Below are 143195 nucleotides of genomic sequence, written 5' to 3'. Positions count from 1 at the left end.
ACAACCCACATTTAATTTTTCTAGTTTTCTGCTCAGTTTAATTTGTTCTAATATTTATGAGATTTCCATGATTTGCTTTATTAAGCCTGATATTTAATCTGTGTGGTTTTGGCCGTGGGCAGGACACTGTCTCTATGGGGTAGTGGGTGGGTAACAGTACAGAAGCTGCAGAGGGGTGGGTTAAACTACGACTCTGCTTCCTGGTCTGGACCCTGGGTAGTCATGGAGGACTAATAAAACTGGCCATATTCCTAGAAAGAAGAGCTGCACCATCCAAAGAGGGATGGATGCCGTCTCTCCGCATCAGACCAGGTTTACCCCAAAAAGTTTTCCAATTATCAATGTAGCCCACGTTGTTTTCAGGACACCACCTAGACAACCAGCGGTTGAAGGACAGCATGCGGCTAAACATGTCGTCACTGGTCCGATCAGGTAGGGGGCCAGAGAAAATTACGGAGTCCGACATTGTTCTGGCAAACTTACACACCGAAGCAACATTAATTTTAGTGACCTCCGATTGGCGTAACCGGGTGTCGTTACCGCCAGCGTGAATAACAATCTTACTGTATTTACGCTTATCCTTATTCAGCAGTTTCAGATAAGATTTGATGTTGCCCGCTCTGGCCCCAGGTAAACATTTAACTATGGTTGCTGGAGTCTCTAATGCCACGTTTCTGACTATGGAGCTGCCAATGATCAGAGTCGGCTTGTCAGTGGGTGTGTCACTGAGCGGGGAAAATCTATTAGAAACGTGGACGGGTTGGTGGTGGCCCACGGGCTGGGTTCTATGCTTCCTGCGTACCGTCACCCAGCCGGCCTGAGGTCCCGGCTGCTCGGGTTCTTCTGCTGGAGGACCGCTACGGGGCGGCTCTGAGCTAGTTAGCCCCCGCGCTAGCTAAGTAGCTATGGCTGTTCACGGGTTTTTCAACAGCGCGGAGCCGGGACTCCAATTCCGACACCCTCACCTCCAAAGCTACAAAAATGCTACATTTATTACACGTACCATTATCACTAAAGGAGGCAGAGGAGTAACTAAACATCTGACACAGAGAGCAAGAGATAGGAGACGGAGAAGCAGAGACAGAAGTAGCCATAGCCGTGCTGAGGCTAAGCTAACTGGACGAGCAAACTGTTCAGTACCAAATAAACTGCGTGCAAACTCAAATGGTTCCCTAAAGGCTAGGTGGAACCACAGAAAATGTGTGTTTTAGCGTGCTTTTGTGCTACAATAACTCAGAGATATCCAAGTACAGAGAAATTAAATCAGCTTTAGCGAGCCCCAAACACCAAACAGCTACACGGAGTGCAACACTGAAAACAGGAAACAGGAAACGCCTTACTGCCAGGTGCAGCCAATCAGCAATGACTCTTGCAGACACGTAGTGTCGGAATAACAGCAGTCACATAACGTGATGTGGTGGGTCGCTTTGCTTGGCATTGGGCGGTGGAGCCTGCACATCAGCACCCCAGCAGAAAGGGTCGAACTCTGGGAACCGGTGACGGTTGTACCCTTTGTGCAGCAGTACCGGGACCAGAGCAGAGTGAATAGGGTGTGTATGGGGAGTATGAGTGGGTGTCTGGCGTGCATTTTTGTGAGTCTTAGGTTGTATGTGTATATGTGAGCATGAGGGAGGGAGTGTGTGACTGTGTTTGTGTATGACTGTATATGTCAGGTGGGGCTTTTGACTCCTCCCCACTCCTGGGACTTATTTTGTTGCTATACATCTTCGCCTCCCCTCCCCCATCACACTTGGTGTGGAGTATGGTGCCTTGGTCTGTCTGAGTGTTCGCGGCTCCCGGGTCAGGGGGTTTAAGATTTTTAGTGTCTGCCTGATTAATCCCAGTGGCTGCCTGGTGGGATCTGGGTCCCTGTGCTCTGTTGGGTCCCTGGCAGGGCTGGTCGCCCCTGGGTCCTGGGTTGCTGGGTTCCAGGCTCGGCCGGCTTGGAGGTGGGAGGCTGTGGGCGGGCCTGTGGGCTTGCCGCTACTATCCCCTGGGACTTTGCCGGCTGCTGGTTTTGGCCCCCCGGGGCAATCCTCTGTGCCTCTCGAGGGGGGCAGGGGCTTTTCTGGTTGCAATCTCCTTGGGGTTCCTGTGCTCTGGGGCAGCTCCTGAATCTCTGAGACTTGGAGCTCCCTCCATCTCCTACACATCTTTGGGGGGCAGATCTGTGACCCCTCACACTCTCTATTGACGCTGCTATAGAGAAACCTTACATATACAAGCGCTGGTACACACACAGGTGCTCACATGGTGCTCTCTTAAGTATGGACTTGGGCACGTTCAACACGTCGGCTGTGGTTGGCACTTAATGCACTGTGATTTATTATCGTGATTGTTCAGTAAAACAATGTTGATTTTATATTTCCTCATCAGGTCGACGCAGTGATAGCTTGCTCCTGTTGTATTGCTGTGTGTCCCTTTTCTTTTTTTTCTCTCCTTCTGCAGGTCTAGAAGCAGTCTCTTGTTCATCATTGATTGTTTGTTTTTGTGGGAAACCCCCCCCCCCCCCCCCCCCCCTTCCGTTTGTCTCTTCCTTTCTCTTTCACCTCTGTCTACGTGTCTGGTCGGAATTGCAAGCATTCAAAAACAATAACAATAAAGTTTTAAGTGTGTAGCAACCCTATTTGTAGCTGGTTAAGATCTCTGTGGTAGTTTATCTCTTTATTTAAAAAAGGAATATTCCTGCCAGTGGTCTGCCCTCCAGTGGCTATGTTTTCCCAGCACAGCTTCCTTCAGAGGGCTAATACTCTGGGCCAGACAGTGAAGTCAATGTCGGTCCGGACACGTTGTTATGGCTGACAACACATACATGGAATATCTAAGATACATGGCAGCAACCTGCGTCAAACATTTCCCCCGATTCTCTGTGGAGACTCTCCCTTTCCTTCCAGTGGTGCGCTGTTACAGCAGGGGAAAGTTTTCCTCAACAAATGCTGCACTTTTCCTTCCTAAGCTGGACAAACCCCTCCCAGCCCATTGTTTAGCCTCAGCTGATCAGATTAAGTCATTGACTAAAAAGGATTTTGTTTCTGACCGGCTGGAAAACCCCAAAAATTTGAATATTTAAAAAATTCAAAATAAATGAATCTAGCTGTAATTTGGCTCTCAGTCCCGTTCAAACATTCTCAGATGGTGTATTGAAATGTCTAGACTAAATTTAAAATCCACAATAGTGTTTGTATAATGTTTACATTTATTTTTCAGGACATTAATAACTGGATCTTATTTCAGAGTTGCACATGTTTGAATACACCCAGTTTAAAATGTTAAATTTTCCACTTTTATTAAGTTTTAGGTCCAAAACAAAGATAAAACCTGAACCATGCACATTATTCCTGACACTGAACACATGCTGTAACTTTTGTGGAAAAGGAACACTTGAGCTAAACAAATGTCTGATATTCAACTCTTAAATGTTACTATTTTGACACTAAAAAGAAAAAAAAGTCACAAAAACAGCCAGTAAACCTGATATTTTACCTTTAATCTCTGAAAATATTAGGGCTGCACGATATTAGGAAAACCTGCGATATCAGTGACTAATATTGCGATGACGATATTACTTGCGATTAGGGCTGGGGTAAACGATTATTTTTAAAACGATTATTCTGACGATTATTTTATCGAATAGTCGACTATTCTAATGACCACTTAGACAATTAATCTAATGATTATTTTTCTATTGCACAGTTAATAAAAACAAAAAACAAAACTAATACATTCCTCAAAAAAATTGACAAATTGTTACTGTAACAGAATAAACACTGCAGGCCTTCCATTTTGTATAACACTGCTTTTATTGTGTTGTGGTTGGTTATGTTCTGGTGACGTGTAGAACTTGGGAGTGCAGGCTGCTGCCTGAGAGGTGGTTGGAGACTGAGTGTCTCCATGCTGCTTTGTTTTGGTCACTTATGTGTGTGAGGCGAGTGGTGTTACGACCCTTCCTGGGGAGTTTGGCTCGTGTGCAAAAAGGAAGGGACAATAACAGGATTTAAAAGTTAAAATGATGATCAGGTTTATTTACAACTACAAAAAAACATAAACCTTTCCATCCACAGGTTGGGAGTAATAAAACTAATTCTGCCTGTGGGGAATTAAAACAAAAGTACAAATAAGTAGGGATGTCCCACTGGGCAAAGATTACAGGGTTCTGGACCAAAATAAGGATCTCCAAAGGTCCAAACTCTAAACTGGGTGGTTAAACCAAACTCAAGGTGATATTTTAAACTAAACCGAAAACCCACGACACTCTAAATGTAATAAAAGGGAGATCTGCACCACAAAAAAGATGAACTCTAAACCAAAACATAACAGCTTATCCAAACGCAAGAATCTGTTAGCGTTAAGTTCAAGTTACCAAGTTTAAATAAACCAAAAACACCCAGCGAACAGACCAGCACGGAGGAGAGACTGCTACCACCAAAACAGCTCTCCTAATGTCTGAAAAAAGCTCATTTATGAAGGGAGAAATGCTCCCAGTGATGTTCTACATCTGCGGTACAGACGGAGCAGCGCATCTGACCCCGGAAGTTGTTGTCCGTTGCCGGGAGACGAAGGCGGGCAAAACAGGAAAGGAATCTAGTAGAGGAAGAACATTGTTCCGGGTCTTCGGTATTTGGTGGAGATGTTAGTGAAGGCGGAGAAGAGGGCGAACTAGACGAAAAAAAAAGGCAGATTCCTCCTCTATTTACAAACTCCTGGGGATGCAACAAGTGGGCGTGGTGCGTCGACTACCGGATCTGACGTCGACAAATTTTTAGAATCGAGTCGTTGACGTCATCGAGGCTTCACTACAACCCTATTCCAAAGTCTATGTGAAAGAACAGAATCGAAAAAGAGATGCAATATATTTTGGCCTAATGGTATTGCCGTAGTATGATGAAGTCATCGGCAGGCACAGGACAGCAGATCTGGAAACTACAACGCCAGAAAACTAGCATCAGCATTGCATTCTCTCAATTAACTGAAGGACCATCAAAGTCTGAGGAGTCACGCCGAGGTTGCATGCTTTCTGTTCCACAGTTAACAACATTTATCGTAATGTTTCTTTAAACTAGAGACAGTCACAGCGAAATGGTGTAAAACTTCCCTGAAATGTATGTATGTACTGCCCTCTATTGCTCACATACTACACACTGCTACTTTAATTTTTTTTGTAAGTAAGTGGTATAATATCAATGGTCTGAAACTATTTTACATACAGAAACTACATGTTTAACAGAGGTCAGATCATTTCAGACGTATGATGGTTAAACTGTAACTGTTCACACATGGCCTCACTATGACACTTAATTAAACTAAACAATATACAAAAACAGCGCCTCTTGTAATGTGTGGAACACCCTCACTTTAAATGTGTATGTCTCATTGGCTTCAGCACATAACGTCTGTTGGTTTAGGCATTATATGGTTTGGTGAGTTATTAGCTGTAAGGCAAACATTCCACAGCTTATCTGTGTTTGCTTTAATAGTACCAATGAAGCTTTTGCTGCTTGGACACTCAGACAGAAATAAAATCCAGAAACACAATCATAATCTAACGATTATTACTGAAGAATTAAGTCATTTCAACAGAAACAGAGAAACGTTTTAAGAGACCAATGCAATCATTTGCCATTGTGAAAAACAACCGTGTGAGAATCCTCCAGGAAGCATTTTCTTGACTTTGGTCCAATCCCTTGCAAATGTACAAAAATAATAAAATCACTCATCTACATATGAATCAGCATCACTTGTAGTAAAACACACACACTTTGTCTTGAAACATATCTCTCAATGCTTTGGCCTCAACTTGTAGTATTCCTGCCCCCAAACAGCCAACCCTTATGATGCTTTGCAACAATTTAAAAACACTTCCAAAAGTCCATCATCAAAGAAAACAAGAAGGGGCTTAGAGCTCATCCATGATGCATTCAAACCTCCACATTAATCTCCTCTGTCACTCCTACAGCACCCCTCACTGCTGTCTCACTACATGTTCTGCACCATACGTATTTGCCACTCCAGACTTCCTCATGCATCACTGCTCCTCTTCTGGCATTAGTGTTGTTTTCGTTAAAGATGGCAATGACTAAAGGATTTCGTTGACACTCCTTTTTCTCATAACAAAAACGAGACGCTGACAAGCTAAAAATGGCTCCTGGGTGTGTAAAACATGATGAGATGTGCAGGAATTTTCATTGACGAGACAAGACTGGAGAAAATTATGCAAAAAATTTCTCAATGCACAATTTCTGCCTTTCTTACAAAAGCTAAAAAGTAACAGCGCTGCTGTTGGTCACGTGGTCTCCGGGCGCACTCTACTCTGCTTGCCAAGAAGAGCACTTCCCTGTCATGGGAATACGCATCGCATAACACAGCTGTTATTTGAGGATGCAAATGATTAAAACTTAAAGCGATCATGAGGCTACTTTTGAATAAATTCGTAATAATAAAATGTTTCTTATCCATGTGCTTCCTAAAAAAATCATGATTTTGGACAGAAAAATAAAAGAACCACATTGAACAAAAACAATGACGGGCCTAATACAGAACCCTGGGGAACCCCAGAATCAAATGAAGCATTAGATGAAATAAAATCACCCAATGAGACACCAAAGGATCTATCTGCCAGGTATGACACAAACTAGTCCAGAGCGACTCCACAAACACCCACTATTCAATTAAATTCAAGTTTATTTATATATCGCCAAATCACGACAAGAGTCGTCTCAAGGCACTTCACATAATAAACATTCCAATACAGGTCAGTTCATGAAGCCAATCAGAAAAAAAGTTTCCTATATAAGGAACCCAACAGATTGCATCAATTTACAGCAATCCTCATACTAAGCAAACATTTAGCATTTTAGGGGGCAGCAGTAGCTCAACAGGTTGAGCGGGTTGTCCAGTTATCGGAAGGTTGCAGGTTCGATCCCGGCTCCGGACAGAGAATTCTGCTGTTGTGTCCTTGGGCAAGACACTTAACCCACCTTGCCTGCTGGTGGTGGTCGGAGGGACCGGTGGTGCCTGTGCTCGGCAGCCTCGTCTCTGTCAGTGCGCCCCAGGGCAGCTGTGGCTACATCGTAGCTCATCACCATGAGTGTGTGAATGTGTGTGTGAATGGATGGATGATGCACTGTAGTGTAAAGCGCTTTGGAGTCCTTAATCTGAGAGGCGCTATACAAGTGCGGGTCATTTATCATTTAGCGACAGTGGAGAAGAAAACTCCCTTTTAACAGGAAGAAACCTCCAGAGGATCCTGGCTCAGTATAAGCAGCCATCCGCCACGACTCACTGGGGATCGAGAAGACAGAGCAGACACACACACACACACACACCAACACCAGCCCACACACACACACAAACACACATCCACACACAACATATATACCAAGTAGTTTTTCTATGGTTTCATTGTGATTTCTTAGTAAATATTCTATTTGGTGAGAGATAAACTTTATTGTATTTATCCTAGTGGATCTATAATTAAACGGGTAAACTAGTAGCACATCCAATGTCAAAGAAAGTAAAATGTTATCAGGAGGGAGAATGTTTAAGTAGTTAGCAACAGTTTTCAAGCCGATGGCCTCCTCCATGAGGCCACCACTAAGTGTTACAGACTAGAGATCAGAAGATTATGGTCCACTGTGTCAAATGTAGCTGATAAGTCCAGAAAAACAAAGTCTCCTAAGTCTGTTGCCAATAAATATAATTAACAAGAAATTACTTCCATACAAAATAAATCAAAATCACATTAATCATGTAATCTCTGACAGACTTTATCTCTTATTTTCACACACAAACTGAGGCCAGTTTGAAGCAAGGTAAACTAGCTAGAACAAAACCTTGAACTGTCTCAACCTGTCTAATGATATATGAGTTTTTGCTTTGACAGAGGAGAAGGAGGAGGATGAGGGCAGGAACTTGAGTAGAACTCATTTTATATGAATGACTAAGTCTGCATAATATGAAGCAACTGAGATCACATGATGCATAAACTCCCTTCTTAACCCTGACTAGCTGTAACTGGTTCGATGCAACAAGCTGGTATATATGTTTGACTCACACACTCGAAATATTTCATGTTAAAAGCTTAGCAGTAAAATGTTTAACTCACAGCTCCACAAAAAGGATAAAATCATTCAGCAGCAATGCTTGGGGGAAAACAAACATTTGAACTGTCTGGGTTTATCAGAAAAACTTTTGAGGAGTTGGAAGTTTTTGATAAAGGTGCTCTAAATTAAGTTTATTTATTTGTCTTATTTTGTTAGCCCTGGTGCTAAGGAGGTAAGTGACGTAATGACTCCAATCTGCATAGACTATTTTTCTTCAGATGGTAGGTCCAAGTCTTTGAAGCATAAGTCCAAGTCAAGTGTACAGTATTTAGAAAACTGACCAAAGTTGAGACATAATTCCGTGAGGTGAGAATCCAAGTCTCAAGTCTTTGGTGTACAATCACAAGTTAAAGCTGCTATAGAGAATCTACTGAAGAAGCTAGGTTTTGAACACAAACTCGGTCATGGAACACTCACCCCTCCCCTGAGTATCCCTTGGTATCTTCCCCGAGACGCTTCTGCCGAAACCTGTGTTGCCAGAGGAAATGAGAAAGCGCTAAACACCAGTCACCATTTTCTATGTCCAAACTGCTTTTGTTGTCCATGATTTCAAATGATGTTCTTCTTTATGGGACTCTGGTAATTTTCCCTAAAGTTAAAGTGGTAGCAGCCAGCTGTTTCTCCTCTGATGTTATTGAGCTGCAAACCTTTCACACCAGTGGTGTTCTGTTGCAAAATGCACAAGTGTGTAATGACTGGAGGACCCAGGGAAGTGCAGAAGTGTTGCGGTTCAGCAAGACTGACAAGTGGATGGTCCAATAGTTGCTTTTGGTCCAAAATCTGTTATTGGTGAAGGTTTTTAGACAAATGCGAGAGAACCAATTTTTCTTTCATTTTTGTTCATCTCTACAATATCAATGACTAAATGTTGTTAAGAGGCATGAAAAAATGTTTTAAGCTAATTTATTTCAAAATTTGATATTGCAGCTTTGAAGGGGATCATTACACAAAACTCCCGTATTGCATGCAACAGACACTCCAAACGTGGAAAACAAAATCCATCGATTTTCTGTCAGTGTTCAGTTTTAGAAATTAGGTACTCTAAACAAGCTGTTTAAAACAGTCCCCATTTGTTATGTCACAAATTAAATTAGGTAGAACCAAAACCAAAAGTTAAAATTGAACCATTCCTCACCTCTCTAGGCTGGAGAAGCAGCGGCTCTACTCTAAGCCCCTCCCAGATATCTGTGCTTCACAGCTTATAGCAGCATGAACAGGGGATGGGTGGGCATGGCTTGTTTTCCAGCTCGTTTTGCCTGAAATGGCTCATTCTAGAAGGTACTGAAACTATCAGAAATAAAACTGCTTAAATCACTTTATGTGAGAAGGACAGGGTTAGTTCTGGTTGGCGCTCTGTTGCAGAGCTCTGCAGGGCAGGGGTGTGCATAGCAAAAGCAAAAAAAATAATAATAAATGACGTATTGCATACAATATATCACAGTATTTAATAAGATAATCACTTTTACGGATTTCTGAAAAATCATATATCATTTCTGAAAGGGGCAATCTCCGGAAAGATACTTTAAGTTGTAAATCCAAGTCATCACAAATTTGGTACAAGTTAATTTAAAATCACAAGAAATAATAATAATAATAATAATAATAATAATAATAATAATAATAATGGATTAAACTTTTATAGAGCTTTTCAAGGCACTCAAAGTGCTTTCTATTATTTACCCACTGACACAGTCACACTCCGCTGGTGATGGTAAGCACTTTGTAGCCACAGCCTTCCTGGGGCGGTTTGACAGAGGCGAGGCTACCATTTGGTTCAATGGACCTTCTGACCACAAACACAGACACCGGCGCTTAGGAATGCTGTCAAGTTCAAGAAAGAGTCCAGTCAAGTCTTTTTGGCCTGTGGAACTCTTTCCCTTTCCTCACATTTCTAATCACAATTTTTAACTTTCTCCAATTTTATGATATTTTTAAATCATTCAAAAAAATTATTTTCTTTTAATTTTTGTTCTTGTGAAGCACCTCGTGACTTTTATCATTGAGGCGTTATGTAAAAGATTTTTTCTTCTTCCTTCTAGACCAGGGGTGTCAAACATGCGGCCCGCGGGCCGCATCCGGCCCGCAAATGTGTTAAATCCGGCCCACGAGATGGTTGTGTAAACTTTATTTTCATACTTTACAATGTAGAGTGAAAATAAACTTATCTTTGTGAGCAAGTTTCCTCTGTATGAGTATAAATAAAACAAAGTTGCGCTCAAGGCTCACACACAAGAACTTGAATCACATCCTGAAGTTGGCCGCCACTCAGGATGTGACTTCTGATATTGATGTGCTGGTGAAAGCTAAAAGATGTAAAGTAAAATGAGTCAAATATACTTTAAGTGCTGCATGAAACTGATCTAGCCATGTGATCTGTAAGCTCTTTGAATCACTAAGGAATGCTTATTTATTTATTTTTTCACATTTTCAAGTACACTTCAGGTGATGTACTTGTACTATTTTGGATACACTGTCCTCAGGCTCCAGCTTTGTTTTATATTGATTGTATTAAAACAAAGAAAACAATCTGAAGTTGTTTTTAATTTACCGGTCCGGCCCACTTGGGACTAGATTTCCCTCAATGTGGCCCCTGAGCTAAAATGAGTTTGACACCCCTGTTCTAGACACCTCCTCGATGAGGTTTTCTGGGCACGTCCAACTTGGAGGAGACCCAAAGGAAGACTATGTTTCTTGGCTGGGCAGAAAACATCTTGGGATTCCCCTGTAGGAGCTAGCCCAAGTGGCTAGGGAGAGGAAAGTCTGGACCTCCCTGCTTGGGCTACTGCCTCTACAGCCCGACACCCATACTGGATAAATAGAAGAAGATGGATGGATGGATTATTTTTATGACCGGGCAGTGTAGTTTAAATAAGATGCACTAAATTGCCAAAATAATGACTACATATTTCAACAGCCCTATTAGACACTCGTTTATGGAATTGAAAGCACATTGAATTGTCCCTGTGTATGAAATGTGCTATACAAATAAAGCTGTCTTGCCTTCAACAGTTTTATCACTAAAAAAGATTGATTAGGGGGGTGACTTGCTCTTTAATGAACAGCTTACGGCATGCTTGTGCACAGTAAACAATTCACACCAAGCAAAAGTATGATGCAGCAGCAACTTCTAGAGCCAACTTCTTTTTAGTGATGCTGATTTACAGGTATTTTTTAATAGTTTATATTTGTTCAAGATAACAGAGTTGTTTACCGTTTACTTACTTTTTCTTTAACTCCCACATATTTTAGATTTGACATTTAATTTTTTTTATTTTGTGTAAATACTTTGGCCATTCTTTGGAAAACTGTGTGTTAGTTTCCCACCAAAACAGCGAACGCTGCTTGAAGCAGAAATAAAACACCTTAAACGCGTCTGTGTGAGACGGGTGAGTTACCTGTCTACCCACCTAAGCGTTTGATGTCAAAGCCCCGTGGTGCCTTCAAGCTCCTTCTGGTCCACGCGTTCCGGAGGACCTGAAGGTTCACCTCTCGACCCCGAACCAGCAGCACCTGCTCATCTATCCAGCCGAGGAAGAAGACCTCCGAGAGCGCGTCCGTCAGAGCTTTGTTCCAGAAAAGCTGCATGTTGACGGCTTTGAAGTTCGCAAACACCTCGTAACCGGTGCGATACCGTAACTGTTCCGACACCTCGTTGTTGTTCAGTGTTAACGGTGAGTTCGACTCATTTTTCCTGCAAGCGTGTTGAAGCAGCAGAGCCAGAGAGTGAGGAGTTATGTGGAGAAATTTCTCCATCCTCACTTCACTCGATGACTCGAACCAGAGACAAGTTTCTTATCGGCTCCGCTGTATCGAGTCCGCAAAGCTCTCCTGGGGTTGTGTACAACAGCTGCAGCTTGAACTTACCTTTCAGAAACATTTTATTAAAGGACTGAATGCAAAAGCTGACCCCTAGTCAGAAACACGATGCTATGAATTTAAAACATACCGTCCAATACAGCCGACTCCACTGTACTGTCAAAGAGCATTAACCTATGTTAAACCTATTTTCAGCCACGAAAGAGGCGAGGACTTGCTGTGAGGCGTTCAGGTGTTCCTCGTAAACTATTACTATTCATGGATAACATTGGATGAAAATTTTGTTTGCAATTTTTGTTTTCAAAGTTTTGGGTGGTGATTTTTAAAAAGATGAAAATGGAAAGCGAGAACAACATGAGGCACTGTAAAAACAACTTCAATTTTTACATAAACACAACAGTATTTAATTTTCTTTATAAAGTCAAGTCCAGTGTGCTTTATTTTGGACTCTTTGTACAATTCACAGAAGTAAAAAAAAACTGTGTAAAGATAAGATCAAATAAAATGAGCACAATATGGCATACTAAAGCACAAGAGACAAAATAATAATAAACCAAAACAAGAGACAATATTAACAGTAGTATGAAAATAAAGTATAAATTATAGAAACTCCCTAATCTAATAAAGCAAAAGACTGTTATGTTTCCACATCTTTGACTGGTAACATATTGCACCGACACAGGTACTGGTCAGATTTAAAACATCACAATTTTAGAATTGTTCAACCTGCAGATACATTCATAAATAAAATTTCTTAAGACAACTTGTAGGGTGCTAACCCTCGTATTCACAAAAGTCTCACTTGCACTTCTCCATCTATCCTCAGTATCAAACGCAGAGCATCATTATAGTTAGTCCATAGGTGGGCCGTCTACAGCGGTGTACAAAAAGCCTTAAACAAGGTTATCTTTACTTTATCAGACAAGACACAACTTACGAGTGAGTATATTTCCCTGAGCATATAACATGGCTCCTCTTTGAACCGTCACCTTATCGTGGTGGAGGAGTTTGACCAGCGGGCAAGCCCAGCGCCTTGGGCTTCCTGACAGGGTTGCGGAAGGCGCTTTATAAATAAAGCTTTGATTGATTGATTGATTGATTCATTCATTGATTGTTTGAGTGCCCTAATGATCCTAGGAGCTATGTTGTCTGGGACACTTTGTGCCCCTGGTAGGGTCTCCCATAACAAATTGGTCTTAGGTGAAGGGTGAGACAAAGAACAGTTCAGAGGATCTTTCATGGATTTACAATCAAAGAGTCGGAGTACCCGGCCCGGAGGGTTACCGGGGTCCCACCCTGGAGCAAGGCCTGGGGTTGGGGCCCGTGAGCGAGCGCCTGGTGGCCGGGCTTTCGCCCATGGGGCCCGGCCGAGCCCAGCCCGAACCGGATACATGGGCTCATCCAACTGTGGACCCACCATCCGCAGGAGGAACATGAAGGGTCCGGTGCAGTGTGGATCGGGTGGCAGACCGAGGCGGGAGCCTTGGCGGTCCGATCCCCGGACAAGGAAACTGGTTTTTGGGACATGGAACGTCACCTCGCTGGCGGGGAAGGAGCAGGAGCTTGTGGCAGAGGTTGAGCAGTACCGGCTAGAAATAGTCAGACTCACCTCGACAAATAGAATTGGCTCTGGAACCCAAGTCCTTGAGAGGGGTTGGACACTCTCCTTTGCTGGAGTTGCTCCGGGTAAGAGGCGGAGGGCTGGGGTTGGCTTTTTGTTAGCCCCAAGGCTCTCTGCCTGTGTGTTGGGGTTTACCCCGGGGGATGAGAGGGTAGCTTCCCTGCGCCTTCGGGTCGGGGAATGGGTCCTGACTGTCGTTTGTGCTTATGGGCCAAATATCAGTTCAGAGTACCCACCCTTTTTGGAGTCCCTGGGACGAGTGCTAGATAGTGCTCCATCAGGGGACTCCATTGTCCTGCTGGGGGACTTCAATGCTCACGTGGGCAATGACAGCATGACCTGGAGGGGTGTGATTGGGAGGAATGGCCCGCCTGATCTTAACTCGAGTGGTGTTTCATTATTGGACTTCTGTGCAAGCCGCAGTTTGGCCATAACGAACACCATGTTCGAACGTAAGGATGCCCATTGGTACACTTGGTACCAGGGCAGCCTAGGTCGCAGGTCGATGATAGACTTTGTAGTCGTATCATCTGACCTGTGGCCGTATGTTTTGGACACCCGAGTGAAGAGAGGAGCGGAGCTGTCAACTGATCACCACCTGGTGGTGAGTTGGATCGGATGGCAGGGGAAGATGCCGCGTAGACCTGGCAGACCCAAATGCATAGTGAGTGTGTGCTGGGAACACTTGGCAGACGAACCTGTCTAGACGGTCTTCAACTCCCACCTCCGGCAGAGCTTTGACCGCGTCCCGAGAGCAGTGGGGGGCATTGGCTCCGAGTGGGCCTTGTTCCACTCATGCAATTGTTGAGGCGGCTGTTGATAGCTGTGGTCGCAAGGTGGCCGGTGCCAGTCGTGGTGGCAACCCCCGTACCCGCTGGTGGACACCAGAGGTTCGGGGAGCCGTCAGGCTGAAGAAGGAGGCTTACAGGGCATTGCTGGTCTGTTGGTCTCCGGAGACAGCAGACAGGTACCGGATAGCCAAGCGGGGTGCAGCAGTGGCAGTTGCCGAGGCAAAATCTCGGGCGTGGGAGGAGTTTGGTGAGGCCATGGAGAAAGACTATCGATTGGCTCCAAAGAGGTTCTGGCAAACTGTCCGGCGCCTCAGGAGAGGAAGGCAGCAACTCGCTCACACTGTTTACAATGGGGATGGGGAGCTGCTGAAGTCAACTGGGGCTATAGTCAGACGGTGGAAGGAATACTTTGAGGAGCTCCTCAATCCCACCTACGCGCATTCCGAGGAGGAACCAGAGCCGGGAGACCTGGGGATGGACTGTCCAACCTCAGAGGCAGAAGTTGCTGAGGTAGTCAAACAACTACACAGCGGTGGAGCCCCGGATGCGGATGAGATTTGTCCTGGGTATCTCAAGGCTATGTAGGGCTGTCATGGTTGGCACGTCTCTGCAACATTGCATGGTCATCTGGGGCAATTCCTGTGGACTGGCAGACCGGGGTGGTGGTCCCCATCTTTAAGAAGGGTGACCTCAGGGTGTGTTCCAACTATAGGGGGATCACACTCCTCAGCCTCCCTGGAAAGGTCTACTCCAAGGTACTGGAGAGGAGGGTCTGATCGATAGTTGAATCTCAGATTGAGGAGGAGCAATGTGGTTTTCGTCTTGGCCGTGGAACTGTGGACCAGCTCTATACCCTTGCAAGGGTGATGGAGGGGGCATGGGAGTTTGCCCAACCTATCCACATGTGCTTTGTGGATTTGGAGAAGGATTATGACTGTGTCCCCAGGGACACCCTGTGGGAGACCCTCCAGGAGTATGGGGTGGGTGGCTTTCTGTTAAGGGCCATTCAGTCCCTTTACCAGAGGAGAGTGAGTTTGGTCCGCATAGCCGGTAGTAAGTCGGACCTGTTCCCGGTGAGGGTTGGATTCCGCCAGGGCTGCCCTTTGTCACCGGTTCTGTTCATTACCTTTATGGACAGAATTTCTGTGCGCAGTCGTGGTGTGGAGTGTGTTGAGTTTGGTGGCAGGAGAATCTCGTCTCTGCTTTTTGCGGATGATGTGGTCCTCCTAGCTTCATCCAGCTCTGACCTTCAGCTCTTGCTGGGTAGGTTCACGGCCGAGTGTGAAGCGGCTGGGATGAGGATCAGCACCTCCAAATCTGAGACCATGGTTCTCGACCGGAAAACGGTGGCTTGCCAACTCCGGGTCGGGAGAGAGGTCCTACCTCAAGTGGAGGAGTTTAAGTATCTCAGGGTCTTGTTTACGAGTGAGGGTAGGAGGGATCGGGAGATCAACAGGCGGATTGGTTCAGCATCTGCAGTAAGTAAGTAAGTAAGTAACGTTTATTTATATAGCGCCTTTCACAGATATCTGCAGTGATGCGGACGCTGAGCCGATCTGTCGTGGTGAAGCTGAGCCAGAAAGCCAGGCTCTCGATTTACCGGTCGATCTACGCCCCAATCCTCACCTATGGTCTTGAGCTTTTGGTAATGACTGAAAGAACGAGATCACGGATACAAGCGGCCAAAATGAGTTTCCTCCGTAGGGTGGCCGGGCTCAGCCTTAGAGATAGGGTGATGAGCTCGGACATTCGGGAGGGACTCGGAGTAGAACCGCTGCTCCTCCGGATCGAAAGGAGTCAGTTGAGGTGGTTTGGGCATCTGGTCAGGATGCCTCCTGGACGCCTCCCTGGGGAGGTGTTTCGGGCATGTCCTGCCAGCAGGAGACCCCCGGGTCGACCCAGGACACGTTGGAGAGGTTACTTCTCCAATCTGGTCCGGGAACGCCTTGGGGTCCGGCCGGAGGAGCTGGTGGAGGTGGCCAGGGAGAGGAGTGTCTTGAGCTCCCTAGTTGGGATGCTGCCCCAGCGACTCGGACCCAGATAAGCGGAGGAAGACGACGACATATAACATGGGACACTGTCCTCTGTGATAAAATGATGAAGATATTTGACTTTGTTGGTGACACTAATCACAGAGTCTGACAGATTTGGAATCTGGAAAACTTAATTTACTTGTCCTCCTTGGCCCAACAAATCATAACCACACTTTTAGCTGCATTATACACAGTGTTGTGTTCTACTCCATAGTCAGAACAGATATTTAGTAGCTGCTGGATACCAGCTGTGATCAGAACCACTAAGTCACCTGCATTCATCAGGTGATTTATGACAACACCACCAGCTGCACAGCCAGTCCTGCAGGCTTTTAACCTCACTGATAAGTCATCAATGTACAGGTTAAAAAGAAGAGGCGATAGAATGTCTCCATGTCTGACTCCATTACTGACCTTAAATGGCTGTGAGATACTGTTTCCCCATTTTATCTGTAACATTTGCTGACCATACCAATAAACCAGGATGCATACAATGCATCTTGGGACACCTGTTTGCAGCAGCTTTATGAATAGTTTCCTATGGTTAACTATCCGTGTACAGCCTTGGATGCATCTGTGAAGCACGTAGAGACTGAGGAATTCTGGTTTCTGTATTTGGTCACGATCTCATTTAGAGCATATATACAGTTGTGGACAAAAGTTTTGAGAATGGCACATATATTAGTTTTCACAAAGTTTGCTGCTAAACTGCTTTTAGATCTTTGTTTCAGTTGTTTCTGTGATGTACTGAAATATGATTACAAGCACTGCATATGTTTCAAAAGCTTTTATCAACAATTACATGACAATGCAAAGGGTCTTCACAGTGTTGGCCCTTCTTTGTCAGGACCTCTGCAATTTGACTGGGCATGCTCTCATTCAACTTCTGGGCTAAATCCTGACTGATAGCAACTAATTCTTTCAGAATCACTTCTTGGAGTTAGTCAGAATTAGTGGGATTTTGTTTGTCCACCCGCCTCTTGAGGATTGACCACAAGTTCTCAACAGGATTTATGATTTGGAGAGTTTCCAGGCCATAGACCCAAAATTTCAACGTTTTGGTCCCCGAGCCACTGAGTTATCACTTTTGTCTTATGGCACGGTGCTCCATCATGCTGGAAAATGCATTGTTCTTCACCAAACTGTTGTTGGATTGTTGGTGGAAGCTGTCGGAGGGTGTTTTGGTACCATTCTTTATTCATGGCTGTGTTTTTGGGCAAAATTGTGAGTGAACCCACTCCCTTGGATGAGAAGCAACCCCACACATGAATGGTCTCAGGATACTTTACTGTTAGCATGACACAGGACTGATGGTAGCGCTCACCTTTTCTTCTCCAGACAAGCCTTTTTCCAGATGCCCCAAACAATTGGAAAGGGGCTTCATCAGAGAACATGACTTTGCCCTAGTTCTCAGCAGTCCATTTGTCATACTTTTTGCAGAAGATCAATCTGTCCCTTATGTTTTTTTTTTGAGAGAAGTGGCTTCTTTGCTGCCCTTCTTGACACCAGACCATCTTCCAAAAGTATTCGCCTCACTGTGCGTGCAGATGCACTCACACCTGCCTGCTGCCCTTCCTGAGTAAGCTCTGCACTCCGATCCTGCAGCTGAATCCTCATTAGGAGACGATCCTGGCCCTTGCTGGACTTTCTTGGACGCCCTGAAGCCTTCTTAACAAGAATTGAACCTCTTTCGTTGAAGTTCTTGATGATCCTATAAATTGTTGATTTAGGTGCAATCTTATTAGCCACAATATCCTTACCTGCGAAGCCATTTTTATGCAACGTAATGATGGCTGTACGCGTTTCTTTGCAGGTCACTATGGTTAACAATGGAAGAAAAATGATTTCAAGCATCACCCTCCTTTTAACATGTCAAGTCTGTCATTCTAACCCAATCAGCCTGACATAATGATCTCCAGCCTCGTCAACATTCCCACCTGAGTTGACAAGACGATTACTGAATTGATCTCAGCAGGTCCTTTAAAGCGTCTTTCCGGAGTATTTCTCTTATCTGATGGCACCATCTAGCCACTAGATAGTGGCTGAAAAGCATATCACACAAAAAATCTGTTGCTCGTTTTTTTTTAAGATGGCGAATTCTGTAGTCGACAAACAGAGCTAAAGCTTGTTGTTTTACGAGTATTATTCTCATGTCATGTTGTGTTCTCATATATTTATATTCTAAAGATTTACTTGGCCGTGAAAGGTTCATCAACTCTGCATCCGTCGAGGTATTTCTATGGCGTCAGAGCCGTGCCACAACCCGTGCATGCGGATTGGGTCCACATCGCGCGTGTGAACGGGACTCGCGAGTGAAAATATACATGGCGAGAGGTCATTTGTGCACTGAGAGGGAGCAAACTGTGTCTGTGAGCGCACAAGGACGTGCACAAGTGACAAACCTGCATGCGCGCGTTGCCAACGAGCACACGGCAGAGGAAAACGTGCGCGCGCGGCAGCCTCTCTGCATGCTCGGTTTCTGACTCTGCTCGCTCGGCTGTGAAGGGGTTTTGGCACTCTGGAGGCGTGGCCTGTGGCAGATCTTCTCTGTCCTCTGATTGGTTAGTTTACCCCGCACTTTACCCTCTAGCTATCTATATAAAAAAATCTGGTATTCAGCAGTTGTTGTCATAGCTCAGCTGGTAGAGCTGGTGACTCTTCCCCCGGAGGAGCCAGGTTTGAGTCCGGGCAAGGCAAATAGAGGAGATGTTGTGTTATTTTTTCCTAATTCCTGTGATATTATTTTACAGTTGTGGCCGTTCAACTGTCATCAAACGTCCGAATGTTTGCTGGGCAGTGTTTTAAAAAGTGCACATAAGCTAGATGATTTTAACCATATAAAATTATATTTTTTGTGATACTGGAAAAATACATACTGAAATAAAACTACTGATTGAAAACTTTATGACTGTGGTTGTACAATATATGACTCACTAATACACTGCAAACGCCCTTAGAGTGGGGCTTCCAGAGAGAGAGAGAGAGAATTTGTATTCTGTCAAAGTTGTAATATTACTTCAGCCACTCTTGAGAGGAGACTCCAGGTAAAAATAGACTTGTGGGTGTAGGTATGTTCAACTTTAAAAAGTTCTTGCCTCATTAATGTATTGTTTATTTTTTTCAGCATTTAATTGACAAATTATCCTTTCAAATAATTAATTGATGAGTTACATAATTGTCCATTTAGAATTGTTGAATGGACTGAGTCAAGTTTGGTGCACTTTATATATTTCAAAACATGTTTTTTTTTTCATTTTAATGATGCATATAAATAATTTAAATGTTAATTTAATGAAATATTTCTATTTTTTCATTACCTCACCCTTGTTTTGACAAAAACGGGACCTTGCTGGATAATATCACGGAGAAACTATTTGTTGCTCAGTGAGGATCTGTATACCAAAGGAGGAGATACTCAGAAATCTGTCTGCAGATTGTTACAACCCAGACTGGAAGTGGTGGACTGTAATAAGAAAGGAGACAAAACAGAGGAGTGGGGGGTTCAACAACTGATTTATTTAACCAAAGTAAGGATTTACTAAAGCAAGTTAGTGAACAGAAAATGGCCAGTGAGGACTCTCCACCACACAGGAGAGACCCAGTGAAAGCAGAAAAACAGTAGGCTTTGTAGGCAGCACCACACCCTGAGCCCAGGTGCCTCCAAGGCTGCTTAACGAGCTGCCTACAACAGAAGAAAAACACAAACACAAATGAAAACCCAATGAGACGGTGGGGGCATCACAACACGTTTAGGACTACCCAAACACCAGTAATTCTTGACTGCACTGATCTGAGGTGTCAATGGCCATATTCCCCTCTCTTCCAGAGTCATATATTTTCCTCAAGTTTAACTGCACTCTGAAGAGGCTCATTTGGATTGTGCCACATAGGCCAGTGACCTTTGTCTCAGCACTGTATGCTGGAACTATCAACGACCAACCTGGGAATCTGGTGTGTTGAAAATGCTACAACTAGAGATGGTCATCATGGTAGACAGGGGTTTCTTCATTGATGACATTGTGCCCTGCAAAGTGTACAGGCCAGCTTTCCTTTCTGGCAAACCTCAAATGTCTGCATGTGAAGTTATAGAAACAGAAGCCATAACATGTCTGAGAGTGCATGTGGAGCGCTCCATTCATCTGGTCCAAGAACACAAGCTTTTTGATTGTTATTCCCCTCCTTGCATTTGTAAACAATCAGCTATATGCTGTGGTTTTTCTCCTTACCAACTTTTAAAATAGCCCACTAGTGAAGGCCTGGGCAAAGAAGCCTGATGTCTGAGAACCTCAACATATGTACGGCAACCACACTGTATATTTACACACTTTCATAAAGAAGCTGCATATCAAGCTTTCATTCAGATGACCTTCAACAGTGCTGCACCCTGCTGAGGGACATCCGAGTAAAACCTTGAGATGGTCATTTTCTGTTCACTAACTTGCTTTAGTAAATCCTTACTTTGGTTAAATAAATCAGTTGTTGAACCCCCACTCCTCTGTTTGGTCTCCTTTCTTATTACAGCCCACCACTTCCAGTCTGGATGATAAAAAAGCAGACAGATTTCTGAGTATCTCCTCCTTTGGTATACAGATCCTCACTGAGCCAAGTACTGTGAACAAATAGTTTCTCCATAATATTATCCAGCAAGGTCCCGTTTTTGTCAAAACAAGGGTGAGGTAATGAAAAAAATAGAAATATTTCATTAAATTAACATTTAAATTATTTATATGCATCATTAAAATAAAAAAAACATGTTTTGAAATTTATAAAGTGCACCAAACTTGACTCAGTCCATTCAACAATTCTAAATGGACAATTATGTAACTCATCAATTAATTATTTGAAAGGATAATTTGTCATTTAAATGCTGAAAAAAATAAACAATACATTAATGAGGCAAGAACTTCTCTCTCTCTCTCTCTCTCTCTCTCTCTCTCTCTCTCTCTCTCTCTCTCTCTCTCTCTCTCTCTCTCTCTCTCTCTCTCTCTCTCTCTCTCTCTCTCTCTCTCTCTCTCTCTCTCTCTCTCTCTCTCTCTCTCTCTCTCTCTCTCTCTCTCTCTCTCTCTCTCTCTCTCTCTCTCTCTCTCTCTCTCTGGAAGCCCCACTCTAAGGGCGTTTGCAGTGTATTAGTGACTCATATATTGTACAACCACAGTCATAAAGTTTTCAATCAGTAGTTTTATTTCAGTATGTATTTTTCCAGTATCACAAAAAATATTATATGGTTGAAATCATCTAGCTTATGTGCACTTTTTAAAACACTGCCCAGCAAACATTCGGACGTTTAATGACAGTTGAATGGTCACAACTGTAAAATAATATCACAGGAATTAGGAAAAAAATAACATGACATCTACTCTATTTTCCTTGCCCGGACTCAAACCTGGATCCTCCAGGGGGAGAGTCACCAGCTCTCCCAGCTGAGCTATGACAGCAACTACTAAATAACAGATTTTTTTGTATAGATAGGTAGAGGGTAAAGTGCGGGGTAAACTAACCAATCAGAGGACAGAGAAGATCTGCCACAGGCCACGCCTCCAGAGTGCCAAAACCCCTTACAGCCAAGCGAGCAGAGTCAGAAACCGAGCGCGCAGAGAGGCTGCCGAGCGCGCAGAGGGGCTGCCGCGCGTGCATGTTTTCCTCTGCCGTGTGCTCGTTGGCAACACGCGCACGCAGGTTTGTCACTTGTGCACGTCCTTGTGCGCTCACAGACACAGTTTGCTCCCTCTCAGTGCACAAATGACCTCTCGCCATGTATATTTTCACTCGCGAGTCCCGTTCACACTCGCGATGTGGACCCAATCCGCGTGCACGGGTTGTGGCACGGCTCTGACGCCATCGTGTGCACGGGTTGTGGCACGCCTCTGACGCCATATTTCTATTAGTAAATTCATTTACAATGTCATCAAAGTCCAGATTCCTGACAAGCTGAGATTCAATAGCCATCAGTGACAGTGCACTGAGGCGCTGTTGAGTTTGTGTTGTTCTCAGTTCATTTTTTATTCTTGCCATTTGTGAAAATCGTTCCTCTTCACAATTTGTAACTGGGGACAGGCGCGTTGCAAGCTTTTCAAAAGTGTGGGGGATGTTGTCTGTGCCTAAAATAATTATGTTATTCATCTTGTTAGTTTAATTTCCATAATAGCGGAGCAGGTGCAAACTTTAGACGTGTCACGCATGTCTCCGTTTTAAACATGTTTAAACTGTTCAGAATACAAATCCAGGCTCTGTCTCGTTAGACTGGTGTAACTAAAGTTTGTACTGAATGAAACTTTACATTAAACCATGTTGAAAAGGTAAGAGAAGGATCCGATTAAATCGTTGTCCCCCTCATTTACAGTCAGTACAGCGCAGTGCGCACGGCTCTGGGGTTAATCAAGTTTAGTTGTTTCTCTTTGCAACAATCTTCACAAGAAGGTAAAACAGTTAAATGGCAGGTTACAGATATTTCCATTGACTGTTTATTTTGACGGATAAACTCAAGGATGTTGGTTGTTTTGAAAGAATTACCCCGACGCACACTGATGCGCATGGATGAGCTGACATTTACGCACATCGCAGAGGTAACTAAATCAAGAAATGATTCCCATCAGAACATCAGAGCTTTACACAGGACACCAAGGGCGGAAATCCCATTTCAATTTTGGGGGGGACAATAAACAGTAAAACTTCAGAGAGTAATTTTTTTGGGGGGACATGAAAAAAAAAGCTCTCTACATATAACACTGTATGTCCTTATAAGAGACTGACCTGAGACTGTGCCTGTGTCTGACAGGCTCTGGCTGCCTGCGCTCAAGTGACTGAACTTTGCCTAATTAAACCATTTAGAAACAATTTCATTTCTTTCTTATAGAGGTCTTTATCAAAATGCAAGTTTCTACTTACTTGACATTCTGGAGCATTAAAAAATGACCTGATGTCTGCTGTTTTTCGTTTCTCTGCCATTTCAACTGACCTGGTCTGCTGACAGTTGTGGACAGCAACACACACACAGATGGGATATTGTCATTAGAACGGAGCTGGAGGATATTGATCAACAATAATATCTTGCCAATTTTGTACATCTCCATAAGCATCCTTTCTTTTTGTTTTCATTTCAATAACAAGACTCTGGCCTAAAACGGAATAAGCAATTCAGAATAAAGATTTAAAAGTAGATCGTTAATAGTTGAAGCAACATGTCCTGAAATGACACGGCTATTAGCTGACCAGCAGCTACACGTGTGGACGGATGCAAAGCATTAATTTTAAGTACTAAAACATATCTAACTTTCTCACAACAAAGAGAGAGAACATAAATGTCAAATTAAATTTTTATTAAATCACATAACATGAAAGCTACTAAAATCCAAATAGTTCCATATTGATTTTAATATATTTGAAACTTTCCTTCTAAATATGTCTAGAAAAAATAACAAACTTCAATCAGCTTTCACAAGTCAAGTATCAAAATGACTGAAATCTCTTTAATAAATCATAGAAATGTTTGTAGGCTATTAGAGAATAACTCTGTAATATTTAATAACTTTATCTAATTCCTACTGAACGAAAAGATACACAAAATCTAAAAATGTATTCTTGAAATATTTGTTTCATTTTAATAATAAAAATTAAAAACATTTACTTTACAAATACACTAAACATATACATACTCTATAGTTTATCTTTCAATTTAATTGATCTCTCTTTTGGGTCTGTGTGGCCAACGGGATCTTTGGCTCTATGTTTTACACTGAGAGCTTTGAGCAACGTGCCTCCACCACACATTTGCTGCTACCAGTTCATCCCTAAGCTGCAAGGTGCACCTGCACTTTGACATATTGTAAACAACTGCAGAGCCTGGGGAAGACGGGATAAGAGCGGTTAAACGCTGTGGTTTTCCATACATCGGACCAGTTAGCTTTGATTTTACCATATTCATCTGGTAAACAGGATGAAACGCGGACATTTGCATCGATCTATAATGCTCCGCAGATTCCAGGGGAAGACCGTGAAAGCGTACGTGTCTGGAAAAAGGAACTTTTGATCACCTTAGTGAATGGAATAATAATAGCGGAATAATCCTGGAATGACCAGAGAACATGAAGTGACAACTTTTTTTACTGTGATGGTGGTGGTCTGTCATAAAGGGATCTCCGACCGGTGATCAAAATCTAAAGATGAACGGTGTCTATGTTTGACATTTATGACCATTTGACATACATATTTAAGTTTGTAGAACAAGCGTGTGATTATTGACTTACTGCTGGAAACTGTTGGCTTTTTGATTCCCGACTCCCGTGAGCCTGCGGGCTGCAGTGAAGGTGTGAGCGGGGCAGAGCCGTTAGCCCCGCTCATTGGAAACCGTACCAACTTGAGGAATGGGGGGGGGGGGGCTATAATTTCTCAACAATTAGAAACACATTGTTTTGTATTTGCAGACTAACTTTTACGTTGTGGTTTTAGAAGACAATACAGGTTTACTGATGGTATTTATGTGTTTACAATAACTTTTGTGGGGGGGACAACTTTGTGTCCCCTGGGATCTCCGCCTATACTGGACACTGTGCTCAGTGCAGCTCGCAGCGCAAATGGTGGGCAGTGGGCTGAAGATCTGTAGAGGGGTTCGCAGCGCAGTGCAGAACCATGGCGATGCTGTAAGATTTCCTCCCACTGAAGCGGTCTGGAAAGCCGGTCTCTCTGAGGGATGTGTCACTTGGAAAAATGTTCTCTGATTATGAAACTTTGGCTGAACAGCGCTTGTTCCCGTCTCTAATATGGAGACGCATGACGCGTAGAGACATTTGATCACGCACAAAGTTTATGTGGAGCAGAAGCGGTCGGGCTACGGCAGGTGAAATGTTCCTAGCCTACATGAAGTGAAACTGTTTCATTGTAACATTAATGTGTTACTGGACACGCTGGTCTGGTTGGTTAGACCAGTGTTTGAAGTGGAAAACACACACACACACAAACGCACCAATTAAAATAATGGTGATAGCATGGACCAGAAGACAGGTGATGGTTTACGTATTTAAATGATGATCAGGCTGCTGTAAAATGTAATCTCCATCCACATCCAGACAGAATTATCCTCTATTCTGTCTATTTGCTTTGCTCTTGTCTGGGCTGACGGTGCGGTAGGCTACCCTTATGAAAGAGTCCTACGTTGAGAGGTAGGCTACATATAAGAAGTGCAGGTAGAGTTAGAAAAATCCGCAGGGCCACAAACACATTAGGGACGATGGACTGTAGACTATTTTTTAGCCCGTAAACGATCATGGTTCTATTAATATTACATTATTCATGTGGACTCTGCTGGGATTATGTAGTGAAGAGCTCTGATGGCTGACGCGCTCCAGACAGATGTGTCCTGAGCACGGCCGCAGTAACATTCTCTAAGTGTTGCCACCTCAAAAAAAATTTAACATGCAATCGTTTATGTCGGCTCATATCCTTTCATGTTTTCTGTCTTTTATTTGTGCCTGATGCGTTTTACTGCTGCTGAGCGGATAACCTGTTTCGTCCTCCAGTGATTTCACCTCAGTGCGGTCAGCACGCTCTCCGCTGTTTTTGCGGTCGGTAGATCTTTTAGAACTGCAGTTCAAAGGTAACTCATGAGGTGAATATATATGAACCCAGGTAGCAGTTTTTCTTTAGGATTGAGAGGAGATGCAGGAAGATAATAAACAGGCAGGACAGAAAAATAGTGAAATTAAAACAAGTTAGTTTTTGTACCTGGTGGTTGCAACAAACAGACACCATTGAAGGTCATCAGAAGTGAGGAACAGAAAATGAAATAATTATTTTAATGTTTAGAGCAGCAGGAACTCTGAGAGGCTGCAGGCGCATCGGTGAGTTTGTGGCCGCTGTGCAGGGGGAGGGGGGAGAGGGAGGGGGAGGGGGGAGAGGGCTGAAGCAGAAACTACCGTTGTTAAAAGAAATGTGTTTAACTTTGAAAATGTGGGCGCAATTTTAATTACTTCTCAACATTTTTCTCCAACGTTAAGACTGCTACACAATAAATAAATAAATAAGACTGCTGCTTGCCTGGGCCCCATTGTGGCTATGGGCCCCTGGGCCTGTGCCCACTTTGGCCATATTATAATCCAGCCTTGCCCCAAACCCTTCCCTCTAGAGCTGGTAATATTATTAACCACCTTTTATGTAGAGAAGCTTTCTGGATCTACACCCTTAACACTGTATAACCACATGGACTTAATGATGGACTGAGCCTGTCTTTACTATAAAGGGTTGTTGCATTTTCATTAGTGTTTGTTGTACACTGCTATTTATCTCTATTGTATTTGTTTTTAATCTGACTCTATGTGTTGCTTATGATATGGGTGGATGTTTTACTATCAATGAGCTAATTACGAACTGTGTCATTTTTGTCACTCATTGGTAATGTATTAACTTGGCTCCTCCACCTGCATGTTTGACTAATGAACACGTTTTTGTTTAATTGACCAGCCAACACCTGTGTGTGTGTATATATATATATATATATATATCTTTATATCTCAGAAAACAGTGAGCTGTAACTCTATCTGTTGAAACGTCAGTTTGGTTCGTTTTGACCCTTAAGTGCTGAGGACCAGTTTGCTCCAGCCATACTTTATCCTCTACAAACTTAAACCTGTTGTAGACATTAAGGATATCTCTTAATAAAAAAGAAGACAATAGACTCTCAAACACAGCTAAAATGCTTTTTATTTCACAAAGAAAAAGTACTAAGTTCACAACATGGCTTCTTATAAAACGTTTTCTTCCTAAACAAATGTAAGAAAGATGTTTAGAGAAAGCTATTTCACTTGGGAATGTCCGTCACCGGTTTTTAAAAATACAGCTTGTTGAAACTTTGTTGTGAAAATTGACACAGATTATGAGAAAATGGTGCCAAAACTCTCACCTGAGAAAAATGGAAGGTAAAAGTTGATTTATCAAAAACATTTCAACTCCAGGGTTCCTCTAGCATGCTTAAAACTGAGTTTTAAAAAGACGCATCCTAACTTTATTTTGTTTTGTTTTTTAGAGTGGGAAAAACTAAGTAAAATATGAAATTAAAAAATGACAGCTTGGTAATTTTTGTGTTTTGGGGGAACTTTATTTTTGCCTCCCCCTTGTGGGGCAATACACAAAAACTACTTCTAATGATCCATTTTTCTCCCGAGGTCAACCCAGCCAATTATTCACTTTTAAACATTAATAAAGAACATAGTCTAACCATCTCTCAAAGGAATAAAAAGTATTTATGGATCTTTTACACTTGTGTTCCTATTCATCAGTGAATAAAAAAAAAATCCACATTCAGAAACATAAGCATTTCTGAGGTTTAGCACCTAAAAATCACAACACAGTTCAAATGGATGCTCCTGAGTTCACAGGCGTTTACATTTGCTTTACACGACCATCAGTAAATGAATGATTATACGTTTTTTTGCACAATCTGAAACAAAAGTGGAGAAAACAAGAACATGCATAAAAACAAAAAAGACACATAATTCCCTCATTAAACCATCACACTGCTCACACACAGCCTACAACTCCACTCATGGCTCCATGATTACACAAATAAAATATTTCCCTGAAATGTGTAGTTTATTTTGACCAAAACGACGAGTGTGACCTCACAAAGCCCATCAGAGAAACACGTACCCAGATCCTTTATAGGACTTCATTTAGCACTGAAACTGCTTTAAAAAACAACCTTTTTAAGGTTGTGTACAAATAACAAAACAGGCTGCTGTGATGCAAAAAGGTGAATTCCTTTAGAACTAGTCCACAGAGTGAGAAACTAATAATGCCAAGCCAGGCAGATGAAACTAAGATGTTGCATCACTTTTTGATCCCAAGAAATTTGATTTTTTTTTTTCCCCCATCACAGCTTAGAAGAAATACATCTCTTTGGTCAGCATTGACACAACGCAAGGGATTTGCTTCTTTGCATGAAAGCCTGGTGAATAGGAGACAGACTCGAACTCCACCGCCACCTTGTGGTTGACACGCGTCATGATGTGCTGCAGCTCCAGCTGTTTCCCATACATGCTGATCATTTCACACAGTGACTGGATAAACCAGGAGCCGGTCGTCGTGTTCCTCCAGGAGTAGTAACCTGCACATGAACGACACATTAGGGATTAAACCAAGACGGTAAAATAATTATTATACAAAAAAATCCGTGGTAAGGGTTTAACCTGGAGCTGTGGAGTAGGCATACAGGAAGTCTGCTTCCACAGGGATCTTAGTGGTTCCTCCTGGACTGTCTGACTCAATACCTTCATCCAGATCGGTGCCTCTGCATGCCTACACCGTTCAAATGTTTTTAGGGGTTAGATACTTAGCAAATAAAGATGGTGTGGACAGATGAAAAAAATATATCGTACCTGAATAAAGAAAAGTTTTGGTTTTCCCACCAGAGTTTTACAACAATCGCCTCGAAAAATAGACGTTAAGTGCTTTAGCTCTACGGAGTCATCCGTGCCGAAAAACACGCCTTCATCTCCATGACTCAGGAGGACGCAGACAAAGGAGGCTGATTTGCTGTGATCTTCCTTAGACACTAAAAAAGACAAAGAAAAATTTTGGAACTATGCATGAACTTCACACTTCAAAGATGGTGTCTCACTTTTGGAAGATGCAAATATGTGTTGGAATGATGGGACTGGTGCATCGTGGTTACCTGCAGTCAGAACCTGAACTATCTGACCGACTGTCTGATCGTTGTAGACCTTCACTTTATATCCCAGCTTAGAAAACACTTTGGATGCGTTGGCTGCATCCACGTCAGTGCCATTCCGCTGATTCATGCCTAACACACACACACACACACACACACACACACACACACACACACACACACACACACACACACACACACACACACACACACACACACACACACACACACAGAGGGATTAATGCAGGTGTCATGAGTTAAGAAATGACGAGTTACCGTTGTTTTGGGGAGGTTTTTAAAATGATAAAGTCGTCTCACACATCACATGACCCCAAAGTACAAGGGTAGGCTAAAAAGTACAATAAATAAATCTAAATTCTAGCAGGTGTCACTAGCTAAATTTGTGACCTGATAAACCACATAAACATGAAAACAAAAAGTTTGACTCTTATTCATCCTAAACTGCAGTCTAGTTTAAAACAAGCAGCACAAAAACAGCACTAGCCACTGCTAACATGTACCTTTCCTCAGTACTTCCAATTAAACATTGCTCTTTGAATGGTGTACACTCTCAGTCCTGCTGGACTGGTTTTCCAAACCCAGACAGGACAACACGAGGATCACATGTAACTTCGTGGAAGCAGAAGATGCATTTGCACGCATGGATATTTGAGCTCCTCTTAGACAAATACACAAGGATCTGACAGATCAGCTTATTTAGTACAACGAGAAAAGAAATATCTCAATCTAAAGTCGACACAAAGCCTAATTAGGCAGTATGTCCCAAAGCTGGGATCGGGACCCCACTGTAGGTCACCAAGAACCACTCAAAAGGGTCTTGAGATGATTCCCAGAAATCAAAACAAAACTGATAATCACTGAAAGAATAACTGTTATAAAAACTCAGTTAAACCATCATAAATGGATATGAGTGAACATTCTTTAGCTAGCTTTTAAGATGCTTGTTTTGTCAAATCGGAAACATCTGGGCCCATGTGTCTGCGTGTTGATAACGGATATTTTGTGGGTCTGGATCTGAAAAGTTTGGGAAAGCATCAAAAGATGATGTGTCAACATCACAAAATTATTATGAACACCTAAATAAATCTATGAAAGCGTCATGAAACCATCTAATTTTTGTACATTCTTGATTATCTAAAGGAAAACTACAAGATCATTTAAAACACACAGTGCAATCATGAGTTTGAACACATTCACTGTAAATCTTAGCCTATAGGAAACCAGCTTATATGTAAATAGTCGGGCAACAACCCATAGACAAAGCTTAGTTGTGGGGCAAAACCTATGGATGCCTTTCAAACTGTCAGCGCACACAAATGGACAGCGCTAGGACCAATCAGAGCAACACACAACATGACATACTCATCGCTGTGGATCTCAGTCAATGGGGCAGCCCGCCATACACCGCCAAACCAGAAGTAAACACGTCCTCTTTCTAAACAAACGACTTAAGCACCGCTCTATGCTCATGTCTTAAAGAAAAGCCCAAGTCTAAATCATTCAAAGTTGATGCCAAAGCTGTTTGAAATGAGCGCCGTTCCTGAGCTGATGCCATCTTTGTAGTTTTTCACCGTCACAGCTCTGGTGCGAAGCCTGCCCAATATCTCTCTACAAACATAGAACGCTGTGACTGGCCTGATCTAAAATGGTTTGAGCCAGTGGTAGACCTGCTAGGCTGCATGGGAGTGTGGTTAGACTGTCCCGCAGAGCAGAATGTTCTGCTGCTGCTACGGTTTGTCTAGATTTCTAGGCTATGTAAATCTGTCAGCATAAGGAACAAACAACCACTGGCTTTAAGGCGTAGGTCTCATCAAGCTAGTCACATGGATGCTACAACTTCCTGATAAACCACAGTAAACACCCCAAACCACACCCCCTTCACGTGGTCACACACACACAAGTTCGCTGTGTGTGTGTGTGTGTGTGTTCGTGCGGCAGCTACCAATACACACCTCTAATATAAAAGATGGATGCTTTATCTCATTATTACTGCCTACATGTAGATGGAGCATTTAATTAATTATTACAGTTTCCACAACGACACGTCCACCCTGAGTCTTTCAGCTAGCTCTGATGTCTTTTAAGTACACATGACTGACCTGCTGTAACGCCGAGCACAGGGTGTCACCATCAGAACCTGATCACCTGGACGTTTTTGGCCCAAGTCCAGCAAAACACAAAGGAGAAGGTAGAGACAGACAAAAAAAGGGGCTCTGCTTCCTTAAAACGACTTGTGATGACACAAGTGATATTTAAGATGTTGAAGAGCTTTAAGGTTTATCTGCTTCACTGTAAAATAATGTAGATTTAAACGCATTAAAGCAACTTATGGCATGACTGATCCACAAAGGAAAGTCAAATCTGAGACTAGTTATGACCCGGTAAGGACAGCCAGAAATAAAAAACAGGCAAATAAAAAGAAATGTTGGGGCAAAAATAATCATTTTGTGTTTGAAATGTTAAAATCAAATTAGAACAAGGGAAAAAAAAAAGAAAACGTTAGCTTTTAGCATAAATTAAAACTTTTGAATGTGGATGAAACCCAAGTCTGGGTGCATCTCTCAGTAATAAAGTAATAATTAGGTCATGAATTAAGTTAATAAAAAGGCCGATGTTTGTTCCTCTCTGACAAAGTCATTATTTTTAACCTTCAAAAAGCTTGAAGTATGGCTAACATTTACTCTAAAGTTCTCAGTAGTAGTTCAGCTGTAATCATAAGAAATGTTCAAACATCACATAGCCCAAAAAGTAAATACACCAAGACTCATAATGACACTTTTATAACAAAGTGTGCAAAAGCAATAGGTAATTATCGGTTTATCAAACACAAACGTGATGATTAAATCTCTCTGCTTTAACGAGGAACTGCTTCTAGAGCTGCGCTTGACCTTTGAAAATGTTAAACCTCTTTATAAAAAAATAATAATCACAAATAGCAAGTCCCACTGATGTCAAACAAAGGGAATAGAAACCAATAAGAAAGTGTCACTTTATTACTAATTTTAAACACAGAAGATAAATTTTACTGATTTTGTTCGAGAAAAAGAGTGGGGAAGGCCGATATTTACCGTTTTTTAATACATCGGCATCAAATTTTATTTAAATGTGTTTTTACGTTCACTAATAAATTAACTTTATTGAAGTGTCTGACTAACACTGAGTAGTGCACAAAGTTAAGATTTAACAGCTAGTTAAGTTCAGATTTCAAAAACTGATGCGGTTTCAGAAATTTTGTACAACAACTGATGTTATTAGTGACACTTTAGCATGAAAACGAGGTGGAAAACGTCAAGATATGGGCCATGAAAATCGGCAGTACATATCGGCCATCGGCTGACCATGTCTCCTTTACATCGACATCGGTAATAGAAAAACAGATATCGGTCAGCCACTAATTTCTACATTAGCTGTTGAGGTTTTATAGCGATCTGCTTCATTCTGATGGAAAAAATAACAGAAAAAAAGACTTTAGACCAAAACAATCACCTGTGCGTTTGTCAAAGTTCTTGTTGTTGATGATGACGCACTGGCCTATGCTGGGGAAGTGGAGGCTGTACCTGAAGCTGTGGGAGGAGGACTTAGCATCAACTCCCATGGGAACAGAAGAGAAGCCAGCTGGCCTGAAGGAAAACAAACAAAAACAAGGCTTAAGGTAAAAGAAACAGTGAGATGCTAACTATGGAGAGGTGGAAAAACGAGAAAACCAATAACAACAAAGTGTGAGCAGAGTTGAACTAACGAGCATCCATTTCATTTGTGAAACGGTCGACTGATCATGAGAGTTAAGGAAAGATGAGTTTATTCTGCTCTGACGTAACAAAGAAATATTACCGCGGTGAAGTTAGCTTGAAGTTGGACGTTGGATATTCGACAGACATTGGTTTACACGGTCAGCGATAAGCCTTCATGCCGTGCACTGCGGCACAGACAGCGGTAACCTGAGTTCCGAGGACTCGCTAATGGGAACGGTGGTTCACTTAGGGACTATCAACAAATTTGTAGTCCTTTGTAAACGAGTACAAAAAAGTTAAAAACTTCCAGAATAATTTCCTAAATGACTCAAAATTACTTCTGACTTGCGTTACTAAGCTACATTTACAAGACACAACAGTTTTAACACATTTCACACAATCTGATCTTTTTTATTAGGATTTTATTCCAAAATTAAGGGACTTTTTTCAATAGCTCCTAGGTAAATCTGTCTAAATCCACAAAACCATTTCTCAATTGTGTTACTAAGCCAGACCAATGAGTCACAGCAGTTTTAACACCTTTCATACGATCTGATCTTTTTTATTATTCAAATTCAAAAAGACTTTATTAATCCCAGAGGGAAATTAGAGTTTCAAGTACACACAATTCTGAGATCAGACATACATACATAGACACATGACAAGAATTGGTGACTGTGGTCATTCGCAACCCGAGTCGTGCAGCCGTAATAAATCAAGAGGGTTTATGAGGATATAGTCGGGGGGGGGGGGGCACTTCAGAGTTACGCCGGGGACACACCGCCCGTCGAAGCACCGGGAGGCAAAGCGCTCACAAAATTCGGCCGCTGCTCCTCAGTTCAGACCAGATGCTTGCTTCTCTGCTCTGGTCGAGGTGCGCCTCGTAGTTTTTCTTTTAACCACTTGGTGTCCTCCGTTTCCTCTGCGCCTTTTCTCTGCTCTTTTCCTCTACACCCCCCTCCCCCTTGCTGTTTGTGCGTGTGTTTGTACGTGTGTGTGTGAACCTATGGTGTGAACCAGTTTTTAATAGCTGGCCTACGACTTTCTGCCTCTCTGTAATGTTTGCTCCGGTTGAAAGACACCCAAAACCACACCCCCTTCACGTGGTCACACACACAAGTTCGCTGTGTGTGTGTGTGTGTTCGTGTGGTTTTTATGCAGTGTCTGTTTATGAACACATTTGACTATCGCGGAATTGTATTTTGAAATGCTTCACTTTGTTGAATTTACCGGCCTGCCTCTTATGTCTAGGTTTGACTTCCTGCCAGAATTGACGTGGTCCACCCGCGGCTCACGAAAAAAATAGAGCAGACGCCGAAACGATCGCTGCACGGCGCTTCGGCGGCCCATGTGGTCTATAGAATAGAATAACAAGGGCGCCGAATGAAGGCGGCCCTAATTTCGCGGCGCTTCAGTGGCCGGTGTGTCCCCGGCGTTACCCTCAACAGAGAGGGTAGCTTTGCTATTCAAAAAACACCTCGGACAGAAATGTACACAGATTTCAGACATTACACAGCATAAGTGTCCACTAGGTGGGGAGGTAGGGTTGGGACTCTCCTCACTTCAGTGCCTGCAGCTGCAAGGAGCAGCGCTCATCACCTCCGTTTGGACAGGGGAGGGAGATAATGGGTTAGAGGGCACATTTGACTCCTAGATACGGTTCCACGGCCTTCACCGGTCACAGTCCCGCCCAGGCTGGGATAGGGAGAGTTTCTATAGCGACGGCAGCATTCCACATTTCATTTGAGGGGGGAGTTTACACTTCAGCCTCACAGGCTCCAAGGGCACCAGATTCAGATAAGAATTGTTTTGGGGACAGACAGAGATAGTTTCCTTTGCCTTAGTGTTCTGTTGGTTTTCAACCCCTCTAGATCCAATAATGGCATAATTTATCTATCCCAATCCATGCTGATCTGTCAACTCGCTCCTTGATGGAATTCACCTTCTGTGCCAGAGGCTGAAGCTCAGCCAAAGTTCCAAGCTTACGACTCATCTCGACAATTATATGAGTTTGTGCGTTCACAGCACAGCATTCCATCCCTGAGCTCCGGGATTGAGCCAATATTCCTCGAAAGCTCGTTAATTTTCCGGTAAGCCAGGTAACCGCTCAGTCTAAACAGCAGGAATCCCGACACCAAAACGACGAATATCCAGACATCTTCAGAATCCTCTACAGACAGTTGAGAGAGGCATATCAGGTTCCACTTTTTCCAGGAGTCCATGATATACCCAGCTAGCTCTGTCCCAGAGGGGCATCCGGGAGCCCCTTCTCCTGTTCTCATTGTTGAAAAAATTTTGTCAATGGCATTGAGAGACCAACTGACCAGATCCATTTTTAATAATTTCCAGTTTCCAGACAAAATGCAGAAAGTGCCGTGCACACAAGACAGGACTAAGAGCCTTGGGATGAGGAGGGAGGGAGAGGAAAAAAAAGCATCTGTACTCTCCAAGAGCCGGAAGAAGATTTTTTACTCTTATTTTTTATTAGGACTTTAATCAAAAATTAAGGGATTTTTTTCAATAGCTCCTAGGTAAATTAGTCAAAATACCCAAAATCATTTCTCAATGTTGTTACTAAGCTAGGTCAATGAGACACAGCAGTTATTAGCACGTTTCACAAGATCTGATCATTTTTATTTGGATTTTTCTTAATAATAAAGTGATTTCTTTCAATAGCTCCTAGGTTAATTGATGTTACTACTCAAAACCATTTCTCAATTATGTTACGAAGCTACACCAATGAGACAGCAGTTTTTATCACATTTCATACAATCCGATCTTTTTTCTTACAATTTTTATCAAAAACTAAGGGATTTTTTTCAATAGGTCCTGTGTTAATTGCTCTAATACCCAAAACCATTTCTCAATGATGTTACTAAACTAGACCAATGAAACACAGCAGTTTTTAATCACACTTCACAAGATCTGATCTTTTTCACTAAGATTTTCATGAAAAATTATGTGATTTCTTTCAATACCTCTTAGGTTAATTGATTTGAATAACCAAAACCATTTTTCAATTATGCTACTACGCCAGACCAATACGACACAGCAGTGTTTATAACATTTCTCAAGATAAAACCTTTCTTATTAGGATTTTTATCAAAAATTAAGTAATTTTCATCAATAGCTCCCAGGTAAATCAGTCAAAAAACTCAAAACGACTTCTCAATGATGTCACTAATGGAGAGACCACTGAGACACAGAAGTTTTTATCACATTTAACAAGAGTTGATCATTTTTATTAGGACTTTTATCAAAAATTAATTGATTTCTTTCAACAGCTCCTAGGTTAATTGATTTTAATACTCAAAACCATTTCTCAATGATGTGTATCCAGGGTCCGAAATTAAATTTTTTACTCACCGGCCAAGTTGGCTGGTAGATGATGAAAATCTACCGGCCAAGCATATTTTTTACCGGCCAAAGTTCTAAATGATTTAGATCTACCTAAAGCATGTTATTCTATATTATGTTGATTCCAAACAGTGACAAAATAATTAAAACATCAATTAATAAGAAAAACAACTCTTTTGTCATTTTTACTATTTATTTATTTATTTATTTATTTTTAGAGATGTTTTTATGAACTCTTTCATTGAAATCTAGTCAGACTCCTTGTTTTCTCTGTCCATGAAGTCTGGCCTCCTACTTCTGACACCGTCTTTGTGCCAAAGCATTACAGCCTCATTTGGGTCATAGTTCTTGATCTCTGGAGAACACAGCTGCACCATGAGAATATCTGAAAGTGTGTCAGGGCTAGGGTTGGTGTAGCGGTAAACCCCGGTAAAAAAGTTGACAATAATAATAACAGTCTTGTTTAAAAAAAAATTATCTCAGTGGATTACCGTGGCTGCGGTGTAAGCGCGGTGACCCTTACCAGCCACCGTATCATCTGCTGAAGTTGCCGGCGGCACATGAGCACTTTGTTGTTTACAACCAAAACTTTCTTTAAGCTAAAGCTGAAATAATGGCCGGAGGAGACGGCAGCACTCGGGACATTTATTATCCCTCAAAGAAGACAAAGTCGGAAGTACGGGCATTTTTTGGATATTTGAAGAATGCCGAGGGACAGTTGTCTGTGAAAGGCAGTAACGCTACGTGGCCATCATAATGTAGCCATTGTCTCACGACTCCGCCATCTCCAGTTTGCCACTTTTCACAAAATTTTCTGGTTGCTACTGGTCCTGGTGGTTTTTCATCCAGTTCGACGAGTTTTCTTTTGGAAGGCTGGCTGACTCCAGTTAAAAACCGCCACATTTCACCGCTAGTTTTAACACGAAACTAACTGCTAACTTGATAAACTGATAGAATGGGATAGGTGGAAATGACGTTGGATGCGGCGCTCACGTTTCGCGTACGTTTGTGTACGTTACATGCAGGTGGGAGGAGTATCAGAAATCCATGGAAGATGACTGATAAACATAACTAATTTGGTGCAAACATTTACTCGCCAGGTGGCAGGTAGAGCTCAAAAATTTACTCGCCAAATGGAGCAATTTGCTCGCATTTGGCGAGTGGCGGGTGTTAATTTTGGACCCTGAGTGGAGACTAATGAGACACTGCAGTTTTCATAACATTTCACAAGATCCAACCTTTTTTTTTTTGAGGAATTTTGTAAAAAAGGATTAAAAGCTAAGGCTGATCCCCATCACCTTATGTAATATGAAAGCTGTAAATGTCTTCATCAGCATCTTGGGTGAGGTTATGCACTCTGGGCAGGGACATCTTAAACATCCATCTTCAGGCAAATTGTTGTCTCTCTCTCCCAACAGTTGAGTCAAAAGATAAGTTGGGCCCTCGCTTCTGGAGGACATAAAGTGTAATATCCTCAGGTAGACACAATTACATCCAGAGAGTAGGGTCTTGGTTGAACCTCGTTTATTGCTCATCACACCGAAAGCACCACAGCTTACGTTACACCCCCACAACCGGAAGTGCCCCGGACCTAGCTAAAACAGTACTACCAGAATGGAGCACTGGCTCCCCCCTAGAGGTGTCATATAGTAGTTTCTAGGGTTGTCACGGTAACCGGTATAGCAGTAAACCCCGGTAAAAAAGTTGACAATAAAAATAACCGTCCAGTTTTTAAAAAACTATATTATCTCGGTGGGTTTACCGTGGCCGCGGTTTCGGCGCGATGACCCTTACCAGCCACCGTCGCTTCAGCTGAAGTTCCCGCGGCGCGCACACGCACTTTTTAGTTTGCAACGGCACCAAAACTTTGAAGCTGAAATAATGGCCGAAGGAGGAGACGGCAGCGCCCAGGACATCCATCAGCCCTCAAAGAAGACTAAATCGGAAGTATGGGCATATTTTGGATTTCTGAAAACGCTGAGGGACAGTTAATAGAAGACGGCTATCCCGTTTGCAGAACGTGCAGGAAACAAGTGTCTGCAAAAGGCAGCAACACTTCGAATCTAATGGCACATCTGCGTGACCATCACCCACATCTCTACAGCCAGTGCAAGGTAGGTTAACATTAGCATTTTAGCTTAAATGCATGACGTGAGGACTTTTGGCTGAGGGAGAATGCAACGAGTCACTATATACTGCAGCCGCAGCGTCCTCTGCCAGCATTTAAACCGTGTCACGGACACCCTGTTGCTGGATGAAGCATCTTATTTGTTGATGATGAAGAGAAATATACAATTAGTTCCTTGTCATTGATTTGTTTACTTATTCAATGCCATTTATACTTGAACGTTTGGATTTGATTACATAGTGTAGTAGTTATTTTAGTAATTTGTTTAAAGTGGCTATTTATTTTAAATACATATTTTTTTAAGGTTGACTTGTACAGTGCTCAAGTCAAGTGTGGACTGGAGTTTTAGATTTTCATTTTGATAATGAAGAAAACAAGTATATGAGAAAACAAGTGGTGTTTCTTTGATTTGTTTACATATTGTTTATGTTTCGAATGTTTGGATTTGTATCATTTAAACCTGCACTGACTACTGTAACATGTTCCAGAAAAAGAAGCTATTTGTTCCTTTACTTGTGAAAAGTTGCACTTTTACTAAGGCTTTGTGTTATTTTAGGTTTAATAAACACTGTTAAACCTTTTCTGAACTATTTCAGTTTGTGTAGAACAGGACTATCAATGCTTTCTGAACATATGCAACACCGTTTAAAAAATACCGCGATAATACCGAAAACCGTGATAATTTTGGTCACAATAACCGTGAGGTTAAATTTTCATACCGTGACAACCCTAGTAGTTTCCTACCTCAACTACTACACCCCCCCCCCCACCCCACCCCCCCCAGACAAAAACAAAGATGAAAAATAACACCATTCCCCCTAAGCTAAAACCCACACACAGAAAAACAACCACAAACCGTAACAACCCTGTAACTATGCGAGTATTATTATGGGTAGCAAAAAAAAAAAAATTTTTTTCTATATAGTAGACCTTATGTAACATACAGCAAGAACAAACAACAGTTTCACATGGCACTCCCACTTAACTAACTAGGGAATTCGGGTGGACCACCTCATCCCAGCGAGCTTCCAGGGCGCATTCTTGCCCTTGCCGTGGAGCTCACCACTATCTAAGAATAGTCACTCAAATACGCAGGAGGCCTCCTGCTTCTCTGCGATCTCCTCACTTCAGGTTGTTCCCCTGCCGGCAACGCCTCTACCCTCTCCGGCCACGATGCTGTTGTCAATGGATCGTCCAAGTCCACTTGGCTGGCTGATTCCGTTGCGGCTGTGCTGCCATTCAGGACAGGAGACAACACCAGAACATGTTCGGTTATTTCCGATAGGGGCGACCTATGACACACCTGATCGATATGTCTTCTCACCACATTCCCATTTCCTAGTGTGACTTTGCATGAGACAGGACCCGTCATCGCAGCAACAGCCCCCGGAACCCAGCGTAGACCCGAACCAAAGTTCCGAGTGTAGACCAAATCTCCTTTATCCAGCGTCCTGTCCCTGGCATGCATGTCATGATAATAGTTTTGCTTCCCTTGTTTACCAATCAGTCTGCCTTTGAAATAGGGGTGTATGAGATCCAAAATTGATCTTAGTTTCCTTCCGCATAGAAGTTCAGCTGGTGATTTGCCTGTTGTTGACTAAGGAGTAATGCGATAACAAAACAGAGCTCGGGCCATTTTAGTCTCCACTGACCCCCCTGTGCTTTTTTTCATAAATGACTTAAGTCTGAACGGCGCGCTCTGCCAACCCATTCGAAGAAGCATGGTATGGGGCTGTGGTGATGTGGCGGATCCCATTCTTTTGTGTGAATTCCTGGAACTCCTCACTGGTAAAACAGCGGCCACTGTCGGACACGATTATTTCAGGAATGCCATGGTGACGAAAACTCTGGCTGAGGCACTCAATGGTCACAGCTGATGTAGACCTGTTTACCACGTGCGCTTCAATCCACTTCGAATACGCATCCACCACAATTAAGAACCACTTGCCCATGAATGGCCCAGCATAATCCACGTGGACCCTCCTCCAGGGGTTTTCAGGCACCTCCCAGGGGTGTAAAGGTGCCATCACGGGATTATTTCGGTTTTCCTGACACACGGCACAACCCTTCAGCAGCAACTCCACCTCTTCATCCAAGTTTGGCCACCACATGTAGCTGCGTGCCAACCCTTTCATCCTGGTCATTCCTGGATGGATGCGATGAAGCTGTTTCAGCAGACGTACTCAACCTTGTGGAGGAATAACTACACGCCCTCCCCACAATATGCAGCCTTCCTGTGTGCTGAGCTCCTCCTGACGTAAGGTAAAAATACCACGTCCTCTACCTTTCGAGGCCACCTTCTTAATATGTACTCTCGCACCCGAGCCAGCACAGGGTCTTTGTCTGTCCAAAGTTTCACCTGCTGTGCAGTCACCAGGGATGTGTCACTGTCCTCAAACAGCAGGACCCGTTCCCCCTCCTCTGAGCCTGCGTCAGCCCCCTCGCTCATTTCAGTCAACGGCAACCTGCTCAGGGCGTCTGCATTGGTATGATTCTTCCCTTCCTTATACACAACGGTGTAATCGTATGCCCCAAGCGTGACTGCCCATCTCTGGATGCGAGGTGAGCCCTAAGCTCGCTGAAAAGTGAAATTAACGTCTTGTGGTCTGTTGTAATGGTGAAATGTTTCCCATACAAGTACTTGTGGAACTTTTTCACCCCAAACAGTACCGCCAACCCCTCCTTATCCAACTGTGAATAATTTTTTCCGCCGCATTGAGCGTTCGAGACACAAATCCTATGGGTCTTTCCGAGCCATCGGCCAACTGGTGAGAGAGCACCGCCCCCACTCCATAGGGTGATGCGTCACATGCTAGGAGGAGGGGCTTTCCCGCATCATAGTGTACCAATATCTTGCAAGATTACAACAGAGACTTGGACTCTTCAAAGGCTTTCTGTTGTTTTGGCCCACATGACCATTTCACCTCCTTCCTCAGCAGTAGGTGTAGAGGAGCTAGCAGCGTGGATAGGTTTGGAAGGAACCTGTGGTAATAATTTAAGAGTCCTAAGTACGCCTTTAACTCCGTGATATTTTGTGGTGCTGGAGCTTTTGCGATGGCCTCCACCTTTTCTCTCAGAGGATGTAATCCTGCCGCATTTATTCTGTGCCCCAAGAACACCACTTCCCTGGCCATGAACTCACACTTGCTTCTTTTTAATCTTAACCCACTATTTCCCAACCTTAGGAGGACCTCATCAAGGTTTTTTAAATGTTCTTGTTCACTTGGCCCTGAGATGAGTATGTCATCCAGATACACTGTGATATTCGGAATTCCTCCTAATATGCTCTCCATCGTTCGCTGGAAGATGGCAGGACTGGAGGCCACCCCAAATGGCAGCCTGGTGTATGTGTAAAGGCCCTTGTGTGTGTTAATGGTGACATATTTCCTGGACCCCTCGTCCAACACAATCTGTTGGTAGGCATGACTCATGTCCAGTTTTGTAAAATACTGTCCCCCTGATAACTGTGCAAAAAGATCCTCCACCCTTGGAATAGGATATTGTTCCAACTTGGAAGCCTGGTTGATTGTGAGTTTGTAATCCCCACAAATTCTAATGGATCCATCTGGTTTCTGTGGGCGCCAGCCCTACGTTGTTTACCAGCTGCTCTGCCATCGACAGCTCCTGTAACCAGCTGCGCCCCAGCAGGTTTGGTCCAGCCCCATCCACTACAACCAAAGGTAGTGTTTTACGAGCATTCCGGTCCTCTACCTCCACTTGCGCCATTCCCAGGACTCCCAGCTTTTCCCCTGTATACGTTTTCAAGATTAGTGAGCATGGGCTTAGACCCGATTTGGCAGTTTTGTTACAAAGCAGAGAATATTGTTTGCTCAAAATGGTCACCCCACATCCTGTGTCTATCTCAAACAGTACGGCCAAGCCATTTATGCTGACCATGCGAGTGATGGGAGCGACCTTTGGTAGGCCACCCGACACATTGTAAATGGTATTAATGCCATCAGATTCTTCAGCGTCACTCCCCCCCTCTGTTCTCAACAAATGCGTCTGACTGCCTCTATTTGGGTCTCTCCGTCCCTCCTTTTTGCTCAGGGGCCCCTTTTTTTGTTTCTCCTGAGGACCCCACTTGGACCTGCAGGCTCTTTTAATGTGACCCCTCTTGCCACAACCGTGACATCGTTCAGCTGCAAACCTGCACTCAGTGCCCAAGTGTCGGCCGTTGCAACGAAAACAGCTCAGACTTTTCAGCTGAGCCTTGTCCATTAAAATCTTGTGGACTGTCCCCTGACTCCTTGACACACGAGAAGCTGGAGTCACCTCGTCCCCCAATATCTCCTGCAAGTCCCGAACATCCTTAGAGGCAGACTCCATGGCCTGGCACAACGTAAGAGCTTTGTCAAACGTCAGGTCCACTTCAGATAATAGCCGGCGCTGCATCCTGTCATCATTCACTCCACACACCAACCTGTTCCTCAGCATTTGTGGCAAAGCCGCTCCATAGTCACAGTGCTGGGCCAGTTTCCTCAACTCAGCCACATAATCTGCCACCGACTCCTCATGCCGCCGCACCTGTGAATTAAACTTAAACCTCTGTACAATCTCACTTGGTTTAGGACTGAAATGCAACCGCAGTGTCTGCGTCAACTGTACATACGTCTTGTCTTTCGGTGCCTCCGGGCTCAACAGGTTTCTTAACAAGCTGTAGGTAGCCGGACCTACACCGCTCAGCAACACAGCTTTCTTCTTATCAGTATCCGTTATCTCATTAGCCTCGAAGAAAAAGTCAAGCATTTCGCTATATTCTTCCCATGACTGTAAGTCGCCGTCAAACGGACTCACCGACCCAATCACCGCCGCCATTTTCCCCCTTTGTGTCGTCCAAAGGCGAGTAGATGTCCCGCTCCCAACACGTCCGGACCGACTGGCCGTCTATTCCCGACGCAGAGAACCACACCAGACTTTATCCTCGTCGCCAATTGTGTAATATCCTCAGGTAGACACAATTACATCCAGAGAGTAGAGTCTTGGTTGAACCTCGTTTATTGCTCATCACACCGAAAGCACCACAGCTTACGTTACACCCCCACAACCGGAAGTGCCCCGGACCTAGCTAAAACAGTACTACCAGAATGGAGCACTGGCTCCCCCTAGAGGTGTCATATAGTAGTTTCCTACCTCAACTACTACATAAAGGAAATACGCGATAGCCATTTCAGCTAGAAAGAAATACAAATGAAAACCATGGACCTCGCCCTTGAACACTAAGACCACCAGAGGCCGGATGCTGCTCAAGAACTGCAAGGACCCCAAACTCATCTCGCCAAATGTGCTGACCAGAGCCTTGGTGGCTGTGATGTTTGTCTTTGTGAAATACTAAAACATAAACCCCATCGTGGCACATGACTAGAGAGAATTTGGCCTCGTCACTTACTGATGAAAATGCTCACCTGAAACACGAGGCCAACTGAAATGAAATGGACTGCGTACCAATGCGATTGACTACAACTTTGACTACAACTTGATATCAAGCCAGGTGGTGACGAGGGATGTTCTGATTGAGAAAGGTTACCATCGACGAGAACCCCACTCCAAGACAGGAGGAAGAAGAGCATACCACCTAAGAATTTGTGGGAGGAGAGGTTTGATTGAGGTCAAAGATTTTAATTGCAATAGCCTGAAGCTGTGTTGCTGAGCATTGAGAAATGGTTTTGAGTATTTACAGCAATTAGCTTAAGAGCTATTGAAATAAATCACTTATTTTTTAATAAAAACTCTAATAGAAAGGATCAGAGCTTGTGAAATGTGAAAACAACTGCAGTGTTTCATTGGTCTGGCTTAGTAACACCACTGAGAAATGGTTTTGAGTTTTTTGACTGATTTACCAAGGAGCTATTGACAAAAAATACTTAATTTTTGATAAAAATCCTAATAAGAAAGGTTAGATCTTGAGAAATGTTATAAAAACTGCTGTGTCGTATTGGTCTGGCGTAGTAGCATCGTTGAAAAATGGTTTAGGTTATTAAAATCAATTAACCTAAGAGGTATTGAAAGAAATCACAGAAATTTTCATGAAAATCCTAATTAAAAAGATCAGATCTTGTGAAATGTGATGAAAACTGCTGTGTCTCATCGGTCTGGCTTAGTAACATCATTGAGAAATGGTTTTGTGGATTTAGACAAATTTACCTAGGAGCTATTGGAAAAAAAATCCCTTGATTTTGGAATAAAATCCTAATAAAAAAGATCAGATTGTGTGAAATGTGTTAAAACTGTTGTGTCTTGTAAATGTAGCTTAGTAACACAAGTCAGAAGTAATTGAGTCATTTAGCAAGTTATTCTGGAAGCTTTTAATTTTTTTGTACTCGTTTACAACGGACTACAAATTTGTTGATAGCCCCTAAGTGAACCACCGTTCCCATTAGCGAGTCCTCGGAACTCAGGTTACCGCTGTCTGTGCCGCAGTGCACGGCATGAAGGCTTATCGCTGACCGTGTAAACCAATGTCTGTCGAATATCCAACGTCCAACTTCAAGCTAACTTCACCGCAGTAGAAATATTAACCTGCTGCTGAGGCTAAAGGTCGCTACTAGCTTCGTTACTTACTGCTCTCTGCCGCTTTGCCTCGCGTCCGTACAGTCCGCTCCGGCTTCACTTCCATTGGCCGACATATTTCTTTGGGACAGAAATAGGTGCACCGAACAGCGAAATTGTACGCCCAGAGTGCCAGAGAGCTGATAAAAGACTACCAGGATACTTGTTCAGGCAGTAGCGGCGGCTCCTCCCTGCCGCCGTGATAAACAAAGATGCTGATGTCACGCAGAGGTGCGCTTGTTTTTCAAGAGGGGCAGGGAGAGGAGGGCGGCGAAACCACCGCGAAAGCCCATAAATTTCCAAACTTCAGGCATGATCCTCAGTCATAAGACTTGAGTTGTTCGCTATTGCATTACACCATTTCGTGAATATATGATTCTTCCTTACAATATTGTTGCATTTTTCAGAAACATTTAATCTTAAAAGTAAAATAAACTAAAGTAGAAATAAGAGCACCCTATCTGAGGTAACGCCACTAAGTAAATATTCTGACATTTAATTCAATATAAACACAATGGAGATTCTACATGTTGCATTAAGTGAAATTATAACAAAGAATGAAAAAAATTAATGATTAGGCACGGCCCTCAAGCCTGGCTTGCTATGAGGGTGGCATCGGCCTCCACTGGACCCCCCACCCCCCTCGAACCGCTACTGGTGAAACTCAATATTACTGTAGCACATACAAAAATGGCTATTATTGTCCACTTTTAACTCATGTTTGGCATTTATGAGAATTAGTGCTTGGCTAAAAGTCAGCAATGTGTCAATAATGTTACTATAAAAAATCCCAGGTGATCACCGCTCCACCCTTGCGCTTGATAGTTATTTGTTTGTGCTGAGATGTTCTGTCGAATTTTGACCAAATTCACCAAAAGTTTAGGTCAACATGCAGTCCTGTGTGTACATATAATAGACCTCAGATCATTGGGAAAAAAAACGGCCTTATGACCAACAGGTCAGTGGTTAGAATCATCACCGCGTGACAGGAAGATGTCAGGGTTGATCTAAAAAACTATTTGGAAACCAACAAAGGGAGATCATCATTTATTAGTTATATTATATCTGAAAACACGTAGGTACTGTGCTAAGTGCAAGAACACCTTGTCTTTTAAAGAGCAGTAAGAAATTGTGGCATCAAGGAAAGTGACAACCTCCACAGTACGAGGGCAACTAAAACACAAACTCAAAGTAACACAAAACAAGAGACAAAACTTGTAAACGCAGTTATTTCTGAAAATGTACTTAATACATCTAACCAAATGTTGCAGAAGAATCCTGTAATTTTTTCAATTTGAATTAGAAACCCACTTTAGCTTGTAAAGGCAAATCAAAGATGAAATAAATCTTTAAAGTGCTTCTTTGCATTTAGAGCAATTCAAAAACTGCACATTTGTTATATTTACATAGAAGTACTTGCAACAAGTTTAGTTGTCATCTCATTTTAAGTACACTTGAACATCAAATATATATTTCTCTTTATATAAACCACACACTGCTTCCTCTCATCATGCATAACAGTGACAAAGAAATGGAACAGAAACTTTGCAGCTTTAGTTTTCTCAGTCAGGTTTTCCACTCATCTCAGTTTAAAGGCCTGAGATGAGACACTCTTATTGCTGTTTGGTAATAACAGATTATTTTAAAGCACAAAACACTAACATCTCCTCAAAAAAAGTTAAAAAATGCTATGATCAGAACGTTTAAAGAATAAAGGCAAAGAAACAAAAACAAAATATTAGTTTGAAGTGTTAGTGTACACTTCACATATAATGAAGTGAGTAATATTCAGCACACAGATCTGTATGTGAAAAACAAATATCTGCAGTTAAAGGATGTGTGTGTCACACATTTAATGCTAAATATGACAATTATGCATTAAAAATCATGTCATCTGACCAGGATCTCATCTACAACACGGTTTAAAGTGATCGGTTGGAGGAAAACCAAGTTTTCAGGGCTGATAATATTCAGTGTAACAAGTATCTTCATGGGTCTGGAACGATTTCTTGTTTGCAAAAATTGGTCAACTTATCCAACAGTATTTCATCATATTGAAAATGAAATTATAATGAAAAATTCGGATTTTTGCATAAACATTTTTACACAAAAACAAAGAAAATGCCACAACATAAATAAGGGATATGCAATATGTGGTGGTTTAAAATGACTGCAATCAAAGCAGAGCAACTATATTTTATCACTTCCATGTCATACTTTCTAAAATAAAGGATTATGTCTGTAAGGAATAAAAGTAAAAGATGAATATACAGACTGACTACGTCTCCAGTGGCAGAGCTTCACTAGAGTAGCACCAGAAGTCGCCAGAAATTCAAAGAAAATTGCTGCATTGTTGGTTTGTGACACCAAAAACGACGTAGTTTGTTTTCCAACATTTGGGAAACACCGCCACATGTAAAGAGCCATTTCCTTCTATTAACAAAAACAAATATAATCACACATCGTCAGGGAAAATTCTGCCTCAGATGAATCAGCTAGTGAGGAAAATGTACTTCATTCAAGAACTGGACCTGAAACACTGGAAGCAAGCAGGGGACAAGTTTGTGAGGCAGTGAGAAGGAGCTCTAAACATCACAACGATGCAACAGGAGTGGAGCCCAAACGGCCCTGATCCAGCAGGAAGGAGTGTCGCGATGACGCTATGATTCACGTAAGGCTTGATTCATGACTTATTCAGCAAAGTGAAGGAAGGGCCCTGCTGCTGACTGTCTTCTGTCCTGCAACTGGTTTTAGGTGTGATCAGAAGATATCTGGACACATTTCCCAGCTTCCTTGATCCTTCGCCTCCCAGTAACCTCCCTTGTAGACATGCAGCGTCTCTCCCGATACGGAGTCGTGAATCTTCTCAAACCACAGCGCCTGGTAGCTGTCTGGATGGGCATCTGAAAAGTAGTGGAGACAAAATACTTTAGCAAAAGGAGAATTTGCACTAACCTGAAGTGACCACTAGAAAAGCCAATCATGGTTGTGTTTTGGTCAGATTAGAGATTGACCGATATGGGGTTTCTATGCAGATGCAGATATGCAGAGGTCATGGTCAGCCAACGGCCTGTTGATTTTGGGCCAATTCAGGCACACATTTAGATGGTTTCTGCCTTGCCTGCAGGCTAAAATGTCTCCAATAACAGTAGGAGGACAACATTTCTGAACTCCGAATTTAACAGTGTTAAAGGGCTGTCCATGGCTGTGCCTGACTTTAAATCAGCTCTATTAAATAGGTATGTAAGCCTAGAAGTCTAGACAAACCTGCAGCAAGAGATTTTGCTCTGCACGTTGGTCTAGCCACGCTCCACTGTAGCCTCAGCAGGTCTACCATTGGCTCAAACAATTTTAGGTCAGGCCAGTCACAGCGCTCCATTTTATAGAGATGTTGGGCAGACTTAGCACCAGAGCTGCGATGGAGAAAAGCTACAAAGATGGTGTCAGCTCAGGAGCAGCACTCATTTCAAACAGCTTTGGCATTAACTATGGTTTATTTCTACTTGGTCTTTTCTTTGAGGTACTTAATGGCGAACTCGCACTGTTGACACATCTTTGTAGCAATGAATATGTCATGTTGTTCATTGCTCTGGTCCTAGCCCTGTCCAATTGTGTGTGAAGACGGTCTGAAAGACAACCGTAGCTTCCACCCATCGACTCAGCTCTGTCTACAGGTTGTAGCCATTGGACGACTTACCACGCTATCAGTCAATTCCTAATTCAGACAAAAAAAAAAACCAACTGATTTTTGATTTGAACTCTAAATTATTTAACACACAAAGGCCAGTCTCAATCAAAACACATGGGACTACTCTGGATTTTAGTCCTTCTCAGCCGCTCTACGGGACAGTTGATAATGGAGGGCAGGGCAGATGACACTTGCTTTTGACTTGAGCTCTATAAGGACCTTCTTTGCCTTCCACTAACAAACAGCACATCATAAAATGTGTAAAGAGGACATTAGGTGAATTGTTTAAATCTCAAGAAGGCTTTTCTAATCTAGATTTGACTAAATTACAGGAAAGAGAGACGTCATTTTATTGCTAGTCTCGTGTTTTCAAAATACTTGCTTATGTAAGAAGAGACTGGTGATCCGTGAGGGACTGAAGGGAAAAACAAAGAATAAATGTTTTGGGGGTTTTTGAAATGGAAAACTTAAATATTATAGTTACAGAGAACAGTAGCCACGTTTACATGATGCGATACATTTCTCCAATCCGATTCAAATCTTGGTCGGAAATCCTGAATCTCTGTTTACATGCATACACTAACTGAAAGGATCGAATCATGCCGTGAGTTTATATGCACCAAGTACTCCAACAGATTAAATAGGTTGAGCATGTGCAGTTTTCTTTCCCAGAAAAAAAAGTTAATAAACGTCATGAAACTAAATGAAAAATGTAAAAACAGAAAAAAAAACAATTCTTCCTGCTTTCCTGATTCATTTAATCAATGTCATGTTTTTTTTTTTTTTGCTCATAGACGTTAGGGTTTCTTCAGTGCATAAGTGCAGATATTTGCTTTGCTGTGTTTTATTGTTGACAATATTAAAATAAGGGAGGGTTATCCTCGTCTCTGCCTCTTGATCAGCTGTCCCGCGGGTCTGACGCGCAGCGCTGCAGAGCGGGGGTGGGGGGTTCAGACTCATGTTTATTACTGAGCTCTATTGTGGCTTATTATTAATAAAATGTGCCAATCAGCTGAAACTTGGTTCAAACTAAATAACAGGAGATGTTCAGAAAGTTTAGAAGCCTGTGTTCATCAAGCTTTAATAAACAAACTGCATCTCATCTGCGTTAACATGCTTTTACACAGATAGTCACCCAGAATATTTAACTGAGGATGTTTTTCTACTCAACATCAGCCTCTTTAAGCCCAAACCGGGTCCGTTTAACTGATGTTACCGTCTTCTTTACGAGCACCTGCTGCAGAAACAGCTGCTGCTTCACAGAAACAGGGACCGTGCTGCAAACCTGAAATGAATCTGCATGTTTCCAGTAGGGTTGTCACGGTGTGAAAATGTAACCTCACGGTTATTGTGACCAAAATTACCACGGTTTTCGGTATTATCGCGGTATTTTTTTTAAACATGCTATATTTTCACACAACTAAATAAACCCTTTATGTCAGGAAAATATCGTCCTCAGTTTGTGTCTAAATTTTGCCTAAAATGTGTTATTTTGTAATTATGTTGTTTATTTGTTTACATTTTTTCCCTTTAGTGTTTAAAATACCAATATTTGCCCATAACTTCTTATTTTATGTCTGTTTGATGTCATCATTTAAAAAATATTAGACCAGATGATACTCAGTACTCAAGTAGCCTTCTAATCAGATACTTTTTTTACCCTTACTTGAGTAATAAACCCTATATCAGGAAAATATTGTCCTCGGTTTGTGTTCCAGTGAGCTTTGCAGATGTGGGAAAATGTCATCAGGCAGTAATCATTGTTAAATTCATAATTATTCTCGGAGAGAGACCAACTCTTATCTGCCCCTGGGAGCCCCGTAATGCATAGCGTCATTTCAACATGGCGGTGTCCGCGACACGTTTATATGCAGGTAGCGGCGCTGCGGCTGCTTTATATAGCGACTCGTTGCATTCTCCCTCAACCCAAATCCTCGGATCACGCATTTTAGCTAAAACGCTAACGTTAGCTTGCCTTGCGTTGACTGTAGAGTTGTGGGTGATGGTCACGCAGATGTATCATGAGATTTGAAGCGTTGCTGCCTTTCACAGACACTTTTTCTGCACGTGCTGCAAACAGGATAGCCGTCTTCTATCAACTGTCCCTCGGCATTCTTCAAATATCCAAAAGATGCCCGTACTTCCCACTTTGTCTTCTTTGAGGGATAATAAATGTCCTGATCGCTGCCGTCTCCTCCTTTGGCCATTATTTCAGCTTTAGCTTCAAGAAAGTTTTGGTTGTAAACAACAAAGTGTGCATGTGCCCAGGGGCGTGTCCAGGGAGTGGCCTGGGGTAGCACATGCCACCCTTAGAATCTGATTGGCCACTCCAGGTGCCATCCTACCAAGTTCCAGTTTAAATTGACTTTACATTGTTGACAAAAGGCTTGGGTTGTAAACTCCAAAATAGTGTGGTAGTAGCATGCACCTTTAACATTGTTTAATAGCCCAGACCTACAGAACATTTCTGTAGTATTAATATTATTTATTTTTTCATATTTACATAAATAGTATTTAGAGTCCCACTCAACTCCAGTTGGTGGCAGTAATGCAACAAGAGGTGACTTGCTAACCACCACAAAACTAGAAGATGAAGAGGAAAAAATGGTGATTGTGCAATGTGAAACTCAAAAACTCACTAGAAAGTAAAAAAATAACTAAATTAACGATTTGTGTAAATACAAATAAGCATAACCATTGGTGCCACCCATGCATAAACAAGTGCCCCACATGGGCCACCCCATTTTAAAAGTCCTGGACACGGCTCTGCATGTGCCGCCAGCAACTTCAGCAGATGATACGGTGGCTGGTAAGGGTCACCGCGCCTACACCGCAGTCACGGTAATCCACCGAGATAATATAGTTTTTTAAAAAACAAGACAGTTATTATTGTTATCAACTTTTTTTACCAGTCATGGTAACCGCTACACCAGTTACCGTGACAACCCTAGTTTCCAGTACAGACTTGAACATGTTTGTCAATGATTTGTGCAATAATCAGATTTTTATTTTACTTCCACAAAATGTAAGTTCTGGATGAGATATTATAGAAACGGGGACGCTTGCCATCATATTTAAAAGCCGACACCCGTCAATTAGGCCGTCATTTATTGAAGTCAGGCAGTGTAAATGACGGCGGGGAGGCTCGCTGGCTGTTGCACACATGCGCAGTGGGCATTGTTTTTCTCCAGCAACCTGAATGGCTGTGTACATGCACATCAATCGGACTGATGATCGGACAAAGCCACCTCTCTGTCGGATTGGAATTTCGTTCCGATCGGGCCGAATCGGATCAGAATAGTTCGATTGACATGTTTATGTGCAGAATTTTTCATCTGATTTGGCGTTCAATCTGATTAATTGTGCGCATGCAAACGTGGCTAATGAGTGAAACTGTCAGAAGATACTTGCATGCAACAGGAGTAAGGGGGGGGGGGGGGGGTCCTTTGTATCAGCTGAGCAAGCCCCAGCATAAAAACAAACCAAGAGTCACTAACTAAATTCACACAACTTCTGCTGTTTCATTTCTAAAAGTGCCGTGTGTTGCATGCGTCCGAAGTCCATTTCCAACACGACTTCTGAATTTACCCAGGTTTTATTTGTTATACAGCCCTTTCTCACCACTCTGGTAAGTATGCTGCACAGAGCACTTTTAAAAATATCATTTTGATTTTGATACTTGCTTTCATCAGAAACCTCACTTGCTGTGGCGCCAGGCTCCTGTGCATCAGCTACATGGAACAAACATGGATGAAGATAATGCACCGTGGTTACACAGACAAGAACGCTATGATGGATGTTAGCTTTTAAATGATGAAACCAGACTGAGGCCTTTTCACCACTGATCCCATTGCTGCTGTACAACTCATACTTAGCAGTAGATTACTTTAAAAGCAGTTTCTTTTTAAACAGCAATGATGGCGTATTTACACTATGGTCAGCTCGACCTGGGCAGGGGTGAGCAGTGTCACTTTGGGAGACTCTGACAAGAAGCGGTGCTGCCGTGGGCTCCTCCCCGAGACGGTTAGTCATCGAGCTGCCGCCGCAGCTCCGCCCAGTCCGAGCTGCAGTCAGAGGATGATTCGGGTTGCCGTTGCTGGCTTTTTCTACCCGAGCTTAGTCAGGGTGTGATTTAAATGTTACAATCCCTTTGTCTAAAACCAGTTTAGTTCAGTTCAGTCGGGTGCCTTGACTGCACACCGCCAGGCCAATCAGAGTCATGAGAGTGACCGTGTGTATGGTCCGCACGCACAACACCATGATCCTATTAGGGCCTGACCGCGTCACCATAGGGTAAATGTGGCTAAAATTGAATAGATGATGTATCGTCGAGGCAAAGAGACAAAATGCTGAAATGACGGTGAAACATCGAACAGAAACATGAAAAATAAACACCAGGAAGAAAAGGCCTCTACATAGTTTGGTACCTTCCTCGGGTGTGCTGGACGCTTTAACAGCTTCCCTTTCTCTTTCTCGACGAACAGAACGCTGTTTCTCTTCCAGTCTTTGCTTCTCTGCGTTAGCTTCCTCCCAGCGGCCTTCCTCCATTAACCGCTGGTCAGGGCGCCACCGACTGTCCGTCAATGCCACCCCCTCCTCGGGTTCATTGAGTGTCAAGGCAAGCGAGGAGAAGTAGTACATATTCTCTGCTGCCTCTCTGCAATTTCATCACCATAAAACATAATCCAACTTTAAGCTGCAACACCTAACTGATGCATTTGTGATAGTCCTTGGATTCTTTAAAACAAAAACTTACGGTAAAGGGTTCTTTTTCCAGATTTCTTTGGCTTTGAGGGTCTGATACACAGTCCTCTGTCTTCCTTCAGAGCCGTTCTCACCTTTGCTGCTTTGCATTATTCTGGAAAACTCCATCCTCTCATCCCATGTTCCTGACAGCACATAATGAGCCTTTCCATCCTTATCCGTCACCACTCCAGTTACCTGGGACGGACACAACTCTCAGTTATGGAAGCTGTCAAATTAGGTTTGGACCTCTTACACGTCTACATCCTTTTACAGAATAAACTATTTCAATAAACTGTAAATGATGGATGTTTTATATCAGCTCTTACGGATTTCTGATGTACCGATGTAGTCTAACTCCTAATACAGATATGAACTGATACTAGTGGGCCATTCCCATCTGTACCGGGTCGGCCCGGGCCGGGTAGCGTAGGTTGTTTACATATCTGGGTGGCCTGGTATTTTTCCGGGTCAACCAAGGCTCATTCTCAGCCCTCTTCTCGAGGGGGTCTGCTTCAGGCCGACCAGGGCCAACACGCCCACTGCTGACAGCAAATTCACTCCTTCCATTAGAGCAAGCCTCTGATTGGTGGGTAGAATCAGCCCACATGGGCTTAAGGCAAGGATGTGGGGAATCAACCGGGCCAGGCTGGGGCCGACTGGGGCTACCCGGCCCGGGCTGACCCGGTACAGGTGGGAATGGCCCATAAAACACATGTAGGGTCCCTCATAAACAAAACTAAACCATTTTAGGTCACTAACATCACATTGCTCCCATCATATTTATATTTAAGCATTATCTGTGCAAAATATAACTACTTCAATTTAAGTTAGGCCTGTTGGGCCAAACAAACTAAAATATCTCAAAAACTAAACCTCAGATCAGTCATATTTGACATTTTGAGTGAGAGCAGCAGTAGCTGAAGAGTAGTTTTGTCAATAAGAGTACAAAACAATACTTTACCATATTACATTTCAATTTCACATTGGTCGATAGTACCGGACATCCCTACTGTAAATTTGTGATAAAGCAAATGATGACGTGGAATTGTTAAACCCAACTAAATACCTTTCGTGGTACATCTCTGGAGAAGTAACTGTAGGGAGTAAACTTTAGGTGGCAGCGATCTCCAGTCTTGTGGTTGACCACATCGATCTCACCGGACTGCCACAAACACAGAGATGTTCCAAAAGCCTCAGCAAGCGAACTACAGACCGTCATGCGGTACTAGCAGAAAAACAAATCACTTTAAGTTCATTAGTTTTGTGCTTACCTGATCAATCCATAATTTCCCAACAATAATGTTATGAACAGTTGTGGTGACTTTTTTCCAAGAGTAGTGATTGTTGCTTTTATCGAATAAACACTGGATAGAACCTGGTGACAGACGGGGTAATGACGCTTATTCTCCCAAAACACTAAATCAATACATAAGGACACAGTTTACAAAAGGGATGCACGATAGATCTGCATCGATATCGGCCGATGTTAGTCAATTTTCAACAAATCAATATCGGTCCGGTAAGTAAAATTGAGCCAATAATAACAACCAACATTTTTTCCACCTTGTTTCTGTTTCAAAGGTGAGGGGAGGTGATGATGTCACACACACACACACTCTCATTTGCACTTTATAAGAATAAAACAAGACATTAAAATATTCAGCTTCAGTCTATACAGAACCTGCAGATTTCAGAAGCATAAATGTCAGCGTGTGTGTATATGTATCGCAAAACATCGTTTTTCGGCCGTAACGGCGATACATCGTTATCCAGCCAGAATTTCACATGGATGCATTTCTAGTTTACAAGGAGCCCATTGCATCATAGCCTGTTGGCTGAACGTTAAAACAACCATCACTAATACATTAGCAGGATAACTTCCTTTTAATTTTGAGATCAGTCTTCCAACACACACACACATCCCAGACAGAAGCGTTTCACAGCCAACGCAGGAACAAATATAGAAGCAGTATCTTGTAATAAGAACGTTGCTCATGATTTAATATCTCGTAATAATGAGCTAGCTCTTAACGGTGAAATGCCAAACACCTTGTGAGATGTTTGAATCTCGTCCAGATGTAGCAAAGGGAGAAGAGCCAGAGGGCCTCTGTAATTGGTCAGATGAACATATTCCTGTAGACGTCCATCAGGCCGTCCTCCACTTTGAAAACAACGAACAGAGACAACGGCCCTCATGTGGATTTCTGGTCCACGCATATTTGCGGTACTTCCACTTTCTAGTTGAGGTCCAGCTTTCAAAGTAAAAGTTGACTTCCTGTTTATGCTTTTTCTTATTAATAACTTTTTACATGAATGAAACAACATTACATTAAACATGTTCCTTTTGTGTGGGAAATCTGTGGGTTTTTTGGTGTTATGCGCCTGTTACAACAGGCTTTTCTCGGCATGAAAAGCTGTCAGTCTGTTGCCTTGGCAATGGGGTGTGAGTGTAGCAGACGACAGAGAAGAGCCAATAGCAAGTGCAATACTCTTGATTTATGCAGTGTACAGCGGTTATTCTTCCCGGTACTGTGTCGCTGCCAATGTTGGGAATGTTACTTTAAAAAAGTAATTAGTTATAGTTACTGATTACTTTGTCAAAAAAGTAACTCAGTTACTAACTGAGTTACAAGATCATAAAAGTAACTAATTACCAACAAAAGTAACTACTTAGTTACTTTTTTCATTAAAGAATGCAAGAATTACTACAATAGTAAAATATAAATGACTAATGACTGAACATAATAAAATGTATGTCCAAATGTTTTATATAAACCTGAATAATTTAAACAAATAAGCACTTAACAGGAGGAACTACTAACAGGAACATTACACTAATCTAGACTATTAAAAGGTCACTGTGTGATATTTAACAAGACCCCAATCAGCTAAAATTTAAAATTGCAAATAGAAACACCTGTAAAGGTTCCCGAGCCTTTAAATGGTCTCTCAGTCTAGTTAAATTACAGAAATAAATGTAATTTTGCACAGTATTCTAATTTTTCCAGCTTCACATAACTGTGTGTTTTTACTAGCATTTCTGTTGCTGGTAATTTAGTAATGGTTAAATAAATAAATAAATATCCTTTAAAATGACACTAGAAGAGGCACAGATCTGATGGAGGACTTACATTTACTAACTTGGGTCAGACCCAACCACAGAAGAGCTGAAGCTGGGTGGTAAACACACACAGGTAGTTCTAATAACACCTGAGCTCCATGTCGTTTGAGACTGATGCATCAGTGTTACAGCAGGACTAAAGACATGATCAGAAACAGGTTACAGCTGGATCATCTAGGAAGGTAGAAGATCAGGATGTCTGAGCGGTGAACAGGTGAGCAGACCTTCAGGGCATCCCGCTGTCACGCTAGGGCACGGCTGCAGACCCGCAGATTCGCTGCTGCAGCAACAAATCTGCGGGGGTCTGCAGCAGTAGAATATTCATCACGTCTTCCTCGTTCTTCACGGGCCGTGATGCTCTTAAACATCTGCCTCTTTAGCTCCTGATCAGCTGATGACAGCTTCAATACACCGCGCTGCTTAACGCACGCATTTCCTTATCAGTAACAGAAACGACGTTTTGATAAAAGAAGACGTAATTAATTAGTTTGCTCGTTACAGAAAGAAATATTTTTTATTGACGCGGTTATTTTAAACGGAGTTATTCCCGTTGTGTCTACAGCAGGAAGTGACTGAGACAGTGAGGGTCTCCGCCCACCCGGCTAATCATCATCGTGTTTGTAAGTGTGTTACCGACACCTCTCTCTCCCTGCCTGCAGCTGAAGTGTGGCGGTCAGAAAGCCTGCTGCTCAACGTTCGACAAGCACATAGTAACGCACAACCTCCCGTCCCCAGTAACGGTAACGGCGTTGCAACGGCGGGAAAAGTAATTAATTAGATTATTCCATTACCTATAAAAGAACGCCGTTATACTTAAACGGCGTTACTCCCAACACTGGTCGCTGCTGCTGGACTTCCTAAAAGTTTAACATCAAGAACAACTGCCTCGTTCATTCTGAGGAGAACGCCATTTTACCAACAAGACCATTCTCATCTTTTTAAACGTGTCAGTACAAGAAAGTCTCTCATCAAAGCGAGACTTATCTCACGTTACGACTGACTATTGCATTCTTAGGATATACTGCCCCCCCCCACACACACACACACACACACACACACACACACTGACGGCCATTAGCTTCCATACATAAGACTTACCCAGAGGCATAATAGAAAGGTATTTTCCTCTAAACTTGCTGGCCAGTGTGATCTCTTGTCTAAGGGTCCAGCCCTTTTCAGAGAAGGCGTGATGTGCTGCAGCAGGTGGATGGTGACTCACCTAGACAGTAGTGAGAGCATTGAAAAGAGCAAAGCAGCGAAGTGATGATTAACGCTTAGAATTTTTTTTGCAACACCTCAGGCCAAAATTTTTAACTATTTGGAAAATAATCTGAAATCCCAAAGTTATCCTGTTAAAGAGCTAAAGCTGTACGAAGCTAAAGAGAAACAAACACCTTTTCCCCCAAATACCTGTTCACACAGTGAGCGAAAACCGCTCTCTTTGAGTCGATCAAGCTCAAACGTTTCTCCAAGCAGAGGATTGAACGGCTTTCCTGTGCGGTGGACGGTGGTGGAGTAGGAGGAAACGGTGAAAGCTGCCACATAACACATCTGCTCTAAAGAGCTGTGACACTTTGCAGCCTTATCCAGAAGTTCGTAGTACTCCAGGTCTTCAGACAAACGCTGCAGCATTGATAAGGGCTCGTTGAAATTCACCTGGGGGAAGAGGGGGGGTCCTCACCATTTTGAAACGGAAAATCAAATCAGGAGTTATAAATTGGGGGGACTTCTTACAGGCATTGGTATTTTTGAGAGCTCTTTCCCAATACAGTTCTTCATGATGCTCCACAAATTGAGGTAATAGTTGGGTTTGTCGGGGATTACAGTTCGTCTTTGTCTGACCGGCTCCAGCTCAAGGGGCTGTGGAGACTCCGTATTGGAGGCCAAAGACAGATCATCAAACTGTAGGAAGAAAAAACAAAACAGATTAATATAGCTTTTGTAAGTGAAGAACTCTTAAAAATAAACAAAACCAGCACATTTACCGACTGATCGTCCGTTCCAGTCTCGGTGCTGATCCCGCTGACGTTGCTGCCAGATCTCCTGGAGAGCAGGAGGAGGAGGACGCATCGATTATGAAACAAACAAGAAAGAGGAACAAAAACGTCTCCATTATAAAGACTAACAATAACAACCTATGAAACTTGGGGTCAGCTGGAACAGTGATGAATTCTGCAGGGTCTTCCATTGCATCAAAGAACTCATTGTCATCATCCTCGTCACTGGCATCGCCTTTAACCAAAGCACCACCTTATGATGATACAGCAGAAAATAAATCACCCCAAGGCTTACCTGTTGGAGGAGATAAGCGGCAAAACACGAGAAGCTTCACTGGGAATGAGATCCATACCTTTGTCGGCTAGAGTGGGATTACTAAACGATCGAGGGAGGACTGTAGCTCCTCTGAAAGCTCTCTCCAGGTGATTGTGCTGTTTAGCTAGCTGCTCCAACGTCTCCTCCAGACGGATTTTCTGGTCTCTTTCCATCTGTAAGGCCTTCTGCCAGCGTTTACTATGACTCTGGGCCATGGAGAGGAAGTCTCTACACGCCTTAGGGAATACAAAACAAACATGTCAGCAAAAACACCCAGCAGCAGTTTTCTTCACTCATCCCTGACAAACACAAGAAAAAGGTCAATAAAACTTACGTTGATCATTGCATTAGAGGTGATTCTGAAAAGCGTGGCCCTCTCTGTGACTTGTCTGATCTTCTCCCCCGTGTCCCCGCCAACACGCAGCCCTTCCAGTTCTGATAAAGACCTGAGTTTTTAAATAAAAAACCCTCAATGAGCAAAAAAATAATAATCCAACAACTTTAATAAAACCTACAGCGTTTGTTCTTTGTGTCTAACATTCATCAATACCTTTGGAGAGCAGACCCATGTTTGACAATGAGATCATTGCAAGTGATCAGGTCCTCCACCTTGCTGCTAAGGGTGCGTAACGTGGACTGAACTTCTGAGATGCAGGAGCTCCCACCCTGTGCTGAAACAGGGGCGGCTGTGGGGAAATCATCACTGGAATCGTCTGAAGAACAGGAAAAGGGGAACTGTTGACAACCACCAATGAGATATACTATTTCAGGGTTTATTTGTTCATTGTCTCACCAGATTCCGCCTGCATGTGGACAGCCTTTGCTTTGGCAAGTTCCAGTGCAGTGATCCATCGCTGGCGCTCCACTTCTGAGCTAGCCTTCAGGTGATAGGTCTGCGCCCCACCGTTGGAAATGACAAAATTGCACGAATCCTCCACAGCAATGTTAGCAGTGGCCAAGTTTATTGTGCCTCTGCATGTGTGACCCATCTCTGCCTGAGTTCTAGAAAATGACATAGGAGTAAAAAAACAATCTTGTTAGCAGTCAATGCTACTTTAGATGGCTAGGTTTATTATTGCATAATATCATCTATTTAATTCTACTTAGACTGCCGATCAATCTGTCTGTAAAACAATTGGTCACCTAAATAAAATCTTTCTTAATAAATGAAAACCTTCGCTGGTCTATTACTTCCTATAACTGACCTGTAATAAGACAGCAGTCCATTGCTGAGAACAAACCATCGCCTCTGGTAACCTTTAATGTAATTAGTCCATTTAAAGAGCCAGCCCTTGTACGTGTCACCGGGGGTGGGAGTGGAAGTGGGAGCAGGAGGCTTGGGCTCCGACATCTCAACAGCTTGTTCCACTGATTGATGTTAGATCCTAGGGAATGAAAAAACATCATATGAATAAAAGCCATCATGAACAACTATTTCATACCATAAAACCCACAATGATACTAATATGGTGTAAATCATAAATTAAATACGAACAAATTAAAAACAATAACATTTTTATCGGGTCTTATCAGGTCATGGAAGTGGTCAAAACTCGTTGGTGGCAAGGCCCCAGGGGTGGATGAGATCCACCCGGAGTTCCTTAAGGCTCTGGATGTTGTGGGGCTGTGATGGCTGACGCAGCTCTGCAATATCACATGGACATCGGGGGCAGTTTCACTGGATTGGCAGACTGGGGTGGTGGTCCCATTTAAAAAAGGGGGCTGCAGGGTGTGTTCCAACTACAGGAGGATCACACTCCTGAGCCTTCCTAGTAAGGTCTATCCAGGAATTCTGGAGAGGAGGGTCCATCGGATTGTCAAACCTTGGATTCAGGAGGAGCAATGTGGTTTTCGTCCTGGCCGTGGACTACTGGACCAGCTCTATACCCTTAGTGGGATCCTGAAGGGTGTGTGGGAGTTTGTCCAACCAGTCTACACGTGTTTTGTGGATTTGGAGAAGGCGTTCGACTGCGTCCCTTGGGGGGTACTCCGGGAGAATGGGGTACCAGGCCCTTTGATACGGGCTGTTAGGTCCCTGTATGGCTCGTGTCAGAGCTTGGTCCACATTTTTGGCAGTAAGTCGGGCTCCGGTGAAAGTTCCGCCAAGGCTGTCCTTTGTCCATAAATTTTATGGACAGGATTTCCAGGCGCAGCCAAGGTGTTGAGGTGATCCGTTTTGGTGGCCTAAGGATTAAGTGTCTGCTTTTTGCAGATGATGTGGTCCTGTTGGCTTCATCAGAAGGTAGAGGTTAGTATGAGCCTCTCGACAGGCTGCTGCCCCTGACCTGACTCCGGATAAGCGCTTAAAAATGTATGAATGGAAATTTTTATTTTAATTAAACGTGACAGGAAAATGGTGTAATATTGTTGCGTTGCTCTAATTACTTCTCTGCAGACAGAACGGTTTATTTCCGTATAATTTATTTAAACATGCCTTTTAAATAATTTTTATTACTTAACACTTTAACACGGGATATATTTAAACAGATACCTAAATACATTTCACATGAAAAGAATTTGCGTTTCTAATTATTTAAATATTCCGTTAGCCTTTCACGTTGATCAAAATCAATGGTTGTTTTGCTAAAACGAGACAAAAGTATCAAATGATCACCGCAGATGTAGGTTACACCGAGAAAACCGAGGCCGGTGTTGTGCCATAAATCGACTCGCTGCCAGAAAATGATTAGCCACTAAAGAAAGGAAGGGGAAAAAATCAAATCGCTGGAGAATTGTTCATTTACATTTATACAACGTTTACATTCAATACAGGGCGCCATTTTACATTGTTTATTTATTTTTTTAGCATCAAGGCTGTAACATAAAGAAAGCCAGTTCTTACCACAAACCATCTTTCAATCGCAAATATTGCAAAAAGGATTAATATATCCTCATTGTGAACGTTTAAGACAAATAGCAACACTTAAAACAACTTCCGAACTGGACAAAACTAAGCTAATCATTTTTTGGCAGTGATCGATTTATGGCACAACACCGGCTCCCAAAATTAAAGCTACTTAAACTCTCCGTACCCGCCACTAAGCTGCCTGTGAGCTACACGGTGTCAGAAAGCTGGAAAACGAGCTTACACATCGCCTCTAAAGATTTCAGCTGTGCGGTCTCGTGTCGTTTAATTTCTTCGTGGAATAACTGTGGCAACAAACCGGCTGCGTAGCTCTACATAACATCACTTACCTCTCAGCGATCATGACGTGACGTTAGATTACGTTAGCGGTTAGCTTTGAGCGAATTGCTACAGGTTGTGTATCGGAATTGGGCTCGGCCGCAACTCCCAATTGCTGAACAGGGTTCCGCTCACGGTCGCCGTCAAAAACTAATTGCAGTCGCTAAGTAGGGAGGTTAGGCTGGTTAAACAGCGATTAAATGTTTAAGAAATACTAGTTTATGAACGGAAAAAGAAACTAGTTCATTTAAAAGATTTCTGAGCTGTAGCCACGTGGTATGCTGCAAAAGCCTTCTGCGCACACACAACCGGAACTTGAACAGGCCTAAATATTTACTGAACTACAACTACTGCTATTTCAATAATTATCAAATAACAAAAAATATACTATATATGATTTTCAATACTGTTATTAGCCACAGCTATTGACAAACTACAAAAAGTGAAATGTCTTGAACTCCCTAAATTTTGAGCTTTGTTATTTTAAGTGTTTTATGACATGTTGTGCAATAGAATTTGCAATTCATATATATATATATATATATATTTGAATTGCAAATTTTATGTACAATATAAGTGTATAACTTTTAAAAATTATGTTTAGACATTAAATCATCAACAGATGCACTTTATTTATTCAGAATTTAAAGACAGATCAAACGATATTATCCTAACAGCTGTTTCAGTGAATGATCCAGGCTCTCCAGTTTTACCTAGGGTGGTTTTACAAAGATTTCAGTTCCCAGTTTAAGGTCAAATATGAAACAACTCTCACTCGTATATTATCTGAGGCAGAAAATTAATCACAAAGAGCAGGTGACATAAAACAGAAACTGATCAGCATTTAAAATTTCTAATGACCTTTTGAAAAACATGCTTGCATCCCATTTTTTAACGTTGTTCTTGTTTGAGCTTAAAGGTGCAATGATGCAAGTTATCCTGTTTTAGTTTTGTGACCAGAAATTTTTTTCCTTTATCTGATTTGTAAAAATTGCCCATATATTGTTCAAAAATTCACCTCCAATAATAACTGAATCCATTAATCATATTTTAGCAGAAAAAAAAAGTTTCAAAAACAATTTGTGGTTTAAATTATTGTTCTTTTAGGAAATTCACAAGACAAATGAAATAGTTTACACCTGTACTGATTTTCTTATACTATTGTTATATCAACACTGAAGCAAGACCATAAACTAGCAATAATCTCAAAAGAGCTACAACAATAATCATTTTCCCCTACATATTTATTTAGTGATGGTGTTTGCATTCATGCTCTTCCCACTGCCACTGAGGACGATGTACGGCGTTTTCTGAGATTTCTGTTTCTCTTGAAGCAAAGCCACCGTCCCCAGAGGTGTATCGCTGCTGCTCATCTTCTTCAGCAGCGCTTCCTCCTCCAGCTTTTTCATCCTCCTTTCAGTTTTCATCTTTCCAGAACCTTTGCCGTGGAAACGATGCGAAAGCTGCCTGAATGCCTCTTTTGGGGTGAGTCTGCGCCCAGACTCATCCACATACTCAATTTTGACGTCGGGTTTATATCCATCCTTTTCCTTGAAATCCTGCGTGAAGCCTCTGTATTCTTCCCGGCGACTGTACTTATCATCAAAGCCCATCTTGTCCTCGATGCAGTAGTTGTCATTAGGCAGGGACCCCTTTGTTGCTTTGACACGAGCCACCTTTTGCATTTGCGTGTCCAGCAGCCCTTTATTTTTGCACAGCAGTAAAGCAGCAGCAAGGCCAGAGTTCACGATGGGTTCCTCATCCAGGATAGTGGCAGAGGCTGTGGAAAATTCAGCATGATTTTGCTCCTCATCCAGGTTAACTGTGCTCCACCCAATATTTTCATCCATTTCGGAGTCTGAATCTCCAGCATCATCTTTCTCTTCTTCCTGTTCAAAGTCCATGATATCCTCCTGGTCTTCCCTGTTTCCAGACAGTCCATACGTTGGAATATCACCCAGAGTTCTGCAGAACTCAGAGGTGGCATTGAAGACAATGTTATTCCTCTTGTCAGGATCATTTTCGTCACCGCCTTTAACAAACCGTCTGATCTGCTCTGCCACCTTCTCCCCGGAGTCTTTGAGAAGCTGCTTCTGCCTCAGCTTCCTCTGTTTCTCCAGTTGTTTCTGCAGCTCCTGCTCTGCCTCATCCTCCTCAATTACAGCTGGCTCAGGAGGCGTGAAGTTTTCTTCATCACTCATTTCCATTTCTGCCGTCCTGATGTCATCAGACATTTGGGGGATTTCATGTGGCCAACGCTCGCCCTTGCCTGTATTCTCCTCTTCGTTGTCCTGTTTGCGGCCCCGACCTCGTGCTCGGGAGCCAAAGTCAGAGCTGCGAGTGTCATCAAGGAGCTCATCTGCAATTGTCTGCTTCTCCTTCTTCCTGATTTTCTTCACACGGCGTTTTGTCTTTTTAAAGCCAACCATTTCCTGAGGCGTGTAATACTCCGAAGCGATAGCAAGAGCAGGCATTTCCAAAGACTGGGCCTGGTTTTGCAGCGTTTCTTTCATAGCCTGCAGCTCCCGTTCTCGCTCCCCATCAGCAAATCCCCATGTGCTCAAACGAAAGCTCTTTTTCTTTTCACCTTCAATTTCTTCATCGTATTTTGAAAGTACAGTGCGGGGCTTAAAGGTGACCATGTCATCCACACTCTCCTCTTCTTCGTAGGGCTTGTAGTCAGGCTTTTTCTTTTTCAACTCCACATTCTTTTCTGCTTTTTCCTTGTCCACCAGTCCCACGTTCACAAGCACATCCTCCTCTTCTTCCAGGACACCTTTGTCTTGCAGGGTCAGAATGACAGTGTGGCCCTCCTTGAAGGAATCAACCTTGTGCTGCACTTTGAGGCCTTTGAGATCCCGTGAAGAATAAGAATCCAATTTACTTTGAGCAAACTCCTCTTCAACCAGATTGCTGACACCAAACTCCTCATCCATCTCTTCCAGAAGTTTGGCTCTTTTCTCTGCCATTTCTTTCTCTTGTGCCAGCTTTCTGCTTCTTTCAATCCAAGCGGCTGTGTCATCGAGCCAATCATCATCTGCAAGGTTTTTGACTTTGCCCAGTTTCTGATTGAGGAGACGTTTTTCTTTCATAGCTGCAAGCTTCTCCCTCATCTCTTTCTGCTGCTGGATGAGAACAGGGTTGATGGTCTCAGCCACCAGTGGCTCCTCTTTGGTTCCAAGTTCTTTCTTGTTCTCATTGAGTTCCAGAGGCTTTAAACCCAGCTTGGCTCGGAGTTTGTTCGTTTCCTCGACGCTGAGGGAAGCATCTCCACTTGCACTCTGAGGCTGTATTTCTGCACTGCCTTCCTCATAGCCAGGATCCAATTTCTCCCTCTTTATACGAGTCTCGCCACTGCTTTTTTCCCCTTTGCTGCGACTATCCCGTCTGCTCCTTTCCCTGGACCTGGAGCGTTTTCGTTTTTCTCGAGTTCCATCCCGATCTGAGGCATCTCTGTCTCTCTCTCGTTCTTTGTGCCGATGCTTCTTATGTTCACGACGGCGCTCTTCTGCGTCCTTATCGCGACTCTTTTCCTTGTGTTTCTTTGAAGAACCCATGATTTCGTCCGCTGTTTACAACTCCAGAGTCGTAGTTCCGTCACAGTCAAGCTGCGTACGCAGTCTCTTCAGCTGTATTGATGTGGTAAATGTCGCGAACTTTTCTCCCAACTAGGTCGAGTTAGCTTCAAAAGCTAAAGGGTTAGCCACGTCAAAACTCACTCATTTCGGGGAAAACTGCATCATATTTTCGATATCCAGCATCGGTGGAAAATACGTGGAGTTTCGTTGGTTTGTTTATTTGTAGCACCTCGCACCAGCATAAATACTAACAACCACGTTTTAAGTTTGCTACTTCGACGAAACGAACATACAACGACAACGAATTCGTTTCCGGAAGTCAAGTGGTAGAAAAAACTTTGCTCGCCCTGGTTGTATATCGCCCCCTGCTGGCTGGGGCTTTAACAACCGGACATTAACTGACAAACAAACGCTTTTAAATGTTTTAGGAAAATTGTTTGATACTTTACAAAAAGTACACGAAGTGCAACACAGCGATTTACTATCTCCTCTATTTTGGCGCAGTTCCTTTACTTTAGCTTGTTAGCTTAGCAAAGGTTGCAGCCTGCAACCTGCTGTATTTAGCAAGCCGTGATAGCATTTAATGAAGCAAAACATTTCCATTCACTTAAAATTTTAGATAAAGTTATAATAATTCCCATTATCAAAATGTATTTCTTACTTATCGTAACTGAAATAATATCTAGAAGTGCATTCTGATCAGTAAAAACACATTTTAATACTGTAATTGATATTTCAATTGGAAACCCCCAGGTTTAGAGTATTTAAAAATGCTTTTGATTCCAAACGGTCATTTGAACATTTAATGGCTGGGATGTTTATCACTTTCAGATATACATCAAAATTAATTCTTCTCAGACAAAGAGAAAAAGTCAGATGTCTAGCAATGGTTTCTGTCTACCAACAACAGCATTAAGGATTTTTTCAAATTACATTTTTCTACTTCAGCTTTTGCATTTATCTGTATTGAGCTCCAGATATCAAAAAGGGCATTGTGCTAATGTATTTGGCAGATGCTTTTGTCCAAAACGATCTATAAACAAGGATGTAACAGTACTTGCATCTGATTCTAACGATAAACTGATTAGAGGAAAGAACACTAGGCTCCGACAGAGGAGTATGCGAAAATAGTGTAGAAATGAATCAGAGTGCAACATAGATGGAAGTGCACAAAGAGATGCAGTGGAATAGAGGAAGGGATGGGTGGATCCTAGGGTAGGAGTAGGTGTAACATTATGGATATCATATCAGTTCACATGTTAATTTCACTCATTTTTATACATACTACATTTTAAATTTTACTTGAATCTGTTATGCTTTGGCTGCATGTTGGCACAGTGGTAGTGCTGTTGCCTTGCTGTATTTCAATAAATAAAGTTTGAATCAAATGCTATTTCATCAAGTTCTTAATAGATATTTTAATTATCTTTCAAAATATTTGTAATTGCATTTGTTGCGAGTTTCTCAATAGATCTATACACGAGTTTACCACTATTCTTTATTTTGTGTATTAAAAAAACCTTTGAATATGTCACCTAGGATAATAGATACGTGAATTGCGTGTTTCCCTCAGTAAGAATCGTCAGATCATGCCAGGATAAGAAAGAATAGAAGAAATTGTTACCTGGATGGCTGAAATGTCTTTTAGCACGAAACCCCCCACGATGGATTGAGCCCAAGTAATAAATGACAAATCGGCTTGCTTGTAACAGCATCGTGCTGCTTCTGTTAGCCATTTGGGTCCAGGCAGTTAGCAAAGGTAAATGGCTAATGTCACTTTGAAGTTGGGCATGGCTAATGTGCATAGAATTTTAACAAAACACTTTAGGTTAGCTTTTTTTTTCAAGGTAGCTAGCCTCCTAAAAATGATCATTTTACGTGACGACGCAAAGTGGTTGTATGGAAGTATGTTGCCATGGCAATTGCTGGTCGGAAATAGGTCACAAGTGTTTGGCTAGTAAAGTTTACCGAGAAGCGACCGTGTTATTTGCTGCCAATGAAACACCAGAAGAAGAAGAAGACCGTGTTATTTTAGAACTAACCCTTGGAGAGGCTACTGCTGGTTTTGTTGTTTTACTAGGTAACGAAAGCAAGTCTTATGGAGTTCCGAACATTGAGCTCAACCCGCTAGTCCCCTCGAACGGACGGTGGAGGGTTTGTATCTTTCCCCGGGAATGCGAGTGGGCCAGACACAGAAAACAAAAGCAGCTAGCGCTTACGGACAGGTCACACACACGACTAATGACACAGTTGTGGTTTTGAAATCTGTTAGTTTAGTAAAAAAGTTGCGTCTTTTGACGAGAACATTTGTTTTTTTGTTATTGCGGACTGACGCATTTTATAGCTAGTTGTAGCATCGACGGTAGCCTTTAACAATCCGTTGTGATCGCCTCATTTTTGGTTAATTTCTCTTGACTAAATTGGTTAACAAGATTAATCAGATGTCGATTGTAATGAAACTTCCTTACTTTTTATTTAATTGAATGATATTTTCTGTGCTCTAGTCATGTTTTTCTAAAACGTATGTAACCAGATTTTCAGCTCTTGCTTTCTGTCTGTTGTGAATTCCAGCAGGCGGAAGCAGTGGGGGACATGGCAACGGGAGGACCTGTAGATGATCCTGTAGAAGAGCTTCACAACTGGACTGTAACTAATGGCAGTCTGGAAGATAGACTCAACAACATGGTAAGGGCTCCACACAAATGACAACTGCATGTCAGTCTTTGAAAAAACAATCATTGATATTCAAATGCATCACTTTAAAACAATGTTTCTGATCAGGACTGGGGTATACAGCAGAAGAAACCCAATCGATCTTCAGAAAACAAGAAAAAGCTGTCTGCCTCAGTGGTGGAGAGCCGTCTGACTAATGACATTTCACCAGAGTCCACCCCAGGAGCCGGCCGCAGGAAAACACGCACTCCTCATTCCTTCCCTCACATCAAATACTCTACTCAGATGTCTGTCCCAGAGCAGGCTGAGCTGGATAAGCTGCGTCAGAGAATAAATTTTACAGATCTGGATGAGGTAAATTAATTATTGTTGTTTTCAGTGATTTTTTTTTTTGTGTCATCAAATGTAAAATAAAATTTAGGTGATTTACTAATGACGTGGAAACAGAAATGAGCTTGGTTACACTTGTGCCTCTAATGTAAAAAAAATTTTATTTTTTTTTTCATATGTTTGGATCAATAATATCAGTCAGTCAGTCTAAAGGAAGGAAAGGAGCACTGTCCTTTTTTACTTCAAGAATAAAAGACGTATAGATGAGTCTTTTTGTAATGACAAAAGTGGTGCGTAGCTGCTTTTCCCTTGCTTGCTGTACTAGCACAATGTTTAAAGACTAGTGGATTGATTCACAAAACCTCCAAGTATGGCCCAAAAGCACTAAAATACACCACAAAAATCACAGTAGTTCAAATAAGCAGTCTTAAACCTTGCACAGTATTTGATTTTAATCTATTTTTTTTTTCTTATCCAGAGGAGCATCGGAAGCGACTCTCAGGGGCGCGTCACGGCTGCTAACAACCAGCGTCAGCTAGCTGGAGAGAACAGAAAGCCCCACAACTACCTACCTCTCCATGTAAACACTAACAAAAGCAAAGAGCCACTCCTTCCCTCGGCCTCTGCCCCAACCACCCCTGCTATCACCAAGGAGATCAAGAAGCAGAGCCCTGGTTTCAGGGATTTGTTGACCCTAGCGACTCCTGTGAGAGACTCTTCGAGGCTCGCCCACAGTGATTCAGAGCAAGGCCTCCTGTTGCAGAGAGAGCATGTGAGAGGAGAGCCGAGATTAGACAGCAGTCAGGTAATGTTTTGCTGATACCAACACCATGGCCAGTCCTTTTAAATTACTATTTGATACCTTTATTTAAATAAAACAACTGATTAGGATGGGTGGTTTGCTCCAAATGGGTAACTGCCGTAGAATCTGAATGTTTTGAAAAAGTTGTACCACATTTAACCCTCCGACTGTCTGTATGGGTGACCCCGCGAGGAAAGGTGACCATTGAGCAGGATTGATGGTTTATCCCTTGAGGTCCACGTGGCAGGGGTGAGGTGGTGCTCACTCCTCACCCCTGCCACGTGGACACAACCCTGCTCAATGGTCACCTTTCCTCATGGGGTCACACCCATTAGGACAGTGGAAGGGATAAAGAATGTATAAGGTGATGTGTGGAAAAGCACTGTTTGGAGAGTAGCTGCATTGCATTTCTGAGCGCTTTAGTAGAAATGTCTTGATTAAAGCGTATTGCACATGTTGGCTTGTACAGAAAGCGAGGAGGGACCGTTATCTGGGTTAGCTGATTGGGGGTACAGAAATAAACTCCTGTTGCTATTACAGGTACAATCTAAGATCTAAGGATAAATATACACTTATTGTAGCTTTAGGGGCTTGCACCGCATTTGATTACAAGTCTTTCTTCATGTGTGTGTGCATAACCTGTAAAACCACTCTGAAAAACTCCAGACAACTTCAGAAAAAAAAGAAAAAAAAACAGGATGAGAGTGAGGGAGAGCTGGTGCAGCTGAAAGTAGGCTGAATATAGGTCAGTTTATAAATATGCCACCGTCGGTATCCTGTGAGTTTTGTGCCCAACCCCCTTTCTGCCCTTGCGTTGCCAAGTCTGAACCATCGCTACGGATGCTCTCTCAACTTCCTTTCTGTGTTTTATGTCTCGTCTTTATTGAACCTTTTATCTCCTAACAAACCCGCACCCCACCCTCCCCCATCTATGCACGGTTTCAGGTGGTGAGCAAGCTGGTCCAGATCCGAGACTACATCAGCAAGGCCAGGTCCATGAGGGACTATCTGGTGGAAAAGAACGATGTGCCAGCCAATGTGGAGCGACTCTCTCTTCTCATCGAACATCTCAAAGAGCAGGAGAAGTCCTATTTACGGTTCTTGCAGACGATGCTTGTAAGTTTATTTCTCTTCTTGCGTCACCGGCTTTATCAGATAGACCTTCTCTTTCGTTTACACGTTTTCAAACAGATGACTGCTATGAACTGAATCCTGTGTAAAGGATGCCTCTTGGGTAATTTAAAGTAGGGATGCTCCGATCCGATCACGTGATCGGAAATCGGGCCCGATCACGTGACTTTTAAAAGATCGGAATCGGGTGTTAAAGATCGGATTTAACCTTATAAAACAACAAGCATGACATTTTTAATCAATCTTGAGTTTCAAATTGAATAACAATGGCTTAATTTTGTACCAAGTTTCACTTCCTCAATAACGACATGACACCATACGGCAGCCATAATGCCACATGTTTTAAAGTGGACCGTGGAATTCAGGTAGCAGTTAGCTAGCAGGTTAATGCTCGTCTCGCTCCAGGAGAGCAAAAAATGTCAGCGGTTTGGAATCATTTTAAACTGGAGACCGAAGGCTGTCCAACAGCCACTTGCAACATTTGCAAACTGAGTGTTTCACGTGGTGGAAAAGACCGAGCTGCTTTTAACACCACGAACCTGATCCGGCATCTTAAGAACAAACATCCAGCTCAATATTCCGAGTTCACCGCGGCAACGCAGATCAAAACATGGAGCCAGCCGACACTGGAAGCTATGCTGAAAAACAAAGAAAAACTTCCTAAGGATAGCGACAAGGCCAAGAACATCACAGCCAAGATAGCTGAATTTATTGCACTAGATGACCAGCCGCTGTCTGTGGTTTCAAACGTAGGATTTCGCCGTCTCATGGAGCACCTGGAGCCACGGTACGAGTTACCTTCTCGAAGCTACTTTACAGACACAGCTCTGCCCAGCATTCACAACAAGCTACGTGACCACCTGTTAGTCATGTTATCAAAGGTGTCTGCTTTTGGGTTTACCACGGACATATGGAGTTCGTCTGTTTGTCCAATGTCACTGATCAGCTTCACTGCACAATGGATCGACTCGAGTTTCAATTTACAACGTGCTACGTTAAATGCGCAACATTTTCGCGGATCTCACACAGCAGAGCATGTGAAACAGGCTATTGAAGAGATGCTGAACAGTTGGGGAATTGAAAAGGAACGTGTCCATGTAATTGTGCGTGACAATGCGCGAAATATGAAGAGAGCCATGGAGGACTTGGCAGTACCAGGCTTGGGCTGTGTTGCACACACGCTTCAACTTGTTGTGCACGAGGGTCTGCTCTCTCAGCGCAGCGTCACAGACACAATGGCTAATGCCAGGAAGATAATAGGCCATTTCAAACATTCTCCTTTGGCCTATTCACGCCTGGAAGATATCCAGATTTCTCTGAAGATGACCGTGAAGCGCCTGCAGCAGGATGTGCATGTTAGATGGAACAGCAGCCTCTATATGCTACAGAGCATTCTGGAGCAAAAGCGAGCGCTCAGCATCTATACAGCTGACCACAACCTCCCTGCTACACTAACATCTAGTCAGTGGACCCTGATGGAGAATACAGCTGAAGTGTTAATTCCCTTGGAAGAACTGACTAGGGAAGTGAGCAAGGAGACTGCAACTGCAGCAGATGTGATCCCTGCCATTTCAGGTTGGTTTTGTTTTATTTTCTACATTTTAATTAAAGAACACACAATGTTTTTTATTCTAAATAAGTAATAAACTGTTATCCATCTATTCATTCTCTAAACAGCTCTCAGACGTGTCCTGTCTCGAGAGCAAACGACTGACCAGGGTGTTCGAACCATGAAAAGAACTCTCCTAGAGGCAGTGGAGACTCGCTTTGCTGAGGTAGAAAAGGAACCACTCTACAGCATCGCCACTTTAGTGGATCCAAGATACAAAGACAGGCAAGTAGAAATAATGTACATTTTTAATTTGATTCTAAGAAAATAAATTTTCAAAATTGTAAGTCAGCCAATGTCTAATTATGTTTTTAAAATTTAGATTTAGCTCTGTTAATGATTAGAGAATTGTTTACTAGGGCTGCAACAAACGATTATTTGGATAATCGATTAATCGGATGGGGTCTCGACACGATTAATCGATTAATCGGATTACATAGGGACATTTTTAAAAACTGCTAGGGAAACGTTATTTTTCTCCTTCCTTCACTTTATTAAACACGCCATTATTAGAAAACAGTTCAATAGCAGAAAAACAACATGCCATCACCTAAATTGTCTTATAAGGTGTATAGACAGAGACCCTAAGCTACACCTATCTGTGACCTAAAATGCTTGGTCCAAGTTAAACAGCTTAAAGAGCAAGTCAACCCCTACCAGAGTCTAACTCCACTCCCGCTTCATGTTTGAAAAATGCAACACATGCTGTTGCCTGGCAGACCGAGAGGGCGGAGCCGCTAACAAATACACACACACTCAGGCTCACGACAGCATTGTGACATCATAATGTACCAGTTTACATCATAGCATACTTCTTAGCCAATAGCGGTGGTAGATTTAAATTAAAATACAGTGCAGAGTTTTTACCTGACAATGGCACAACACTGCCAGTTTGAGGCAGAATATTTAAATTTTAACTAAGATGCAATGAAGTGCCAAATTATTGATGACACGTGTCTGCAGCACAATTAGACACTCGTTTATTTAGTTTATCAGCAAAAAAAAGTTTATTTGGGGGTGACTTGCTCTTTAAGGGCAATTCTCATCTGTTTTGTTTGATCTCATCTGTAGACATTTATTATAATTGGGGATGTCAAACAACTAATTTTTAAATGTAATTAAACATAGGCTGTGAATTAATCAAAATTAATCACTATTTCCAAAAATGACTGAAACAATACCAAATAAAACAAAAATAAATGAATGCCATCCTCCTTGCGATGATGCCCTGGGCAACTGCCATAAAGTCACATCAAGAAATGTTGCTGATCATTCCAATGATCCCAAACAGACTCACATTAGGCCACATGAAAGCAACTGAACCCAAAAATATATTAACCAGTATATAACTGCACTCACACAACACGCCTGCAGCAACAGTTAGGACTCCTCCCTCCCTTTTAAGAGCGTTTTCGCTTCTGAGGACATTGTGGTTGTAAAGCCACATGTTAGTAGTCTGGCCCCGGTGTAATCAACCAGTTTCTGCGGAAATGTGACGGCGGAACCGGTTCGCAGCGGCGCGAGTCCCCCCCACCCCCACCCCCCTATCTAATAGCGTCACGCTTACAATTTTATAGACTTTTTTTAAGAGCTTAGGACATGTCTAGCGTGTGTAATAATCCGGGGCTTGGGTGAATCACATTTGAAAAGTTTTTAACTTACCCGGACACCGAGCTCTCTCCTTCCTCGCTGATGATTCTGACATGCTTGCGTTTAAGACGCTGCATCATCACCGTAGTATCCCCGTGCCATGCTAAGTCTGACCTACAAACATTGCATGTCTTCGCCTGATTTAACTGAAAATGCTCCCAAACTTTAGAAGTTTTTACTTTTTTGGGGTCTCGCTGCTTCTGCCATGTTCCTCTTACAAACACCTGCCGGCTCTCCACCGGTCTGCGTGCAACGGCGGGCGGGAGGGGAGGGGGCTTTTGGAAGAGTTGCGCAACACAACGAATCGATGACGCAATTCGTTGCCAACGCTTTTAGTAATCGATTTTCATCGAATTTATCAATTCGTTGTTGCAGCCCTATTGTTTACTATTATGTAAATATAACATTTCCTCAATTGAACTGTTGTGTTATGCAGTGTCTTGCCTAACATTTTTAAAAAAATTGTTACATTTATCTTGTAGATATTTCACAAAGTCAGACCACCTGAGGTTTGCTAAAGATTCCCTCATCCAGGAGGTGATGAAGATGGAGGAGAACAGGGTTGCCAGTAAAGAACCAGAGGCAGCAGAGCCTGTGAGCAAGGCACCTCGTCAAGGAGCAGGAAGCAGCCTTGGCAGCATCTTAGATGAGATCTTAGAAGAGCGTCAGCCAGAGGCCCAATCTGTGAGTACCACATCAGCAGATGTCCAGGTACGGATCTACCTTTCGGAACAAACCATCTCTAGGAAAAGCAATCCTCTAGACTACTGGAAAACACATGCTACACAGTTCCCTTCACTGGCTGCTGTTGCAACCAAATTTCTCTGTGCCCCCTGCACCTCAGTGGACAGTGAGAGACTCTTTAGTGCAGTGTCAAACATTCTTGACGAGAATAGGAATCGGCTCTCCCCCGACAAGTTAGAGATGCTGATTTTCCTCAAAAAAAAAAACATGCACTTTATTTGGGAGCCTTAGAGTAAAAGTTGAGCTCCATGTAGAGCACATGGAAGAGGTGATTTACCAGTTCTTTGCAATTTGATGTTGTTTTATTCTTGAATGGTGTTAAGTTTGTACACCACTTTGATTAGGCATATCTTTTGTTCGTTTTAATAAACTAGTCAGTCTAAAGGCCTAAGATGTATTTTATTTTGTTACCTGACTAAATTATGCAACTACCTCTTAGAGGTGGAGGTAAGCACTTTAATTTAACTTCTATTATTGTGTTGAGTTATTTTACAAACCTTTTCTACTTTTCTATAAAAACAAATTTGTTTACATATTGTTGCACCACTGATAAGCTACAAAGATATAATTTTGTTTACTTGGTTTGAAGTGCTGCTGCACTAACAAAATGTTTCTACTTTCTTATGGTATTATGTTGGATGCCGTCATTTAAATAATAATAAAAAAACCTAACAGGTCAATTTGGGTGCAGTCTCCTTTTTTTCTTGCTATTTTATTGTATTGCTGAAGTATCGGATCGGGACTCGGTATCGGCAGATACTCAAAATCAAATGACTCAGAATCGGATCGGGAGCAAAAAAATGTGATCGGAACATCCCTAATTTAAAGCTTAAATTGAGCCCACGTTCATGTCTGGCGGTCTGCCACGCTTACATTTTTAATCGCTGTTTTTATCTGTGAGCTGGGTCATGTTCAGATTTAGGACATGGTGTCTCACCTTTTTGCTGGCCCCCATCATAGTTTTTGTTGTTCTATTAGATGTTTTAGATTTAAGAATGACCCCGCCTTTCCACCGGATACGTCAGCGACGCTTAACATAACAGACACAAATGGACCCACGGGGAGCGTTTCACCATGAGCGCTTCACCAGGAGCGTTTCACCATGAGCGTTTCACCAGGAGCGTTTCACCAGGAGCGCTTCACCAGGAGCGTTTCACCAGGAGCGTTTCACCAGGAGCGTTTCACCATGAGTGCTTCACCAGGAGCGTTTCACCATGAGCGCTTCACCAGGAGCGTTTCACCATGAGCGCTTCACCAGGAGCGTTTCACCAGGAGCGCTTCACCAGGAGCGCTTCACCAGGAGCGTTTCACCAGGAGCGCTTCACCAGGAGCGTTTCACCAGGAGCGTTTCACCAGGAGCGTTTCACCAGGAGCGCTTCACCAGGAGCGCTTCACCAGGAGCGCTTCACCAGGAGCGCTTCACCAGGAGCGTTTCACCAGGAGCACTTCCACCAGGAGCGCTTCACCAGGAGCGTTTCAGACACAAAACGGTATCGAAAGCGTTCCACACAGCTGGTCCACGAGGTCACAAAATCCCACAACAATTGCAAGACCACGCGTGATTTTAGCAGTTCCCATGTTGATAAGCAAAGAGAACAATGACCATATGTATCCGGGTCTGTGTTTTTTCTGTTCTGTTGACCTCGGCTACAGAGGTTTCTTAGGATTGACGTACTTTTTTTTTACTAGCTAAGCAACTGGAAATTAGAACGTGAGTTTTATTTAGAAAATTTCTGGATGGCTTCCACAGCTTCTGTGTTGTTCGGCCCGACCTGAACTGGAACCGTAGCCTGTAATAAAGAGACATAAATTATAAGCAACGTGTACCTACGCTTGTGGGACGGTTCCAAAACAACGCTTTGCTGTCAGTAGAAACTCACCCATCCAGTATAACGTCCGCTAATCGCTGCGTGCTACGATTAGCGGACGTTACTCGATGCTTGCGTCTGGTGGAAAGGCCCGGTGATTGTAAATTACATTTGATGCTTGAATAATTCCTCCATATTCCTTCACATAAACTTTTTATTTATTTATTTCATTTATTCTTTCACATTTCGAGTTTATATTCATTCATGAGTGCGTCTGTTTTAACAGGCTCAGCAGAATGATGGTGATGGAGCGACCCTGGTCGCTGCAGTCGGCTCCGGATCGTTAGAGAGCGCTTCTCTTAACGCAGAGGTCCGTTCGTTAGACACTTCAAACACAACAGTTAAGTACATGTGTGATGAACTATTGGCATAAAATTATTAACTTAGCTTTATTGTTTTATAGCCTCTGTTTTACTTTTTAATTCAGTCTTTATTCTGTACGAATTAATATTTTGAAAAGAAGGTTAAGGAACACTAAATGTGTTTTTTATTAACACCTCTCATCAATTTCCTTATCAGCCTCTCCACTGACGTAGCGTTCTTGCTGGCATATTGGTTTTGCTGACACGTGGGGTTTCGTTTGTAGGGTGACAGGCCAGAAGCTGTGTGTGCTGATCAGAGGGAGGAGTTGGAGAACCTACGTAAGCAGCACGAGCTGCTGAAGAAGATGCTTGAGCAGCAAGAACAGCTCAGGGCCCTGCAGGGCCGGCAGGAAGCACTAATGGCCATGCAACGCAGTGCAGAACATGCACTTGCTGTGATTGAAGACGCTGGTGAGTGATACACACTTTTTGCCGTAATATGTTACAAAAGAAACGAGTCATCACAAAAGCTTCTCCGATGTCTTTCTGCTTTTAAAACTGTTGTTGACTTTAGTTGTCACAGAAACTACTAACAGTGTTTCCGGCCTGAGCGTAACATCAGAACTGAATGATGAGTTAAATGAGTTGATCCAGCGTTTCCACAAACAGCTACATGACTCTCAGGTACAGTTAAAACAAGATCAGCACAAAATCCATAACTAGCCCTTATGTCATCTAGATAACGATATAATCTGCTGTGGGAAATATGTGTTGAAGATCAGTAGATTTCATTTGTAACGTTAACATCAATAGTTGGAGATGTCTCCTGAACATCAGGATAAAAACCTTTGACATTCTATTGACAAGGCTTTTAAACTCTAAAAATTCTCCTGCAGACCAAAGCAGTGCCAGATAACCGTCACCAGGCACGGAGTCTTTCCCTCTCCAGAGAAGTTGGCTGGCCCAGAACCCCCCACGTTGTTGGTCCACCTCAACACCGGCCCCTCCTTCACTCTGCGTCTGGCCCGCACACCGGTCTAGACACGGACACTACTGCAGCCAGCGCCAAACTCACTAAGCTACAAGAACTCCAAGACAAAAAGCAAACAATGGACAAGATTCTACGAGAGTTGCATTCACTCAGAGACCAGACACTAAACAATAACTCATGTAGGAGGATTTATTTTAAACCCCCCTTCTCACAACCTCTGTTTGTCTTTGGCCAGTGCATGGTGCTGATGAACTGCTTGTTTATTTTCAGGCCGTGGCTTGTCAGCACTTTGCAGTTCAAGTATGGAAGGATCTTCAGATTGTCCATCTGTCCTCTGCTCTAATGGAGCCATGGCGTCCACTTCCTTTCAGCCTTTGCCCACACAACGGCAGGATGGCTCGAGCTCCAACAAGCTTCGGTACAAATAAGTCATACACACATTTTAAAGAAGACGCAAAGTCAGAACAGTGTAAGGGTCGTGTGTTGGCAGGAATCTGGCAATACCATATATTTCACAGTACAGGAGACACGATACGATAGATCACAACCCTAAAAGCCAGATGAAATATGCAATTTTTTAGACTGAATATAACTGCAAAACTCTGGTTAGACACTTCTCAGCATAGACATGAATATGTACACGCCGTGTTGGGCGCTGGAGAGCGTAACTGTGCTGCTGGCATAGTGGGTGGGTTACACTCTAAACCCAACTGGAGCCAACACGGGGTGAGCTACTATGACTATGCTAACAACGGGTGTACTATTAAACAGATCACGTGGGACGACTATTGACTAGCCTACCTGTTGGGATTTTATATTTAAATTTATTTAGTTTAATTATGTTTGTATTTTAATTGTCGTGCCATACTTCACTATGTGAAAAACATAATAAAATGTGTTTTTAGTTAGGCAAGCGCATTCTTAAGTAGAAATAAATGGGGACCCATCCAAAATGGCGGCCTTCTGCTACGCCAGCTCCAGTAGGCAGCACCAGTCCACCTAGCACCTATGTATACGATGTCTGTGCTTCCAAGAGATTTTGTTGTTCTGTCAGAACGAAGTTGGTAAAAATGCTGCTACCTAGCAGTTGGATTTGAACTGCACCACACCAACGAAATACAGTAAAACGTGTTAATATTTTCATGTAAATTCTCTCTAGAAAATCAATACACTGCTGTCAAATCTTGATTTAGTATCATAACACCAAGTACTTCATCTTATTTTCTTTCACACTTTATCAGCAGCATGTTTCATTAGAGTAAAGTTGAAATACTAATACCTCATCACAAAATCATGTTTTTCTGTACTTGAACCACAGGAAGTGGGAGGGCCTTATTCTAATGTGTCACATGACCATCATAATTAAACCCAGTACAGTGACAGTTCTTTCATATGTTCCCATAGGAAGCTAAAGGAGGTCCATAAGCGTCTGAATGAGCTGAGAGAACTGGTTCAGTACTATGAGCAGACTTCTGACATGATGGTGGATGCCGTCAATGAAAATGTGAAAGAGGTTGACGATGAGGAGGAGGAGGATGAGACTGAGGATGGATCTATGTTTGAAACTATTTTTGACTCAGAGCAAGAGAATCGTCAGCATTTAACCAACATCAGGTGTGTGTAAATTAAGAACTTGAATTGCTTTTCTGAGCTGGTTCCAGTATCATAGCCAGACTGTATCTCTATCTTCAGAAACCCACAGCGCAGCAGGAACTGGGCAGACCTGAACAGCCTGACTAACGGCCGCAGCGTCAGGGCTAGTACGACCAACAATCGCAATGGCCGACTCAACACCGAGTGCGAGATCAACAATCGGACAGCAGCTAACCTCCGCAGCCTCAACGTCGCCACACCCATAGGTCTGCTTTTTCAATTCATTGCTTAAAAAACGAAGGATCAGTTATTCTGAGTGGATCAGGGAAAAAGATGAATACCAATGTAAAGTTTCTATTAAAGGTGTGATTTAACCAGATTTTGCTCCCATTCAGAGTGCCAGTACAACAGGGACCAACCCTATGATCAGGGGAAGGATGAAGATGAGGAGGACGATTATGTTGATAACGATGAAGGGGCACAGGCTCTGGTTCCAGACAGTGTGTCAGAGTCCAGCCGAAGGAGCAGCCTCGGGAATGATGCAGAACTTACTCCGAAGCTTCATCGACAAACGGCAAAGCAAAAACTCAGGCAGCTGCAGGAGCTGGTGGCCATGGTTCAGGTAGAGACCTCAGAATCCTTCATGGTGGGCAGAAATGGTCATCAGATGCAGAAGAGTTTTTTATTTTTAGAGTTTGTCATGTTTCAATTTCAGGGTTACTTAGTCTATTTTAGCCACTCAGAGAAGAGATCAGTAAGTGGTTGTTAAACAGAGCAAAGGTCATGCACAATCTCTAGTTTTGAATATTATTTTGAAAAAAATTGAGGCAGTCCTTCTATCTGCAGAGTGATGACACAGATGGAACAACAGCTAATGAGGATGAAGCTTTGCACCAACAGCCAAATAATACCAGAGCTCCGATATCCGGGACGCCGGTGGACCACTCCAAAAAAAGTCCCAGAGATGTCGCCCGCTCCAGCAAGGCCAGGTCTGAGACCAGCTGGCCTCATTGTTTGTGCTGTTACTCTACAAACTGGTTATGCGACTTATTTGCAGCTTTGTGGATTTAATTTCCGTTGCATCATAGCTGCTCTGGTTTTCCCTACCAGGGAGAAGCTGTATGAGGAGAAGCTGCGTCAGCAGAAGCAGGAGCTGAAGCAGCTGCACGAAGAACGCCAGCGACTCATCGAAATCCAAGGCAAGATCCAGGACCTGCAGTGGGCCTGCCCTGACCTTCAGGTACTCCCCTCTTTAGTCCACTCACTCTAACAGTCTGCATATACTGAGAAACCAGTGTGAGGTTCCATACACTACCTACCTACGCTGTAGAGCAGTGGTTCCCAAACTTATTTAGCCGCGCACCCCCTTCTCTGTCCCGACCATGTTGACGCACCCCCAGCCCCACATCAGGGCATGGCTATATAAAGGGCATGGCTATATATATTTATATAGCCATATATATATATATATATATATATATATAGATATAGATATAGATAGATAGATAGATAGATAGATAGAGATAATCAGACGTCACGCTAAACCAGGGGTCGGCAACCTGTTTCCATCAAAGAGCCATTATTACCCGTTTCCCACAGTAAAGAAAACACCGCAGCAGCCGCGGCGTTGTGGGCGGGGCCTACCCTCAGACAGCAGAGCGCTGCTCACAACAGGTGACAGCAGCCAGTACCGGTCGCTCGTGTATGTCAAAGTTATCTTTCATAAGACGATAATCAATAAAACGATTTATATAAAGTGGATCCAGAAGTTGTAGCCCGTCTCTGCCGACAATATGTTGATATTTTTCACCCTGTTGGTGGTTTTACTGAGCAGGTGCCACTTTTGTCATACGTTTCTTTTAAAACATGTTTAGACTGTTCAGAATACAAATCCAGGCTCTGTCACGTTTGATTTTTGTAATTAAACTTTGTAGGTGGGGAAGGTCAGAAAAGGATCCGATCATTTTGTTTTTCCCTCGTTTACAGCGACAGAGATAACGGCGCAGTGCGCCTGGCTCTGGTGTTAATCAAGTTTAATTTTATCTATTTTCACAAGAAAACAGAACAGTTAAAAGCAGGGCTTGTGTTGACCGGACAGTTCCTGTGTTTGGCCGTTTATTTTGACGGAGAAAGAATAGAAAGAATTACCCCGACGCATGGAGACGAACTGACATTTTATTCTACGCACATCGCAGATGTAGCTAAATCACTCAAGAACAGATTCCCATCTGAACTTCTGAGCTGTACACCGCTCAGCGCAGCTCACTGTCAGCGTGTACATAAGGTGCACAGCGAGCTGAAGATGTGGAGAGGGGCTTGGAGCGCATCGCAGAACCAGAGCGCATGCAGGAAGATTCCTTCCACTGAAGCGAGAGTTTTCCAAACCCGGTCTCTCAGAGAGATTTGTCACTTAGAAAATGTTCCCTGATGATGAAACTTTGGCTGAATTGTGCTTGTTCCTGTCTCCAATGTGGCGTCTGAGGAGAGTCCCAGAATCTCACATCGTCGTCAGCTCAGAAAGCATATATGATTACGCACAAGAGTGACGCGTCAACCCGGTCACACAGTAGACCGGGTTGGAACTGTTCAGGTTTACGCAGACAATCTTTACATTTAGAATTGGCATACAGATGTAAAATTAATGCAGTAAAATATAAAGCATTTTATTTAAATATCCATTCATTATTTTACAAGCACAGAGAGCCACATCTGATGGATGGAAGAGCCGCATGCGGCTCCAGAGCCGCGGATTGCCGACCCCTGAGCTAGGGCATGTGGGGAGGACACACACACACACACAAGCAAAAATACTTGTTTTCAATTATATTTTCTTAGGCCCACTCACAAATGAGTTTCTGGCTACGCTAATGGTGACTTTTGACAGACTTCTCTGAGCTCCGCAGCCATTACACTTTTCACCTCGCGCACCACACTTTGGGAATCCCTGCTGTAGAGAGCAGCATCGCTGAGAAAACATTCTTACTTATTATTTAAAGGAGACATAACATGCTTTTAAGTTATTCCTTTTTACATCTAAATCCTTCAGTTGGGGTCTAAATACAGTGGAACTGCAGTTCTTTGGTCTGATTTCCTCATTATTGTTGCTCTACAGACCCTCATCTACCCCTGTTCTGAGGAGAGTCTTGAGAACGAGCCGTTTTTGGGTACTGTCTCTTTAAACTGGAGGAGGAGCTGTAAACTCCGCCCCCCTCCACAGTGCAGACATGTACTCTCCTCCCCCAGTCGGACTTTGTAGTTCTATAGAGAAATCATTATTTAGCATAGCAGAAACATTATATTAGCATTTTTAAAACATGTGGGGAGAGTTGTTCATCAGGCTGTTTCATGGCTGCTAACTCTCTCATGCATTTGTCTGTAGTCACTCACACACACCCGTCACGGCCGACGGAGGGACAAGCGAGCAGGCACGTGCGCGCGCGCACACACACACACACACATCCGTCACAGCCGACGGAAGGACAAGCGAGCAGGCGCGCGTGCGCACACACACACACACACACACACACACACACACACACACACACACACACACACACACACACGGAATGCTGCTTGCTTATTTCTATAAAAAATGTTTTAAAAAATGATACAGCTATTAAAACACCATTAAAAGAATATATTTTATTAAGATCTCTATCTATATATATATATATATATATATACATACATATAATTTTATAAGTAGTCTTATTTTATATTGGGTGTCTTAATGGCTGAAAATGGATAAAAAGCAGTTACATTTTAATTTAAAGATTTGAGATTCTAGTCAAAAATAAAGAACATTCCTCCAAATGTTCTTTAATGTGATCATTATAATTCTAATGCTTACAACTTTGTTTTTATTGTCGGCAATGCGTAGCCTATATCTTTATTAAATGTGTTTAACTGTAAAGTGGTAATTCTCTCTAATGTGTACACAGAGGTGGACATCAGTGCTGCAGTGAAATTCCCAAGATCAGTCTGCTTTGCTAACAAATATAGTTAAATCTTACCTGCATTCTAAATAAATACCGTTAGGTGGAAACATCAGTAGGCATCGAGTTATTGATACAATCCCTAACAGCCAGAATGGAAGAAGAGCATGCTGGGCCATCCTGGATCTGAGCCTGTTCTGTGTATTTACCTACAGGATGCAATAAATGTCTACAAGGCTGAGTTTGGACCATTACATCTAAAAGAAAACATACAATCCGTGATTTTTTTATTGTTTACATTAATATACAAATTTTCTAAGTATTAACCTCACAGCAAATAAGTAGAACAATATAATAAACAGGCTTTAGTAGTTAAACAGGCGTTGTGCACACAGGTGCTTTGTGTCTCGGTGCTGGTGGTGTCTAGGTCTCAGAGTTCCTGTCCTCCTGCCGTCTTCTGTTGTCCTCAGGATAGGAACTGATGTTTCCTGATGATGAGGGAGGGGCAGTATGTGGGCTTCAAACTGGTCCTGGATAACAGTGGGAGACCTCCGTTGTCTGAATACTGAGACCAGAGGGTTGGTGAGATGCAGGTCTTCTCTACCTCATCTAGAAACGGAGTTGGTTCAGGGAAAACTTTTCCAAAGACCAGTTCAATGATGTCATTGCCATATTCTGCAATGATAGACAATAACATTAGTGACATATTTTGTTTACAAGCAGCTTTAGGAAAGTTGTTTCTTTAGCTTTCATGTTTATAGTCACGTTTGTGTTGCTGCAGTGACTTCATATTCTTACAAATGTAATAAAATAGTGACACTAAAATTATACAAATGACTCCTTATGAAAGGAAGCTCAGAGAGCAGTGCAGACAGACTTACTACATGCTGCAGCTGTTTTTGTAGGCCAGCTGCTGCTGAATTTGGGGATAGTTATTCTGCACACATCCAGATCAGAAGGTCGATTACAGAAAATAATGTAAATCAATTATTTCTAAACAGACTAAACAAGTAAAACATCAAATAAATCACTCTGCTGTCATCAGACGGAGTGATTCAGGGGGTGAGGTGTTCTTAATGATGAGGGTGGCTAAGGTGTGTCATCACTCACTTTGGTCTGGTCCAGACCGTCTCTTTACTGGTGCGTCTCCTTCCTCAGTAGGTGACGTGAAACTCCAACATCTGAACGTTCTGTGTTCCTTAGAGGAGAAGAAAAGTAACATTAGCAAGCTGGCTAAATTATTTTTTACTAGCATCTCAAGGACTTGGAGAAGCAGATCTTCACTAACCTAAACATCAGACCAGTTTGTCCCAGCTGAGCTCATCAGGGCGTTAGTCTGACAGCCTGTCAGTGAAACACGGCTCTAGCCTTCTGGATGTGGACTGTAAAAAGCAAAGGAGCATTTTTACTTTGTTTTAATTATTTTACAGCCGATTTTATCAGCTTTCCGATGCTCACGCTCATACAGACGGTGAGCTTTGCTGCGTCTGACTGATGCAGAGTTAGTTTTTATACAGGTGCTGGCCAGTAAATTAGAATATCATCAAAAGGTTGAAAATATTTCAGTAATTCCATTCAAAACGTGAAACTTGTACATTATATTCATGCAATGCACACAGACCAATGTATTTCCAATGTTCATTACATTTAAATTTGATATTCATAAGTGACAACTAATGAAAACTCCAAATTTGGTATCTCAAAAAATTAGAATATTCTGAAAAGGCTGAATATAGAAGACACCTGCTGCCACTCTAATCAGCTGATTTACTCAAAACACCTGCAAAGGCCTTTAAAAGGTCCCTCAGTCTTGTTTTGAAGGCACCACAATCATGGGGAAGACTTCTGACTTAACAGCTGTCCAAAAGACAATCATTGACACCTTGCACAAGGAGGGCAAGACACAAAAGGTGATTGCTAAAGAAGCTGGCTGTTCGCAGAGCTCTGTGTCCAAGCACATTAACAGACAGGCGAAGGGACGGAAAAAATGTGGTAGAAAAAAGTGTACAAGCTCTAGGGATAACCGCACCCTGCAGAGAATTGTGACGACAAACCCATTCAAAAATGTGGGGGAGATCCACAAAGAGTGGACTGCAGCTGGAGTCAGCGCTTCAAGAACCACCACGAGGAGACTCATGAAAGACATGGGATTCAGGTGTCGCATTCCGTGTGTCAAGCCACTCTTGAACAAGAAACAGCGCAAGAAGCGTCTCGCCTGGGCCAAGGACAAAAAGGACTGGACTGATGCTGAGTGGTCCAAAGTTATGTTTTCTGATGAAAGCAAGTTCTGCATTTCCTTTGGAAATCAAGGACCCAGAGTCTGGAGGAAGAGCGGAGAAGCACAGAATCCACGTTGCATGAGGTCCAGTGTAAAGTTTCCACCGTCAGTGATGGTGTGGGGTGCCATGTCATCTGCCGGTGTTGGCCCACTCTGTTTCCTGAGGTCCAGGGTCAATGCAGCCGTCTACCAGGAAGTTTTAGAGCACTTCATGCTTCCTGCTGCTGACCAACTTTATGGGGATGCAGACTTCACCTTTCAACAGGACTTGGCACCTGCACACAGTGCCAAAACCACCAGCACCTGGTTCAAGGACCATGGTATCCCTGTCCTTGATTGGCCAGCAAACTCGCCTGACCTTAACCCCATAGAAAATCTATGGGGTATTGTGAAGCGGAGGATGCAATACGCTAGACCCAACAATGCAGAGGAGCTGAAGACGACTATCAGAGCAACCTGGGCTCTCATAACACCTGAGCAGTGCCACAGACTGATCGAGTCCATGCCACGCCGCATTACTGCAGTTATTGAGGCAAAAGGAGCCCCGACTAAGTATTGAGTGCTATACATGCACATTCTTTTCATGTTCATTCTTTTCAGTTGGCCAACATTAGAGAAACAAACATTTTTTCATTGGCCTTTAGAATATTCTAATTTTCTGAGATACCAGATTTGATGTTTTCATTGGTTGTCACCTATAAATATCAAAATTAAACGTAATAAACATCGGAAATACATTGGTCTGTGTGCATTGCATGAATATAATGTACAAGTTTCACGTTTTGAATGGAATTACTGAAATATTTTCAACCTTTTGATGATATTCTAATTTACTGGCCAGCACCTGTATCTGCAGTGAGACAAAAAACTAACCTCACTTCACTCAGAGATCGTTCTTTAAAACTCTATTAAATCCACTGTGTTGACGCACTTTAATGACTTTGTCACGCTGCATTTTAGCTGATATGGGACTTTATTTACTGGGACTTTATTTACTGGATGCTAAGATTACATCACACTCACGTAGAATAACACACAGGCTCTCTGCTGTTACAATCAGTGGGAGGTTATCATCTGGTGTAAAAGAAGGCGTTGATCAGAAATCACGTTTTATTCCACGAAAATCAGCCAAATCCACATTAATCTGGGTGCTAACTTTACTAGCATACTGTGCTAGCGATAGCAAGCCGGATGCTAACGCTTTAGTGCTGCTAATGCCCGTAAATCTAAAGTAAAGTTTGTCGACATTTTAGAGTGATATGAAGCTTACCGCTCTGCTGCTGTGTCCCAGTGCTGCCACATTCAGATGGAAATGACTCCTTTTAGATAGATGAAGCCCTCAGTACTTACTAGCCTGGAGACACGAACGAACGAACGAACCACGCGCGCGCGCACGCACGCACGCACGCACAAACAAACACAAACACACTACTTTTTCTTCTGTGTTTTTTTAGCAGTAGTGTCATCAGCTCCTGGGTTTAAATACTGCCACACCACCCTTCCTTAAAACGAGGAACAGTTTTGAGCTGTGTGTGGCTAAAATAACCAGACATTCTGCATTTTTCCAATAGGACTACAAAAAATCTTAGCGAGAAGAAAAAATGGCGGATTGGCTCTGTGTTTAGCCGAGGGCCATTACCATATTTGGTAGTTATCCTGACGAAATAAATTACTGATGTAATAGATAATGTGAAAAACTGAACGGGTGGACAAATATGCCCAAAACTTAATTATTAAATATCTAAATAGCAACTCCAGTGAATAATATAAGCCTTTTTGCTCACTTAGACACTTAAAATGTGAAACACACTGTGTTAATGGATAAAAAAGTGGGTTTTTCATGTTATATCTCCTTTAAAAGATCAGTCACACTGAGTTTAACATGCAGACTGAACGTGAAAACAGTCTTCACCCCTTTTTTCCTGCATTAGCTTCTGATAGCAAATGAACAGAAAAGCTCTTGGTCTAGAAAAGCCTGACAGATCTACGTCACACTGTCTTTAACATTCATGGACTCACCCATTTTGACTCACAACTGGAGGGCTGTTGTTGGGTTAGCGCCCAGGAACCAGCTCGACTAATAGAAGCTAATCATTAGCATTAGCAACTTCACCACACAGCAGAAGATGTTCGAGCTTGTGGTATTTGTGGAGATAAAACATCAACGTTGCAGAGTAAACAGAGTCAGTGGTAGAGTCGCGTTTCACGTTACTGTTGTCCAGTAAGAGCGAGATGTCCAAATATCAAGAAATAAGACTCCAAATCCTGTCGTCTTAAGCTGCTTTCATCCTGCTGGCTTCTATCACAGACCACACATATGTAGATGCCATGTGGACTATTTGTGCTGGTGTAGCAGCGAGCCGCCATGTTGAATGTTCCCATTCATCCCCAGTCATGGGCGTCGCACCCGTGGGGGATTCAACGCCCACACTTTTCCAGCCGTTTCGCTCACCTCCACACCAGTCTGGTTTCTCTACGTCGCACTCACTCTGTTTGCCTCATCTCCTTCTTCACCTCCTCTCCTGTTTCTCCTTAAACCCGACATCGGCTGTCGGGTTTAAGGAGAAACAGGAGAGGGAGGGAGGGAAGAGCTCGACTGAATTCATAATTTTACATCTTGACATTAGCTGTACAAACTCTGAGTTTGATAAAGTGAAGAACAACAATTTGCAGAGGTTTATAACAGGCGCGGCGCCAGGTTTTCATTTTTGGGTGGGCCACGGTAATTTTGGACGGACCTTAGTGTGTTTGTGTGTGTGTGTGTGTGTGTGTGTGTGTGTGTGTGTGTGTGTGTGTGTGTGTGTGTGTGTGTGTGTGTGTGTGTGTGTGTGTGTGTGTGTGTGTGTGTGTGTGTGTGTGTGTGTGTGTGTGTGTTTTCCACTTCAAACACTGGTCTAACCAACCAGACCAGCGTGTCCAGTAACATATTAATGTTACAATGAAACAGTTTCACTTCATGTAGGCTAGGAACATTTCACCTGCCGTGGCCCGACCGCTTCTGCTCCACATAAACTTTGTGCATGATCAAATGTCTCTACAGGAGCTTTCTGAGCTGAAGAGGCTATTCTGCCTCAGACTGGATGCGTCATGCGTCTCCATATTAGAGACGGGAACAAGCGCTGTTCAGCCAAAGTTTCATAATTTCATAAAAATAACATTTTTCTAAGTGACACATCCCTCAGAGAGACCGGCTTTCCAGACCGCTTCAGTGGGAGGAAATCTTACCGCATGTGCCGTGGTTCTGCTCTGCGCTGCAAACCCCTCTACAGATCGTGAGCTCACTGTCCACCGTGTGCGCTCCGATCCACGCTGAGCACAGTGTCCAGTAGGGCTGCAACAACGAATCGATAAATTCGATGAAAATCGATTACTAAAAGCGTTGGCAACGAATTGCGTCATCGATTCGTTGTGTTGCGCAACTCTTCCAAAAGCCCCCTCCCCTCCTGCCCGCCGTTGCGCGCAGACCGGTGGAGAGCCGGCAGGTGTTTGTAAGAGGAACATGGCAGAAGCAGCGAGACCCCAAAAAAGTAAAAACTTCTAAAGTTTGGGAGCATTTTCAGTTAAATCAGGCGAAGACATTCGTTACCTGCAACGTTTGTAGGTCAGACTTAGCATGGCACGGGGATACTACGGTGATGATGCAGCGTCTTAAACGCAAGCATGTCAGAATCATCAGCGAGGAAGGAGAGAGCTCGGTGTCCGGGTAAGTAAAAAACTTTTCAAAAGTGATTCACCCAAGCCCCGGATTATTACAGGCTAGACATGCCCTAAGCTCGTAAAAAAAGTCTATAAAATTGTAAGCGCGACGCTATTAGATAGGCGGGGGGGGGGAGACTCGCGCCGCTGCGAACCGGTTCCGCCGTCACATTCCCGCAGAAACTGGTTGATCACACCGGGACCAGACTGCTAACATGTGGCTTTACAACCTCGGTGTCCTCACAAGCGAAAACGCTTTTAAAAGGGAGGGAGGAGTCCTAACTGTTGCTGCAGGCCTGTTGTGTGCGTGTAGTTGTATACTGGTTAATATATTTTTGGGTTCAGTTGCTTTCATGTGTCCTAATGTGAGTCTATTTGGGATCATTGGAATGATCAGCAGCATCTCTTGATGTGACTTTAAGGCAGTTGCCCAGGGCATCATCACAAGGAGGATGGCATTCATTTACTTTTGTTTTATTTGGTATTTTTCAGTCATTTTTGGAAATAGTGATTAATTCACAGCCTATGTTTAATTTCATTTAAAAATTAGTTGTTTGACATCCCCAATTATAATAAATGTCTACAGATGAGATCAAACAAAACAGATGAGAATTGCCCTTAAAGAGCAAGTCACCCCCAAATAAACTTTTTTTTGCTGATAAACTAAATGAACAAGTGTCTAATCGTGCTGCAGACACGTGTCGTCAATAATTTGGCACTTCAGTATATCTTAGTTAAAATTTAAATATTCTGCCTAAAACTGGCAGTGTTGTGCCGTTGTCAGGTAAAAACTCTGCACTGTATTTTAATTTAAATCTGCCACCGCTATTGGCTAAGAAGTATGCTATGATGTAAACTGGTACATTATGATGTCACAATGCTGTCGTGAGCCTGAGTGTGTGTGTATTTGTTAGCGGCTCCGCCCTCTCGGTCTGCCAGGCAACAGCATGTGTTGCATTTTTCAAACATGAAGCGGGAGTGGAGTTAGACTCTGGTAGGGGTTGACTTGCTCTTTAAGCTGTTTAACTTTGACCAAGCATTTTAGGTCACAGATAGGTGTAGCTTAAGGTCTCTGTCTATACACCTTATAAGACAATTTAGGTGATGGCATGTTGGTTTTCTGCTATTGAACTGTTTTCTAATAATGTTGTGTTTAAGTGAAGGAAGGAAGGAGAAAAATAACGTTTCCCTAGCAGTTTTAAAAAATGTCCCTATGTAATCCGATTAATCGATTAATCGTGTCGAGACCCCATCCGATTAATCGATTATCCAAATAATCGTTTGTTGCAGCCCTAGTGTCCAGTATAAAGCTCTGACGTTCTGATGGGAATCATTTCTTGATTTAGTTACCTCTGCGATGTGCGTAAATGTCAGCTCATCCATGCGCATCAGTGTGCGTCGGGGTAATTCTTTCAAAACAACCAACATCCTTGAGTTTATCCGTCAAAATAAACAGTCAAATGGAAATATCTGTAACCTGCCATTTAACTGTTTTACCTTCTTGTGAAGATTGTTGCAAAGAGAAACAACTAAACCTGATTAACCCCAGAGCCGTGCGCACTGCGCTGTACTGACTGTAAATGAGGGGGACAACGATTTAATCGGATCCTTCTCTTACCTTTTCAACATGGTTTAATGTAAAGTTTCATTCAGTACAAACTTTAGTTACACCAATCTAACGAGACAGAGCCTGGATTTGTATTCTGAACAGTTTAAACATGTTTAAAACGGAGACGTGCGTGACGCGTCTAAAATTTGCACCTGCTCTGCTATTATGGAAATTAAACTAACAAGATGAATAACATGAACTTATTTTAGGCACAGACAACATCTCCCACACTTTTAAAAAGCTTGCAACGCGCCTGCCACCAGTGCATTTATTTCTACTGAGAAAGGTGTTTACCCAACTAACGTCAGACGTGATATGATAATGGATTAAATTGATATGGCGTGATAATAAAAATCTAAAGATAAAAAATCAAATAAATAAAAAAAGGCCAAAAAACCACAAAAGCAGTGTAAAGGCTAGAAACGTCAATAGTAATCCCACATGATCAGTTTTCAATCGTGCGCTAGTTGTTGCAACCAGAGGCTTCACAAAAATGGGCATAGTTTCTCGCTCTGCCCTGACTCCAGTTGGGTTTGGAGTGAGGAACCCACTCAAACTGGGCAGCAACGCTCTCCATGTATTCTTGTCTATGGCTTTTATATCCTCAAACAGGCGCACTGGAGTTGTCTTTCTCCAGAGAACGACTTACAAGACATTCATTCCTGCAAGAGAGCACAGCAAATATTAAAACTATGAGTGAAGTTGACCTATAAAACAGCTTTGTTTATATATGTGTCTGCAGTCATCTGTGTCCAGCACCGTTAGCCAGCAGGGTTTACTGAGGACGGCTCCTGTTGCAGTCTCCAGCCCCGCCCCCATCAAGGCTGTTTCATCCTCGGGACCCAAAACCAACTTGGCTGTGCTCAAAGCCACCGCTGCAGAGGCAGCTTCTTCCTCTGTCAATGATAATGAGGTGAAAGCATCTCAACTCTAACGCACCTCTGACTTCTTTTTTACTCCTAAAAGTATTTACATTTTTCCAAAAGTTCACACACGTTTACCAATTTCCTCTGTTTTGTACCTGTCAGCAGCTTTGGTCAGAAATGCGTCGTGGGCAGATGTTGCGGGAGGATCTGAGACAGCGCAGGATGCACCTGGAGTCATTGATGGCTGAACAGCAGAGGCGTAGTGGTCTCTGCGACTCACCGTGTCAGGCTGAAGACCAGGAGGACAATTCTGTACAGCCTCTCAACAGAGATGAAAGGTGGAGGACGTGCCTCCAAACAGCGGCTGTGAAACTTTTATAACTTTCCAGTTTATTTAGAAGTTTGAAAGGAGATAAATTGTTAGGAATGAACAACGGCAAAATTGTTAGATTTTTCAGTTTCTGTTTCTGTCTGGTGTCAATGCTGAGTGACAATCTTTCCTTTTTGTTTAGAACAATGGCCACCTGGGGTTCCAGTTCAGACCACCTTGATGATGACGATGAAAACGCTGATGATGAGTATCGCTCAGAAATCTGTGCTGAGGAGGAAGAGGAGCAGGAAGAGTGTACCGAGAGCAGCTCTGATGATGACGTGCATGTCTTCTCACCAGGCATGAACCAGTGTTCCCACTGTAACAGGAAGAACCAAGGAAGGTCTGACCACAGGTGGAGCCTCACACAGCTCAAATCTGTTACTTTACTTAAATTAATGAGCTCCTTTTTGTGCTTGTGTACCTTCAGCAATCTGAAGCCTCCAGCAGCCTTCTCAGGTGAGAGCTGTGACCACCTTCACAACAAGACTCAGGTGAAGCAGCAGTCCAGGCCCTCGAACCAGTCACCCAGCCAACATGGAAGCATACGTCGACAGGAGAACCTGCGCTGGCCTTCTGAGCTCTCCTTTGTTGATGGTACTCACCACTTCCAGGAGCAAATCAGCCAACTGCAGAAACAGCTGGACTTCAGCACCAGCATGTGTCAGACTCTCCTGCAGGACCAGCAGGTTTGCTTACTAACAAATCCACTCCTGTTAGCTTCGTTAGCATGTTTACAGGCTGGTCGGATTTCAAGGCCTCAGTAATAATCACAATGAGTTCAGGTTGTGTCCTGTCCCACAGCACAGGCACAGCATGAACTCCGATGAGTTCAGGCACCAGTTATTACTTAAACCCCCAACAGGGCCTGGGGGGTCAAACTGAAATTGTCCCCCTAGTGGCTGGTTCTAGCATAAGTTCAGATAAAAAGACCTCAGATACATTTTTAATTGTGGTTCTTACCTTGCTGCTAAACAATATTACCTTCTCTCGGCTCGTCAGTCATCCCTAAGCATTCTGGTTTTGAGAGGTGATTAGTTATTTATTCTTACCTGCTGATACCAATGTTGGCATAATCTGAGTAATCTCAAAGGACTACAAATAAGAAATGCCTGAACAGTTTGGATTAACTTGAAAGTTATGATTCTTAAAAACTTCTTGCTGGAAAATGTGCCCACGTAGGTGCATCTACCAGCAAAAGCTGTTCTAGGCTGGACTGGTGGGTCAGAAACAAAAGAGTCATATGTGCCTGCCTCCACAGACACTATCCTACATGCTGCAAACTCTCCTGACTGGTCAGAACAGTCTGTTACCCAACAACCTGTCATCCCCACAAGTCCAACTGGTCATGCATCAGCTGAACCAGTGCTACACCCAGCTGGCCTGGCAGCAAAATAACGTACAGAGGTAAAAGCTGTGGCATGACTAAGAATGTGTAACAGAATGCTTTCAGATGGTGCTTTTCCACCAGTTATCTGCTTGTTATTTCAGACTCAAGCAGGTCTTGAATGACCTGATCCACCAGCAGCAGTCTTCAGCAGCCGGCTGGCAGACCCAGAAGCGCGTCTCGGCTCACGAGTCCAGCCCCGGGCCCTCGGCGTCCCCTGGTGTCTTCCACCCGTACTCCTCTACTCTGCATCCCTCAGCTATCAACACGATGAGCCCTGCCTTGTCTCCATTCCCTCCCAGTACGATTATCTTATTGATTTAGAGTTTGACTTACCTTGTTTGAAAAATAACAGCAAGAAGAATAGAAAAAGTTTGTTGTTATTTTGAATTAAAAAAGCACGTGGATGACACACTTTATCTCAAGTTTATTACCTAAAGTTTGTTTTAATGAGTCTTGAGTTAATTCATTCTATTTTGCCTTACTCTTTGAAGGTTTTAACTTGCACACACCGTTCCCCACTGCGACAGGCGATTCCTTTCAGGGCGCGGCTGGTCCAGCTGCTCCAGAGTGTCAGAAGCTGCAGCTAGATCCCAACACGTCGGTTCAATTGGAGTACATGAGTTTCCCTCCGCCGCTGCAGCGCTCTCCTCTCAACACAGCGACAGAGAGAGGGTATGAAAAGCAAACATACGTTTGTTGCATCATTTTAACGCTATTTACACCCTTTTTCTTTCCTCTACTACGTCAGACCTGCTGTCCGACTTAACACTTCCTACACAAAGAACATAACTCGGCATCACGCGCCTAAAATGGAGCTTTCAGAGTCTCCCACTTCCTCTCCCGTTTTTGCCAAACGTCACTCAAGACAGAGAGCGTTTGACAAGGAGTCTCAGGGAAGCTTCAGCAGTATTCCTGACCCTGTTGATTCCACCACAGTCACAAAGGCTTTCAAGGCTGGGTGCAAAGCCTCGGCACAAGCCAACCTGGCCTCTCGGAGCAAGACTCCCAAGAATCGACGCCGCAGGAGCAAAGGCCACAAGAACATGGAAGGTACACAGCCTCTCAAATGGAATATAATCTCCATCTTTTTCGTTACTTGATGAATGATCGTTTGTTTATCCCCGGCTCCTCGTCAGGCCCCGACAGTGAAAGTGTGAGCAGCAGTGCAGACTTTGCCCAGGAGAGGGCAGCCATGTCTCATCACAGAGAGCAGAATCAGAGACTGTTGGAAAAACTGACTCAAGAAAAACTGGACAGCAAAGCAAAACTCGGGAACAAAAGAAACGACCTCTCCTCCGGTACAACTTAAACTCCTAGAGAAAATGATGTTCACGTCTGTTCTCTTCTTCAGTCTGTTCTGCAAATTCATGTTTTAATTTAATCCATTATCAAATTGTACCTCTCTTTTTAGTTAGTTCTTACTCTTCTTTTAATCATTTGTTTTTTAGCCTGTTTTCCATTACTGCCTCGTTCATTTTTCAAAGTTTCGGTTAATTTGTTACTTTGAATTTATCTTACTCACAGCCTATGCTTGGAGAACACCCTTCCTCTCTAACAGAATTGCATGCACAGAAGCACCAGGTAAAGTTTAACCCCACCTCCCTCTAACCACCGTCCATCATCCAATCAGGATGTCCACAGAGCCTTTCCCTGTGGGGCAGCTTGTCTTTGATCACATCACTATTTGCTTTACTGTTTAACTTTTCCCATCCTCATTTAAAGGCCCGCCCTAATCTCACATCGTGAAATCTGATTGCAGATGCGAGCAGCGACTTCTCGCTGTTCGAAGCACTGAGGGAGACCATTTACTCTGAGGTGGCCTCTTTGATTTCCCAGAACGAGTCGAGGCCTCACTTTCTCATCGAGCTCTTTCATGAGCTGCAGCTGCTCAACACGGACTATTTGAGACAGAGAGCTCTCTTTTGTCTGCAGGTGAGTCCAAAGTCTGAGTTACTCTCCTGCTGTTTGAGGTGTGATCTAGTTACTTTATGCTGAATTCAGATTTGAGGACATTTATGGTGTCCATGTGATCATAACCAGACACAATAAGGCAGCTGGGTTCCAGTTACAAACGGGGTTGTCACGGTGTGAAAATTAAACCTCACAGTTATTGTGACCAAAATTACCACGGTCTTCGGTATTATCGCGGTATTTTTTTTAACGTGCTACATTTTCACACAACTAAATAAACCCTATATCAGGAGAATATTGTCCTCGGTTTGTGTTCCAGTGAGCTTTGCAGATGTGGGGAAATGTCATCAGGCAGTAATCATTGTTAAATTCATAATTATTCTCGGAGAGAGACCAACTCTTATCTGCCCCTGGGAGCCCCGTAATGCATAGCGTCATTTCAACATGGCGGTGTCCGCGACACGGTTTATTTGCAGGTAGCGGCGCTGCGGCTGCTTTATATAGCGACTCGTTGCATTCTCTCTCAACTCAAATCCTCGGATCACGCATTTTAGCTAAAACGCTAACGTTAGCTTGCCTTGCGTTGACTGTAGAGTTGTGGGTGATGGTCACGCAGATGTATCATGAGATTTGAAGCGTTGCTGCCTTTCACAGACACTTTTTCTGCACGTGCTGCAAACAGGATAGCCGTCTTCTATCAACTGTCCCTCGGCATTCTTCAAATATCCAAAAGATGCCCGTACTTCCCACTTTGTCTTCTTTGAGGGATAAAAAATGTCCTGAGCGCTGCCGTCTCCTCCTTTGGCCATTATTTCAGCTTTAGCTTCAAGAAAGTTTTGGTTGTAAACAACAAAGCGCGCATGTGCCGCCGGCAACTTCAGCAGATGATACGGTGGCTGGTAAGGGTCACCGCGCCTACACCGCAGCCACGGTAAACCTACCGAGATAATATAGTTTTTAAAAACAAGACGGTTATTATTATTGTCCACGTTTTTACCGCTACACCGGTTACCGTGACAACCCTAGTTACAAACACAACATATCCTCCTGAGTCTTCCCTGTGTTTCCAACAGGACTTGGTGACGAAGCACCTGGCCATGAGGAGTGCAGCGGAGGAGCCGTTGCCCTCCCTCGGCCCTGCTGTGTGGACAGCAGGCTCTCAGTCTGAGCTGACACCCAGCCAGAGTCTGGTTACAAGTGATGAAGTGAGTTTTCCTTCCAGCTTGGCATTTTGACATTTTTATCTTTCTTTTCTCTTCTTGTTTTCGTCTCCATTATAAAGTCTGTCTCTGTGTCCCTATCATCCTCCCTCTTGTTTTAAAGCCATCTTTCATTAGTTTCTCCCTTAGCCTTGTCATCTTTTATCTTACTTTTCTTCTCTCTTGTCATCCTTTCGTGTTCCTTTATATTCAGATTTTAATTTTCCCTCCTCCTTTATTGTCTTTGAATTTCACATGACAGCAAAGGTCTCTCTCTCTGTCTCTCTCTCTCTCTGTCTCTCTCTGTCTCTCTCTGTCTCTGTCTCTCTCTCTCTCTGTCTCTCTCTCTCTCTGTCTCTCTCTCTCTGTCTCTCTCTCTCTCTGTCTCTCTCTCTCTCTCTGTCTCTCTCTCTCTCTCTCTCTCTGTCTCTCTCTGTCTCTCTCTCTGTCTCTCTCTCTCTGTTTCTCTCTCTCTGTTTCTCTCTCTGTCTCTCTCTGTCTCTCTCTCTGTCTCTCTCTCTCTGTTTCTCTCTCTCTCTCTCTCTCTCTGTCTCTCTCTGTCTCTCTCTCTGTCTCTCTCTCTCTGTTTCTCTCTCTCTGTTTCTCTCTCTCTGTTTCTCTCTCTCTCTTTCTCTCTCTGTCTCTCTCTCTCTGTCTCTCTCTCTCTCTGTCTCTCTCTCTGTCTCTCTCTCTCTCTGTTTCTCTCTGTCTCTCTTTCTCTCTCTGTCTCTCTCTCTCTCTCTCTGTCTCTCTCTCTCTCTCTGTCTCTCTCTCTCTCTCTCTCTCTGTCTCTCTCTGTCTCTCTCTCTCTCTGCCTCTCTCTGTCTCTCTCTGTCTCTCTGTCTCTCTGTCTCTGTCTCTCTCTCTCTGTCTCTCTCTTTCTCTCTGTCTCTCTGTCTCTCTGTCTCTGTCTCTCTGTCTCTCTCTCCCCCCTCCCTCCCTCCGTGTGTGTGTTGCTAGATTAGACAGGAGCTCTTTGTTCTGCTCCAAGGTCCCTAGAGTCGGTGCTAATTGGAAGCCAGGTCTTGAGGCGTCTAAATGTTGCTTGGGTTGAAGACGGCGAGTGAAATTGCTTCATTTAGCAAAGGAAATCACCATTTCCATGTCAGTCGAGGACAAACATGACCCCTGCTCTGTTTGAACCTGAAGCATAAAGCATTGTGCTCTTTTGCAGGAGGTGGTGGAGAAGAACTTGAGGCACGTTCAGGAGTTAAAGAGGAAGGGTGATACTGAATCTGTGGATAATGACAGCAACATGTCCACCTCCTCCATCCTGGAGCCTTTTGCCAACGATGACCTGGGTATAGTTGCACATGTTTGATAAGTGTGGGATGCTCAGTTGTTTTCAGACTCGTCTTGGAATTTGCTAAAGTGCTTTGCTCATTTGCTTTTTTCAGTGTTTTCAACATTTAAGTCGATAAATCAACCAGTTTATGCTGCAGGGCCTAAATAAATTCTACCCATCTTTATTTAACCCTTTAGTGTAAACTTGGTTGTTGCGGTTATCATTGCATTCTCCTCTCTTCCTTTTGGTCGGTTGGTTTCCAGTTTTCACACTCCTGTGTCTCCTCGCTCTCACGTCTGTGTTGCTCTGACAGGCAACACGGTGATTCATTTTGGCAATGTGGTGAGGATTAGGGAGTATGAGCGCATGAAGCTTAAAGCCGGGTTTAATCACTGCAACGCCAGCGCTGCAGGTGTGAACACTTCTGAGGCTTCAAACGCTGAACGTGCTTCTGCCAACCCCGCTGAACCGGTAGAAGGTACAAACCACACGATGCTGCTCGGATATGTGTGCAGAGACCTGATCAGGGCTTGGTGAAACAAACAAATGGATGAATTACTGATCCAAATGACATGATGTTTGCAGGAGCTGCAGCTGGAGATGTGCACTGCCCTCAGATCGACACCCAGCAGCTGGATCGTCAGATCAAAGCCATCATGACTGAAGTCATTCCCTTTCTTAAGGTAGAGCTGAACTTTTCATGCATCTGATTAGGTTCTCTTGAGCTATTCAACAAGTTGTTTCCTTCCACTGAATCAGGAGAACATGAACGAGGTGTGTTCCCACCAGCTGCTAACATCTGTGCGGCGCATGGTCCTCACTCTTACACAGCAAAATGATGACAGCAAGGAGTTTGTCCGCTTTTTCCACAAACAGCTGGGGGGCATTCTGCAGGTGGGATCTGTGCCCGAGGCCTTAAATTTGACCCTTACAGATTTGGGGAGATGAGACCTTTTTGTTCTTTTGTTCAGGAGTCTCTCAGTAAATTTGAGGGTCGTACTCTGAAGGACTGTGGCGAGGATCTGTTGGTGGAGATTTCAGAGATCCTCTTCAATGAGCTGGCCTTCTTTAAGCTCATGCAGGATCTGGACAGCAGCAGCTGTGGCAGCACCCCTGCTGCAAGACAAAGACACCAGACGGAAAAGCCCAGCAAGACGAATCACATTTCACAGGTTCTCTACTTTTCTCCTTTATTCCTTCATATCAATGATGTGAAATATTAATTAGTCTAAATTGAGTTTTCCTGCTTTTAGGAAAATGCAGAAGGTGGCACAGAGAAGTCGATTTCTCCAGCAACTGACGATGAAGATAAGGTGAGTCATTTTCACACTGATAGAGAAATCATTTATTACTATTCTAAGATCAATTTTAATCTTATAAAGTGATAAAAAATCATAATAAGATGAATTTATTACTATTACTAAAACACCTGTGAGGTGTGTTCTACATCAATGTTTCTCATTTCCTCAAGGACCAGGATGAAGCAGAGAAGGAGGGGAGCGCCACCATCCAGGAGCATTTCCTGCAGATGGAGTTGAAGAGCAGCGACGCCTCAGAAATGGAGGAGGAGGAAGACGAAGGGCAAAGTCAAGGAGCACCCCTGTCGATTAGTAAGAAAAAGTGTTTTCTTCTTCATTTTTTTCTACAAAAGGAAGAAAAACTGACTAAAAAATAGAAAACTGACATAGGTAAGCATCTGAAAATGGATGGATGATTTTTTTTTAAAAAGGGGTTAAAAAGACAAAATTAATGGTAACACTGTTCAATAAGGGTACTTCTAAGGCTTCCACGCGACCACCGGCTCCACTCTGCCTAGACAGGGTAGGAAGTGTTCACATTCACATAGACCAGATTTTTTATTACACCTTTATTTAACCAGATGAGTCAATTGAGAAGTCATTCTCATTTACAAAGACGATGTGGCCAAGAGGCAGCAGCAACAACAGACACATAGCTTTAGGGCTGCAGCTATCGAATATTTTTGTAATCGAGTACTCTATCGAATATTTTTTTCGATTAATCGAGTACTCTAATAAATTACCCTTTTGTATTTGTAAACCATTATATCAAATAGCATGTTATAATTATGAAAGACCTGTTAAAATGAGCAAGCAATTGCCAGTTATTCTTCAAGTTTTATTCAAAATTAGTTTTCAAAACTTCAGCACTTCAACTTTACTTCACAGTAAACAAATGGCTGTGCAAAAAATAAGTACACAACCTGAGCCGATTTTCCCCTCGTGCGAGAATCTGCTAGCCTGCAAGCCAGACAGAAACTAGGAGGATAACTGTTGAAGTAGCGCTGCGGGCGGCTGCGGCCCAAACAGAACCAGAACCGCTCACGGTGCATGTGCAAACAGCTCGCCGGCTGTTCCCTATTAACACACATCCGTTTTAATTTCAACACTTTTTTCTCACACAATAACAAGGATTGTCGAGAAAGCATGTTTGCCGTGGTTTTGTCAAATTATACTGATCACAAAACATTTATTTCTTTCGTTTTCCTCTCATAAATACCCATGTCCTCCTGCAGCAATCCCGAAGGACAACAAACATCAATAACACAATAAAAAGTCCTACGTTTTGTGTAAAAATGCTATTTTTTAGCACATTTTAAGTCCGACGTGTTGCTACCAGACGTACGGTGTGAGCTGAAACTGAGTGCTACAAACGAAAAAGTCGCACAGTGTTCGCAGAATATATAGAAATACAGGCTAAAAAGCATTATCTTGTAGAGGCTCCGAGTCCGCTTGCAGAAGTGACATTTACAGGTGCTGCAGCAGCATGGAGGATGTGGTGTTGTGGTAGGCTAAATCCATTTTACAGTATTTACACTGGAGTACGTTTTCCGCCTAACGACGTGAAAAATGGTCCCACATCTTGACATTTTCTGTCTTTTTCGCACTCCACCGGGGTCCATGTTGTCCGCCATGGCTTAAGAGAAAGTTAAGTTACATTCGCTACTCGCGTGTGCAGTCCAGTGGGCATGTGCGTCACTTATTTCAGTCCGGGTGAAACATGACCACGGGCGACTGCAAAGCCACGAATTAATTAAATATGAATTAAACGAATCCTCGAGGCAGAGAATTTGACTCGAGGATTTTATGTACTCGAATTATTCGAGGTACTCGAGGAATCGTTTCAGCCCTACATAGCTTTACATCAAAGTAAAACAGATAAGATACAAACATATAAAATCAAAATAACATAAAACAATTAGACATCAAGACAAAGGACTGTTCTCATAATATAATATGTACAAGCAATCAAAACATTTTCCAGCCCTCTTCCCAAGGCGGTCTGCTTCGGGCCGAACTGCTCCGACACACCTGCTGCTGACTGATTTGCTGTCTCAAATTCACACTTACCATCGGGGGAGCCTCTGACTGGCAGAATCAGCCAATGGGGGGCTTCCCGCATGTGCAATTCATCATCATTCTGGATGCTGTGGCGTTAACATGCCTCTAGTTCAAGTTCAAGTTTATTTATATAGCGCCAAATCACGACAAGAGTCGTCTCAAGGCACTTCACATAATAAACATTCCAATTCACAGTTCATTAAGCCAATCAGAAATAATGTTTCCTATATAAGGAACCCAGCAAATTGCATCAAGTCACTGACTAGTGTCAGTGACTTTACAGCAATCCTCATAATAAGCAAACATGCAGCGACAGTGGAGAGGAAAACTCCCTTTTAACAGGAAGAAACCTCCAGAGAATCCTGGCTCAGTATAAGCAGCCATCCTCCACGACTCACACACACACACACACACACACACACACACACACACACACACACACACACACACACACAGTGTCTCCAAAAGCAACGCTGTTCACCTTTCCGTGAGTCTTTAGCCCTGCCCGTGTGCTCGGAGATGCGCTCATGACCTCACTGATAAATTTGTGATAATTTTGGAGACTGCCCATATGCTCAGTCACATCCACCTTCCTAAAGATGTGTGCAACCAACCTGGCCAGGCTGGGGCCGACTGCGCGGCGTGGAGCCGGCGCTAGGGTGGGAGGGGTGACGGTGGCACAGGAGTTAAGTGCTCGCCCTGTAATCGGAAGGTTGCAGGTTTGAGCCCCGCTTAGTCTGTCGTTGTGTCCTTGGGCAAGACACTTAACCCACGTAGCCTGCTGGTGGTGGTCCGAGGGACCGGTGGCTCCAGTGCTCGGCAGCCTCGCCTCTGCCAGTGCGCCCCAGGGCAGCTGTGGCTACATCGTAGCTCATCCCCACCAGTGTGTGAATGTGTGTGTGAATGGGTGAATGACTGATTGTGTTGTAAAGTGCCTTGGGGGGTTCCAGGACTCTAGAAGGCGCTATATCAATACAGGCCATTCACCATTTAATGCAGTGGTTCCCAGCCTTTTTCCCAAGGGACCCCGTTTTTTACCAGTAACATTTTTGACGAGCCCCTCCCATTCTCTCTTCCAGTACAAACATTATTAAGAAATGATAAATAAACATTTTAATATGCTTTGATTCAATAGATAACAGTAATAGTAGGCTCCAGTACAGAACAAAGTCATTAACAAAACCAAACAGAGCATCATGTGCTTGACAGTTTGTATTACATTTCTGAACACATTGTTTCTTGTAAACACTGATAAATCAATCATTCCTTTCAATAAACGTTTGACACATAAAAAAATACACTGAGCAAAATGTACTTAAATGTGTATATTACTGTTTATACTAGATTATTTACTGTAAATGCTGTGATTAATCAACCAGTCCTATCTTAATGAACTTTTGACACTTGAAAATAAAACAGTGAGCTGAGCAAAATGTTCTTAAAAGTGTGTTACTTTTTCTGTACTAATTATTTCCTGTCTTAATATCAGTAAACTTTTCACTCATGAAAAAAATGTGAGCAAAATGTAGGCTATAAACAAGTAATAAATGAAGTTTTAACCCCTTAAAGTGGAGAGGTCCTGGAAACCCACTGAGAGGCTTTGGCGCCCCCTTGTGGGGGTCGGGACCCCCAGGTTAGGAACCACTGATTTAATGCATTGTTAAGCATTAATAAACAAAAGGATCCCTTTATTAATGTTTTGGGTAATGTTAACAGGTGTCCTTAAGGTTAGAAGGACAAAGGGCTTGGGGGTATCTGCTTAGCAGTGCATTACTTAATAATAGTTTATTACTTAATAATGCACCAAGTAATGTTAGTAAAGGGACCCTTATTGTAAAGTTTTAGCAAACATAGTTTCTAAAGCCAGACTTTGTACTTGTTTTTTGGAAGTTACTGCAGAAAAAAGGCTATTTGTTTTTCTTAGGACATACATTTGACTCTTAAATACATTTTCTGATTCTTGCGTGAGATCCTGACAAACTCTTCATTTGGTTGCTTGTCAGACCTTTCTAAGGCAGAGACCCAGGCTCTGACTGACTACGGTAGTGGGGAGGACGAGAATGACGAGGAGGAGATGGAGGAGTTTGAAGCCGGACCCGTAGACGTCCAAACATCCTTGCAGGTTTCTGCTGATGGACAAGTAGAGCAGAATATGGTCAGCCATATTCTTTTTAAAATGTTTTTCAATCAATCAAAGATACTTTATTAATCCCAGAGGGAAATTAGAGTTTCAGTACACACAATTCAGAGATCAGACATACATGGGCAAGACACATGACAAGAATTGGTGACTGTGGTCATTCGCAACCTGAGTCGCGCTACCTTAATAGAGATAAGAGGGTTACATGAGGATTGGTTCAGGTGGAGGGAAAAAAAGGCACTTCAGAGCGACTCTCGAGCAGGAGAGCAGCTTTGCTTTGCAAAAAAAAAACCCACCTCAGACAGATATGATTCAGACTTCAGACAACATAAGTGTCCGCTAGGAGGGGTGGTGGGTTGGGACTATCCCAGCTTCAGCTCCTGCAGCCACGATGAAGCAGCGCATGTCACCTCGGTGTGGATGGAGGGGGAGCATTTAGGGTTGGAGGGTTGCAGTGACCCTGGATGTTTCAGCGGCCTTCCCGCTGTCCCGCACAGGGTGGGAAAGGAGGCAGAGTTGAGTTGCCATAGCGACGGCACATTCCTCATATCTTCTGGGGGGGGGGGGGGGGGGGGGGGGTTTGTAGCCTTGCAGGCTCGAGGACGCCAGATTCCGATTAGAAATTGTTTTGGGGCCAGACAGATAATTTAATCTCTGTCTAACAGTCTGCTGGTCCTCTCCGAATCCTAATAGTAATGGACGTTAATCTATCCCAATCCGTGCCGATTTGTCCACTCTATCCTTAATGGCATCCATCTTTGTGCCAATGAATGAATCTCGGACAAAGTCCCAAGCTTACGATTCATCCCGACATTTATGTGAGTCTGTGAATTCACAGCGCGGTGCAAACCATCTCTGAGCACCGGGATCAGGCCAATATTCCTCGACAGCTCGTTAATTTTCCGGTAAGCCAGGTAGCCTCCAAGGCCAATGAGCAGGAAACCCGACACCAACACCACGAATATCCACAAATAACGTCACACCTTGCATTATTGAACACCCTCTTTCTTGTATGACTCATGCAGTTTTGCTCCCTTCACTTCCAGGCTACAAACAGCAGTGAAATTCGGGAGATAGAACCTGAGCAGAACTATAACGGTGAGCTCTACTCAAAACAAGCACTTTGCTGAAACTTAACTAGATATTAATCATTTTCAGAGTAATTTGTCTTGCAGAGATAAACAAGTCAGAGGAGGCTGTTGTGGATTCCACTTTGGAGGAGCATCCAGATGTGGAGCGCCAGAATCCTGAGGAGGACAGTGAATTAGAGGTGGCTGCTGCTACAGAGGAACCTCCTGCAGGGGGTCCAGATGTCCCTAAGGAGTCGGTGACTACTAGCAGCCCCGACACAGACTCGCCTGTTCTTGTCAGTGTGGATGTAAGAGCAGGTTGTTGATTCCTTCATTGATGTATTAGCGGAGGTCAGGTTTTTATGTTACTTTTATTGATGAAGGAGATGGGATCAGGAAACACGAGCCAAAGGTCTGATGAAGAAGACTTCGTCAAGGTGGATGACCTACCGCTGCAGCTGACAGTCATGTGTGAGGTGTGTAAAAGATCGGATGAACTCAGGACTTTAAAACCTGCATAAACTAGAGTTTAAGATGTGCTGTGTGATATTAGGAACAGCTCCAGAAGAGGATCGTGGAGGAGCAGCAGAATAATAACCTCTCTGTGGAGATCCTTAATGGGAACCCTGAGTTAGCCACAGGGCTGGTTGGAAACGCTCAGATGCTGAAGGAACCAGGTATGACCATCAAATAAGATCATTTTAGAGGAGATGTGTTTTAACACATCTGATTTTCCCTCTCTTCTCTTCTCTTCTCTTCTCCAGAGACCACTAGTGCCCAGATCGTGTAGAGGTCAACGCAGACCTGTTTTTAGTAACAGTATTTAGATCCTCAGTTATAACTGTTAATTTGTTTTATGCTGATTTTAAAAGAGCAAAGTTACTTGACAGTCACGGATTAGCTGTGGCAGTCAGATGCACAGACAAACTCTCAACCTTTAGTTGATTTTTGTTCATTTATGTGATTCCCTGATCCGGTTTGGGGTCGTTTTCTCCTGCTGCTGATGGACAGATAAGCCTCTGCCACCAAATCTCTTGTTCAAATCTGGCTTTGTCTTCTTAGTTGTAGGATTAGTTTGACACAGTTTTTAAAATGTTTTGTTTGTCTTTGCCTGGCCTCATTGTTGCTCATCTTATTTGCATTAGATTCCTCATTATAAAGAGATTACAGGAAGATGAATGTTCAGCCAGGAGGACCAAAAAGCCGCTGTTCCAGGAAATGTGTAAAATGTGTGGAGGGGTAATTATTCTCATGATGTAGTTCATAGCTCTTTCTAGAAGTTAAAAGCTTCTGTTCCTCAAAATATTCTCCTTGAACTCGTATCTTATTGTATTTTTCTGCTTTTCTTCTCATAATAAAACTGAAGTTAAGAAGAGTTTTGAGATGTTTTAATGGAACTTTTGGTAAATCTGCTCTACTGAGTTGGATCTGAAGTGAAAACTTGGAATTAAAAAGAGGAGGGGAATAAACTTGAAAATCATTTTATTCATTAAAATGTGAAAAATTAGTCAGTACAGAGGTACATTTGTTAGTGATCATTTGTGCATTTTACATAAACATGTAAGTTTGGATTCACTCAGTTCTCTCTAAGAACAAGAAAACATTTACAGGTTTGATGTCCATTTCCCTCATAGAGCAAAACCTTGGATTTAGTTTAGCCACCTCTTAAAAAGTGCCCGACTACACACAGTTAAAGTAACACTAAATAGTTGTTTAAACTTTAAGCTAGAACTTTAACATTGGTCTCATTTGACAGCCCTCTGCTGGCCAGATCCTGCACTTAGTTTTGTGGAGCAGGTAGGTGTTCTAGGGGGCGCTCTTTACCTGCTTTACAGCTGTTAGCTATTTTCTGTGCTGGTAACTAATAAAAGGCTAGCAATTCACTTTTTCAGTTTGCTAACCGTCCCTAAAAAATAACCACAAGAAAAAAAAGTTTTCTTTATTGTTGGCATCACGGAGCAGCCATTTTTGGAACAGGGATGTCTAAACTTTTCAAGATGAGGGCCAAAATCATTAAGTTCAAACTTTTCACGGGCCACAAAAATGTAGAAATAAAACATTTTTTTTCTGCTCAAAAAAGGCCTAAAATCGATATAGTAGTAAACATTTGAACTTAAAATATATGAATTTATCTTAACAGCCTCCGGCAGAGACTAAATTCCACAATTCTAAAAACGCTAGTGAGGTCCATGCAAAACCACTCAGAGGGCCGCAAATGAACCACAGGCCACACTTTGGACACACCCGTCTTAGGAGGTGAAGCAAAGAGCTAAAACCAGTGTGAACATCCACGCGACCTACACTTGTTTGAAGGAGCTAAAGGAGGCTAAAAGAAATCACGGGCTGATGGTGAAAGCCAGCTGGCTTTCTTGCTTCTGGACTTGTAAATAATAATATTATTTGTTCAATAGTGTGGATCTTTCAACTTAGTGGCTTATTTAGTATCAGCTGGCTCATGTTTGTGTTAGCCCATTATTAGCACTAGCTACAGCAGGCTGCTTCAGTTGTAATTTAACTTTTAACCAGTAGGGCGGAGGAGCAGGAAACGGTTTAGTGCTACTTTAAAGCTTAAAGGAGACATAACATGCTTTTAAGTTATTCCTTTTTACATCTAAATCCTTCAGTTGGGGTCTAAATACAGTGGAACTGCAGTTCTTTGGTCTGATTTCCTCATTATTGTTGCTCTACAGACCCTCATCTACCCCTGTTCTGAGGAGAGTCTTGAGAACGAGCCGTTTTTGGGTACTGTCTCTTTAAACTGGAGGAGGAGCTGTAAATTCCGCCCCCCTCCATAGTGCAGACCTGTACTCTCCTCCCCCAGTCGGACTTTGTAGTTCTATAGAGAAATCATTATTTAGCATAGCAGAAACATTATATTAGCATTTTTAAAACATGTGGGGAGAGTTGTTCATCAGGCTGTTTCAAGGCTGTTAACTCACTCATGTATTTGTCTGTAGTCACTCACACACACCCGTCACGGCTGACGGAGGGACAAGCGAGCAGGCACGTGCGCACACACACACGCGCACACACACACACACACACACACACACACACACACACACACACACACACACAAGGAGTGCTGCTACCTTATTTATTTCTATAAAAAAAGTTTTAAAAAATGATACAACTCATTAAAACACCATTAAAAGAATATATTTTATTACGATATCTATCTATCTATATAAATAATTTTAGCACAAGCGAGCAGGCACACGCGCGCACACACACACAAGGAATGCTGCTTGCTTATTTATTTCTATAAAAAATTATACAGCTCATTAAAACACCATTAAAAGAATATATTTTATTAAGATCTCTATCTATATATATACATACATACATATAATTATAAATAATTTTATAAGTAGTCTTATTTTATATTGGGTGTCTTAATGGCTGAAAATGGATAAAAAGCAGTTACATTTTAATTTAAATATTTGAGATTCTAGTCAAAAATAAAGAACATATCTCCAAATGTTCTTTAATGTGATCATTATAATTCTAATGCTTACAACTTTGTTTTTATTGTCTGCAATGTGTAGCCTATATCTTTATTAAATATGTGTTTAGCTGTAAAGTGGTAATTCTCTCTAATGTGTACACAGAGGTGGACATCAGTGCTGCAGTGAAATTCCCAAGATCAGTCTACTTTGCTAACAAATATAGTTAAATCTTACCTGCATTCTAAATAAATACCATTAGGTGAAAACATCAGTAGGCATCGAGTTATTGATACAATCCCTAACAGCCAGAATGGAAGAAGAGCATGCTGGGTCATCCTGGATCTGAGCCTGTTCTGTGTATTTACCTACAGGATGCAATAAATGTCTACAAGGCTGAGTTTGGACCATTACATCTAAAAGAAAACATACAATCAGTGATTTTTTTAAATTGTTTACATTAATATACAAATTTTCTAAGTATTAACCTCACAGCAAATAAGTAGAACAATATAATAAACAGGCTTTAGTAGTTAAACAGGCGTTGTGCACACAGGTCCTTTGGGTCCCGGTGCTGGTGGTGTTCCTGTCCTCCTGCCGTCTTCTGTTGTCCTCAGGATAGGAACTGATGTTTCCTGATGATGAGGGAGGGGCAGTATGTGGGCTTCAAACTGGTCCTGGATAACAGTGGGAGACCTCCGTTGTCTGAGTACTGAGACCAGAGGGTTGGTGAGATGCTGATCTTCTCTACCTCATCTAGAAATGGAGTTGGTTCAGGGAAAACTTTTCCAAAGACCAGTTCCATGATGTCATCGCCATATTCTGCAATGATAGACAATAACTTTAATGACATATTTTGTTTACAAGCAGCTTTAGGAAAGTTGTTTCTTTAGCTTTCATGTTTATAGTCACGTTTGTGTTGTTTTGGTTTACTTTGTTTACAAGTAACATGTAGTACATGGAGTGCGTTTACATGCAGCCAGTAACCCTTTTAAAACCCGAATATTCACAATAACCCGGTTCCGCAGGTCCATGTAAACACCGCCAAAAACCCGGATATGCTCATAACAGGGTTTTTAAAAACCCGGTTACTACACCTGGGGTAACCCTTTTCTAACCCGAATGTTTGGTCGTGTAAACGCATACCGGGATATCCCCATCAATGCGTGTGTTCTGCGCATGCTCTGTTCGCAAGGAATCTTGGTCTTTTGAGTAGCGAGACGTCTTGTATGCGCCAGAACACCGGAAGTAAACAAGTTGGGAGCAACATGGCGAGTCGCGGCACAGCACCACACTTTTGGAGTGACGAGGAAACCTCTGTCTTCATCGGTCTGGTGAAAAGTATAAACATTATGTCTTTTGTTGACAGCTGAAAGTACAGAGACAGCGAAATATGACGCATATTGCGTCTTGACGTAGTCCATACGTCCTGACGCTACCCCAACGTCCGCATTTAAATCGGGTTATGCAAGTTAGGGGTAACTCTTTCTATTTATGCTCGTAAATGGGTTATTCTGATCAACTAAGAAACCCGAATGCCGACCTTAACCCGATCATAACCCGGATATTGGCTGCATGTAAACGTAGTCATGGACCTGCGGAACCGGGTAATTGTGAATATTCGGGTTTTAAAAGGGTTACTGGCTGCATGTAAACACATTCACTGATGAGGGTGGCTGAGGTGTGTCGTCACTCACTTTGGTCTGGTCCAGACCGTCTCTTTACTGGTGGGTCTCCTTCCTCAGTAGGTGACATGAAGCTCCAACATCTGAACGTTCTGTGTTCCTTAGAGGAGAAGAAAAGTAACATTAGCAAGCTGGCTAAATTATTTTTTACTAGCATTTCAAGGTCTTGAAGCAGATCTTCACTTACCTAAACATCAAACCAGTTTGTCCCAGCTGAGCTCATCAGGGCTTTAGTCTGACAGCCTGTCAGTGAAACACGGCTCCAGCCTTCTGGATGTGGACTCTAAAAAGCAAAGGAGCATTTTTACTTTGTTTTAATTATTTTACAGCTGATTTTATCAGCTTTCCGACGCTCACGCTCATACAGACGGTGAGCTTTGCTGCGTCTGACTGATGCAGAGTTAGTTTTTATATCTGCAGTGAGACAAAAAACTAACCTCACTCCACTCAGAGATCGTTCTTTAAAACTCTATTAAATCCACTGTGTTGACGCACTTTAATGACTTTGTCACGCTGCATTTTAGCTGATATGGGACTTTATTTACTGGATGCTAAGATTACATCACACTCACGTAGAATAACACACAGGCTCTCTGCTGCTACAGTCAGTGGGAGGTCATCTTCTGGTGTAAAAAAAAAAGGCATTGATCAGAAATCCCAGATCATGTTTTATTCCACGAAAATCGGCCAAATCCACATTAATCTGGGTGCTAACTTTACTAGCATACTGTGCTAGCGATAGCAAGCCGGATGCTAACGCTTTAGTGCTGCTAATGCCCGTAAATCTAAAGTAAAGTTTGTCGACATTTTAGAGTGATATGAAGCTTACCGCTCTGCTGCTGTGTCCCGGTGCTGCCACATTCAGATGGAAATGACTCCTTTTAGATAGATGAAGCCCTCGGTACTTACTAGCCTGGGAGACACGAACGAACGCACGCGCGCTCACACACAGAAACACACTACTTTTTTCTTCTGTATTTATTTTTTTTTTTTTAGCAGTTGTGTCATCAGCTTCTGGGGTTTAAATACTGCCACACCACCCTTCCTTAAAACGAGGAACAGTTTTGAGCTGTGTGTGGCTAAAATAACCAGACATTCTGCATTTTTCCAATAGGACTACAAAAAATCTTAGCGAGAAAAAAAATAGCGGATTGGCTCTGTGTTTAGCCGAGGGCCATGACCATATTTGGTAGTTATCCTGACGAAATAAATTACTGATGTAATAGATAATTTGAAAAACTGAACAGGTGGACAAATATGCCCAAAACTTAATTATTAAATATCTAAATAGCAACTCCAGTGAATAATATAAGCCTTTTTGCTCACTTAGACACTTAAAATGTGAAACACACTGTTAATGGATAAAAAAAAGTGAGTTTTTCATGTTATGTCTCCTCTAAATCAGATGACGTTAGTGCTTAACCCTCCCACTCTCTTAATAGTTGTGACCCCGCGAGGAAAGTTGACCATTGAGTAGGGTTGATTGTTAATCCATTGGGTCCATGTGGCAGGGGTGAGGAGTGAGCACCGCCTCACCCCTGCCACATGGACCTCAAGGCATAAACTATCAATCCTGCTCAATGGTCAACTTTCCTCGTGGGGTCACCCATAAAGACAGTGGGAAGGTTAAAACAGCAATTCTGCTCAGTAAATCTATATGGAAACCATTGTAAAGCCTGACATTTTGTGCAAAGATCCCCAAACTGATCAGGAATCAGAGGATCACCAAGGCATGCATGGGCTTGGACAGTCCCGGATGTAAGACTCCAGTTTGCCCTCTGACACTTGCATCAGAGCCGTGTATGTGGTCAGCTGAAACGACAGTTTAAAAGTATTTAAATGTTTCACCAGATCCAACCAGAGTTGATTAGAATAGTAAAAGCAAACAAGAAAAGGCTAACCTTGTTCAACACGGGTTTAGTCGAGAGCACGTCGTACAGCGTATTCACAGAGATTCTCTGGGGAAAAAAGGCAACAGATCAAAGGTAAAGAACCAGATTTTTTTTTTGTTAGACTTCAAAGCTAAAATGTCCTTTGGAGAGAAATTCAGTCCATGGGTACTTACTGCCTGTGTGGTCTGGTTCATACACTTCATGGCAGGAGTCCTCCGGTCATCCAGGAAAAACGGATCCTTCCAGTGGTCGTAGTTTGTCTCCAGGACGTACCAACGACCCAGTTTCACATCAATCCTGAGTGCAAGGAGTTAGTAAAAAAAAAACCAACTTAGAGCGTGACCGCTAGCCACACTCAAACACGTTTCCCAACTTAAATCAGGTGATCTGAAACCATCGACGTCACAAGCAGCTTGTTATGTAAGTTTCACAAGAAAAACGAGTCAGAGACTCATGACTCACTTCTTCATTACTTTTCTTTTTCGTTGTGGTTTAGCAGGAACAACTTACAGGTAGTCTCAAAAATATAAAACTATTCTGAATTAAATTCAGTGTGAACAAAACCCTTCGGTACTCACTCCAACACATCGATGCTGTGCTGCCTGGAGCGGGTGATGATGCAACCCTGCCCCCTCTGGTTTCCTCCGAGGATGAAGTAAGCTGGAGCGAGCATCTTCGTCTCGGCCAGTTGCCTTTTGGCTTCCTCATAGCTATCGAGGAACAATATAAAACTCATTTAGCTTCATGAAGAAATATTCAGCTTCAACTTTCAAATCAAGTTTAATTCTTGTGTTTTCAATTAATCTCTATTTTAGTACATCTAGTACATTCAAATGCTTGTAATTGCTGTCAGAATTCGATGCTTTAACATCCTATTTAATGCCGTAACGTTAGCTCTACATGTGCATTACAAACGTTAAACATGGGTACCTGTTCGCATTCTCCAAGACAGATCGAGTGAGAAAGCTCATCCACATCCCGTCTCTCTGTCCCATGATCCACTCCAGGATTCCTGTGTGTGAACACGTTAACATCGTGGCATTTCACATTCCGTTTGTGAAAACTGTTCCAAACTCACCGATGTGTCCTCCATTATGAGGGAAGCGCCCGTTCATGGTCAGGGTGAAGGTGTGCTGGCAGAGAGAACAAGCAGATGCTTTTAAATCCTTCTGAGAGAAATAACTCCATGTTTTATTCGGACTGAGTCTCCAGTTAGGATATTAAATCACTCACAGGCTTGATACCAGTCAGCATGCCAACGTAGCCAGCAAAGTTAGTGGACTTAAAAACCGTCTGGCTGTTCTTTCTGAAGTCTAGGTTGACCACTAGAGGCTTTAGCTTCTCACTGATGATCCACGACTTGTCTTTCACATCCCAGCTGCAAAAAGGACCAGATCTAATACACACCAGAGCCAAGACTCGGCTTAAATATACAAGAGTGTGGAAACTTTTGCGTTCTTACCCCATAAACAGCCCAAAATCTAGATTTCTGCCATGAAGGAGGTTACCTGTTGAATCCCCAAAAGATTTAAGAATTTGTGATATTATTCAGTTTCTTGAATAAACTTCAGCTTTCAGACTCACCTTTCTTATCTTCTGCTACAACAGAGGTGCACAAAATGGATACCTCATAGAAGATGTTAAACAACACCACTTCACCTAAATTATTACAATAAAAATGAGCAGAGGTTAGTATGGTGACGAGGTTGGGGTTAGGTTGGGGTGACGGTGGCACAGGAGTTAAGTGCTTGCCCCGTAATCGGAAGGTTCAAGCTTCGCTTAGTCTGTCGCTGTTGTTGAGGTTCTGCCCTCATGAGAAAATTACTACGCAGTATTTGCGCCAAAAAAAACTGTCATCTGCGCCCTGAAGCAGACAATAAAAATCAGCGCCAGCAGGGACTTCATCTCCCATGATCCTCTGCAGCTGGCAGCAGCTTAATGATGTCATCAAGCGACGCCAACCCCAGCTGTTACAGACCGCCCGCTGGAGGGTCTATGGCTGTGTCCGAATCCAGGGGTAGGATGCTTGTGAGTGCGCATTTTGAGGTCGATGACGTCAAAGCGCAGCGACGAGTACTGTCCGAATTCCAAGAATCCTCATTCTCGCGTCCTCAAACGCGTCCTCGCTCCACCCACATTTCGAGGATGGGTCTGATGGATCCTCACAGGAGCAAGGGTATCCCAGCATGCTTTGCGCGCCGGCCGCTGGACTCGACACTCGCAACAACGACGGACGGAGCGGGACAGCAGTGCAGCTTAAAATGTAAGTTAGTTTAAAAAATAGCGGTCAAAAAAATAAAATACGTGTTTGGGCACTTTTGGTTTGTTTTTTATATAAGATCTAATACCGCAAATTGCTTTTTTTCATGTAATTTAAGGCTAAACCATGCCCCACCGAAAACCAGCTTGAGTGTTTAATAGGAAAAAACCCACCGTAAACTAGCTTGATCCCAGCAGGCTTTTTAAAAGAAAATAGCGGTAGAAAACTGAGCTGAAAGCGGTTCTGTTTATAGACATTTTTCGTTTGTATAAGTACATTTTAAGCAGAAATCAGCGAGAACGAGCTTGTATGGTGGTCCCGTCATAATTCCCGTGTGTGTGTGTTTATTTAGCGAATAAAGCTTCTCATCATTTGTTTTAAGGTTAACACCCCACCGTAAACTTGCTTGAAAGTCTAATAGGAAAAAACTCACCGTAAAAGAGCTTGCATCTTATGTAATCATGTAACGAACGCCAAAAATAACGAAAACTAAGTTTAATGTTTATTTAAGTTAATTTTTAAGAAACAACATTACTGATTTAATGTTTTTAATTTCATTTTAGGCGGAAAAAAACACAGAACACAATTTTCATCTCCCATGTTGATAAATTAAAATATTGTTTATTGCATGTTTTATCAACTATGATTTATAATCTGACTTTGTTCTTCTATTCCTCTCCATTCTCATCCAGAACCAGTACCTTTAAGGAGCATCTGTAATTTCATTATGCCCACAGTGTTCTCTGTTGTTAAATGACAATAAAGCCTTGTAATTCCAATTCCCTTTGTCTGCAGGACTGCAAGTATCCAGGGTCAGGAGAGGGAGTCAGCGGAAAGCCCACTGCTGAAACCTGGCCCTGGTTTGTCCCCATGGACGAGGTGTTGGGACAGAGGCCTTCCACTATGCCTCCTGTCCTTATTGCTTCCATTCCCGAGGACACTCCAGGGCCAAGTGCAGCAGTGGGTGAGACAGAGGACAGGGAGAGTGGTGGAAGGAAGCCGGACTCCTCATCAGGGAGAAAGGAGAAGGGCTGATGAGCTCCTTGACCTGATCAGGGAGGACATGAGACAACAGAGGGAAGCGGAGGAGAGGAGAGAAGGAAGGATGGACAGATTTTTAGCATTGATGGAAAGGATGGCAGAGAAATTGTTTTTTTTTTCTTTTAGTTTCTTCTGGTTCAGGTTCTATATATGTGTTTGAATGTTTTTGTTATTTGTTTAAATGTAATAAAATTTCTATTAATTGATAACTCTTTTTTGATCATTAACAGTTTTATTATTCAGTTTTAACAAGTAACAACATAGTGAATAAATTGTAAGGGAACACTAAGGAATAAAAGTAAAGATAAAAGTAAAATATATACAGTAAACTTGGAAAGCAGGGAGTCTTTGGTGTTGTTGCTAAATCTACTAAACATGGATCGAGGTGGATGGAGTGCAGGAACCGAGATCCGTGGCTGAACGTTTCGGGTTGGCAAGTGGAACATCAGACAGAGTGGTCTGCAGAGGGTGCTTCTGGATGCGTCATCTCACTGACCACTGCATCGTCCATCAAAAGGGTTTGCTGGGCTGGCTCAATCGACGGCTGTCACGTCACTAACATTCAGATATATGCAAAAAAGGAGATCATGAGTATAATACTTGTAACTCTAGCAGATAACAGGACTAAATGATTTTTAAACTTTAAATACAAAGGCCGGTGACGTTTATTGAGCCGTCGCAGCTCCTCAAAAACCACAAATAAAATGAAATATTGCTGTGGATCCATTTTCAACGTCGCTACTAGCTTGTTAGCCTGTTTGCCGCCGTCACGGTAGCTAGGCAACTTGACCTGGGGGCGGGAATAAAAACGAGGCTAGTACTGTCCGAATTCAGAGCCGCTGACTTCCGGTTTTAGCGGTCTTGCAAGGACCCGGCCCTGCTAGACCGGCGAGGACCCGTACTCACAAGCATCCTACCTCTGGATTCGGACACAGCCATAGGCTGTGAATTAGGATTCTTGGAATTCGGACAGTACTCGTCGCTGCGCTTTGACGTCATCGACCTCAAAATGCGCTCTTACAAGCATCCTACCTCTGGATTCGGACACAGCCTGTAAGACGAAGCACAGAGCGGAAATCGCTGTCTTTTGTCCAGGATTTTCATCTGGTTTGGAGAGACGCTGACTTTGCTTCTACCAAGGCACGAGGTCTGACTGCTGGAAGCAACGAAAACGCCATCTGGTCCGTTTGAACACAGAGGGACGCTTCGGGTTTGCTCAGACAAGATTTTCTTTTTTTTTTTCCTCTCCCTTTCTCTACCGATTTCTCTTATAGTCCAGAACAAGCGGTATTAAGAGACGGTTTCTCTCTTTTCCGTACCAAAACACCATCGGACATCTCAAACTAAGGTCCTTTTTCTATTGTTAATATCTGAGTTTGTTCATGCTGTGGCCAGGCTGACAGACTGTTTTAGATATTCAATTTGCCTTTGATTGATCTGTTGTTTTGTTTTTCTTGAACTTTGTGAAGTGATTTGAAGTGTTTTTGATTAAGTTACTGTGAAAGCTTGCCACATCACTGTTGGACGTTTGCTTAGACCCACTGATTGTGCGTGTTGGGAAGACAAGCTGAACTACACACACACACACACACACACACACACACACACACACACACACACACACACACACACACACACACACACACACAGAGAGAGAGAGAGAGAGAGAGAGAGAGAGAGAGAGAGAGAGAGAGAGAGAGAGAGAGAGAGAGAGAGAGAGAGAGAGAGAGAGAGAGAGAGAGAGAGAGAGAGAGAGAGAGAGAGAGAGAGAGAGAGAGAGAGAGAGAGAGAGAGAGAGAGAGAGAGAGAGAGAGAGAGAGAGAGAGAGAGAGAGAGAGAGAGAGAGAGAGAGAGAGAGAGAGAGAGAGAGAGAGAGAGAGAGAGAGAGAGAGAGAGAGAGAGAGAGAGAGAGAGAGAGAGAGAGATGATCCTCTGGTCAGCAGAACAAAGGATCAGCCATTTTGTTTTCAAAACTCCCTCCATTTTGGTAACCAACCTATCACTACCTCATTACTTCATGTTACCCCACCTATCGGATTAGATTATCACGTCACATTATCATTTCATTGTTTCATTGCTTGTTGTTTGTTGATAAAATCGGTTGGTTGATATTGATTGGCTAAACGCTTTGGGAGGAGCTGAAGTGGTCATATTAGTTAATAAATGTTATTGCCAATTAAGTTTTGTCTCAAGTAAATTTGTCTGTGCTGGATGAAACAGGACTGCTGCTCGTTAAACAAATTTTACGAACTTTAGACAGATTGATAGAGGTTTGGATCCATTTTTCCCAGATAAAGGGGGTGGTGCCCCGAGGATATCCACTGATATCCTAATTACGTAATAAATCAGTAAATATTTCCATATTTACGAATTTTATTGATGAATCCAAAAAGTAAGTAAAGCTTACAAATTATTTGTTGGCTAATACCCGCAACACTGTCGTTGTGTCCTTGGGCAAGGCACTTAACCCAAGTTGCCTGCTGGTGGTGGTCGGAGGGACTGGTGGCGCCAGTGCTCGGCAGCCTTGCCTCTGTCAGTGGGCCCCAGGGCAGCTGTGGCTACATTGTAGCTCATCCCCACCAGTGTGTGAATGTGTGTGTGAATGGGTGAATGACTGATTGTGTTGTAAAGCGCCTTGAGGGGTTCCAGGACTCTAGAAGGTGCTATATCAAATACAGGCCATGGTGAGTGAACAGCTGATTTTTAATTATAAGTAAATGTTTCCTTACCAAGAGGAACCCCTGAAACCTCAGCTATTCCTTTGATCTCCTCACCAAACGGACTTGGTAGTGTGTTCGCCATCAAAGGCTGTAAATAATGAGAGCACAGCCATGAAACCTTTGATATACAGCTTTCATTCAGAGGTGGAGGTCACTCACCAGTGTAATATCAACCAGCTCTATCAGCTTCCCGCTGGGCACAAAAGCATTTGCCAGATTTCGGACGGCTTGAATCAAGCTGATCAGCTGGAACATAAGGAACTCGTGAGTAACTCCAGACCTACCAGCTCTAACTACTGGTCCTCTGCATCATTCTTACATCTTGTTTTTTCTCAGTGATCACAGCCGTCCATCTCTTGCTGGGCGGCAAGTCGAGGTCCACCGTGTACCAGCTGACGGGTCCTCTGAACCTGTAGTGGAAAGAGCGACGTTTGCTGCTGTGGACACATTCACAGCTTCTATCACTTCATCTTAAACTGAACGTGTTTTGATGCAGAAATAATTCCTAAGTTATTCATGCCAGTAGAAATTAATTAGTGTTGAAAATGATGAAAATGCTCAGTTTTATTACATCACCTTAATGCAGTTGCTGACAGGCTATCAAAACTAAGGTATTAGTTGTAGAATCCAAGAAAAATAGGAAAATAATCCACAATTATCCTTTACAGACCGGCTTTTCAAGGGAAACAAACTAAAACATTTTTAAAGCAAAAGTGTTTTGATGAACTAAAAGGCATGATGTAAATTAACCAACGTGAGAAACAGCTAAAAGCAAATGTCTTTAAAATATATAATGGCACATGGCAGGCCATTAGAAAAAAAATGTATGTACAGTGGGGCAAAAAAGTATTTAGTCAGCCACCGATTGTGCAATTTCTCCCACTTAAAATGATGACAGAGGTCAGTAATTTTCATCATAGGTACACTTCAACTGTGAGAGACAGAATGTGGGAAAAAAACATGAATTCACATGGCAGGATTTTTAAAGAATTTATTTGTAAATCAGGGTGGAAAATAAGTATTTGGTCAGTTCAAACAAGGAAAATCTCTGGCTCTCACAGACCTGTAATGTCTTCTTTAAGAAGCTTTTCTGTCTTCCACTCATTACCTGTATTAATGGCACCTGTTTTAACTCATTATCTGTATAAAAGACACCTGTCCACAGCCTCAAACAGTCAGACTCCAAACTCCACTATGGCCAAGACCAAAGAGCTTTCGAAGGACACCAGGAAAAGAATTGTAGACCTGCACCAGACTGGGAAGAGTGAATCTACAATAGGCAAGCAGCTTGGTGTGAAAAAAAACAACTGTGGGAGCAATAATCAGAAAATGGAAGACATACAAGACCACTGATAATCTCCCTCGATCTGGGGCTCCACGCAAGATCTCATCTCGTGGGGTCAAAATGAACATGAGAACGGTGAGCAAGAATCCCAGAACCACACGGGGGGACCTGGTGAATGACCTGCAGAGAGCTGGGACCACTGTAACAAAGGTTACCATCAGTAACACACTACCACGACAGGGAATCAAATCCTGCAGTGCCAGACGTGTTCCGCTGCCGAAGCCAGTGCATGTCCAGGCCCGTCTGAAGTTTGCCAGAGAGCACATGGATGATACAGCAGAGGATTGGGAGAATGTCATGTGGTCAGATGAAACCAAAGTAGAACTTTTTGGTATAAACTCAACTCGTCGTGTTTGGAGGAAGAAGAATACTGAGTTGCATCCCAAGAACACCATACCTACTGTGAAGCATGGGGGTGGGAACATCATGCTTTGGGGCTGTTTTTCTGCTAAGGGGACAGGACGACTGATCCGTGTTAAGGACAGAATGAATGGGGCCATGTATCGTGAGATTCTGAGCCAAAACCTCCTTCCATCAGTAAGAGCTTTGAAGATGAAACGTGGCTGGGTCTTCCAACACGACAATGATCCCAAACACACCGCCCGGGCAACAAAGGAGTGGCTCCGTAAGAAGCAGTTGAAAGTCCTGGAGTGGCCTAGCCAGTCTCCAGACCTCAACCCCATAGAACACATATGTCAGAGTCAGGGCCAGATGCGGCCCGCGGAGCATTTTTATGTGGCCCGCGAGATAAATATCAAAAATATATTAAAACTGGCCCGCTGGCCGATTTTACCGCAAAGACTTCAACTCCCATGATGCTTTGCGGCATCAGAGCGGAGCCGACGAGCCCCCTCCTTTGTGTTTTTTCAGCGCCTGCTGCCGGTGTCAGCAGCTCCGCTGTCTCGGACAAACTACACTCCTCTCACTCAGCGCCGAGTTCACTCAGCTATTTTCTGACATTGAAGCCCAGAAACGGAGATTCTAGCCGCTCAGTAATGTGTTCACGACTGAAAGAGAAAGTTTTCCAACTAACGTCCAGACAGAGCCGATATAACTCCAGCGAGCAGCGACACGCTCAAACCAGCATGACTCTGTGGTTGTGTTTCCTCCCCGACACACAACAACGTGGTCAAGCTGCTCAGACATATTCATCAGCACAAACCTATGTGAGCACCTGTTGTCATCTAATGTTGTCATTATTATGATGAAGATGAACAAAACAACAGGAGTCTCCTCCTCAGCTCAGATCAACCCCATGATGCAGGTATCTGGCTGGAACAGGTGAGCATCACAGTAAATCAGTGGATCAAACTGAGTTTAAATATGTTGGTTTTATGCTCTTTTTCTGCTCCAAAACATGAAAGTTAACAGGTGAGATGTTGCATTTTCATTTAAGATAAAATGATATTTTTATTTTGTTGTTGGCCCGTGAGAAAAGATTTAACCTACAGTAAACAGGAAGTGGAAAGGTTGCAGATAGATGAATAGAATAGAAAATCCCTTTATTGTTCCTCAGTGGGGAAAGCTAGACGTCACAGCAGCGATGACACTTATTACAGGAGAAAAAAAGGAGAATAAAAAATAAGAAAAACGAATAAACAAGAAAACATAAATCCTGAATATATTTTAAAAATGCTGATTATACCACAAGTAATGAATACCACTGATGCCTTTTATTTAAAACTGACTTGCTCGTGTGTTATTTGGTTATTCCACATTCAATGTTCATGCAGAAATAAGTTTGTTTCCAAATTTAAAGGTTCAAAATGCATATATGTTGATAAAGAAAATGTGCAAATTTGCCGTCACTTTTTCAAAAATATTAAGTTTGGCCCTCGACTCCGTCCCAGAGTTTCATTTCGGCCCCGTGTGAGTTTGAGTTTGACACCCCTGCCATAGAAAGTCTGTGGAGGGAGTTGAAAGTCTGTGTTGCTCGGCAACAGCCCCAAAACATCACTGCTCTCAAGAAGATCTGCATGGAGGAATGGGCCAAAATACCAGCTACTGTGTGTGCAAACCTGGTAAAGACCTATAGTAATCGTTTGACCTCTGTTATTACCAACAAAGGTTATGTTACAAAGTATTGAGTTGAATTTTTGTTATTGACCAAATACTTATTTTCCACCCTGATTTACAAATAAATTCTTTAAAAATCCTGCCATGTGAATTCATGGATTTTTTTTCGCATTCTGTCTCTCACAGTTGAAGTGTACCTATGATGTAAATTACTGACCTCTGTCATCATTTTAATCAGAATCAGAATAGGTTTATTGCCATTGTCAGTGAACAAACAATTCACAAACTAGGAACTTGCTTTGGTACTACTGTGCTACATATAACATGAATAATAAGATTACAAATAGAATAAAATAGAATAAAACTTTCAGATATAAAAAATGGCAGGTAATGGTAACATGGCCGATAACGTGACGTTGTGTCAAGTACAGCAGACCAGCATGGTTGTGTGTTTATAATCTATTCACAAGTCTAACGGCAGATGGGAAGAAGCTGTTCTTATGGCGGGAGGTTCTGGTCCGGATGGACCGTAACCTCCTGCCTGAGGGAAGCGGCTCAAAAAGTCTATGACCCGGGTGAGAAGAGTCGGCTGCTATCCGACCTGCACGCCCCCGAGTTCTGGAGACATACAGGTCCTGGAGAGATGGAAGGCTGCAGCCAATCACCTTCTCAGCAGAGCGCACAATGTGCTGCAGTCTATGTTTGTCCCTCACTGTGGCTCCAGCGTACCACACAGCGATGGAGGAGGTGAGGATGGACTCAATGATGGCCGTGTAAAACTGCACCATCATCTGGGCCGGCAGCTTGGCCTTTTTCAACTGCCGCAGAAAGTACATCCTCTGCTGGGCCTTTTTGATCAGGGAGCAGATGGATGGCTCCCACCTAAGGTCAGGTGTGATGGTGGTTCCGAGGAAGCGGAAGGAGTCCACAGTGGTGACGGGGGTGTCCGTCAGGACGAGGGGGAGAGATGGGGCTGTGACTTTCCTGAAGTCCACAATCATCTCCACTGTCTTCTGAGCATTGAGCTCCAGGTTGTTGCTGCTGCACCAGTACACCAGCCGTTCCACCTCCCTCCTGTAGGCGGACTCATCACCGTCAGAGATGAGCCCGATGAGGGTGGTGTCGTCCGCAAACTTGATCAGTTTAACTGAGTCATGGCTCGAGGTGCAGCAGTTTAAGTGGGAGAACTTGCACAGTCGGTGGCTGACTAAATACTTTTTTGCCCCACTGTATGTGAATACAATGAGAACATAAGTAATTTAACATTCTGCGGCTTTGCAAGTTCTCCCACTTAGAAATCATGGAGGGGTCTGAAATTAACAACTTAGGCAAGGCCGGATTAATCATACGGGCAACTGGGCAATTGCCCAGGGCCCACGAACTCTAAAGGGCCCAGGGCACGAGCAAAATACTGTCTCTATAATTTCCCGCTTTATGAGGTCTATGGTGGTCCGTTTTCCCCGGACATGTCCACTTTTCACTCTCTGTCCGGGCGTCTGGACTGGGGGTTCTTGTATTGATGAAAATGTCCGGCTTTTCATCCAGAAGCAGGGATCGAATTATGGGGGAGCTGCATATCCTACACATCCAGGGGAGCCGGAAAAAAGTTTTCTACCTATATTATATCATTTTTGGACTCTTTTGAGCAGAGAGCGGCACAGCGTATTGTTGCGCAGCGATCCAGGCTGCTGCTTCCAGCGCACGGTCCATTCTCAAAGTGGCGCAACCAAAAAACTATAATTAGCACACGATCGTTCATGTCTGCACATGTTCTCTATTTTCTGTCTTATTTGTGCCTGAAGCTCTCTGCTACTGCGGAGCTCATCACCTGTGCTGTGGTGATGTCACCTCACGCAGCATCGAAAACGCGCTCTGCGCTTTGCGGTCAGGAGATCCCTTTGATCTGCTCAAAAGTAACTGCTGAGGTGAAAAAGTAAGAATCCAGGCAACAGATTTTCTGGAGAATTAAGAGGACATGCAGGAAGATGAGAGACACAGGACAGGAAAAATAAAAAACAGAAAACAAAACAAAGTGTTGAAAAGTAAAATGTATGTAGATTTATCTCCACTACACGTTTTTACCTGTATAAAACAATAAGTTATACACATGTCATATTTATACATCTGATACAATTCAGATCACCTTCAAAACTCAGTCACACACCCAGGGCCGTTTCAAGACATTTTGGGGGCCAAGGCAAGATGACCCCACCCACCCCCACCCACGCCATAACTGGGCTCCCCAGAAGCCTCTGTAATTCACACCCTCTCCAGTAGTGTTAGTTATACAGTGTTTGTAAAAGCCCCTCAGATATTACTGACATGTTCTAATATTATCAGATGAAAAACTAAATTTTCAGACACGCTGTCTCATCTGCTTCTTTTCTAAACTTGCAAAAAGTAACAAAACCATTTGAAAGCCACTATTTGTGGATTCTCTGAAAGTTTCCATGGAGTGTGTGACAACTTATTTTTTCATTGATCCTATCATCTAATCTCACAGCTGAAACAAGCATCCTTAATAATCTGTGCACAGGAAGCTTACCGATGCTGTAGTAAAACTAAAGGTATAATAATTTATTATTAATAAAATCTTGTTGCAGCACTAAAGCAGAAAAATGAGATTTTGCATTAAATATGCAAAATATTTACATATGAATTGTTTTAGAGCCCTTTTATTGGCAGAATCTGATATTAATTTAGTTCTTACAAAAAATGGGTCCCAACATGGTTTGTGTGGCGTTGCCATAGTGTGATGTCATAGGCACAGATCCCATGTCCTCTTGTTTGGAAATGGAAATATGATCACCCTACATTAAACAAACTGTCCACCCGGGATTTTGCGCTGCACAGAGACGCTTCGCTGCCTATGACTGAACGTCAGTTGAGAGTCAGTCTCATGCAGACTGACCAATGAAGAGAGGGCCTCAAGTTAAGACCCTCTCCTCATTGGTCAGTCCACACGAGGTGGGTCAAAGGTTACCCTGGGCGGGTTACGTGTTGTCAGGCATTCAAGTATTGAGTATATTTACTACATATTACAGTAAAATATTCTGTATGTGACCACATTATGGTGATCCTCGGGTCGTGATGATGGGGCCCTTGAATATTGTTGCCCAGGGTACAACAAAGTGTTAATCTGGCCCTGAACTTAGGTGCATTCCCACTGTGAGAGGCAGCATTAAAATTTCTATTTCAGAAAATCACATTGTATGGTTTTCAAGAATGTATTGGTATTGCACTGCTGCACAGAAGTATTTGAACACCTGGCAATCAGCAAGAATTCTGGCTCTCAAAAATTTATTAAAAAGTCCACATCTACTCCAATAATTTAAATTATTAGCACCTGTCCACCTCACAGTCATACTCCCAACTACTATAAGACCAAAAAGCTGTCAAAAGACACCAGACACAACACTGTGAACCTCCACAAGGCTGGAAAGGGCTATGAGGCAATTGCCAATCAGCTTGGTGCAAATAAATCAACTGTTGGAGCGATTGTTAGAAAATGGAATAGGCTTGAGACGACTGTCCGTCTCCCTCGGACGTGGGCTCAGTGCAAGATCTGACCTGGTGGGTATCACTGATGATAAGAAGGGTGAGGAATCAGCCCAGAACTACATGGGGGGAGCTGGTCATTGACATGTAGAGAGCTGGGACCACAGTTTCAAAGGTAGGTCAGTAGAACTCTGTACTGTCATTGTTTAAAATCATGCATTTCACGGAAGGCTCCCCTCGATGATCCAGATGAGGTATGGGAGAGAGTCATGTGGTCAGAAGAGACCAAAATAGAATTTTTTTTTAAACTCCTCTTGCCGTGAATGGAGGAAAAAGAAGGATGAGTTGCATCCCAACAACACCATCCCTACTGGGAAGCATGGGGGTGGAAGCTTAATGCTTTGGGGGACAGGACGACTGCGCTGTATTAGGGAGAGGATGAATGGGGCCTTTTATTGTGAGATTTTGAGCAACACACTCCTTCCCTCAGTCATAACATTGAAGATGAGTCGTAGCTGGGTCTTAAAACATGACAATGACCCAAAGCACACAGCCAGGATAACCAATGAGGAGCTTCGTAAGAAGCCTATCAAGGTTCTGGAGTGGCCTAGACCAAAATCCAATAGAAAATCCTTAGAGGGAGCTGAAACTCCACATTGCTCAGCGACAGCCCTGAAACCTGACAGATGTAAAGGAACTTTCGGCATCTTCACTTTTTTCACGTTTTTTAAAGGACCATCAGTTTACCTTTTATATCTCACCCTATCCTAAACACTTGGCTTTGTTTTATTTTGTACTAATTTCCTGTGTTTTCATTGATTGAAAACTTTATGCTGACTGTTTTTATCCTGCACTGAACCAGAAAGAAGAAAAGATTATTTGTATGATTTCCTTCTTAGGGAAACAAAGAAGTTGGTTTAACAACTTCACTGTCAGTTAAATGAATTATAAAAAGGAATAAGGGTATTTAAAAAGCAAATTGCAGGTTAAATCTTTTTTCTAATTCATATAAATTGCTGTCCAAAAAATACCATTTGGAATGCAGATTGTGGATATTTAGTTTTAAAATATATAACAGCAGAGTTTTCTAGTAAAAAGTGGCCTTTCTCAGCAAAGTTTCTAAAAAGGCTCTTTTTTCTAAATCTGAACCTCTGACGTAACCAAAGGGAGTTAGAAGCTAGGCGCTGCCTCAGCTCAGTGTGGAGAGTGGCTAGTTTTGGGGTCGAGGTCATGTTATCCAGTCAGAGTGTGTGTTTAATAGTGTTGGATTGTGTTCATGTTGATAAACTAGAGTGTGAAGGCTGTACCAACTCCAGCCTGTCTGGATATCGAGTCCCCGGGTTTCCAGATAAGAGAAACAACGCCTCCATCTCTGCGCCCAAGGACGTTTAGTGCAGCTGACAAGACGGAACCCACATCGGTCGGTACCGGGACAGGGAGGTCCGTGCTGGGCTCTGGAGACCCGTGGCGGGGTTAAAAAAAATTAAATGCGGATTTCTGGAGCTCAGATCACTGTCAGAACTAGGTCAGAACCAACCACCATGGAGCTGGTTTCTGGGTCGGAACCAGATCAGAACTGCCGCCTGGACCACCAGGAGAGGATGCACAGCCTTTAAATATACTAACTCAACTGGCTTGCTGGTACCTGGGTCAGATCAAGCTCACAGAAGCCCGCATGAGCGCCAGAACAGGATCACAGGCGTCTCTCTCCCTCCCTCTAAGTACCAAACTACAAACGGATATGAACGAGTATCAGACAAGCACCCTCTCTGCCAGTTTTTAAGAGCAGGTTGAAGACCCATTGTTACACCATGGCGTTCCACTAGCCTTCTTTTAGTCGTTCTTATCTTGTCTTTTAACTAATGTCTTTATTGCTTTAATCCATTTTGTTTTATCTTAGTCACTGCATGGTTGCTGTTGTTGTACTTTTCATATCTTTGTTGTGTGTACAGCACCTTGGTTCAACCCCCCCTCAGTCTTTGGCCGATTGTTTCTCCCTCTGGTTTGTCGCTGTTCTCTGGGGCGTGCAACAAACTCATAACTTTATGGTTTTGGTCCATCAGAAGTAGAATTATAAACATTTAAAGTTTCCTCTCTGTCAGAGTTAGAATCCATATTTTTCTCAGGATTAGACTCCCTCAACTGACGTCACTTGGTTTGGCAAAAGAAAAACCTCTCTCACAAAAATGACTCCTTAAGCCTAAATAATTCATGTATGTCTAAAAAAATTTCTCAAAACATTGGTTCATGGGAGTCTCTAACCTGCAATAGGCTCTTTAAAAAAGCATCAATAGGCTTTATCCCCAGCTTATGCTTTAAACAATAAGTATAAAATGTGAGTTGTTCTCAAACTTTTCAGCTTCTAAACCATAAAATAATGGCAACAGTGTTGTGACCCTGATTGTCATTAATAAAAATTATGCACTTACAATTATCAACAAGGACATAATGCCAACACAAGCACGGACAACAATTAATTAATCACAATTATGGCAGAAATATGGTATTAAAACAACGATTTTTTTAAACTGAATTTAATTTCTGAATATCATATCTGCTGGTCTCAACCCCAACTTTGCGAGCCACTGATCTAGAGATGCAATTTAGTGGAACTACTATCCAAACCATCAATGTCTTTTTGTCATTATTAATGTGTTTTATTTATAAAGAACAAATGAAAAAACTTCATATTATACAAATGCCGAAACCGAAGAGCAGTCAGTGTTCCGCTGAGATAATCTGAAAACAGATTACTCTGGATTTCTGTGATCAGTGATGGACAAGTTTAATTGATAAGAAAATGGGAATTGAACAAGTATTCAGCTGTTGCTACGAAAACATAGCAGCTGACAATAAAATGCGAATGAAAAATCCTTGATAAAGCAGACACAACCACCACAATACCCAAACAATAATCGCTAATTCCGCTGAAAATGAGATTTACAGGCGAAAGTGAATGCAGCGCTCGGCTCCAACAGTGACTCATTTAGCTCAACACAATATTTTAGACACTTACGTGGGGCCGTTTGGAGGGTACATGTCCGTCCGACAGTCTTCTGTGTACTGTAAAGAAATGGCAGCAAAGTTGTAAACATCCAGTCTGTAGAGTCAGCCTACAACTGTCTGAAAGTGGGACCGAGCAGAAATGGCGCTTACCGGTGGTAAAAACTGTGTTGATGCGACGAAGCAGAAAGCAGCTAAAACGAGAACCATACAGTACTCCATTATGAAAGGTACTGTCGTATGGCGTTTAAAGCGTGCCACAACCCGTGCACGCGCATTGGGTCCACAGCGCGCGTGTGAACGGGACTCGCGAGCGGAAATATACATGGCGAGAGGTCATTTGTGCACTGAGAGGGAGGCTGTGTCTCAATTCAGGGTCTGCATCCTACCTCGGCCGGATTCGTCGGCCGGTTACGTCACAGCGCCGCGACTCGGCCTGTCCCAATTCGAAGACTCCTTCAAATGCGGTCGACGAATGCGGCCTTCTTTTCGCCTGAATGAAGGATGGGTCGGGTGTATCCTTCAATAGGTAGCATTTCCCAAGATGCCTTGCGAGCCGGCCGGCAGAAAAACTTAAAAACAATGGCGGACAGTGAAGCGGGAGCTGTCGGAGAGGATTGCGCATATAAATGTAAGTATAAACTTGAAAACTGTCAGTTTAAGGACTTTTTGTGATACATGAACGTTATTTTAGTTAGAAATGTTACAGTAAAAGTGCTTGTATTGCGGTCTCGGCTCGTATGTTCGGCCGCGCTCGGTGTCGTACTTCTCCCACTACGTTTCCCCCTGATTTTAATAGAAGTTTGTATTTTAGGACCAAAAGAGAAAACCAGGGAATTTATTAAGCTTAGGGCGGAGATGGACCACATGATCACCGGAGCAAAGTATTCGGCGGCTGTGGCATGGAGGTACAATAACATCTCATATTTTAAAAACTCGTTTGAGTATATTTTTTTCTGCGAAAACATGAAAGGAATAACCCGTTGTCCTCTTTTCTCTTCCTGTTTCTTTTCTTACATGTTTGTTAAGACTATTCTGGAGAAAATGGGCATCCAGGGGAAGGTGCCAGCGATGAGCTTCTGGAGCTGATCTGGGAGGACATGAGGCTGCAGAGCAGCAGAGAGCACAGGAGAGAAGGAAGAACTTTGACAGCTTTTTACTTTGCTAGAAAAAAATGGTTAATGAAGATTAAACATGTACATGTAAAAGAAATATCTAAATAAAATCAGTTCTGCATTAAACTCTTGAATTTTATTTTTGTTTACAAATGAGAATTGTTTACTAGAGGGTATCCGCTGGGTCTTGAAAAGTCTTAAAAGGTGATAAATCGGTTTTGGTCAAAGTAAGACCCTTAGAAAGTATTAAAAACTATTATCACATCTTTGCTCAGGCTCAGCTAGTCTAAAGTATTTTCTCTGAATTAGCTCTCCAACAGTCAAGGAAATGATTAACCCCCAGAGACCCACGGTTGTAGTATTACAACATCAGATTTAAGTCTACAAAAATAAACCTTCCCCATTTTTTTTCTTTTTAAAACCACATTTACATTGCTAATAGGTCCTATTCAGTTCTGCAACACTATTGGCTGTTAAAATGTGTAAATAGGCCCGTTCATCTGGCCTCCTAGAACAACATGTGAAAGGTTAAAAAATATTTTGCAGTTGTTTTCTAAATTTGGGTTTCTGGGGGTTAAAAAGCTAAATAAAACGTCGAGCTCCATCGTTTAAGGTTCCTTCTGCCCAGCGGTTCCACGGTTGCTAGGCGACGGAACGTTCGCCGAGGGAGTTCATGAAGGCTAGGCCTGTCCAAATTCACAGCCGTTAACATCCGGTCTACCCGGCCGACGGAGGACGCAGCCCACGTCGGCCGGGTGGGCTGGGTCCTTCGAAGGATGCAGACCCTGAATTGAGACACAGCCGGAGCAAACTGTGTCTGTGAGCGCACAAGGATGTGTACAAGTGACAAACCTGCGTGCGCGCGTTGTCAACGAGCACACGGCAGAGGAAAACGTGCGCGCGCGGCAGCCTCTGTGCGCGCTCGGCAGCCTCTCTGCGCGCTCGGTTTCTGACTCCTGCTCGCTCGGCTGTAAGGGTTTTGGCACTCTGGAGGCGTGGCCTGTGGCAGATCTTCTCTGTCCTCTGATTGGTTAGCGTACCCCGCACTTTACTCTCTACCTATCTATATAAAAAAGTCTGCTAGTCAAGTAGTTGCTGGCATAGCTCAGTTGGAAGAGCGGGTGACTCTCGCCCCGGAGGATCCAGGTTTGAGGCCGGGCAAGGAAAATGCAGTAGATGTCATGTTAATTTTTCTTAATTTCAGGTATTTTACAGTTGTGACCGTTCAACTGTCATTAAACGTCCGAATGTTTGCTGGGCAGTGTTTTAAAAAGTGCACATAAGCTAGATGGTTTTAACCATATAAAATTACATTTTTTGTGATACTGGAAAAATACATACTGAAATAAAACTACTGATTGAAAACTTTATGACTGTGGTTGTACAATATATGACTCACTAATACACTGCAAACTCCCTTAGAGTGGGGCTTCCAGAGAGAGAGAGAGAGAGAGAGAGAGAGAGAGACAGAGAGAGAGAGAGAGAGAGAGAGAGAGAGAGAGAGAGAGAGAGAGAGAGAGAGAGAGAGAGAGAGAGACAGAGAGAGAGACAGAGAGAGAAAAGTTCTTGCCTCATTAATGAATTGTTTATTTTTTTCAGTATTTAATTGACAAATTATCCTTTCAAATAATTAATTGATGAGTTACATAATTGTCCATTTAGAATTGTTGAATGGACTGAGTCAAGTTTGGTGCACTTTATATATTTCAAAACATGTTTTTTTATTTTATTTTAATGATGCATATAAATAATTTAAATGTTAATTTAATGAAATATTTCTATTTTTTCATTACCTCACCCTTGTTTTGACAAAAACAAGACCTTGCTGGATAATATCATGGAGAAACTATTTGTTCACAGTACATGGCTCCGTAAGGATCTGTGTACCAAAGGAGGAGATACTCAGAAATCTGTCTGCAGATTGTTACAACCCAGACTGGAAGTGGCGGGCTGTAATAAGAAAGGAGACCAAACAGAGGAGTGGGGGTTCAACAACTGATTTATTTAACAAAAGTAAGGATTTACTAAAGCAAGTTAGTGAACAGAAAATGGCCATCTCAAGGTTTTACTCGGATGTCCCTCAGCAGGGTGCAGCACTGTTGAAGGTCATCTGAATGAAAGCTTGATATGCAGTTTCTTTATGAAAGTGTGTAAATATACAGTGTGGTTGCCGTACATACAGGTGCTGGCCAGTAAATTAGAATATCATCAAAAGGTTGAAAATATTTCAGTAATTCCATTCAAAACGTGAAACTTGTACATTATATTCATGCAATGCACACAGACCAATGTATTTCCAATGTTCATTACATTTAAATTTGATATTTATAGGTGACAACCAATGAAAACATCAAATCTGGTATCTCAGAAAATTAGAATATTCTAAAGGCCAATGAAAAAATGTTTGTTTCTCTAATGTTGGCCAACTGAAAAGAATGAACATGAAAAGAATGTGCATGTATAGCACTCAATACTTAGTCGGGGCTCCTTTTGCCTCAATAACTGCAGTAATGCGGCGTGGCATGGACTCGATCAGTCTGTGGCACTGCTCAGGTGTTATGAGAGCCCAGGTTGCTCTGATAGTCGTCTTCAGCTCCTCTGCATTGTTGGGTCTAGCGTATTGCATCCTCCGCTTCACAATACCCCATAGATTTTCTATGGGGTTAAGGTCAGGCGAGTTTGCTGGCCAATCAAGGACAGGGATACCATGGTCCTTGAACCAGGTGCTGGTGGTTTTGGCACTGTGTGCAGGTGCCAAGTCCTGTTGAAAGGTGAAGTCTGCATCCCCATAAAGTTGGTCAGCAGCAGGAAGCATGAAGTGCTCTAAAACTTCCTGGTAGACGGCTGCATTGACCCTGGACCTCAGGAAACAGAGTGGGCCAACACCGGCAGATGACATGGCACCCCACACCATCACTGACGGTGGAAACTTTACACTGGACCTCATGCAACGTGGATTCTGTGCTTCTCCGCTCTTCCTCCAGACTCTGGGTCCTTGATTTCCAAAGGAAATGCAGAACTTGCTTTCATCAGAAAACATAACTTTGGACCACTCAGCATCAGTCCAGTCCTTTTTGTCCTTGGCCCAGGCGAGACGCTTCTTGCGCTGTTTCTTGTTCAAGAGTGGCTTGACACACGGAATGCGACACCTGAATCCCATGTCTTTCATGAGTCTCCTCGTGGTGGTTCTTGAAGCGCTGACTCCAGCTGCAGTCCACTCTTTGTGGATCTCCCCCACATTTTTGAATGGGTTTGTCGTCACAATTCTCTGCAGGGTGCGGTTATCCCTAGAGCTTGTACACTTTTTTCTACCACATTTTTTCCGTCCCTTCGCCTGTCTGTTAATGTGCTTGGACACAGAGCTCTGCGAACAGCCAGCTTCTTTAGCAATCACCTTTTGTGTCTTGCCCTCCTTGTGCAAGGTGTCAATGATTGTCTTTTGGACAGCTGTTAAGTCAGAAGTCTTCCCCATGATTGTGGTGCCTTCAAAACAAGACTGAGGGACCTTTTAAAGGCCTTTGCAGGTGTTTTGAGTAAATCAGCTGATTAGAGTGGCAGCAGGTGTCTTCTATATTCAGCCTTTTCAGAATATTCTAATTTTTTGAGATACCAAATTTGGAGTTTTCATTAGTTGTCACTTATGAATATCAAATTTAAATGTAATGAACATTGGAAATACATTGGTCTGTGTGCATTGCATGAATATAATGTACAAGTTTCACGTTTTGAATGGAATTACTGAAATATTTTCAACCTTTTGATGATATTCTAATTTACTGGCCAGCACCTGTATGTTGAGGTTCTCAGACATCAGGCTTCTTTGCCCAGGCCTTCACTAGTGGGCTATTTTAAAAGTTGGTAAGGAGAAAAACCACAGCATATAGCTGATTGTTTACAAATGCAAGGAGGGGAATAACAATCAAAATGCTTGTGTTCTTGGACCAGATGAATGGAGCGCTCCACATGCACTCAGAGATGTTATGGCTTCTGTTTCTATAACTTTACATGCAGACATTTGAGGTTTGCCAGAAAGGAAAGCTGGCCTGTACACTTTGCAGGGCACAATGTCATCAATGAAGAAACCCCTGTCTACCAAGATGACCATCTCTAGTTGTAGCATTTTCAACACACCAGATTCCCAGGTTGGTCGCTGATAGTTCCAGCATACAGTGCTGAGACAAAGGTCACTGGCCTATGTGGCACAATCCAAATGAGCCTCTTGAGAGTGCAGTTGAACTTGAGGAAAATATATGACTCTGGAAGAGAGGGGAATATGGCCATTGACACCTCAGATCAGTGCAGTCAAGAATTACTGGTGTTTGGGTAGTCCTGAACGTGTTGTGATGCCCCCACCATCTCATTGGGTTTTCATTTGTGTTTAATTGTGTTTTTCTTCTGTTGTAGGCAGCTGGTTAAGCAACCTTGGAGGCACCTGGGCTCAGGGTGTGGTGCTGCCTACAAAGCCTACTGTTTTTCTGCTTTCACTGGGTCTCTCCTGTGTGGTGGAGAGTCCTCACTGGCCATTTTCTGTTCACTAACTTGCTTTAGTAAATCCTTACTTTTGTTAAATAAATCAGTTGTTGAACCCCCACTCCTCTGTTTGGTCTCCTTTCTTATTACAGCCCACCACTTCCAGTCTGGGTTGTAACAATCTGCAGACAGATTTCTGAGTATCTCCTCCTTCGGTACACAGATCCTCACTGAGCCATGTACTGTGAACAAATAGTTTCTCCATGATATTATCCAGCAAGGTCCCGTTTTTGTCAAAACAAGGGTGAGGTAATGAAAAAATAGAAATATTTCATTAAATTAACATTTAAATTATTTATATGCATCATTAAAATAAAAAAAAAAAACATGTTTTGAAATATATAAAGTGCACCAAACTTGACTCAGTCCATTCAACAATTCTAAATGGACAATTATGTAACTCATCAATTAATTATTTGAAAGGATAATTTGTCAATTAAATACTGAAAAAAATAAACAATTCATTAATGAGGCAAGAACTTTTCTCTCTCTGTCTGTCTCTCTCTCTCTCTCTCTCTCTCTCTCTCTCTCTCTCTCTCTCTCTCTCTCTCTGGAAGCCCCACTCTAAGGGAGTTTGCAGTGTATTAGTGAGTCATATATTGTACAACCACAGTCATAAAGTTTTCAATCAGTAGTTTTATTTCAGTATGTATTTTTCCAGTATCACAAAAAATGTAATTTTATATGGTTAAAACCATCTAGCTTATGTGCACTTTTTAAAACACTGCCCAGCAAACATTCGGACGTTTAATGACAGTTGAACGGTCACAACTGTAAAATACCTGAAATTAAGAAAAATGAACATGACATCTACTACATTTTCCTTGCCCGGCCTCGAACCTGGATCCTCCGGGGCGAGAGTCACCCGCTCTTCCAACTGAGCTATGCCAGCAACTACTAGACTAGTAGACTTTTTTATATAGATAGGTAGAGGGTAAAGTGCGGGGTACACTAACCAATCAGAGGACAGAGGAGATCTGCCACAGGCCACGCCTCCAGAGTGCCAAAACCCTTACAGCCGAGCGAGCAGGAGTCAGAAACCGAGCGCGCAGAGAGGCTGCCGAGCGCGCACAGAGGCTGCCGCGCGCGCACGTTTTCCTCTGCCGTGTGCTCGTTGACAACGCGCGCACGCAGGTTTGTCACTTGTGCACATCCTTGTGCGCTCACAGACACAGTTTGCTCCCTCTCAGTGCACAAATGACCTCTCGCCATGTATATTTCCGCTCGCGAGTCCCGTTCACACGCGCGCTGCCATGTATATTTTCGCTCGCGAGTCCCGTTCACACGCGCGCTGTGGACCCAATGCGCGTGCACGGGTTTTGACAGGGGTATGACGCGATACTGTCGGACCAAGCCACCACCAACCGCGGTCAAGCCAGCCGCACCTTATCCGCCGCGAAAATTTCATTGCGCGTTTACAACAGTCTGTACGGTACCGCATTTTGCAAGGGAACTGCCCAATACACACTCGTGACAGTCTGGTTGCATATTCAAAAATTCATAAAAAATCATCCTTCATAGCTGATGTACAATTTTCACCACATCCTTCCTCTGGGACACCTACTGTACCTGTGTGCCACATTTCAGACAGATTTACATTCGCATGAACACATATATGCAGTGCTGTATTTTCTAATTAACACTCATTTGGCCTAAGGATGAGCTGCTTGGAGTCCAGGTTAAGGTCACACAACTCATCGTTCTGTTCTTTTTATGTTTCAGGACATTGATTCCAGAGAGGCTGAGGCAGACATTGCAGAAAAGACAATGGGCATCTACACAGTCCAAGCAGAGAGTCACGGTCCTGTTGGTCCAGGTGATGGACGCTTTGCTGATGTTGGTGTCGTGCTGGAAGGCGTTGAAGTTCTCTATAACTTTCAGAGTGTCAGCCATGCATGTGTGATGCTTTATGGACTGATTCATGCACTCAACTTGAGCTATCCAAAAAACCTGAAGCATACTTTCGAGGTGTACCAGAAAATCTTGATGGGCCTGGACTCAACCAAACTTTCACTAAAAGTGCAAGTTCTTGAAGGGTGTGTCAGGGAAATACCTGTTTGATTATTGTGTCTGTAAAGTTTGGTTTTTCTTTTTGTCTCCAAGCCTTTAACAGGGAAATGTATCAGTGTGACTTTGTAGGTGGGTTCAAAGATGGGTAGGCTGGCAATGTTGTGCCTTGGCTCAAACCAGATTTTTTGGAATTGTTTATACCGTAAATCCTCTAATACAGGCCCGGGCCTTTATTTGACTCAAGTTCATCAAGCTCCAGGCCTTTATTGGAAGGAGGGCCAGTATTAGAGGCAGGCCTCTATTTCTAATTGAGCAAAATGAACTAATGGTTCGCTGGAGTTTTTGACAATTAAAATTGCGCCCACATTTTCAAAGTTAAACACATTTCTTTTAACAACCGTAGTTTCTGCTTCAGCCATCTCCCCTCTCCCCCTGCTTCAGCCCTCTCCACCCTCCCCCTGCGCAGCAGCAGCAAACTCACTGATGCGCCTGCAGCCTCTCGGAGTTCCTGCTGCTCTAAACATTAAAATAATTATTTCATTTTCTGTTCCACTTTTGATTACCTTCAATGGTGTCTGTTTGTTGCAACCACCAGGTACAAAAACTAACTTGTTTTTATTTGACTATTTTTCTGTCCTGTCTGTTTATTATCTTCCTGCATCTCCTCTCAATCCTAAAGAAAAACTGCTACCTGGGTTCATATATATTCACCTCATGAGTTACCTTTGAACTGCAGTTCTAAAAGATCTACCGACCGCAAAAACAGCGGAGCGCTCGCTGTTTGGCGGCCGTATCAGTGATCAGTGCGTCGGAGGACAAGGTGATGCGCGCAGCGCCCCGCTCCACAGCAGCGAAACGCATCAGGAGCTTGTCACCTGCTGATAGCAGGCTGCTGTCTTTTCCGAGGGCTGCATCTTGCCGGTCATTATCACGTGACAGCGACTAGTCGATGACAGGCGTAAAAAGTCACTACAGTAATCCCTCGTTTATCGCGGTAGATGCGTTCCAGACCTGGCCGCGATAGGTGAAAATCCGCGAAGTAGGGACTCCCAGCATGCCCCTCGCAGGGATTCCCTCTACGTTGCACCTACGTCACAAACCGCGGCTATAAACGGAAGTCGCCTTTCCAGCTCACCCCTCAGTCATCGTTTCTTCAGATTCATGATCAGAGTTTCCAACCTACCGATCAATCCAACGAACTATCAGCTCATAGTAAGTTATCGTACTTACTTCTGGAAAGCCCGGCATTTCCGTGTCACTTCGTTGACGCTCGAACGCTCGGGGGTTTCCTAGATCAGCCGGCATTTCACCGACGCTCTCACTTCCGCGTCTGTGAAACCACGCTCTCTATGGAATTATCGTATGATCACATTCTCTTTTTGTGGGTAAAACTCAAGAAAAAAAATTTTTTTACTTGTTTTTTTTTAGTTTTATTACAAAAAGTGCATTTTATGATGAAATTGATGAAAAAAACAAGAATTTCTTGATATTTCGCATAGAAAAAATACCGCGAATCAGTGAAAAATACCGCGAATCTGCGAATTCCCCCTGAAAAATGCTCCAAAGAAAAAATCCGCGAAGCAGCGAATCCGCGATGAACGAACCGCGAAGTAGCGAGGGATTACTGTATAGTGAAGTTGACTAGTTCATACACCCCCTGCTGCTGCTCCCCAGAGCGTTCTGCAGCATAATCAGCACATTCTCTTTGAACTTGATAGTGTAATGACCTGGCTGGGGTTGTAAGCCAGGTGCATTCTGGGTATTGTGTTATATGTGTTTCCTATCGTTCTGCTAGTTCCTATGTGCTGATTTGCGTGTTGTGTGAGTGTTATGTAAGCCACAGGGAAGGTGATGTGTTCTGTGGAGGGGTTGAATTAGCATGGTTAACTGACACCGTGACTTTGTGTGGTAGGAGCGTGATAGAGGATCGTGTCTGTAGCGTTACAAAGCATTGAAGAATAAGCCCAATAAAGGTCCGCGTGAACCTCTACTGCCACCTCCTGGTTGATTTGGGGACTGTAACCCTGCCGCTGGGACGCTCATACTTGCTTGTCACCACATTCCACCCGGCCACAATAAGAGACCGGCCATTATTTACCTCCGCTGACTCCGACACCGGCCAAAATTGGAGACCCGGCCTTTAATTGAATACCGGCCTGTATTAGAGGATTTACGGTAAATTCAATCGACACTAGTTAAGTGTTACAAAGATATTTGTTCTAAAAAAGTGCGCCCGATCATACCAAAGCCTGTTTTTTAATATTGAATAGAAACTATGGCTTCAGTTAAACATATTGACTTATTTTGAATGTAAAACTGTCAAACCTTCATTGAAATACAAAATATGATGGAAAAATCACTTTAAGATATAGGGTAGATGTTCAATTGATGTTTTCGTTATGTATTTAAATAAAAGCTTGACGTGTACATTCATAATGAGGCCCTATGTTGCAGTATTGCAACAGACAAAACAAAGCAGCTAAACAAAACTAAACAGCCTGAAAGACCACAAGTTGACAGTATGTGTGGTGTAGCTGGCCAGTTTAGCACTTTGCTCTGATGAGCTGAATTATCTGACATTTTCCAGATTTTTTGTAACTTTGTTTTTTTCCTCATGTTTAATTCATTAGATTATTTCTACAGTTTAGTCGCTCATGGATGGAGAAAAAGTAGGCAGAGGGGGAATGGAGAGGAGTGAGATGGATTAGAAAGGTGGAAGTATTTGTACATGCATTAATCATTTTAAAAAAATTCAAAGGATATCCACAAACATACGTTTTGTCCTTTGAGTTTCATGTCATGGATGTTGAGGGGCTTTAATGCTAATAAAGTTGTTTAATCAAAAAGGTGATCTGAATGTTCTTAAACATCATTATTGTTTGTACTAAATGGAAAAAATTTATTAAATATGATGAATTTTGAATGTTTTGGTTGATTGCACAAGTATAAATGACATGTAATTCAAATGTATGCTATTTATCCATCATAGGTAACCTAATTTTTATGCTATTCAAACAATATTATTTATGTATTTGAAATACATACCCTCCTTATTAATTTAGAGTAACTATATTAATACTAAATAAATAAACTTGAGCATTATGCATTTCAATTAACTAGGCTTTATTACACTAATGAATGTGCATCGTGTAAAGTTTATTTAATAGGTTTGTCTAAAAATTACCTAAAAAAGTAAATGGGAATTTGTCAGGTAAAAAAATTACATAAATCTTAAGTTTTAGGGTTAAATATTGCTGTGAGTGTGTGTAGCCCTTTTCAAAAACATTGACAACTGGTCCCCATCATTGTGCAAATAAATAAAAAAATGTATCCTAATAACCTAAATATTGAAAAAGATGAGTAAAAGTAAAAGAATTTGATACTCAGCACTGCTGCACATTTTCTTATTACTGTGTAAAATAAACCAACAGTAAAAAAACAAACAAACAACATTGACAATAAAAGAGATAAGATGAGATAAGCTTTATTAGTCCCACAGGTGTGGAAATTTGTCACAGCAGGAAGTGGACAGAACAAAGGTTATATAGCAAAATAGAAATACAATAATAATAAAATGCTGTACACCAATGTACAAAATAGAATAAAATATACAATAGGAACAAAATAGAATGCAAACGCTTTATACAGATAAGAGAAGACAAAGTCCCATTTTTAACTACTTCTGAATTTCAATTATTCTGATAATTGCCGCTGTGATAATCAATTCTTAAGTAATTAGGTACAGTTTATAATTTTTGTCACAATGTACCAACTACATTAAAACATCCATCTATCCACTTGCACTTGTCCTCTTCATGGTCGCGGGAGGTTGCTGTCATAGGGCAATACAAGTTTTCTATAATATCTGAGGATTTCTAGAGTAAATCTGTCTGAAATGTGGCACACAGGTACAGTAGGTGTCCCAGAGGAAGGATGTGGTGAAAGTTATACATCAGCTATGAAGGATGATTTTTTTTTTATGAATTTTTGAATATGCAACCAGACTGTCACGAGTGTGTATTGGGCAGCTCCCTTGCAAAATGCGGTACCGTAAAGACCGTTGTAAACGCGCAATGAAATTTTCGCGGCGGATAAGATGCGGCTGGCTTGACCGCGGCTCACAAATGACGGCTCACTTGACCGCGGTCATCACAATGCGGTGTCGGTACAGGATCTGCTCGGGTGCAAGATCGAGTAAGGTCTAGCTGCAGACGCAGCCCCGGCCAAACACGCCCCTATGTACAAAACACGCGTGCATGTACGAAGAAGAGAACTCGCATGCGTGTTGCAAGAGATGGAAATGACGGTTCAGGTAAAGACAGATTTTTATTTTTACAACTTGCGAAGATTTTGTACTTTAAATTTGAACGTTTAAGACATAGTTTGATAGATAGCGCATTAGTAATTTTTTATATGAAATTAAGCATTATTGGCAGTGGGGGAAGACGTCATGGACGCAAATTTTTTAATATAATTTTTAATGGGCTACATGCAAGCCTTTTGGCCAAAATAAACATAACAATAGGCCATTTATTTGACCGTTTATGACTCCTCATCTAATAAGCAGCAAACTCACGACGGCAATGTGGTAGCCCGGAGGTATGCTACAAACACAAGAACAGTGCTAATGCCTATATGTATTGTTTTCACATTGTTTGTGACAGCCTCTAGGTGTAAATGTCATTTTTACTAATTGCCATTTATCTTTGTCTCATTAGTGAGCGGCAGCTGATGTCCTATGCCATGGAACTGCTCATATACTCGGAGAAATTCAGAAAAGCTCTGGACTCATCTGAATTTTTGAAGAGGCTGTAGCATTGTGTGGACATTTATTTATTTTGGAAGGTTTTTGTAAGGCCAATAAAAGCTGTTGCTGGTTGTTTCATTTGTCTGAACTTTTTTTCTAAAGCCAAACTTTTCTGCTTTTGTGTTTACAGTATATTCTTTACAGGTATGGTCAATATCAGTTTACTAGTCTTGTGAATTGTATACTTGATGCAAAATATTTTAGTAATTTCTAAATCAATACATTTTGTGTCAAAGGGCCAGCAATTATTCCTGTTAACAGAATATATGAAATGCATATATACACATGTAAATATGCCTAAAAATTACACATCAGCAGCTTTTCACTGTAAAGAAGCAATAAAAAAATCATAAATAGTAACATAAATATTAACTACTCACTCGTATGAACTTAGACCCACTGTTAGTGCCTGTAATAACAAATGGTTGAAAGTTAAATGTTGCTGTAGGAGGCGTGCTCCCAAAAATGGAGGCTAGTAGGCTTAAGGGGTTTATTAAAACGATTACCACTATATAACTTTTTCTGATATTTAATTTTATTGCATTTAAAATAAACACAAAATTGTTGGTGGTATCTGTGTTTTATAATCTCACTGGGGATGGCCATAAAGTATGTGTGCAAGAAAAAAAATCCATACATTCATATTTAAACCTGGAGTCCTGTCTGTTTAATTACATTATTACTATTTCTGTATAAACGTATTCTTTCAATTGTGTTGTTCGCTGGGAGGCAGTAGCGGTTTTAGGCATGGGCAGACAGGGCAGTTGCCCGGGGCGGCATTTTTTCATGACACAAAAGGGGCGTAGAAGCGCTGAGTAAAAAATAAAAAAGAAAGAAATCTGCACTGCACCGAGGTTTTCTATTATCTGTCATATGACAGTGTCTGGATTGGAAACAGCAAGTTGGCGCCCCCTGCAGCTGCAGGCGCTCCTGCTGACTGAGAGGGTTCAGGTGCTCCGTGTGTGTATGAAGAACAGGAAGGGGAGGGGTGCGGCAGGGGAATTCACCTCTGGGTGGGTCCAAATGAAATGAGCGGGTAGGGGCCGAATCAACTGTATTAACATGGCTAAAGTCAACCACATCTATCATTCTTTCAGGATTTTCTGAATTGTGTGAAATGGCCAAATAAAAAAAGGAAAAACAAAACGCTTTTGTGGTCACCCCCCCCCCCAATCAAGGTCAAATTGTTTAGTCCTGACTAAAGGAAACTTACTGAGTCAAGAGCCAAGCAGAAGAGATGAACATAAAAAGGCTAAAACCACCAGGTGCCCGATTCAGGAAAAAAAAGAAAAAAAGAGGAGAAAGATAAAGGTATGTACGCTCTCATGATGCATGTTTTACATTTTTGAACCAGTTAACTGGGATTCGGTCAACTAATTGCTAACAGAGCTAATAGGGCTGAAATATTGAAACGAATATTCAAATGGTTCCAAAAAAATTCCTTGAATCGTTTTTTACTGATTCAAACTAGGATTTGTTAAATGCTCGCTGCAGCCTGTGGCCTGCCTGAACAACAACAAACACATGTTGATCATGTTCACATAATAATAAATAAAACAACTGTACAAGCAGAAGAAAACTCCCCAGTCACCACTAACTATCCTGTTTATTTATTGCAGATGGCTGCACTGATTATTTTTTACATGATTTGTTCTGTAAAAGTTGGCATTTTTGGTAGTCTACAGTTTTTTTATGTCAGTTTAAATTACAATTTCAGAGGCAATTCTAAAATATTATGGATCATGATAAAGATCTATTGGAGATCTACCCCAACTTTTGGACTGCTCTGCCAGCCACTGTGGCTCAAGCTGAGAGGAGCTTAACTTGATCAAGTCATACCTGAGGTCAGTTATGTTTCAGGGGCGGCTCACTAACCTGGCTCTGATTAGTATCAATCAGGCGCGCAGATAGGGTGGGGGACGGGGGGGGGGGGGGGGGGATCTGTCCCCCCCACTAAGGCCATAAAGAAAACAAAATCGGAGGTTTAGCGCTTGAAGCTCCTTTTTCCAATTACATTGAATGCAGCATGACGTAAACAAACACCGACCCCAGAGGCGCCAAAGTGGTTGCTGCTAGGATGCAGGATGAAGTGAAAAAGACGAGCAACGATTACTGCGTATTTAAAAAAGGCCAACAGTGTAAGTAGGCGGGACCGATCTGTCTGTTTATGCATGTTGGTTCTAGTTTCAGTACGTTGTCAGTGTTGGGACATACTCGTTATAAGCGCCAAAGCCTCATTGCTGACTTTAACAAGTCTCATCTACAAATATGATCCCTCATGAAGTTACTACTTTACATCAGAAGATAGTGGAGATGTGGAACCTTCAGGCTGAGCAATGTTTGGGAGTTTTTAGAGCTTGAAAAACGCCTCCTGCCGAGAGGCTCGCAGTAGGGGAGAGGAGGAGATGAGCGCAACATGAAGAGCGCAAATATTAGATGAAACGTATAATTGCCGGCAGGTCTGGTCTTTGTTGACTGATCACTTTGTCTGGTAATGACTGACTCTGATTATGAAGCAGAATATTGACTCTGATGGAGAAATTCACTCATCCAGCCGGGATGATGGACGCTGCTGCAGCATCAGACAGCTGGTGCTGCACGAGAGGTGTGTGGAGTTTACAAGCTCCAAATGTTGGGTTTGATGTTGGTTTAACCTCTCTGGGACGTGATGGATGTAGAAATGATGGTAAACACTGCTAAAGTGACAGACGTAGCGACAATGTTAAAAAAAAGCCGTAAAAAGAGGCAGATGCCGATGCGTTCTGTATGGAAGTCAAGTGTGTCACATAATCATAAAAAAGTAAAATATAAAATTTAAAAAGATTTATATATTTATATATAAATAAAAACTTTCCAAATATAATGAAAATTTATAAATAACATAAAAATACGAAGGAACATCTGTTGGTCAGGCTGAAACGTTTGGGAACTACTGCTCTAAGTGATAAGTGAATTTCGTTTTTAAATATATTTTATGTGCAGTTTTTTAGGGCTTTTATGTTTTCTGTAAAGATCGGTGTGCTGAAAATCATTTAATGTTTTGCATAGACCAGGGATTCCCAAAGCTTCTGGGATGAGTCGGGTCCGCCCGCGATAATAATTCTGATTAATATATATAAATTAATTAGTGTTATCACTGATAACATTAATTAATTTATATTTGATCTTGATGGTGAAACTAAAGGCGTTTAACACTGAACGCCTAACATGAATGCAGCTTCTGAGAGCTAGCTAATATCAGCTAAAACTGTGTTCTGCTGCTGCTGCTGCTCACCGTCCTTCTGGGAAAACCTAGTAAATACTTGCTTCTGTTCAATTAACTTTTTCTCCTTCTCCTTCTTTTCTGGAAGCCAGATTTCCCTTTCTTGGGAAAAGACATGACTGACTCTCCTGCCTCCAGCTCTGGCTGTCAGCATCTGCTATGTCTCATTAGCTGTACATGCGGCTGTGCAGCCCCTGGCTGTGGGTGTGGACTAAACCACTTTGCACATTTTTAAGGGGTGATAGATGCCTCAGAGATTATTCAGTTATTATTTTTAAGGCGAAATTCTGTTTCTTAACCTCTTCATCCAGGTAAAGGGAAGTTTATTAA

At 42.7% G+C, this 143195-nt stretch overlaps 6 protein-coding genes and 1 long non-coding RNA gene across 23 annotated transcripts; 3 read left to right on the top strand and 4 right to left on the bottom strand.

Annotated features, from left to right (window-relative positions):
* Positions 1-27424: 27424 nt before the first annotated feature.
* On the bottom strand, positions 27425-45019 carry casp3a (caspase 3, apoptosis-related cysteine peptidase a). Of its 2 annotated transcripts, XM_015977369.3 has the most exons (6): positions 44817-45019; positions 32526-32659; positions 29022-29150; positions 28726-28901; positions 28537-28645; positions 27425-28454 (listed from the first exon to the last, which is right to left on the bottom strand). In XM_015977369.3, the coding sequence occupies exons 1-6, from the start codon at positions 44879-44881 to the stop codon at positions 28228-28230; spliced, it is 840 nt and encodes a 279-aa protein (XP_015832855.1). In that variant the 5' UTR covers positions 44882-45019; the 3' UTR covers positions 27425-28227. The 2 variants fall into 2 exon arrangements, with proteins under 2 accessions (XP_015832855.1, XP_054599804.1); XM_054743829.2 differs by lacking the exon at positions 32526-32659 and having other exon boundaries at positions 44817-44936.
* A 2197-nt stretch (positions 45020-47216) lies between these two features.
* LOC107397379 (oxysterol-binding protein 1) lies at positions 47217-67127 on the bottom strand. 6 transcript variants are annotated; one of them, XM_015977365.3, is made up of 17 exons: positions 67059-67127; positions 59878-60057; positions 59466-59674; positions 59223-59385; positions 59007-59118; positions 58710-58908; positions 58495-58609; positions 58345-58402; positions 58094-58261; positions 57770-58015; positions 57458-57578; positions 54510-54613; positions 54305-54400; positions 53249-53433; positions 52920-53149; positions 52176-52223; positions 47351-47707 (listed from the first exon to the last, which is right to left on the bottom strand). In XM_015977365.3, the coding sequence occupies exons 2-17, from the start codon at positions 60021-60023 to the stop codon at positions 47565-47567; spliced, it is 2343 nt and encodes a 780-aa protein (XP_015832851.2). In that variant the 5' UTR covers positions 60024-60057; positions 67059-67127; the 3' UTR covers positions 47351-47564. The 6 variants fall into 6 exon arrangements, with proteins under 6 accessions (XP_015832852.1, XP_015832851.2, XP_070406284.1 ...); XM_070550183.1 differs by lacking the exon at positions 67059-67127 and adding an exon at positions 61868-61966; XM_015977364.3 differs by lacking the exon at positions 67059-67127 and adding an exon at positions 61762-61872.
* Positions 62469-65742, bottom strand: sart1 (spliceosome associated factor 1, recruiter of U4/U6.U5 tri-snRNP). Its single transcript, XM_015977367.3, has one exon. It carries the CDS (start codon positions 65411-65413, stop codon positions 63101-63103), a length of 2313 nt encoding a protein of 770 aa, XP_015832853.1. The 5' UTR covers positions 65414-65742; the 3' UTR covers positions 62469-63100.
* pcm1 (pericentriolar material 1) lies at positions 67066-105610 on the top strand. 10 transcript variants are annotated; one of them, XM_054743821.2, is made up of 40 exons: positions 67066-67193; positions 68006-68119; positions 68216-68461; positions 68916-69242; positions 70185-70355; positions 76468-76581; positions 76828-77014; positions 77118-77227; positions 77440-77713; positions 77805-77952; positions 78939-79148; positions 79227-79393; positions 79523-79749; positions 79974-80116; positions 80238-80367; positions 91388-91558; positions 91674-91849; positions 92024-92224; positions 92312-92570; positions 93143-93288; positions 93373-93569; positions 93763-93943; positions 94020-94321; positions 94408-94569; positions 94796-94852; positions 95031-95203; positions 96256-96387; positions 97556-97682; positions 97980-98144; positions 98252-98349; positions 98426-98560; positions 98638-98838; positions 98920-98979; positions 99138-99276; positions 103029-103180; positions 104212-104263; positions 104341-104543; positions 104619-104711; positions 104789-104912; positions 105000-105610. In XM_054743821.2, exons 2-40 carry the CDS (start codon positions 68027-68029, stop codon positions 105023-105025), a joined length of 6279 nt encoding a protein of 2092 aa, XP_054599796.1. In that variant the 5' UTR covers positions 67066-67193; positions 68006-68026; the 3' UTR covers positions 105026-105610. The 10 variants fall into 10 exon arrangements, with proteins under 10 accessions (XP_054599796.1, XP_070406283.1, XP_054599792.1 ...); XM_054743817.2 differs by lacking the exon at positions 67066-67193 and adding an exon at positions 67276-67588 and having other exon boundaries at positions 93799-93943; XM_054743816.2 differs by lacking the exon at positions 67066-67193 and adding an exon at positions 67277-67588 and having other exon boundaries at positions 76468-76551.
* Positions 70604-72460, top strand: LOC129164287 (zinc finger BED domain-containing protein 4-like). Its single transcript, XM_054743825.2, has 2 exons — positions 70604-71945; positions 72048-72460. Exons 1-2 carry the CDS (start codon positions 70787-70789, stop codon positions 72248-72250), a joined length of 1362 nt encoding a protein of 453 aa, XP_054599800.2. The 5' UTR covers positions 70604-70786; the 3' UTR covers positions 72251-72460.
* Positions 105611-110951: 5341 nt separating the features above from the next.
* On the bottom strand, positions 110952-127481 carry LOC129164289 (acid ceramidase-like). 2 transcript variants are annotated; one of them, XM_054743828.2, is made up of 14 exons: positions 127295-127481; positions 127155-127201; positions 117599-117689; positions 117439-117525; positions 117289-117367; positions 112843-112917; positions 112721-112766; positions 112492-112636; positions 112337-112391; positions 112189-112270; positions 111837-111968; positions 111432-111555; positions 111268-111324; positions 110952-111178 (listed from the first exon to the last, which is right to left on the bottom strand). In XM_054743828.2, exons 1-14 carry the CDS (start codon positions 127466-127468, stop codon positions 111089-111091), a joined length of 1284 nt encoding a protein of 427 aa, XP_054599803.1. In that variant the 5' UTR covers positions 127469-127481; the 3' UTR covers positions 110952-111088. The 2 variants fall into 2 exon arrangements, with proteins under 2 accessions (XP_054599803.1, XP_054599802.1); XM_054743827.2 differs by lacking the exon at positions 112843-112917.
* A 211-nt stretch (positions 127482-127692) lies between these two features.
* LOC129164292 (uncharacterized) lies at positions 127693-128382 on the top strand. Its single transcript, XR_008563891.2, has 3 exons — positions 127693-127772; positions 127956-128049; positions 128171-128382. It is a non-coding gene; the product is annotated as an uncharacterized lncRNA (long non-coding RNA).
* Positions 128383-143195: the final 14813 nt, after the last annotated feature.

Source organism: Nothobranchius furzeri, chromosome 4, assembly GCF_043380555.1.
Source record: "Nothobranchius furzeri strain GRZ-AD chromosome 4, NfurGRZ-RIMD1, whole genome shotgun sequence".
NCBI lineage: Eukaryota > Metazoa > Chordata > Actinopteri > Cyprinodontiformes > Nothobranchiidae > Nothobranchius > Nothobranchius furzeri.
Note: the sequence above shows the minus strand (reverse complement) of the source record. Positions and strands in the feature narration are given on the sequence as shown.

Coding starts and splice junctions, on each gene's coding strand:
- sart1 (XM_015977367.3), bottom strand. CDS start 65,413: ATGGGTTCTTCAAAGAAACACAAGGAAAAGAGTCGCGATAAGGACGCA.
- casp3a (XM_015977369.3), bottom strand. CDS start 44,881: ATGTCGGCCAATGGAAGTGAAGCCGGAGCGGACTGTACGGACGCGAGG. Junction 32,660..44,816: donor AGGCAAAGCGGCAGAGAGCA/GTAAGTAACGAA, acceptor GTTTTCCTTCAG/GCCAGCTGGCTTCTCTTCTG. Junction 29,151..32,525: donor GAACTTTGACAAACGCACAG/GTGATTGTTTTG, acceptor TGTGTGTGTTAG/GCATGAATCAGCGGAATGGC.
- LOC107397379 (XM_015977365.3), bottom strand. CDS start 60,023: ATGTCGGAGCCCAAGCCTCCTGCTCCCACTTCCACTCCCACCCCCGGT. Junction 58,016..58,093: donor TCTCAAAAATACCAATGCCT/GTAAGAAGTCCC, acceptor CTCTTCCCCCAG/GTGAATTTCAACGAGCCCTT. Junction 54,401..54,509: donor GGAAATTATGGATTGATCAG/GTAAGCACAAAA, acceptor TGTTTGTGGCAG/TCCGGTGAGATCGATGTGGT.
- LOC129164289 (XM_054743828.2), bottom strand. CDS start 127,468: ATGTATATTTCCGCTCGCGAGTCCCGTTCACACGCGCGCTGTGGACCC. Junction 112,918..117,288: donor GGTTTCAGGGGTTCCTCTTG/GTAAGGAAACAT, acceptor GTAATAATTTAG/GTGAAGTGGTGTTGTTTAAC. Junction 112,637..112,720: donor GATTTTGGGCTGTTTATGGG/GTAAGAACGCAA, acceptor TCCTTTTTGCAG/CTGGGATGTGAAAGACAAGT.
- LOC129164287 (XM_054743825.2), top strand. CDS start 70,787: ATGTCAGCGGTTTGGAATCATTTTAAACTGGAGACCGAAGGCTGTCCA. Junction 71,946..72,047: donor TGTGATCCCTGCCATTTCAG/GTTGGTTTTGTT, acceptor TTCTCTAAACAG/CTCTCAGACGTGTCCTGTCT.
- pcm1 (XM_054743814.2), top strand. CDS start 67,334: ATGGAAGTATGTTGCCATGGCAATTGCTGGTCGGAAATAGGTCACAAG. Junction 77,953..78,938: donor TCGAGCTCCAACAAGCTTCG/GTACAAATAAGT, acceptor ATGTTCCCATAG/GAAGCTAAAGGAGGTCCATA. Junction 92,225..92,311: donor AACAGGAAGAACCAAGGAAG/GTCTGACCACAG, acceptor GTGTACCTTCAG/CAATCTGAAGCCTCCAGCAG.